The sequence below is a fragment of the Colletotrichum gloeosporioides genome (genome assembly GCF_011800055.1).
Source record: "Colletotrichum gloeosporioides strain Lc1 chromosome Unknown consensus_67, whole genome shotgun sequence".
NCBI lineage: Eukaryota > Fungi > Ascomycota > Sordariomycetes > Glomerellales > Glomerellaceae > Colletotrichum > Colletotrichum gloeosporioides.
The window spans coordinates 496,310-632,820 of NW_025544712.1; the positions used below are offsets into that span (position 1 = coordinate 496,310).

Sequence of the window (136,511 nt, forward strand, 5' to 3'; positions counted from 1 at the left end):
GAATTGTTGCAAGTTGAAGGGGAGTCATATTTGCAATCTTTGACAGGATGGCTCACCAACGATGGGTCGCTCCCGTGTGACGAGGGGGGGCTTCCCCCTATGATCGCTTTTCCAATTAATTTCCTTGTACAAATGATCCAATACATCCTGTTTGCAAGGCAACTGGGTAGCGGAGATTTCCAGTTGACCATGCTACAAAAGCTCCAAACAGGGGGGATCTGCGGCTTCTGTGTTGGTTTTCTCTGTGCTGTCACTGTGGCAGCTTCTCAGACCGAAGAGGCGCTTCTTGATATTACCATCCGTGCTTTGCAGCTAGCAGTCTGTGTGGGTGCCTACGTCGAAAGGGACAGAATCCGATTTGAGTCAGGCTGTGTTTCAATCAGGAGAAGAAAGAATGTTTCCCAGGATAAGGAGACGATTGAGAAGATAGTTCGCGAGTTTCCCGAGGTATGCACCATTTCAATCGCTCCGACCCGCGAAATCAACAAGCTAATTTATCAGACTTATGTTTCTGCCACGACCGACGAGGCTTCCGTCACACTCACAACACCCCGCCATAGCCTTTCGAGTCTAAAAGATGCCTTCGCAACAGTTGGGCTCGTCGCTGACGTCCCGATTAGGGGACGATTTCATTCTCCTATATATGCTCTCGAAGTAGAACGACTCACCCACTTTTTCGAACAGGAGCCAGACCTACAATTTCCTTGTCCAGACCGGCTACACGTCCCAGTCAGATCTACAGTTGATGGGAGGTTCGTTGCTGGAAACAGCCTCGTTCGAGCAATATTGAATAATACCCTATTATTGCCTGTAGAATGGTACCGGACGCTCAAAGTCGCAATTGGTTCTCTGCCACCGGGTCAGACCTGCGTCATGGTGGCAGGCGTCTCACAGCACTTCCCTCCATCCCTAGGTGGAAATCTGGATCTTCGCTTCTTGAGCCTGCGACATCCGCTTGAACTTTCCACGAGACCGGCTCATGAGGGATTCGTCAAGAAAGAGGAAGCCACATATCCACTAATGCAGACACCTCCTGATACCCCTCCGGGGAGCATCGGCAATGAGGGAGCAACAAGTCTGAACTGTGACTACGAATCACTTTCAGACGCGAAAAGAAAAAGTACACTGTCTGAGTTCCCGCCACACGCAGTCGCAGTCGTCGGTATGGCTGGGATATTTCCCGGCGCCAAATCGGTCGATGAGTTGTGGGAGCTCATATCAACGGGGCGGTCAACAGTTGCTCCTGCACCTGAACGAGTTGGGCTAGACCAACTTGCCGAAGATGTCTCCAAGGTAAAATGGTGGGGCAACTTCATTGACCAACACGATACATTCGATCACAAGTTCTTCAACAAATCGTCCCGAGAGGCGACGGCTTGCGATCCGCAGCAAAGAAAGCTACTTGAGGTCGTGTACGAGGCTCTATCGTCGTCCGGGCAGCTCAGTCCAGAGACTGTTTGGGATCCCAAAGACTACGGATGTTTTATCGGTGCCGTGATGAACAACTATGCCGAGAACCTAAGCTGCCACCCTCCTACGGCATATGCAACGACGGGTACTGGTAGATCCTATCTGAGCGGTGCCATCAGTCATCACTTCGGATGGAGCGGACCAGCTATGACTATTGATACGGCTTGCTCGTCTTCGCTCGTGGCTATACATACTGCTTGCCGTGCCATTGCATCCGGAGAATGCAGCCGCGCAGTTGCAGGAGGCGCAAATATCATCACCTGCCCGCATGACTACCGAGATCTAAAGGCAGCAGGCTTTCTGAGTCCCAACGGTCAATGCAAGCCATTTGATGCACATGCCGACGGATACTGTCGTGGCGAAGGCGTCGGTGTTGTCGTCTTGAAATCTCTATCCGCCGCTCTCGAAGAAAACAATAATATTCTTGGAGTTGTCATCGGCTCTGCCACCAACCAAAACCATGAAGGAGGACCCATAGTGGTTCCGAGTGCAAAGTCTCAGGCGAGTCTTTTGAGAAAAGTCATGGACTTGGCGAACGTTACACGGGAGGATGTGTCGTACGTCGAAGCCCATGGCACCGGCACAAGCGTTGGTGATCCAATCGAGGTTTCCAGCCTGCGAGAAGCTTTCGGTGGGGCCTCCAGAACGTCGAAGCTGTACTTCTCTTCCATCAAGGGAAACATTGGCCACGCTGAAGCAGCTTCTGGTGCGGCCGGCTTGATCAAAACGCTTCTCATGTTGAAAAATAGCCGCATACCCCCGCAGGCTAGCTTTCAATCATTGAACCCCAACATACCGATACTGGCTCCTGATAAGATGGAGATTCCCCGGCAACTAACTCCATGGGACGCAAGAGATCGAATCGCTTGTGTCAACAACTATGGCGCCGCTGGAAGCAACTCAGTTGTGATGATCCGCAATGCCCCTATAAATGAGTCAAATTTGGGGGTACTGGATGAGCAGCCAGTTGCACCATCAAAATGGCCGCTTATCCTATCCGCTTCAACTGAAGAATCGCTGTCGAAATATGCCCAGCAAGTGCTTGATTTGGTGCGACGCGTCGTGGGTTCAGCGAAGCCATCCGTTTTCGATCTTCAAGACATTCTCTTTCACTTGGCGCAGCGTGCCAATCATGCTCTTAAAGTTGTCGTTTCGACAACGGTGTCTGATATGGAAGAGCTCGAGACGAGTCTCTCCCAGGTGTCTTCGGGGTGTAACTTAATAACAAATGTTTCATCGCCACCGCCGATCATCCTCGTCTTCGGTGGCCAAGATGGTCGCTACGTTGGTCTCTCAGAAGATGTGTACAAATCATCGCAAATACTACGATGTCATTTGGACAATTGCCAACATGTCTGTTTGAACCTTGGCCTCGAGGGTATCTTCCCAGCGATCTTCCAGCGAAACCCAATCTCAGACCTTGTCACCCTGCACGTTGCCTTGTTCGCCATTCAGTACTCGTCTGCCAGAGCATGGATGGACAGTGGGCTCAAGATAGAGGCAGTCGTGGGTCACAGCTTCGGCCAGCTCACTGCACTTTGCATCTCTGGGGCTTTATCACTGAGCGACGCTTTGAAGTTGGTGGCAGGCAGGGCATCCCTTGTGGAGAAGTGTTGGGGTCCTGAGCCAGGCTCAATGCTTGCACTGAACGCTGATCGAGAGCACGTCACTCGGTTACTTAGACAAGTCGAGGGTCTTGAGGTGGCATGTTTCAACGGTCCCAGAAGCCACGTTGTCGTTGGTTCTGCTAAGGCTATCCGAGACGTAGAGACTTTGATCACTCGTAATGAGATGATGCGAGGCTCGATTCGTTGTCAGACTTTAGATGTCACCCACGGGTTTCATTCGCTACTCACGGAACCCCTGCTTCAACAGCTTTCAGACCTTGCGGAGGGTCTTTGTTGGAAAACTCCAACGATTGCCCTTGAAGTTTGCAGCGACAAGCAGAATGATCGTATGCCTGGTTCTCAACTTGTCGTGGAACATATGAGAGGCCCGGTATGCTTCCAACATGCAATCGAGCGACTTGTGCAGAAATATCCCCAAGCTACCTGGATTGAGGCTGGACGAGGGACCTCGGCCATCCAGCTTGTTCGGTCATGCGTTCAACCTCAAGACGGTCACACTTTTATGGGCCCACAGTTGACTGCTTTGACTGCTCAAGATTCTCTCGTTGATGTTACGATTAAATTGTGGAGGGAAGGACACAATGTGCAATACTGGCCATTCCACCGGCGTCAGAGACATCAATATCAAGCCCTCAGCTTGCCGCCGTACCAGTTTCAGAAGACTCGACATTGGTTACCTTATATCGGTCTAAAACACGGTGCAGAAAGTCCCGCTCGGCCCTCGACGGAAGATCCGGAGCCTGAGGAGTTCCTGTCTCTCATCAAAGGCGAAAGTTCGACGAAGAGCTACTTCAGGATTTCAGCCAAAAGTGAGCGCTTCCAATCCTTGGTGAAGGGACACATCATGTGCGAATATGCGAGCATGCCGGCTTCGGCGTACATAGAGGCCGTCTCCAGAGCTGCTCTGAAGCTTCAACACTCGGACGTCGCCGCATGGAGGCCCACAGTCGAAGATCTCACTATGAAAGCACCGGTTGTTTTAAAACTGGACGAAGAGCCTCCTGAAATTCTTCTAAGTATGCGACGCGTCGACAGCTCTTGGCCGTCATGGGTCTTCTCTATTATGGTGGAGCCCACACAGAAGGCCGGCGAAAGCAGGGTTGAGGCGCAGGAGACAACGACAGGCATGGTGCACCTTAGAGAGCGAAACGACTCAAGAGTCACACAAGAGTTCCGCCGATTTGAATCGCTCATCGGAGACTGTCGCTGGCAGAACATTACGAAGCATCCTGATGCGGAGGCCATGCAAGGGAAGCATATCTACAGAGCCTTCAATGGGGTCGTACAGTACTCAGATGACTTCAAAGGGATCAAGGCCATCGCCAGCCTGGGGAACGAAGCCGCAGGTGTGGTGAGATTCTCACCCAACAGCTATGGGACGCTCGATCAGCGACTTGTAGACACGCCAATGGTTGACAGTTTCTTACAATTCGGCGGCTTCTTAGTCAACTACTTCAGTACAACAGCAACGCCCGATAGCCTATTCGTCTGCCATCGCATCCAGCGTTTGCAGCTCGGTCCTGCTTTCTCACCGGATGTCAAAGATTGGCTTGTTCTTGCGAACATGACCACTGAAAACGATGAGAACATGTCTGTCGACGTTTATGTTTCTGAGGCACAGACCAAGAAGATGGTCCTCGTCGCATTTGGCATGGGCTTTACAAAGATATCTCGAACGTCCCTTACGAGAATTTTACGTGGCTCCTCTAAGGACTCAAACTTGTCGCCTGTCACTAGCAAAGAGGAGAAGACTCTCCAATCTGAAACCAATACGTCCGCAGAGGTCAGTACCAGAAATCTGGGCGGGTTTATCAGCAAACGTTCAGAGGTACTTAAAATCGCGGCTAGTATTGCTGATATTGCAGCCAACGACCTTACCGGCAAAGAGGCTCTCCCTGATATTGGCATCGACTCCTTGGGGGCCACTGAGATGATCGGTGACATCGCCTCGGCGCTGAGTGTGACAATCGATTTGTCTACGTTTTTACTATTTGCCGATATTAACGCCATCATTTCTCATATTGATAGAGAGCTAGGCTTGAGTTCTGCGAGTGAGGAAAGCGCAACATCTCAAGTCCCTCCTGAGTCACCGACAGGAAATGAAGGGTTGCAAAGCCTGTCAAACTTACCAAACCAACGGCCTGCAGAACGATCCCCGAGGGAGTTGAAAGACACACCAGGGCCATGCGCTGGGTCCAAGGCGAAGACAGAAGAACTTCCAACCATCAATTCCATTCACGAATCTTTTGATGAGGTGCGGCTCAGCTTTGACCGGCTCGGGGCATCGGCGAGCGCTCTCGACTATTGGTCTGAGATTCATCCCGGCGATGTTCGTCTAGTCCTGGCCTACGTATCGCAGGCTTTCCAGACCTTAGGTTGCGATCTACTGGCACTGAATCCTGGAGATACCGTGCCAATTGTGAAAGGCATTCTGCCTCGTCACCAGCAGCTCCTACATCGGCTGTACCGCTTTTTGGAAGACGAAAACATCGTAAAGTCTTCCGGGGACTGTTTCATCAGGACTAGCAAGCCCATGGACACCACATCAGGAGAACAGGTTTTTCAGCATATCATAGACAAACACCCCCTAAACGCTCCAATTCGTCATCTTCTAAGAGCTGTAGGGCCGCATCTCGCTGCATGTCTGGTTGGAGATCATGACGCCCTCCAAGTGCTCTTCGGCAACCGAGCAAACAAGAAGTGGCTTGACGATCTTTATCGAGAGTGGCCCATGTTGGTAACAGCCACTCATCTGCTGGGCGATTTCTTGTGTCGATCCTTCAGTCGTAGTAGCGGTTCTGGCCCGTTCCGCATCTTAGAAGTTGGAGCTGGCACAGGAGGCACAACGCGCCATGTCGTCGACTTACTGGTCAAAGTTGGAATCCCTTTTGAGTATCATTTCACCGACCTATCTGCATCGCTTGTCCAGAAGGCCAAGAATTATTTCGCAGGCATCAACGGCATGACCTTTGGGGTTTTAGATATCGAGAGCGAGCCGACTGCTGAGCTCACTGAGGCGTTCCACGTCATCATATCGACGAATTGCATCCACGCAACTAGGAACATAACCTCAAGCCTGGCCAATCTACGCAAGATGCTCCGTGAAGACGGTGCCCTTGCCCTGATTGAGATGACGCCAACTCGGCAGCTGTACGTCTTTGATATAATCGTCGGTCTGCTGGAGGGCTGGTGGCTCTTTAACGATGGTCGTTCCCACGCCTTGGCTGATGCGGAACATTGGCAACGGGCTTTTCTAAGCGCAGGCTTCGCAGATGTACAATGGTCTGATGGAAAGTCGCTTGAGTCCAAGACTGTCAGAGTGATCTGTGGGTTTCGGAAGCCTGGCTCTGGTCGACTTGGGACAGGCGCCGACAAGATCGAACGCGGTCAGGTAGAGATTGACGTGCAAGAAGTGGTCTACAAAACAGTGGGGTCCCAACAGATTCACGCGGATATTTATTATCCTCAAGTGGCAAACTCAGCCAAGAAGATGCCGATCGGTGGGTTACTTAGAGTCCAGCAGGTGCTTGGAAACAGAAAGTTTCTAACGTGAAGCAATCAGCTCTAATGATACATGGAGGAAGTCACATCATTTTCTCCCGCAAGGATATCAGACCTCCGCAGACGCGCATCATGATTGACATGGGGCTTTTGCCTGTCAGCCTAGACCACCGGCTATGCCCCGAGTCTCGACTTGCGGAAGGCCCCATGGCTGATGTATGCGATGCACTTGAATGGGCTCAAAAGATACTGCCGTACATCGAACTGAGAAACCCCGACATCAGACCTGATCCAGACAATATTGTGGTTGTGGGATGGTCCTCCGGAGGGCAGCTGGCATTGTCGACTGGATGGACGGCACCAGAGAGAGGGGTTCGACCGCCAAATGCCATCTTGGCTTTCTACTGTCCTACTGACTATGAGGATGATTGTGAGTTTAACATGTTGATTGCATCTTGTGTATGAATGCTGATCTACAAGTACAGGGTGGCAATCTCCCATCCAACCAGTTGGAGCAGAGGACTTGGGGGAAGAATACGACGTTTTGGAAGCCGTTCAAGATGAGCCTGTAAGCTTACCTGAGTACCTCATTCAACTACCTCAAGCGGTAGAAGGCGAGTTGTTACTGACTTCTATCATGTGATACAGGTTACCAACTATGGAACTATCGGCGCTTGGGAACCCCTTTCTGATCCCCGAATTCGCACCGATCCTCGTTCTCGTATTATCTTACACATGAATTGGAAAGCTCAAACGCTTCCAATCATCATTGAAGGCTTACCCAGCAGAAGGCTCGCAGGTTTAAGAAGACCTGAGGTAACGGACTGGAACACACTGTCACAACCTTCGACAGAGGAGATCCGACGATGTAGTCCGTTGGCCCAAGTAAAGAACGGCTGTTATCAGACTCCCACATTCTTCATACACGGAACAGCCGACGATCTCATCCCATGGCAACAGTCCAGTCGCACAGCCGAAGAGATGAGAACTCGGGGCATCGACGTATCCTTGGTTCTGGTGCCAGACGCGCCTCACATCTGTGATACAAGTCGTGATCATTCGTCGGAGGGCTGGCTCGCAGTTTTGAAGGCTTACAGCTGGCTTGAGAAACACGCTTTCTCTCGTGATCATAGTGAACATGAAGTCAGCCCCGATCCGTAATTGGTGTCCGGCTAGTTCTGGCTTTTCAGAGCAGACTTTACTCCTAGGCTTGTTATGATGGCATCGGTTAATCACCATAAAAGGTGATCTGCAGTTGACAGAGGCCATTTTGCACTTGTACAAACGGCGGTTTCTGAGAAGGGATGTTTGTAGATCTAAGAAATTAACTACATCTTTGGGTAGAATGACGATCTCTCCTGGCCCCAACCTCCAGAAACCTCGCCTTCTTCGATATTGTCGTAGCGGTTACCCCACACGCAATAACGAACAGGTGGGCTGGTCTGCCTGATGTTAATATGCAACGAAATAGCCGGTAGTAGCTTTTGTCGTCTAGATTCGTTCGACCCGAACTTTGCCTGTCTTAACACGCTTCGGCCTATGCTTGGGCCTCGGCTTGGACTTCAGCTTGGAATTGCGGGCAAATACCGCAATATCGCACCTTATCTTGAACCAAAGATGCGGGATTTCTTCTTTGAGTATATTAAGGAATTCGAGTGCGTTCATCGAAGAGGTTGGGAATCCTCTTGCCACGTCACTCTGATCGTATACTCTTCCAAACTTGCGGTTCTGGGCATGGAATACTCTTTCTCCCCAGTACTTGCGGCAATCTGGCCTTCGTAGAACGCTTCGGTCGACCAAACTTAATGTCTCGAAGGCTTCGCCCCTTCCATCATCCTCAGAACGCGCAGTCATATCCATCAAGAGGTTCAGGAAGCACGCCCTCGGGCCGGGCGTCTGCCGCAACTCCGCTATAGGTTTGCTGCTCGGATCAAAAGCCCAAGAGTTATCAAACTCAAAAGCAATGCTGCGATAGCCTCTCTGTCCGTACCAATAGTCGTTCCAAAATGGGAGCTTGATCCGCGATGTAAAGTCGTTGTAAGTTGCGTCTTGGGGTATTTGTAAACAGAGCAGGTCTTCCAAAGGATTTACTGAGAAACCGTATGTCTTGTCACCTTCGCAGATAAGACCGATTCTTGAAGGAGTAAGATCTCTTCTGATAGGACCAACATTATGAACGTACTTCCTCTTTACCTCCTTCCACTTCTTTTTCATTGCTTCCCTGGAGTCTCTGCATGCAGTCCACAGACCAGCGTCGAGAAGGTACTCGGACCCGTTCCCAGCTATCGACGAAACATCGACATCCTTAATTGTGACAGGGTAGGGTGTATTTCCAATGTAACTCTGAGAATATTTCAAACGTTTGGGGGGGGCGTGGGGGTGGGCTTTGCGGCATAGAGCTCACGGGAATGAAGTGCAATCCTGGTCGTGATGTACGGACTGAAGCAGCGAGGTCCCAAATCATCAGCCTCAATTCCGCTGGGAGATCGCCGAAGGTCAACGGGGTTTTGACCGGCATTATTGACGAAATTTGGAGGACTTCGGAGCGAATTTAAGTCGGCGGAATTCAAGTCGCCGAAAGAGAAATGAGAGTTGGCTGTATTTGACGGAAGATTTTGCACAGAGTCAGACGGTGCGGCGACATTTTATGATAAACTTGACTGACCTTGTTGGTAATGTACACCCCGGTCCACATAGCCACAATGAAGTAGAAGGTTTTCACAAATACTCCCAAGGTGTTCCCAAGTGGACCGACAAATGCTCGGTTTATAGAGGTGGACACAAGGTTATCTTTCAGTCTCATACATCGAAGAACACCACATTGCTTTGTATCCATATGAATGCGGGCAAGAAAACCCTTCAAACCTGCCCCCTCGGGAATCGAAACGCTGCTGTTGGTCCAGCCGGCGCCCAAAATCTCTCGATTGCCAACTTTTTAATGGCAAGGGCTTGATACTTGCGAAAGAGCAGAGGTCCATAAACCTTATATGTTGTCTATAACCCCCTTTAAGCGTATTATCTGTTTACAACATCGTCAAGGTCATTAGAAGTATGTTCACCTGGATCTTGAAGTGTGACAAGGCAGGGATGGCCACGACGTGCCCTTACTGTGAATATCTCGATCAACATGCAGTTGCATCAGGATGTATCTCTAGAGCATACTAAAATCCTTTCATTCTTCAAAAACTGGCGAAATCAATATTTTAGTCAAATTAAAACTCCATCTTGGACCTTAGACTTGGGTAGTCGGCTGACGACTTCGTAAGGGGCGTGTGGTAAGTCCTGCGGCTTCCATTTCTCATGACAGATGCGTTCAAATGAACCACCCCTTTTTGATCTGATCTCAGAGATTTTTTATGTCGTCTCTACATTCTCTTAGCCAAAGCTTAGCCCCGTTTTACTCGTGTCCCAGAGATCCCGCATCCTCTTTATCTGTAATAGCTAGCACGGGGATATCTTCCTCAGGATCGAGATAGTACGATCTACTGATGCCTGCAACATTAGTCTTCTCCCATGTCCAGTACCCCTCAACCGAGCCGATGGCTTCCAAAAAGTTAAAAGCATTCATTCCGGATGTCAAAGGTTTCTTCGGCAACATCGCGAAGGCCTTTCACGACTCCGAATGTTCGTTCCTTGGAGCGATACTTCTCGTCGAAAAAACCGGGATCGTGAGGTGCTTTCCGCCGTCGACGTATGCTTCTATCAATCAGATAGATGAGAGGTGCGGAATCATCGCGCTTTCCTGCGAGAATACTCAGGAAGAAGCCACGGGGCCGGGGCTCATACTGCATGCCATCCAGCGCATCTGCAGCCATGCCTAGCTCGACACCGACAGCCCAGGAAGAATCATATTCAACCGCGATATTGAAAATACCACTTGGAGGCCACCAGCTGGTTCTCCAGAATGGCAGCTCTCCCCACCCGGAATTCCAGTCTGCGTCATTTGAGAGCTGAAAGCATAAGAGGTCTCGACGAATATCTACATCAAAAACCTAGTCATGAACACCGTCTCGGAAAGTTCCGAACCGGATATTCTGGCTCTGATGTCTCTTATTCATCAACACCAAAGCAGATTCTTTGCAGGCGGTCCACATTCCAGCGTCCATAAGGTAGGCTGAGTCGTTGTGTTTCACCCAGGAGCGCTAGGTCTTGGGCATGATCTCCACATCGTCGGCTTGATCTGATCCATCCAAATCGAGTAGACCAGATATCCAGCGCCGGTCAAATGCCTCTTCCATGCACTCGTCAACAGCCATGAAATGAATCCGAGGCTGTGCCGCAGTGCAGGCGGCCAACTCCCAAATATGCAGCCGGAGTTCTGTCGGGGGATCAGGGAAGCGATGGAAGGTGGTGGTCGCCATCTTTGTGACTGCGTTTCATGTTTGGCATTGTCGTCCTCAAGAATGCAAGGTAAGTTGATCTGTTAGAGCAAGTTTTCAAATCCTTTATTAGCCGAAGGGGGGTTTCATCGCAAAGTCCATTCTAGCGGAGACGGCTTCGGTTCTACAAAGCTACAAAGACAGAGTTTCTTAGGCCCACAGGGTTGTTGAAATTTTGGCTGTTCGGGTAATTTAGACCGCAGCAGTAAGGTAGGGTTTGAAACTTGATCGTTGAAACCTTCAGATTCTTCAGCTAAGCGTACGCAACTACGTTCAACTTCAATAGCAATTGGTTTGAGGCGCTACCTGATCTCAAATACCTCATGTTGAGCTCGTCGAAAACAGCCCGTTTACTAGTCATTATATATTGAAGTTTTAAAATGAATCACTCGCAAGAAAGATTTTGTTCGATTCAACTGAATGGCGGACGTTGAAGCCGTCTGGACGCATCGTCATCTTTCTTCCTACACAACTACAGTCCGAGTGAAAGGTCATCAAGCCTACCAGAATTGGATTAATCCCATTGGCGAATCCTCCTCAGACCCCGCAACTTGGTGAACGTGGGGGAAAGGATAAGCAGACACGACGCGACTGGCGGAGCGTCACATCGGCCACATCATCACTCATTCATGGGCGCTAGAGCGTACACAGCCCCTTTCGAATCATCAAGTCTCTCATCATGAGCGGCTCATTGCAAGGCCGCGTGGCCTTCTCTCCTACTCTTCCGCTTACTGAATTCAATTTCACAGCTTCGGTGAAGACAGATTCCTCATTACTTCTCATTTATCTTGGTGCCGCAAACGGCTGACTGGAGAAATCAAAGGCTAAGCGGCACAGCATAGCGCACTCAAAACCCGCTCTTCAGGGCGACTAAGATCAGCTAAGCAGGGCAAAATCCTCCGGCGCCCGGGGCCGGCATCCCGCGACGCCCCGCGCCGACAAACCGGATCACGAGGTCGTCGTCGTCGAGGCGAGGCTTTCTTCAGCTCAAACGGCGAGAAACGATCTCAAATTGACATAAATTGTCCACAAAAGAGAAGCTCAATTGAGAACGACATTCCTTGGATCTTTCAGATTACGACTCAGCATTCTCCCCCCTCAGATAAGCATCAGCATGTGGAAAAAGAACAAGCCCAAGGCCCCACAAGACACCTCCCCCGGGCCCAGCACCGGCCCCGGTCCCATCCCAACCGGCCCCGTATCGTCCGCTCCTCCCGCCTACACCTCCGACGCTCCATCTTCCCTCACCGACCCCCTCCAGAACCTATCCATCTCCCACTCCGCCACCGCAGTTCCAACTGAGGCACACTGCCTCGCCCACCTCCGCCTTCTCTACGTCTTCAACCGCCTCAAGACGGAGACAGGCTACCGCAACGGCCTCTGGGATATCTTCGACTCCCGCGCGGGTCCCCAGACCCCCGCCAACAACGGGAAAAAAGCCGCCATCCCAGACCCCGCGGAACCCAACATAGATATCCTCGTCAAGCTCCGCGAGAAGCGATGGGCAGTCTACGTCGCCCGCGCAGTCTCGCGCTACGAAGCCTGGTGGTCCTCCTTCGTCCCGGACATGCTTCTCGAGAAAGACATGCTCGACCCAGACGAGGGGCGCAAAGACCGGTATGAGGGGTTCGTGAGACGCGAGGGCATGGTTTGGAACGCGGACATGCTGCCGCCACTGGGTTGCCTTCCCCCGTTCCCGTACTTTGTGAACTGCAATCGCTGACACCGGATGCAGACGTCCTCCTCGTCTGGCACGCGCACATGCTCAATCCTAGAATCTACCTCGAAGACTGCCTTCGCTACGGCCACGCCGCGCTCTGGGGTTCTGGGATGCCATGGGCAATCGTCAACGCCGCCATCCGCGGGCCGGCGTTCGAGTACGTCGTCTCGGATGCGTGCGTCGCCCACTGGACGTCGCGGACGAACCTCGCCTGGAGAAATGAAGATGATCCAGACAGAAAAGAGATCAAGTGTCCGAGCTGCGCTGCGACAATCTCTGTTCCGTGGACGACGTGTGGGCAGGAGGAGGGTTATCAGGGGAGCCAGTACGTGAATCCCTAGCTCTTGTCACCTCCCATCTCAGACTGGGACTTCCCAGTGCCGTGTTTGCCGTCAGAACAAGAAACACATCACGAATGGACCAGACTAACACGACCACAGCCGCCCCGGCCTCTCAGGCTCCGGCCTCGCAGATGGCCACCTCTCGCAAACCTGCCCCTGCACCTTCACCATAACCCACCAAGCCCTGCGGACCGCCAAATTCCTCGCAGACATCCAAGCGTCAATAAAGCAAGGCCATGCAATGCCAGGCACGATTCTCGACCTGCAGAGCGGAGTCCCAAATCTCCTTTTATCCGCCTCCTCGAGCAGCACGTCTTCCCCGATCCCAGACCAGCTCTTCCCTTCGCACCTCGCCCGCCGCGGTCTTCTCTCCCCTGTGCTCTCCCTCCTGACCCCCGATTCCCCGACGCCCGCGTCTATTACTGCCGTCCGCGACGTGATGGAGGAAACCTTCACTGGCAAGTTCGCGGACCCGAAAAACCTGCGGGAGGTCATGTCGCGGCACGGGCACAAGAAGGTCACGGAGTTCAGGCTGAGCCTGGAAGGTCGACGGCAGACGCGGAAGATGATGTCGCGGTACTGGGAGAACTCCGGCCTTTTGGGTATCGACCTTGTGGGCTGCGTCATGAGGCAGGGCGTGTTTACTGAAAAGATGTGCAAGGTGAGCTGTTCTCCCCTCGTGACCTCTCTATGTCAGACCTTTGGACCGAGTAAGATTACTCGTCTGAGACGCGGCGATGTTGACCAGCAGTCTGCGACAGATCAACTGGCTCTGCCTCCCAACAGTCCAACAAACAATGACCGCCCTCCTCACAAAGTACACACGCTTCATGACCATAGTCTCCCTTGCGTCGTCCACAAAGGACCGCGTCGCCGTTCCCACCGTCGACGTCGACCTCGCCTGGCACACGCACCAGCTCAGCCCCCGGTCCTACTACGATTACACCGTCGCGGAGACGGCCGCCTTCGTCGACCACAACGACAAGGTCGATGAGGATAAGCTCAGCACCGCCTTCGAGTGGACGTGCAAGACCTACCAAGAACGGTTTGGCGAGGTGTACTCGGAATGCAAGTGCTGGTACTGCGAGAGTAAGTTTCCCTTTGCCATACCCTCTGATACGACCCCCCTTCCATCTCGCGTACGAGAGATAGATAGTAACAAAGCGTGATGCCTCCACAAACCCTTGAAGATGCAAGATAGTAGATAGTGGCAGAAATACGGCCGCCGCCGCCGTCCGTCGGTCTCCGACTTTGTGAGGAGAGAAAGACTGACGTTGATTCGCTATCAGCTGTAAGGGTGATGGCGCTTCCTGCAACCAAGATGTTCGGTTCAGGCAAGGAGGAAAAGCGTAAGCATGCAGCCGTCTCCCCGCATCTATGTCGTGTAACCCTCCAAGAGGCTCACCCACCCCAGTCCTCGAAGCATGGCACTCCTCCCCCGAAGCCAAAAACGTACCCATCCCACCCTCTGCCGAATCAGCGCACGTCTCGTCACACCCGGCGGTACATACTAACGAGACGACCTCCCGAAGAGCTCACACGCGCCCGCTGCGACTGGACTACAGGAACAGGCTCGAGGAAACGCATTCCAAGGCACGGAAGAGGGCAAACAAGACGTTCAAAGCCGATCAAGGTAAGAGAATGGGACCGAGGGGAGAGGACACGGCGAGCTTCTGGGGCAAGGAGGTTCTCGTCCAAGGGCCGTGGGCAGCGAGTCTGGCTGCCACAACAACGAGTGAAATGTACCCGTCCCCGCCTGGATTCGTTAGCACAGGGCCTGGGGCAGTGGGGAGCTGTGCCACGGGCACGTGTGGTGGTTCTGGTGGATGCGGCTCGGAGACGCTTGGTATGTGTTCTGCCGGGTGTGTTGGGGTAAGTGACAAGTCTCTTGATATCTCGGTGTCTCTTTTCGTACTGCGCGAAATATGGCCCTGTTTCTTTTCGGACGTTGTCTTATCTATGCCGAGGCTTTTTGACGCTGACAAGGTGACAGAGCGCCTGGTTCGGCGGCAAGTCCGGATGTGCAGGATTCGCGGGGGCGTAGGGATTTGACAGCATGTAACTTTGCAATATCCCATGGCTGGGACGAGCCATATCTCCGCCAGAGTCTATTGACACGTGCTGTCATGAATGTGTGAAGTCGCAACTTGCTACCGCTTAAGCTTATTCCGTCCAGACGCAAGGTCCGATCGGAGGTCGGGATGTGGGAACCACAGGGCGTGGGGAGGGCCGCTCGCTTCCAGTTGCACGAGTAATGAGAGGGCGAAGATATGGGCCTGGTTCAAGCAAATGGTGGAAACTATGTTTAATGAAAGACAACCGTCCATGGGTGTTGTACACCGCTTACGAGTCGATCGCTATCAGCGCTTGCTTGGCCCATTGCACCAAGTGGTCGACACTGATTGTTGACTCGTCGGGGCTTTGCCTTGGTGACACAGCGCGCCGCTTCTCCGTCCACCTGCCTGTCTGTGCCTGGCGTGAGACATCAGGCTTCTGCGGTTCAGCCCGAGATCACCGCCGCCGGACCCTGAGAGGTCTATCATCGTCAGGCACCTCGACCAAATCACGCAGGATCGGCACCTGGCCCCCAAAGAGGAAGGTTCGTGGAAGGCCCCGTGCACCATCGATCAAGGCCCTGTCTTTGGAGGGTTGACGTGCAGCGGAGAAGGCTCGATACCGCATCTCCTGCTGGCAATGTTGGCAGGTTTGCAGGGTGACTGACAGGGACCGATAAGATAACGTGCCGGTGCCGGCTGATATGAGTGGCTGGTCCAAGACTTGGCTTGGAGTTGGATTTGGAGTAAAGTCTCCTTGGATGAGAGGTTGCCCGCCGTGCATCGGCACTCAAAGCGAGCAATATTAGATTACCCCGCCAATAAGAAGAGAGATAAAGGGGCACACAGCTGTCAGCTTGGCCGCTGAACCCTGTGGTCCCCCCTGCGAAGCCCTATGAGACGTTCGCCTTGGGTCACACTTCAGCCGGCCAGAGTGCCTCTTTTCAGAGAAGCGCGCCGTTTCATCGTCTCAGTGTAGCTGTGTCGGCGGATTCCTGGAGGGTCGGGCTGGAGATTAACAAAGCAGGTCGAGCGTTCGTGGGGTCGGGAAGGATCGTGAGTGGCTCGACGGCATCTGGAAAGGCGGAAAGGTGGGGATGCGTCGTGGTTAGACAGAGAGAAACGTGGACTTGGTATTATCGCGACCCGCCGCTGAAGGTGTCTCTTGATGAGTGTCGAGAGGAAGAGGAAGGAGGCAAAGAAAACATATAAACTGACGGCGGATCTCCCGCTCTGGGCCGTCTGTTTCAGCTCATCGACAGTCATTGCCAAGACCTTCGTTCATAAGCACCTCTCAGCCTTCATCCCTGTTCTCCGTCCGTCGCTCCGGTCATCGTCGCCAACATGAAGTTTTCCGCTGCCATCCTCGCCCTCGCCGGCGCTGCCGTCGCCGCTCCCGTCCCGGACCCGGTCGCTGAGCCGATGCCGATGCCCACTCCCGTGAGTCGGGCTTTCAAAGCCGATTTTGTTGATTTTTCGCTGACAATTCGCAGCCTGGCATTCCCACTGCTGCCTCTGCCAAGACCCAGCTTGCTGCCCTGACCGTCCGTGCCTGGACCAACACCGACACGTACGACCGTGATCTTTTCCCCCACTGGATCACCATCTCCGGCACTTGCAACACCCGTGAGACCGTCCTCAAGCGTGACGGCACCAACGTTGTCACCAGCTCCGCCTGCGCTGCCACCAGCGGAACCTGGGTCAGCCCCTACGACGGTGCTACCTGGACCGCCGCCAGCGACGTCGACATTGACCACATGGTCCCCCTGAAGAACGCCTGGGTTGTAAGTGATATTCCCTCTCCGTGTGCATGAACAAACGGATCTCTAACACGGAATGACAGTCTGGTGCCGCTTCCTGGACCACCTCCAAGCGCCAGGACTTCGCCAACGACCTCGCCCGCCCCCAGCTGTGGGCCGTCACCGACTCCGTCAACCAGTCCAAGAGCGACAAGAGCCCCGACTCCTGGAAGCCTTCTGTCTCCAGCTTCCACTGCACCTACGCCCGCGCTTGGGTCCAGGTCAAGTCCTACTGGGCCCTCTCCGTCACTTCTGCTGAGAAGACTGCCCTCACCACCATGCTTAACACCTGCTAAGCGACGCGACCATGATGTTTTGGATACGAGCGATGAAATTTGACGCGGGCTGGTGACTGCGTGTCTGATGATTGTCAGCAAACCAGCCACCAATTGGTGTTTTTTCTACTGTATTTACTTCTCTTCTTGAATATCTTTTCCCGAGAGGGCTTTGTCCACATGCGATCAGCAGCGATGGAAACACGAGACTGCCGAGAGCAGACGGGGTCACTTGGCGCCCCTGAGAGGGTTTATGACGATTGTCGGAATTGGTGCAAGGGAGGCCCAGGAGAACAAGGCCATTGTTGGTAGTATAGGTGCGTCCAAGGGAGACAAAAGATGGATGCTAGTGGAATAGCGAGTCTTGGTTCTTACTGCCTCTAATGAGAACGGCGCAAAAGCAAAACCACGCCCACGGCGTCCCATGGAATGCACCGCCCCTCTGTGCCCGCCGTGATGCAATCGTTTTCTGGGGCCGATCGTTGAGTGCCGCAGTCGGCAATCTCGGTGCAACTTTCAGGGTCTCGTCTCGCGTAAGAAAAAATACGGGATTGCCAACGCTCTTGGCGCCACAAGCGATCGCGTTCGGCTACGCTGCAGGGCGGGGCAGGGGCAATGTTGAAGGTGCAGCTGGTTGACCCGTGGATGCTGTCTCTCAGCAGGCCCCAAGAGCTAATTCTGTTCGCGACCAAGGCCAGACAGTCCGAAATTGCGCCAATCCGCCGAGACTGCAACAAGAGAATCTCTTCGTGTCCGTTTAGACATAAGACAATTGGCAACCGCAGAGTGTCGAATGGAGGCGGGGCCTTGGCGGCTGCCCCGAGGACGGGAGAGGAATGGAAGACGGACGACGTCACTCACGGGGGAAACGGCCGTTGGAATGCATTTCTGGGAGTTGACGGGTCCGGGGAAAACGAGGGCGACGAAGAACGGCTTTCGAGACAGATTCCGGAAGCAGATGGCGGCGATGGATGCGGCGAGCACAGGCCCACGGCAACAGCAGCCTTCAACGAGGACCGTTGCCCTCGACGAAACGACGAGACCTTGATGGCTGTCAACGCCATCTGGCTGAGATGAGAGAAATCTCGGAGATTTGGGTGCGAATGGCTTGCTGTCGGCAGTGTTGATGGGAAATGGAAAATTGACTTTTGGCGGTGCACCTTCCAAGGCAGAAAGAAACAGAGCGGTTGTGGGGCTGACCGACGGTGAAGAAGGAACGAGGAAGAGCGCTTCCCAATGCGGCAAGTTCGAGGCAAGTACGAGAAAGACAAGGCGGGCAGTCGCTGCCTTCACCGTGGTCGCCGTTTCCGTGGCCTTGGCCATTGTCTTCAGCGCTCTCGACTGCCTCTCCTTTCTCCTTGCAGTCACTGCCATGGGACGCTGCCCATTGTTCGGGGGCCGTGTCTTTGACTTTCCTTCCATTTAAGCCGTTGATGCATCCCTCAACTCTGCAACTTCAGTTCAAGCTCATCCCAAGCATCAATCGCATCAAACCACAAATCACACTCGTTCTCTTCCGTCAAGATGATGAGATACGCTGCCCTCTCCCTGGCCCTTGGCCTGGCCTCTGCCCAGACTTTCTCCGTGTGCAACCCCGTCAAGGGTGAAAGTAGGTTCCTCTCTTCTCCTAGCCCTTATGCGGTCCTTGAACTCTTCCAACAGACTTGACACGATACTGACAACTTCCCAGCTTGCCCTGCCAACCCGGCTTTCGGCGGCGAGGGCAACTACAACTTCCGCGACGCGAAGAGCATCGATGACCTCGAGTCCTTCTTCATCGTCGACGGCGGCGTCAAGTACAACCCCAAAGTCATGTCCTTCTCCGACGACACGGGTGGCCAGATGACCATCTTTGAGGAGGCAAACGCTCCCACCCTCACCTCAAAGAACTACCTCTTCTTCGGCAAGGTCGAAGTCGAGCTCCAGGCTGCTCCGGGCCGCGGCATCGTCACCAGCATCGTCCTGCAGTCGGACGCCCTTGACGAGATCGATTGGGAGTTCGTCGGCGCGGACCAGAACCACGTTCAGACAAACTTCTACGCCCTCGGCATTAACGACTACACCCGCGCAAAGTACTACGAGGTCGACTTCAACCCCATGACCACCTTCCACACTTACACCATGGAGTGGACCCGCGACTCTCTCATCTTCTCCATCGACGGCAAGGAGTACCGCACAGCCACCCCCGCCGAGGGCAACTACCCGCAGACGCCTATGCAGCTGAAGCTCGGCACCTGGGTCGGAGGCAAGGGCCCCAACCAGGGCACCATCGACTGGGCCGGCGGTATGGCCGAGTGGGACAAGGCTCCCTTCGCCGCCTACTACCGCTCCGTGAAGATTTGGGACTACGCCGGCGGTGACAAGGCTGGCGCCACCTCATACGAGTACAAGCCCGGCTCCGACGGCTCCTGGCAGAGCATTCAGATCAACGGAGCAGGCTCAAACAGTGACGGTGCTGGTAACAACTACCAGCAGGACCACCAGCCTCAGCAGCGCGCTACCGGCGAACAGTCGGCCACTTCCCTTATCACCGCCACATCTAGCCTGGTAGTTCCCTCCGTCGCCCCCGGACCCATCGTTGCTAACAGCACCGGCCTCGCTGGAACCGGCATGACCACTCGCAGCGGTCCTTCCGCAACCTCGACATCCCAGCCGGTTCCTGGCTCGGCGTCCTCTGTCCAAGGCGGCATCCTCGCTGCTTGCGTTGCGGCCTTGTTCGCCGCCTTGATGGTCTGATCTTCGGACATGAGCGGGTAGCGTCGTTCCTCAGCGTGGAAGCTTTGGTGTGTTCTGGCCTGTATTGATAATGTGTAAATATGCTTTAAGGGTCGGGCGCGCTGTGTGTGTATACGCCCCTTGACGGGGGAAAGGCGTGCTGCCCTGAAGGGCCATGGGAGTTTTGCTCAATTACACTACTAATACCACACTTAATGCATGCTTGCCTGTCTTTCTGTTTGGTGATGTGAGATGTTACTCGACGAGCAGAAGCTAGTCGTACACCAAATTTACCTAGCTAGGCTCTCATGCCGCATTTATCAACACGAGAGCTACGTCAAGTCACCAAAGGACAAACATGATTTTGAAAATAGAATCCTTAGTTTCTTTTGATCCTTGCACCGCCTCCTATTACTATTTACACCGGAATAAAAGAAGAAGAAAAAGTTACGAATTACCCCCGAGCCTCTCCCGCCAGACCAAGCCGGCAGCAAAAGGCCGAGGCCATCCCAAAAACCGCCCCAATCCAAGAATGCATGCAATCCGCGTATAGTCGCTCGCTCCTTGAATAATGAGAAAAAAGTTTCCCTCTTTTCCGTCCATCCCGTAGGTACAGCCAGAGAGGGGAATTGCGAATGTTGCTTGCAGTCGACAAGAACCAGAAGAGTGAAGGGAGGAAAAAAGCCCGGGTATCAAACTAGCTTTGTACAAATGAAAGAAGAAGTGAAGAAGCAGAAATAAAAAGGAGGTGATGCACAATGTTCCCAAGCCAGCAACACCCCATATGTATGCCCACCCAAACTCCTCGAGTCCAATGTGGTCATGTCGTCGTGGGCTCGGCTGACTTTTTTCTTCTCGTGTGACGACCCCCCCAGCCCTTTGTGTGTGAATTTCCTATTACGCCCCTCTTTTTGTCTCAACTATCCATTCACGCCCGGATGGTCGCGTCGTGTGGGACATCAAACTCAATCTCTCCCTCATCCAGCTCTCCCCTGGCAGCTCTGCGAGCCAGGTCTCTCTCCGAATAGATTTCGTTCTTGCGGGTCGTGGCTTGCTGCAGGCAGTCTACGTAGGTGCGGAACTTGACAATCTCCCGCAGGAGGTATGCGCTCTTGCGTTCCCAGTTGGCCATGGCCTTGTTGGCATTGTTGCCGCGAGGAGTGAAGGCCAGAAGCATCGGGCTGCGCAGCTGGTTGTGCGTCTGCAGCTCGTCTTCAATGCCCTTGACGTATGACGTAAGGCTTTCGAGTTGCTCCTCCTCGGGGAGGTTGCTGGGCCGCATGGACTGCGCCGGTGGCGCCCAATCGGAGATGGTGATCCTGTCTCCGGGCAGCTTCGCACCTCTGCCAGCACCGTAGGCGCCGCCTGAGCCGTGATCGATCGAGCCGGAGCGGAACGTACCACTCGAAAAGCTCGGTCGTGGGTTGGCGGTGCTACTGCCGGGTCGCGAGTTGCGGCCTGGTGACTGGCCGGTCGCCTGCTCGTTGATGGCCGTGACCAGAGCGTTGTTGATTATGGCGTCGCTCCATCCATATTCGATGTTGCTGATACCGCCAACCAATGGGTGGGTGCTCAGGCGAGCACTCCAATAGTTGGCCGTGGTGACGAACTCCTTGCTGATCTCGGGTGTACCAACCTGGAAAAGGTGAACAGCGCCACTGGGGAGACTCAGCGCCCAGACGTGAGGCCGAGCTCTGGAGTATCCTGGGGGCGGAAGGGCAGATGCCAGAGTCTGTCGAAGGCTAAAGGTGCCCAGGTTAGTAGCGTTATCTTGCCAGTTGCCACCTCCGACGACAGCAGGGCCCTTGGCGTTGCGGCCGCGGCTTTTGCGTCCCACCGAGGATTTGGCGGTTCCGAATGAGAAAATGCTCATCTGGCCCTTTTGAACAACGGCAAACACCTCATTCCAGTGCCTATCCTTTGCTTTCTTGTCAATACCGTCCAGATGGTGTTTGTGAATCACGATACCCTCCTTTACCCACGGAGGTCCGGCGAGTTCGAGGGACTCGTCTTCGAGAAGCTGAGCGCTCTTCAGTTCGTCGCTCATAATCGAGGCGGCCTTTCCGAAAGCTGACTCATCATCACGGATGATGGCCTGGCTAAGGGCGTTGGCAAATCCGATGGACTGTTGATAGTCTCCGCCTCTGAATGACGACCCGAGCGAATCCACAGACATCGAGGTTTGCGTTCTGCCCAGCGAGAGCTTGCTCCATGTCGCCGACGAAGCCGAAGGGCTCCAAATCGAATTTCCGTCCTCGAAGCTCGTTCTCGACGAAGAGAATCCCGGATTGCCCATACGAGGTCGTGACCTGCTCTTCGAATTCCATCTGGAAGAATTGGCACGACCATGTTCAGCTATGCGCCCTCGCATAGATGCCTGACTTTCTGACGGGGCCTTACTCAGAACGCTGGGCGTTCGCTTCAACATACCGATGACGGACAGACTATTCGTGGTGGGTGTCAAGTTCTTCGACGGGTCTGCACCGAAGAGCGGCAGGCGTTCGTCACGAATCGAGGTGTAAATGTCCTTCAGCACGATCTCGACCTGGCTCTCCCAGGCACGCATCGAGCCATCGAACGGTGCTTTCACCAGCGGTCCGCATTCGTCGTGGAACTCTGACGATCCGTCCTCGTTTCTCGGCGGCGGTCGGAACGACAATCGGCGCGAAACGAACCTCTCCTCGATGGATGGTCTGGAGTCGTCTCCTCCGAGAGAGCTGTTGGTCTTGCCGGGCAGAATAGTTGGCCGTTCGAAAGCTTCGGGGGCTGACTCGGCCACCGCCTGAGTGATCGTAGTCATGGTATTTTTGACGAACTGGCTCCGTGTCATCTTTTGGTCGATGTCAGCCAGGTGCAAATCAGTGTTGAGCAACATGATCGAATAGCAGATTGTGTGAATGACATCTGTGTCTGGTTAGCAAAGTTCGAAATTTTAGTAAGCGACAAAAGCCTACCAGATGCTTTGAACCCATGATTGGTGTTGCAATCACACCAACGCTTGGAAAACGCAACCAAAATACGATCTACCTGCTGCGTCTCTGCTCTGAAGACCAGGCGCTCGCAGATCAAACGAAGACTCTGCAGAATGCTCTTGTTGGTAAAATCATAGAGATCCATGTATGCACGCAGGGTTCTCTGGCGGATGGGGCCCTCCTCGCCCATCCATGCAGCGGCCTTCTCCTTCTGGATGAAGTCCTCGTTACCATCAAAGATTTTCTGTGCCTTTTGGCGATCATCGTCGGTAGGGTCTCCAACGACAAACTCAGGCTCGTCCAGAGGCTTTGCGTTCATCGACTCGAAAGTGCCCAGAACCTTCGGGCTGTTGTCGGGCTCGACTCTCACGCTTGGGGCAGCACTAGCGGCAGACTTGTAATCGGTAGTGGTAGATCCTGACGTCCTGCTGGCAGACCTAGTGCCCTCGATTGGCAGAATCAGTCCAGATTTGTTGCCCTCGTCATCAGAATCCGTCGTGTCGACGGTGAGACGGTTGGTCTTCCTGCCTCTGATAGTGGTGTCATCCCTTCTCTGGGACGGTCTTCTCGAGGGAGAGGATTCCTTGGACGGCTTGTCTTGCCTGAGGCCCTTCTCTTTTCTTGTCTTACCGCGTTGTCTCGACTCGGTATCGGCTTCGTTATCGCTGCCATCGATGTCAAGGAATGAGTTATTCCTCTTCTCGTTGGACACGGGAGGCTCAGGCGGCGGTCGAGTTGGAGTATCGGTGCGGCGTTCATGATCGGAGGGAGAGCGGTCCTCGCCACGAGAGCGAGACCTGACCTGTCGAATACGTGCGTTGGGACTTGGGTCGTACTCGGGGGAGAAAGAGCGGGGGTGCTCCTCTGCTGATCCCTCATCGTGCGGGTCAGGAGCCATTTCGAGATCAGTAGCTTGTACAGGAGCAGATTGAGGAGTGATGGGCGTGTTTGGAGTCAAAGGGCTGCCTTTAAGGTACGGATTCATGACCCTTCGCAAGCTGCTGATTGGGCTGGGCTCAGGTTTCGCGGAAAGCTTGTCCTTAGTAATGGGCAGCTGAATCGGAGCGACGAGAGGGGGCATGGGCGGCTCGAGGGCAGCTGGAGCTGGCACGGGAGGCACTTCGTCGGCGGACACAGACTTCTTTCTGCGACGGAAGAAAGAGCTCGGTTTCTTCTGCAGCACGTGATGATGGGAATGGGACGAAGATGTGTCCCTCGAGGGCGGGGCGGAGGTGGAGGGCTTCATCTGGTTGGAAACGTGGAGGGATCGATTCCCTGATCTCTGATCGGCCGTATCCACAGATGTTGACGACGTTACGCCCGAGGAATTTTGAGTCTCGGGCGGGTTATTAGAGGCATTGTTTCTGGACGAACCAAACACTCGCCTGAAAAACCCCGGTTTTTCTTTTGTTTGTGACGGTGTATGTGTCGGAATCGGAGCTCCGTGCACGGCCTCTTTTGTCTTGCCGTAGCCCACATGTGGCGCGGGTGCCGAGTCAATGTCGAGCGCGGGGACGGGAGAGGGCTCGGTAACGGGCGCGGCTGCGGGTAATGGCGGCACCTCCTCGTGATTGTTATTAGGTTTATGGTCGGCCTTGCGGCTCGTTGCCGTGCTTTTGGCTGACCGATTCGTCGATTTGCGTTCGAGAATGACGGCGGGCGGCTCCAGCTCGTCATCAGCCACGGGAGCGGCTACAGGCGATCGTGGGTATGTGGCGGTCGGGGGTGTCTGGGGCACGATGCGTCTTGGCCCTCCAGGCACTGTCGGCGTGGGGGCCGCATCGTAGTCGTCGTTGAAAAAGGTATTTGAAAATTCAATGTGCCAGGGTGCTTGGCCCTGTTGTTGAGGCTGAGGCTGGTAATGTTGTTGTTGTTGCTGCTGCTGCTGTTGCTGAGTGGCCTGCAGGGCAGCGGGTGGGCGATGGCCGTAGTCGAAGCTCGAGGATCTACCACCGAAGCCGGACGCCCACCTCGTGCTACTGAGAACCTGAGCGTAGCCAGCATCTATACTATTGGAGCTGCTGCTCTTGGTGCTCCCCTTGCCGCCCCTGGAATGCATGTGGCGTGGTGTGCCAGGTGTGCTCCGCATCGACTCGCGCATACTGCTGATGCGATGCAGGCCGCTTTGGAAGTTGGAGCTACTATTGCTTCTCCGTCCACGAGATGATATCCTGCTCGCGTCGTCGGCGTCGAAGTCGGAGCTGTAAGAGTAGCCGTGGCCGTTTGAGCGGCCGCCGCGAACTGGTCTCGGCATGTTGTCGTCTGTGTCGTACGGGTTATGTTGGGACGGGTCGCCAAACATGGACCTTCCGTTTCCGAAATCGCCGCCAACAGGTCCTCCCATGGAAAATTGGTCGAGGGATATGAGCATGTTCGTCATGAGAGAGTCGCGTGTAACATTGCGCGGGGACAATGACAGGTCGTGGGAATCGCGCGGTCGAGGTAGATCTGGGTTGTCGTTCTCCTTGTTCTCGGACATGTCGAAGCTATCGGGAGAATCGGGGTTGTCTAGAAAAGAGTCGTCGGCATTGCGAGTGAGGGAGGGGCCTCTAAGCGCCCGCGAGCTGGCTTTGCGATTGGAAAGCGAGGTGGGTGGCGGCAGCTTGTTCCTGTTGCTTGGCGGCGTCTGGGGGACGGCGGCAGGAGCTGGTTCTCGACTTCGACCTCGCGACGCGACAGGCGACCTGGAGTGGCCGGTGGGAGGAGAGGTGTCGATGTTAAGGTCCGGACGACGACGGCTCGAACGTCGAGGAGTGTCGGCGTACATGGTGAAGGGGGCCGGGACGGGGTATCGTGGGGGTCGGAAGGGTTTTCAAGTCATTTCCAGCTTTCGAATCCAACAAGGCCGACAACAGGCACAGGCACGACCCAGGTTCAGGTTCAGGTCAAGGTCCAGGTCTGGGACTAGGTAGGCCCAGATGCAGCAGGCGCGCTCCGTATTGCGCGCGCAGGAGCAGCAGTATGGAGACGGAGTGGTGAATGATGTGGGTTGTGGTGCTGCTGGTGCAGGACCAAAGTGCCGTTCAGCAGTCCAATGCAGCAAACCAATGCGACCCAAGGCAAAGCGATCCAATCCGAGGGGTGATGGCAGCGCCGCAGTCGAGTCAAACCGAGAGGCTAATTCGGCGTCGCAATGTCCACAGCGCCGGGTTCGAAATCGAAATCGAGCGAGCGAGGGGGGTGGGCTAGGCCGTAGGCTCTACGGAGTAGAGCGCGCGCACACACGCAGGCCTGGCCTGATACGTAGTCCGGCAAGGTCGTACGCTCTCTCAGTTTCTTTCTCTCAGTGTCTCTCGTAGGGGGGGACAAGAGGCAGGCGGTGTGGTAGCGTTTGGTAGGAATCGACGAAGGCGCAGGCGAAGGCGGCCAAGCGGTAGACGGGCTTTGTCCCGATGAACGAATGGAGGCTAACCAAGGCAACTGGCAGCCGAGATTGAATGCAGGCAGGTCGTCCTCTTTGGGGCGGGCGACGTTGCAGTGTTTCTTTTTCTCGGCGTGGGATTGACTTTTTGGATTGCTTCCTCTTGCTTTTCCTCCTGCCGTTTTCCCTCAATCGGACTGGCCTTTTGCAGGGTGGGCGGGCAGTAAAAGCCAACAGGTGCCACGGGGAGCGGGAATGTTAATATTGTGCGTGGGCGGGTTTATTATGTATTAATATGCTGCGGTGGTAGTTGTGCTGGGTACGGGTATTCTGTATTGAATCGTGTTCCGAAAGAGGCGACGAATGCAACCCTCGATGCTCCCCTGACCTTGACGGCAGACGACGTGGTGATGGGGTCTCTGGGGAGGTTTTGGGTCGGTATTGCGTAGGTAGGTAGCGCAGGTACAAGTAGTGATGGATGTCGACCGGCGCGGACGATGACGGGACGAGCAAGCAGGCAAGCAAGCAAGCGGGTGAAATAATAGCGTCCAGGGTATCCGTCGAGGGGTCCGGGTCGTGTATTATTAGCGTCGAAGCCAGTCGTCGGTCGTCCTCTGGCTATGTGGGTGCATGCGCGAGTGTGTGAGTGAGGGCGTGTGTGTGTGTGGTCTAGTCGGCCAGCGTCCGGAAAGAAGTGAAATGCGAACTGGGTTCTGGGGTGGTTGGGGGCGGACGGGCTGCTGAGGCACGAAGAGTCGGAGAAGAAGCGGTGTTGGAGGATTTGTTCATGTGCGATGCGCCATGAAACACGCGTGGAGAGTCAAAGAAGGAAAAGAAGCGGAATGGAAGAGAAGACGGGGAAGAAGAATTGGGTTAATTGATGAGCGCCCGTCTGCCGTGCCTGCCTGCTGTGCTCTGCTGCGAGTGATGTGCGTGGCGTGGCCTGGCAACTGGGAAGAAGCAGCAGCAGCAGAGGCAATCAATCAATCTAATGCTGGGGACCTGGGAAATGGGAGCTGTGGCCAGGGGGACCTGTCGTCGTGGATGGATGTGCGTTGGAAATGGAACATTGTGGGTTGTGGAATATTGGACACGCGGGAAATGGGGATTCGAATTGCTGTGACAATGGCAATGACAGCAGCAATGGGCAATGATGGGCGGCTCACCCGTCACGGACTCGGGGCGAACACCAGCACCAGCAACACGTATTCGTACGTGTGTGACTGTTACGGGATCCGTAAAGTGCTGTAAGGAACTAGCTCTCGGCTGGAAGCAATAACAATGAGCAATATTGCACCGGGAACTCTCAAGTATGACCGACTGCCCGGCATTATGACATGGGGCATCCGAAATGGTCAAGACGGGACGAGCACGATGGTGGAGCAGAGACAACCTGGAAGGAGGAAAAAACAAACAAAGAAAAGTGAAGTCATCCGTCCGAATACCGAATACGCAGGCAGGCAGGCAGGCAGGAAGGAGGATCAAGGTGGAAGTGACGCTTGTCTGTGCCCGTTGAACGTGTCTCTCGTCTCTCCCTCATGTCTCTGTGTCAGTGTCAAAATGCTGAAATGTCTGCAGCAGCAGCTGTCGGGTCTGTAATGCCTTAATTTTAGCGTCTGTGTTGTGCACTAGCTGTCTGACAATATGCAGCTCAGCAGTCGGCAGTGGCAGTCTGTATTCTCCGGCAGCTGACATGTCTCCTGTGGAAGGTAGTCTTGAGTGCTTCCAGCAATTGGGCAAGATCATCATCAGCACCATCAGCAGGTAATAGAAGACATGTAGTGGAGGATGCGACCGGCTCGTCTGCCGCTGCCGCTGGGTTCACGGTTCACCAGCCAGAAACACCAGACGAGACGGAGACGACCCTCATCACAATAATAAATGCACGCAACTGCAGCACGGACGGCAGAAACATGGCCGTCCTTGGATGAGAGGCAGATGTGGGCACGGCAGAGAAAAAAGAAGGGAAAGCAAGACCGGACGATGGGGGCACAAATGGGCCTTCTGGATCACTCTCATGGATGAGGGGATCCGTCGCAGCGGGTTGGGGCAGGAACGATGCCTGGATGCATGGAACACCACTGGACTGAGGTGGAAGCAGCGGGCAGTCAGCAGTCACGGCGCACTCCACCACACCTGAAGGGCAGTTGCCTGTTGCTGCTGCTGTTGCTGCTGTTGTTGCTCTTGCCATCTCTTGCCGTTCCTGCAGACTGAGGTGCAGTCCGGGTGGGAGAGCCTCTTTCCTTTCCGGCAGCTGCATCCTGCTGCCAGGGCAGCCGCTGCTTCCATTTGTTCAGGAACACCCGTACTGCAAGATGCAAGATGCAGGTGCTCCTGTCCTCCAGCTGCCTCCTTCTTTCCGTTGATTCTCTTCACCTTCTTGCTCCTTTCTTGTCTGCCTTACCTAAGATACCTTACCCCAGCCTGTGACTCCTTCCTGGCAAACATCATTTCGTCAACCGAATAAACACACCCCCGACACATGCAAAATAGCCACGCATTAAACGTCTTCACCAGCTCCCTGCCCCCAAACTCCGTCCCCAGAGCTTCACGGGCCTCGAGACACATGGTCCGGACCCTGCAACCTTGTCCATCTGCTCTGCGGTTGGCGGTTGCCCTTGACTCTTTTTTGCTGCCACTGCGCCTAAACCGGATAGAGTCCACCCATCATGCAGGGTTTCCCCCTTTTTTTCCGCGTTCTTCTTTTTTTCTTCCATGGCTTGCTTCTGCGTCCAGAAATTCTGCCGCTGCTCGCTCTAGCAAGAAATAAAATGATTTCAATATTGTTCTTCCACAAGTCGCCCGTCGGATCTCATCGTCATCACCACAACCATCACGGCCAATCTGCTCGCGAAACGCCCACGCAATTCCCATCACCGATCCATCCCAATCATCGCCAGCCACTGCAAGACATTTCCCGCCGGCGTCTGCACTACCGCAAGACACATGGCGGCCGGACCTCCAAGACACACGAGACACCAGGCGCCAGACACACGACCGACAGCTGGCTTGCCGCCCTCGACTAGCCCCCCCTTTTGACAGGCCACATCCCAGCTCCAAAAAGGGACAAGAGGGGACAGGGCTGCAGGGGGGATGCAAGATGCAGCCATCTCGCCAGGGTTCTTGTCCAAAACGAGCAGTCACTTCCAGGGGCCCTCAGAAGATCCGAGAGGACCCTCGTTGCGCTGTGTTTGTCTGTCAAAATCAACATTCTCGACCGCCACGCTTCTCATTCGCCCAACCAACAACGCTGCTCACGAGTCCAGAGCCGGACAACGGAAACGGGTCACGGAAACCGACCCAAGATACGCTCGGTTTCCAGAAGAACAAGCCTCCACAGCCAACCGACGGCGGACAATTACCACGCGTGGCAGGCCGACCGCCCCCATCGATCCGCCCTCCAGTGCAACCAAGGCAGCCACCAAATGCCACGCTCCTCCAGGCTCCCGCTCTGCTGCTCACCGGCGTGATGCTTGGTCACCACCTCGGGTCCGAATTGTCAAGACTCGGTCAGCGAGAAGGGGACGCCCATTTCTCCAATCGCCTTATCAAGGCCGTTGAAGTCGCGGTTCCAGCTGGTCCAATCGTGCCATTCAGCGAGTGCGCCGTCGTCGACTTGAAAGCGCCCACTCATTTGCGCCCACCTGGAAGCACTTGCATGCAGACACCCATGGCTTCCCCTGAATTGATGCAGACACCAACTTAGCAACCAGAGGTCCGTGCAATTGCGCGACTCGCTGCCCGCTTTCTTCTTGCTGCTCATTCGCCCGCCTCGACACCCTCCCGACCGCCGACGACACCACCGCCATCCTCCGGCCTCTTTCCGCACCGGCGCGCTCAGAGGCAACAGTTCCACCGTCCGCCGCCCTCCTTGTCTGTCGCCATGACTGAGGACCTGCTGTGGGATTACAGGATGGCGGGATGGAACAACCTCTAGGCCACCGCCCGACACCCTAAGAGGCCCGGCGCCCAGCGACTGCTTTGAGGAATGATCGTCATGCCAAACGGCGCATTGTCAACGGAGAAAACGGTCCTAAATTTCAGCATGAGGGCCACTGGCTGTCTGGATCCCAGTGGCCAATCTGCCGTTTCCAGAATGATATCCGTCCGAATGCCAATAGTCGAGGCCACCAAGTGCCGTTGTCTTAGTGAGGGGCATTAATTGTCCGCAGTCAGTTCTGCGACACGCTCCTACTCTACCGACGCGGTGCTGACCACCTTTGGTCCGGGGATGACCAACCGTCGTAAGCTCTGCCAATCGCCTCGCCCAGATGCCTCTGATGGATCCGCAATACGTTGGTTCACCACCAACCACCGACATTCAGTGGTCAAGATGCTTTGCAAACTGCATACACCTCGGCGGGCCATGGCGTCCCGGCTACACCACCAGTGGCGGTTTCTCCCTGCGATCATGGACCGGTTCCAAACGCATTCCAACGGTTCTGCCTGCAATCTGCGGGACAGGAGGCCGTCACTGACCAACAGTTCCCCGTTCGAGTTAAGGGTGAGCTCGGCCCCTATTCCCGCTTCTATCCAAACCCGCCTTCTAGCGACTCAATCTCCAACACCGGCGGCCCCCATCCTGAATCTGCCCGCACTAACTCTACGAAACCCAAAACACACCGACAAGTTTCCATGTAGACAACCTCCCCGCCGTCGTTCCATCGTTAACGAACCTTCTATTCCGACGTCAAGTTAAGGGTCATGTGCGTCAAAGCGCGAACCGTTGCCATTGCACGGGAAACATGACGAACATTTCTTCAGCCACCACCCGCGCCTCTGGCCGGCTTGCCCTGCGCAATGCTCCTTTCCTGGAGCTAATCAGACGTGAATGTTTAATGAGCACGCGGCCGCGATGCGCCAATCTCCTGGAGAAAGGGTGCCTAGACGAAATGAAGACTTTATCGCGATAACCAACAACCATCTGCTAGGCTGGGCTCTAGTCCTTCAGAATAGCACATGCGGCATTGAGGCCAGTCCAAGCAAACACGTTTCGATCTCCGAGAATGCCAATCATTTGCCCTGGCCGGCGTCGATCTGAAGATCAACCACCGCTCGTCTACTGAAGAATCCGATCTTCAAAGGCCTTCAATCCGATGCGACACGCCTCCACAATCCTTCTCGGCGTGTCGACGCTCCGCGCAACCCGGCAAAGCATGCCGTCATCGCCGCGTCCCGTCGGCCTCCGCACGTCCTCGCTCGTTGGATGCAAGGGCCATCCCAACATCGGTCCCAAGAACCACAAAGGACCGCTCGTTTGCCCTCAACTTTTCCCCATGCGCAAATTACTTTCCGGTTTGTGGTCGCGAACCGCCCCCAATTCCATAGCTACCCTCCAGGTTGGCAGCTGCAGCTCGGAACTCTGGAATACTGGGACTCCCCAATCCGGGATCATCCAGAACCGCTGCAACTGCAAACCCATCTTTCATCTTGTTTGCTTCGTTACTTTGAAGTATTTTTGCACCCTCCAGTCGCCTCTCACGTACTTACCCGGAATGAGCTGGTTGCACCCGCGCCACCTGCTGCATGACAAAACGAGCGACGCTGAAACAAACGGGCTGTACAGCTTGCTTGCTCGTCCGTCGCTGCAGCTTTCAGGTGGGCGTCTGCTGTGATCGGATGCTACAACGACGGGAGGGACCTCGCATGGCGACGGAACCGACTCGCTGGATTGCGGCGTCGTTGACTCGAATCATACCTAATAGCATGTCAAACACGCTGGTGCGAGCACGAATGAGAAGTCTCGGCCGACTTTTGGATGCCAAGTATCGGACTGAGTAATGTTTGGCTTGTCTACGAGAAGGATGCAACAGCTAACGAGTTCGTGCAACGATCGTGGTCGCCCCGGAGCTTTTCCATGAGACTCACGAACAGACCAGCCCTCCGGGGCAACTTCTGGTCAAATGACCTTGAAGTAGTCAGATAACCTGGCATTACATGCCAGTGCTAACCAGTCATGTTCGCATTCAGATGTAAACCTTGAAGCCCGGTCGCCGCAACAATCTCTAATCGTTGACCTAGTGAATTGAGTTTGTTTGCTTAGTGATGTTGTAAGAGGGTGAGTGATCCTCCCCAGGATCCATCGCACCGAACGATGCGCGTCAATATGGATGCCAAAGATTGGTTGGATAACGCACTAGACAGCAGTGGAAAGTCTTCGAAGTCGACTCCGCCAGATTCATTATGGCAGCCGGCGAAAATCACGTCCGTGACGAGGTAAATTACTTGAACCAATGCTTCGAGCTCAATATTTCTAGCAGGCAACCGGGGGAGTGCTGCTCAACCACGTTGATTGTTATCCCATTTTGATATCTCTATTATCATTCCATCTTACTCTACATCGTCATTACTGTCGTTTATCGCCATGCCTGAAGGAGTTCCTATCTGCGTTATTAGACTATCGTCGTCTACACCGTCCGCATCTTCCCGCATAGCAAACGCTTCGTGAATGTTGCGATAAGCTGCAGTTATGGCCGCAGCTTCAGCGCTGAGATGCCAGTACTCAGGTTCAAACTAAAAATCACAAATGTGGGATTGGATAGTTTGTCCTTCCGGAAGAACCTAATAGTCCATTGTAATTCACTTGCTATTGAGGATCCGGTCGGGAGAGAATACTACCTTGCTAAGACAGGAGCAACAACGAAGCAGGAGTGGCTTGTGATTCTGGATAATTTGTGTCTACGTTTTGAGCCATAAGACGGCAAGTCCTTGGTCTAGTCAGTCTTTGGCTATCGAAAGAGGTGACGTGGGTCGTTGTAGCGGGTCACGCTTCATGTGTCAAGCAAGAAGGTTTTACATATCTTCATTTCAAGTTTGTTCAACGATAATAGGAATCAGATATTATTTCAAAGGCCTCCCAGGGAGATTGCTTCGGTTTACAATGCTCTCATTGGGCGGGTTCTGGCGGGGTAGAACGAGGTGGGACAAGGAGGCTATCTAAAGCGTCGTCTGAGCTGTTGACGAAGTCCGCAACCATAGTTCATGGGCCTTGGCTCATGCGGATCCATCTCGAGGCGTGGTTCTACTACCTCGAGTTCCGAACCGTTTCCAACGTATCTGTTCAAGGCGAAAGTATCAGTATGCGTGGCAAAGATCAGCCCCTCATCCGAGATGGAAACATCTGCTTCATCGTCGTGTGACAGCCCGGCATCGTTTTGAACCAGGAAGTTTATGATTCGAGTACGCTGCAATCTTCGAGCGGTCCGCATGATCATGGAAAGTTGACGTTTGCTTTCAGCATAGTCGGATGTGTTTATCAACGAAAGATGTTCGACCAGAACCTTCAACGTCGAAAGCCGGTCTTTGAGCACGCAAGCCTCGAAAGCATCTTGTTGGCCCAGGCCTAGGGTTGCGCCGCTCTCGAGCAGCAGACGCACAACTTCATCGTGCCCGCCAAATGAAGCCGCCCGGATAGCTGAACCACAGTAGCCATTGGAGTTGGGATCAGCTCCCCGTTCGAGGAGTAGGCGTACCCATCTAGCTGAGCCCGCGAGGCTCGCTGCTTGTAATGCGTTACCAAACAACCCCCCTGGTTCATTGATATCTGGTGTCTTTTCCAAAAGTACCTGGATATGGGCGTTGTTCTTAATGTCGTTCTCGGTATCGTTCTTGATCTCGTAAAGAGCTGCTTGAAGAGCAACGCCGATACCTGAAATTGCTTTACCGAGAAATGTTAGAACCATTGAGTTATATATCCGAAAAATAGTTATCTTCAACTCACATTCATTCTGCATTTCCTTTAACCTCACTTCATTTTCGAAATGTTGTCGTAAAAGTGCATCGACCGTCTCGTAACGACCGTAATGAAAGCCTGTCTTAACCAAAGTCCCTAAATGTGCAGCTTCATGACACATGTCGTTACTGACGAGTGACTGGACTACAGGTTCGTGGCCTCCTGCAATAGCCGCGTGAAGAGCCGTGGGGAAAAGACCATTCTTAAGCGGATCGGCCCCATTCTTAAGCAACACTCCAACAGTGCTGAGATGTCCGCGGAAAGCGGCACCCTGTATAGGTGTTTTGAAGCGACCCCCAATCATGTTTGGGTCAACCCCACGGCTGAGAAGATGCTCGAGCATACTGTCGTGGCCATAGACTGAGCACAGGTATACAGCTGATGCTCCGCGGTTGTTTACCTCACTCCAATTTATTTCGACAGTCTCCTGCTCAAACTTTTCCAGTAACACGGAGATCCCGTAGACAGAGGCGACAAATACTACAAGCTGATGATTTGCATTGAAACTTGATAGTTCTCCCAGAAGAGCTGTGTTCCTTTGCGTATCTCCTCTCTTTAGTTTTTCACCAACTAAGCTGAGCATTTCTCGTTGCCATGCGAGAAATCTGGAACCCCTGCGGTCGAAAGCAAATTGGATTAGATCGGTGTCGGCCTCTCCTCGATGAACTGGTTTTGTAATCTTGGTGTAATGACGCAGCCAATAATAGACCGAGTACTGCCAGAAAAGAGCTGGCGCGATATTTCTGGACTCAATTTCTGGCTTTTCAATGGAGCCTTGGCGAATTTCAAGAGCGGTGGACGAGTTCATGTTTGATGAAGCCATTGATTTGTCGTTAGCGTTATGATATCGTGTTGTCAAGCATCTCAAGCATAGCGAAAATGCAAGAAACTGCAATTTCGATTCGCAAAACTCATTTTGTCCTTGAAGGAACTCTCGGATAGACTCGTGTGCAAATACAACTGAATCAGAGTCATTCTCAGAAACGACAAACCCACGGCAAAGGCGTTTAACAGTTCCCTCGTCGAGCTCTTCCATCTTTGGGTTTATTGTCAAACGGACGATATCTATGAGCTCAGAACTTGCGAGCTGGCGTCCGGAGACAAGTAACCAGCCAAATACGGTGTTCGTGATTTGTCTTGCCACTGGTGCATACCTCTGTACTCGCTGGTACATGTGCTCTAGAGTGTCAAGCAGGGATTTTGGTGCCCGCAGTGCTTCAAGCTCGTTCAGAACATCTGCTGCCACTTCAAACCCGGAACTGCAGAGCTGCTCAAGTTTTAGGGACGCCCACAGGAACATTTCTCCTGAGCCTCGTGCTAGTGTGTGTATTACACGCGTCTTCAGTTCAGGGGATATCATACCCCTAAGTAGCCTTTTGTCCTGTACAGCTAAGCCGACCTTGGTTTTGACAAAAGCAGAGACGTCCTGGGAATTCTCGACATTGGTGATTCTGATTGAATTAACATGCTGCAAATGAGTCTTGACTGGGATATCGTCGCGACTCGAAACGAAGAGTTTCACGATATTTTGGGACTCCTCGACGATATGCTGGAGAGTGTTGAGGAGATCGCGGACATCTCCCTCGGTCTCATCCAGCCCGTCGATGATAATTGTTACAGATGCATCGGCTGTGATCAGAGTAATGAGGTTCTGACAATCGTCGAGAGAAAGAGGGCTCGGTTCCAGTTCTTGAGCGTCCTTGACCCGCTGAGAGAACTCATTCCACACCGATGGATGAACATCTCTACCTGGTCCAAGAAATGCGAGCTGCTTCAAAATGCAGCCCATAATTGTGAGAGAGCTGCAAGGATTTCCATCGATGCCCGATCTTGAGCAGTAACAAAAGGCAACGGGCGGAGTGTCCGAACCGTGACAGACACGGCCAATGTGTTCTTGAACAATGAGCGAAGTGAGTTTGCTCTTGCCATAGCCAGGTACACCTCGAAGCCACAGGCTGGATGAGGCAGTCGACTCACACCATTTCGTGTACTCCTTTCTTCGAAGCAACCACTGACCAGTATTTTCGACGAATCCGCGATGCACCTTTCGGTGGACTTCTAGGGGTCGGACGACTGACAGCCACTCCACGAGTTGCTGACGCTCCTTGGCTTCCAAGCTTTGCTCCATTCGATCGAGTGCACCGGCAACACGCACTACTGGTTGTTGCAAATCCCGCAAGATGCTCATCAGAGAGTTGAAGCTAACGCTCAATACACCCACGGCCTCAGCTGTAGTTGAAGCAAGTTGGTCGTGTAAGCTTGAAGCCAATTGAGAAACTTTGCGTTCTTCTTGGAATATTAATGTCAAGGTTGGGCCTGAAGAAACCACGCTGCGGAGCAGCCTTTTGATCAGGTGCTTCTCGTAGTATGCACCAGCCACCGACAACCAAGATAAGATAGAGTTGTACAGCGCGACCAAAGCATTTTGCAGTGTAGCGTGTGTCTTTGACAAGGGGTGGCGGTGCGGCGGGAGGTGGATGGTTTCCAAAACGGCGCAGCGTGTGATGAGACTCGATACTGTCTCGATACCCTCGGCTAATGTACCAAGCGATTCCGCGTCGTTAATTGCAATTTGAAGTAGCATTCGTACGCCGGCCCAGGGAAGTGCGGCGTGTGCGGGATCGTATTGGGTCGCGACGTCTCCAACCTCCTTGAACCGTTGGAGCCACCGAACGACTTTTTCGAAGACATCCCTGATAACAACCACTTCACCATTCGATCGTCTGAACTTCCATCTGCGATCCATGCATTGTTGCTGTTTTCCATGCACCAGCTTGAGAAGCTGCTGCGAAAGAGTATTATTGTCGACAGCGGCTTTGGCAAGTTGCGCCTCCTCAGTATTTGTCAGCCGCTTCCTCGCAATATCCCAAAGATTAGAGGTGATAGTATCAGAAGATGCCATTGTGCTGAAAGACTGAAGAGCATCGCCAACAGCTCTAATCCTTTTAGAGTCGCGGAATCTACGCACTACGCGTATCGTGGTTGAAAGAAAGGGAGCTCCCAAGGGACGCATACAAGGGTCTTGGTCGGGCTTGAAGTCGGCTTATCTAACCCCGCACGAAACGAAGGCGATTGAAGAGAATACAAATACCGTAGAAGATGGAGCGAGCATGGAGGGCTGCAGTGTGGCGAGGTGCATGTTTCTGGCTGTACATGCAACGCCCTGCGGCCTCAGGTGTTTAACCAGACCATGTCACTGGGCAAGAGTTGACGAGACTGCGTCCTGGGCTGACTGCGCTGTTGGTTCCCAACAGCTCATGGTGGCCCTCCAATGATAACCATCGAAGCGTTCGTTGGTCACGGGACGCACGCGGATTCCCTTCATTTGTCCAACTTTCTCATGCTGTAGCATCCTGTTCAGTATTGCGCATACGCCCTCTTTGTGATTTCGCTAGGTCTAAACCTAAGCTTTCCCTCGAAGCCTCGGGCCTGGAGGAAAGATCGCGACCGCAGACGTCGCTTCGAATCAAAAACATTCCACCTTGGAATTTCCGTCTGCCTAGACGAATCCAACAGGCTGAGTGGTCGTACATGTCAGATTTAGCCAATCATCATCAAAACATATGTATGCACATAGCCCCTCTCACCTGAATGCTCCCTGCCCCAATGAATTGCGGCACAAACCGATAGAGCCTGACCACCTCATTTGGAGAAACATCGCCCTCCCCTCTTCTGGACACCGGTCAACTGGAATTGTCGTTCCATTACACCGATCGATTACTAGCTCGGCAGCCACTGAGGCGCAACACTATCTGGTATTACCGACAAGCCAACATCTCCTATAGTTCAACATGGCCGAGGCTATAGGGCTAGCATCAAGCGTGATCGCCATCACCGATGTGGCGTTCAAAGCAGGCAGCGCCTACCTGAAGATCATAAGGCTCCTGGGTGAAATGAAACAAGTTCCGACAGAGCTACGATTGAAAGCCGACAGAGTCAGATTCATTGAAGAATTCCTATTTTATGCAGAGGACAACCTCTCGAAAAACCCATTGCCAAGCAGTGCTTGGAGCCCTACACTCCTTCAAGAGCAGCTCAGTAAATGTCACGCGATATTGAGCGACGTAAGGGAAATGGTTGATCGCACGATGGCCCAGGTCGCCCAACCAACATCTATTCGGCGGAAGATTGCGTTAACAAAAGCAATCATTCATAAAGATGACTTGAAAGCCTTGAATTTGAAGCTCGACGAAGCGCTGCAGCTGTATCAGCTGGCACAAGAGCAATACGTCCTGTGAGTACACCAGAGGTTCTGGGTATTCATACAAAAAGTTACTAAAAGAATATCAGGGCCATGATGACATACTCATTGGTTCCAAAAGCTCAGAATACAGCTAAGAACAACGAGCTGCTGGACACCACCAACACAATCCAAACCCAGAAATCTAATTCTACGAACCTCTCCCGAAAGACACATAGTGTATCTTACGAACCAAGTATTTTCGGACGGTTTCATTTCTCCTTCCCGGCCAATCGAGGCATCCATGTCGTTGTCCAAGCGCCAAGCTGGATCACGAGTACGGTGTACTCCGTTTTGGCCCAAAAAGCAATGGTTGGCTGGCAAATGAATCTCAGGGCTGATGAGATGGTCGAATATTTTGACTCGGAGCTCGTCGAACTCATTGAAGATGACAATTCGCAGGCAATGTTTAATTACCTGGATGAGCGCACAATGTCCCCTTTTGTGCGTAATTGGAAAGGAGAAACTCTACTCTATGTAAGCCCCCATTTGGGTTCAATCGCACTCATCTTTTGACCATCTGGCTGATAAGAACATCGTGAAGGAGGCCGTTAGATATGGCGCTGTCGGCACCACGAGGGCGTTACTAGGCCGAGGCCTACCTGCTCTCGAAATGCCTGGCGGGAAAGCGGGCGGGTGAGTCGCCGAAGTGATGTTTCAATCTCAGACCCTGCACCTGATAGCTCATTTATTTACAGTATACCACGGATGCTTTTCCATTTGGGGTGTCTTTCAAGTTGCGACATGGACGACAAGGGACCCCTTCTCATTAAATTGCTAGGGGAAAACGGTCTAGATGACCATCTCGACGGTCCCGACAGCTTGTTTGAGGCTGCGGTTTGTGGTATCCCCTTCATGAGCTTTCGAGCCTTGATGGAAAGGTGTGGTTTCGCATACCAGAGCCTACCGAGTGAAGACAAGCTTGCTCACGCTCGCGCTGTTGCCACCTGCGTTGTTACAGGCAGGTCGCAAGCGTGGGCCATAGAGGAGATTCTCTTTCTGGTGAGTGAAGGCAAAGCTCCGGGGCTGGACCTGCTTGAGAAATCCAAGTCCTACAAAGAAGACTCATTGATACATACATTGGCTGCCGGGCTAGTTCATTGTGTGGCTGAGAGGTGGGATACTTCTGAAGATCGGCGTTGGAGGCGTGTCCTGGGTGCCTGCTTTGAGCTTGATCCTTCAGGAGTGCAACATCTCGACAAATTTTGGTTTGTTCTTGACTGTGGTAATGATAGTGTTGACGCCACGCCATTATCAGGAATGCTTTGCAACTGGGTTTGCAACGGAATCCACAAAAAGACAAAGGACCGAGCACCAGCCGTCGCTACTGTGAACGCCCTCCACTTAGCTTTTCGGCTGTGGATCGACACGCTTGCGTCGGCAGGAAAAGATCTTTTGAAATACGGAACAGGCGAAAAGGAACTACACGCTCAGGGAAATACTTTTATGTTTCAGAGGTTTGCAGGGGGTACGCACAGTCGTAAGCGGAGTATGATGCGGTTCTCAATTCTGGGCATCACATATGGCCCTCTACCACAACATTGGCGTCTCTGGATTACCAATGAAAACTACGACTATGCTGGAGAATTTTGGAGTATGATTGAGAGTCAAAACATAAGAGTTCCTGGAAGCTGGGTGGAGGATATTTGGGATCCGCTAGAGATGAGAAGGCTCCATAACGAGGTAGCTGCATGGAGACAGGAAGAAGCGCCGCCATTCATCTGGTCTGAGTATCGGAAACCACGACAGCCTATCTGAATGGTGGGCCGAAAGACATGCGTTTCATAAGAGCATGCGAAGGACATGAATGACGATAGCGAAAGAACCACACGCCGTTGTTGTCCTTCAACATTGTCTACCTGTCTGAAGATACTACAACTACACCAGTCTCAATTCCATTCTTGAACAAGGTGACTAGCTTGTCAAAGCTCACTCCCGCAACACGATTTCCGCCCTGATGACCCTAGTTCCTTCTCCAGTTCTACCAATCTCGGTCATGATCACCAGTCGAGCAGTCTACCAGCTTAAGTTAACGCTCATAATTCTCGGAGTCTTGTAACCTTTCAACCTACCTGAACATCGCTCGCGTCTAGATTCTTGACATAATGCTTCACATCGCCTTCCAGAATGTACTTGGGGTCGACTTGAGGACCGTCATAACCGTCCGGCAGCTTGACAAGAAGACGAAGCGGCGCCGGTATATCTTGAAAACCGTTGCTTCCCAGAAAACTGGCCTTGATCGATCCCTTTGGAAGCTCAAGCGTGCGGGGGAAGTATGGAGCAGAGTCCGCCTCTCTCGCGGCCTGGACCCTGGCAAATCCGGCGAAAAGTGGAAAGGCGTTCATGGCTGTGGATTGAGTTGGAGGGTCTGTATTGGGGAGTAGCGATGTGGACAGTGTAGAGACTTTTACCTAGCGTTGTCACTCTTGTTCCAGGCAGGCACCATCGTTGGAAAGCGGCCGTAAACCAACCTTGTTATAAAAGCATGTTCCACCTTGAGTCATCTCCATAGTCTGCACTTGCCAGCACTCCAGAGCGAGTGAGTCTGAAGATTTCCGCCATGTTCGCCTCAACTCGCAAAACTCGCAATCACAACATCAACGATGCTGAGCAAACATCATTGTGGCCAACTCCTAGAATTTGTGAGAGACTGAGAGCAAGCGAGTGATGAAACGGTCCGCAATCAAAGTGCGGCAGGCAATGAAGATGACAGGAGTTTCTGATGCTCTGCAATCTGCGAACATCAATCAGGTCTCAAGCAGTTTTCTTTGTTGGGATGAAAGCTGATAGTCCAAGGGCAAAATGACTCAATGCATCGCACGCATGATGGCTTTCGATAACATGGCTTGTTTTTACTGCTATGAGGCCAATCCATTCACTGGAACAGCGAGAAAGCTTTTCACGGACACACCGCGTCTTTTTTTTTTTTTTCCCCTGTTTTTCCTTCTCACGTACCCAGTTAAGTATCCAGCATAGTGACACACCGCGTCTGGTAGCAAAGCAGGTAGGTTGGCAACTTCCCGCCTTGGTCGCCGCGGCTTCGGGCCCGAAGTGGACCTACTTCGGCGCCCATGTGCGGGGTTTCTCGCCGAACCGGTGCCGCCGACGGGGTTGTTGGTCAGCACAGCTGATGCCATTCCCATCCGAATCACGACAGTGGCCGGGCAGCGATACACATATGCAGGATATACCAAACTCATCTCAATATACTTAACGCTGTCATCTTAATACTACTGAACTAAGGGAGATCCCCCAACACTGCGTGTGTAGAGTTACGAGTGGCATGCATGCATGACCTACGGATATCGCGTCCAGTAGAATCAAAGTAGTAACCAAGCTGGTAGTCTTATCTGAAGCTTCCCCGCATGCGAGTGCCGATTGCGTGAAACGCAGGAATGATGGTTCGAAGGCTCGTCATTTGGGTTCCGTTGACGTGATGGAATTCATTTGTGAGGCCGCCATGCCTGGAACGAAGTGGTCTTATAATACACGAAGCAAGCCACTTGGACTGCCACGTCCTCAGGTATACTGAAAGAAATCCTACAGACCTCCTGTGACATACTTAATCATGTCCACGACAACAACGACTACGGCTGAAGCCGAACAGGCGCCCATCAAGTTGACCTTGGCTTACGACGATAAGATCCACGATCAAGTAAACCACTGTATCGCTAGATGAAGGTGAAAAGCCATGCTGACAGTAGCGACAGTACAAATACTCCCAATACTTGCCTGTCTACGACGAGAAGACGTCGTTTCCTCCTCTCCAGCCATTCGAGTTCAATGATCGCGGACTTGTAGCCAACAAGGAGAAGCTCAATCTTCTCCCCAAAGACAGTTCCACTATCAAAGCCACGAAACTGACTCCAGTAATCGGCACCGAGATACGAGGCCTGCAACTCTCTCAACTCGACGACCGCCAAAAGGACGAACTTGCCCTTCTCATCGCCGAGCGCGGCGTCGTAGTCTTCCGTGACCAAGATTTCAAGGACATTAGTGTTGAGAAGCAGAAGGAGTTTGGAAGTTACTTTGGGCCTCTCCACGTCCACGTGAGCATCCTTCCCCTCTAATTATGAAGCCATACTGACAAGAGCCGCGACCAGCCCGTCGGAGCACACGTCAAAGACCACCTCGAACTGCACAACATCTACCTCGGCCCCGACAACGAGTACCGCAACCGCAGCAAGAGCAACAAGCTCTCCACGATCGGATACCACTCGGACGTCTCGTACGAGCACCAGTCGCCGGGCGTCACGATCCTGACGCTGCTCTCCGTCCCGGAGACCGGTGGTGACACTGCGTGGGTGTCGCAGACGGCGGCGTATGCGCGGCTGTCGAGGCCGATTCAGACCTTGCTTGAGGGGCTGAGGGCGGAGCATAGTGGTTTCCCTCAGGCGGAGAATGCGAGGCGCGATGGGAAGTTCGTGAGGAGGGAGCCGGTCAAGTCGGAGCACCCGGTGGTTCGGGTTCACCCGGTATGTTTTGACAGACTTGTGAACATGATGAGAATGTCTTGACACTTACCGAGGAACAGGCAACGGGTCAGAAAGCGCTATTCATCAACCCGGGCTTCACCAAGAAGATCATCGGCCTTCGTGATGAGGAGTCGGATGCTCTCCTGAAGCTCCTCTTCAAGGTTCGACACCAATCCTCAACTCATGGATCCAATACTGACCAGGAACAAAACCAGCACATCACGCTGGGCCAGGACTTCCAGGTCCGCATCAAGTGGGAAGAGGGTACCGTAGCCCTCTGGGACAACCGCGTGACGGCGCACACGGCCATCTCGGACTACAACGTCCACAACCCGCAAGAGGGCTTGCGCCACGGGTTCCGGATCACGACGCTGGCAGACAAGCCGACGGGGGTGAATGGTCTGGAATCCACGTGGTGAGCCGCAGCATGACTGGCATTCGGTCCGTTACACACAGATCTCGTAATGATTGGGTTTGCAACTCGGATGAGTCTGAAGTCTCTGCTTGGCTTGTAGACCAGGGAAATGCCATGGAAGCTCCGGGAGTTGAAACGGGAAGAACGATTTTTGCGGGAGGAAAAGTCGACGGGCCTTTGCGTTCCCGCAACTTTCGTTCAGAAACCCAGTTGAGCAGTTGGGTACGGGGGTGGCGGTAGAGAGACAGGTGTTTGATCTGTGCGTCTTTGCCTTTTTCTGTCGTGTGGGTGATGTTCCTTGCAGATAGCTTGCGCATTAGCAATGGGGAAATATTCCGCAGTGCGACCGAGAAAAGTGGATGGGAATTGATTAGCAAGATATCTGTATGCGTACCAATAACACGGCAGATCGAAGATTGATGGTAACGGCCGGATGTCGGATGGCGGTGTTGATTCACGTGGCTGTACCGACAGTCAGTCTCCTCCTCATTCAAGGACCGCTGGCGTGGAGCGTTGTCCCCAAATGTGGAGGGAGTCAAGTGAGAGGAAGAACATAATCCCCTGATTTTCCGAGTTTCGATTTCTCATCAATGGCCCCGGTGTTTCGCGTCTCGTGCAACGAAAATAAAAATGGTGATTCTAGAAGGGACGCGTGACGCGGGTGGAGCAGTTGGGCATCGCGTGTTCCGGTTATCTCCTATGCCTGTGAGAAATTGAGGCTCAGTGCCGACTCTTGTCTCCGGCCGAGGCAGCGCAGACGCGGAATGGATGATTGTGTGACTGATGAAAAGCGGAGCCGTCACGGATGCCCGCAAACGCCAGACCACCGCCGAGCCCCGTGGGAGCCTCAATCACTTCTCACGACAATCGAAAGGGGTGAAGGAGCCGGACACGGTGTGGTGATGATGTGATTGGGCGGCATCGGGGTCCAAGGCGGAGGCCGAAACAACGGGTCTCCCTCTCTCTTGATTTTTTCTGTCAGGTCTCAACTCGAGACCCCTTTTCTGCGTGTCTCTTCCCCCAGAAGGGGCCCCGACTCCCCGAGTGACCCAACGAAAAAGATAGCACCACCCAAAGACGAGAATCCGGGTGCCCCTCGGGGAACGTGTGCGGGCGTGCGCCTTCGGACGGCGACCGACAGGCCGGTTAGACCTGTAGAATCAGGCAAGTGAAGTGGAAGTTGGGGGAAGACAGGCAGGACACGACAGCAAAAGACTGGAGATTTCTGGAGAATGTCTGGGGCTTGGCTGGAGACGCTGGAGGATCGCGAGGAGAGAAGGGCCGAAGAGAGGCCATGGCCGCGGTAACGTCAAGGAAATAAAAAAGAAAACCGGAGCTGGCGGGCGACGTCATCTGACGGGGGCGGGCGGGTTACGCGGGGGAGCCGATCTTCTGAATTGATGTCTGTTTTCAACTGCCACCGGAATCCTTCGACGGAGGCACAACAGGCGACACGGACGGTGGTGGTTTAATCAAGAGTTATTTGGCGGCTTGGAAACAGGTGCTTGTCTGTGGTTTCCAAGACACTTGTTCGGTGATCGGAACTGGGAACAACGGCGCTTGGCGCAGGCCAGATCCGATCCACCCGGTCGGGAGCCTACTTGGCGTGATTGGCGAAGCGGCAGACAAGAGAGGTGCAGGCAGGCAAAGGATAGAAATACAAGCAGTGGGAAGAGGGACTGAAGATTAATTAGGACAGGGCTTGCTGCAGCCCACGGAAGGATGCCGTCATCGGGTTTGGGGGCTGACTCGATGTACCTTGTCATAGAAACTCAGCTAGAAAATACTTACTTTCACTAAAACTGTGTCACGATGCTTTTCATGTTTGTGTTTCCAGCTTCTAGAAGAACCAAAACACGGAGACTCAGAACAAAAGAACGCCTGACAGTTCAGCTAACTCAATCTAGAGGCGAACAGATGATTATGCTTCTCCAAACTCCACGGGCTCTACTTTTTACTGTCTGCTGTCAACCCCATGGGCACCCCGAAAGAGAGAAGACAAGAGGAGCTAGCATGCGAGCCAACTGCTGCTTGTTCCTGACACCCCTGACCCCGGCTCACCCGGCACGCCCTCTTGATCAGAGCTGACACTCGCATGTACCTTTCTGGTGGAAAACCAAAGCCAAGTTACCAGGCACAACGGCCACCATCGGCTCCGACAGCAACTGGCGCCTCGCTATTCTCACGTTTACATCATCCCACGCCTGCTTCCCATGCAGACCCACCGCCGTCCACGAACGTCATACAATCGTTCACCAATCTCGAGACTGCGTTCCAGGGAACAATCGTCAATCGCCCCAGCTCAGGACCCCAGACCCCGGCCAGCCACCCACGGGACTCCCGCAGTCATTCACCTTCCTCCTTCAAACTCCACATTTTCGAAATCCCATCACCACGAGAGCCGCATTGGTAATACCTCCGCCCCATACCTCTGGTTCCAGTCCAGTCCCCCAGTCATCCAATCTCCATGTCCTGCTGGAGCAAAGCAGCCCGTCCAGGAGCTTCCAACAGATGGGGACCGGACCGATTTCATCGCCTGGAGACCCCAGAGCCCGGACGGCTGCACCTCGGTGCCATCCTGTCCATCCCAAGTCATCGGGCACGCACTCACACCTCTCGACGCGGCCCTCGGCCCTCCTCTTGACGTCACGCCTCCTCGCTAGCGACACGCCCCCTACAGACTGCTCGTGTTGTTTCCGGCCCAGCTTTGCGAGCACCGTTCAATGCTCGTGTGTCGATCGACGAAACACACATATAATACACCCCGCCATGTCCCCCAAGAATACTTGTCCATGTCTCGGACGAACTATCCAAAGGGCACATAGAAGCCTCCTCAACCTACACTCACCTCCAATTCAACACAGCCATCGTCGTCGCCCAACATGGGTTTCTCGACGATAGAATTCGACAAGTACAATCCCGCCTCCGAGAAGGCGAGCGATGCCCGCCAGGACCTCGCGCATCTCGACTACTCCCCGCTCAAGCGCATCTCTGGGCGATCATGGGCAATGGGAATCCTCATCTCCATGGGAGGCATGGTGTAAGTTCTTCCTAGCCAGCACCCGGGCTGCTTACGGACACTAACGAAAGCCAGCTTCGGATATGACACTGGCCAGATCTCGGGATTCCTCGAGATGCCGGACTTTCTCGACCGCTTCGGCGAGCGCGATACCCCGGACGCCACCCCCAAATTTAGCAACGTTCGCTCTGGCCTCATCGTCGGTCTCCTCTCCATCGGTACCCTCATCGGCGCCCTCGTCGCCGCTCCCATTGCCGACAAGTTCGGTCGCAGACTCTCCATTTCCTTCTGGTGTGTCATCACGTCCATCGGTTTCGTGATCCAGATCGCCGCCGAACGCAATTGGGAACAGATTATGGGCGGTCGTCTTGTTGCAGGATTCGGAGTTGGCGCGTTGAGTCTGATCGTGCCGATGTTCCAAGCCGAGACTGCTCCTCCCTGGATTCGCGGCGCTCTCGTCTGCGCGTACCAACTGTTCATCACTCTTGGTACGAATCATATTTTCCTGTTGTAATTGATAGCCCGACTAACCGATTCAAAGGTATTTTCCTTGCCGCGTGCTTCAACTACGGCACCGTCACGCACCAAGAGCACAGCTCGGCTTCCTGGCGCATCGTCATCGGCCTCGGCTGGCTGTGGACCATTATCCTCGGTGTTGGTATCCTCGCCTTCCCGGAGACTCCCCGTTTCAACTACCGTATCGGCAAAGTCGAAGAGGCCAAGCGCACGCTGTGCCGAGTCTACGGCGCTCCAGAGAACCACTATGCTATCCACATCCAACTTGAGGAGATCGAGAGCAAGCTGCGCGCCGAGTCACAGATCAAGGGAAATGCCGTCAGCGAGTTCACCGGAATGTTCAAGGCGCCTCGAATGGCCTACCGCATTGCTCTGGGAATGTTACTCCAAATGTTCCAACAGCTGACAGGTGAGACATGGGAGACATGACCACAGGGTTCCTCCTGCTAACTACTGATAGGTGCCAACTACTTCTTTTACTACGGTACTACGATCTTCGCGTCCGTCAACATCAACTCGTTCATCACGCAGATCATCCTCAACGCTATAAACTTTGGTACGACCTTCATTGGCCTCTACATCGTCGAGCACTACGGCCGCCGCAAGTCCCTCATCACGGGCGCTATCTGGATGTTCATCTGCTTCATGATCTTTGCCTCGGTTGGCCACTTCAGCCTCGACCAGGTCACCCCGCAGAATACCCAGGGTGCCGGCATCGCCCTCATCGTGTTTGCTGCTCTCTTCATCTTGGGCTTTGCTACCACCTGGGGACCCATGATCTGGACCATCCAGGCCGAGCTGTTCCCCTCCCGCTACCGTGCCAAGGCCATGGCTCTCTCCACCGCCTCCAACTGGACCTGGAACTTCTTCATCGGCTTTTTCTCCCCCTTCATCACCAAGGCGATCGACTTCCGCTACGGCTACGTCTTCGCCGGATGTAACCTCGTCGCCGCTGGTCTGGTCTACTTCTTCGTTATCGAAGGCCAAGGCCGCACCCTCGAGGAGATCGACACCATGTACCTCGAGCGTGTCACCCCCTGGAAGAGCACCCAGTGGGTGCCTCCCTCCGCTGAGGAGATGGCCAAGATCCGCAAGCAGGCTGGCACGGAGCTTGACCCCAACGCCAGTGACTCTGCTGCCGGCGAGAAGACCGTCAGGCCAAAGGATCAAGATGGCGCTGCGCACCAGGAGAGGGTTTAGATGTAATGTGGATAAAGACTCGTTTCTTGAATGCCTCATAAGGCTGATAGATCTGATATAATGGTGTTGATATGATAAAGTCGTATGGCATGGCATGGAGTTTAGGGTGGCCTGTGGAATTACATTTGGCGCATGGAGGCATCTTAGTTATTATACCAATTTCAATATCGATCGTTGATGACAGTTTTGCTCGAAAGAGGCTTTCGTGATATACTAGATCTTCCTCTACGTCGCCTCTAGACAAAACATGAAAGCCGCGTGGTACCAAAGAGCTGAGACTAGTGCGCGTTCTTCCGAAATCGCCAGACGGTCGACGTGAATACTCGGGTCAGTTGGATTGTGACGCTGTCAAATTCCCTTGCCCACTTATCTGCTGATGCTTTCGTGCCCACCAGAAATCCAATCTTAGCCTGCCAAGATGTTGTGGTATTGGTGCTGCTCTCCGCTTGCAGGTGGCTGGCTGGAGATCGCCCATCTAATCACATTCGAGATGGTTGTGGTAAGCTAGTGTCCGAGAACATACCACTAGCTGATCGAGCTTAATTCAGTAGAAGCACACAGTCCAGAATTGTGTGCAGCCACGGCTTTCCACTCTCGTCACTTTCCACCCTTGAAGCTTGGAAATCTTTCGAGCTGGAGGACTTCAAATTGGTCCGCTAAAGTCTCTGCAACTGTTGAATTAAGTGCACTGCTTTTGTTGAGGCGTTTCGATATGGTTGATGACCTGACAGAGACTTCAAAACGACTTCTAGGAGCTGCTCATGTCCGCCACTTGGCAGCTGAAACTTATGACTTGATTAGCAATGGATGTCTAGATCAAGACCCATCGGTGTCTCGGGCTTTCACCCGGGTCGGCAGCCGATAGAAGGCCCGAACATGATAAACACAGCCCGATACAGGGACGGTAGTAAGGGTGGAGCAGCGCGTTGATCCGAAGCTGGAGCTTGACTGCAGCGATGGAGTTCTCCCAAAGACTGAAAGTCTGAACTTGTAGCTTAATCAATGATTCCACTCTTCGGGATAAGGTAGACGATAGATCATCGAGGTGAACTATTTCCTTCGCAGGTATCTATCATAGCTTTTCCCCATATGTATTAGATCGATCCGTCGCGTTATGATCTTACATTGTGGTGAAGAAAGTTAGTGAGCTAGGCATGTGTGGTTGCCTGAATGGCTTCCGAAGGGGTCCTGCCGTCTGTTTAGATCCCCCTGACAGGTAGCGAAAACACCACAAGGGCAAAGGAACACGCACCAGAAGGCAATTGACCAAGCCGTTCTATCAAGTCCAACAACCGTCGATAGCTTGCTACAGAAAACAGTATATCAACGGATGTTCTAAGGCCTCATGGGTTGGAAATAACATTGCCAGTTCCATTTGGACGGGAAAGATACTTGATTCGGGCTGGATTTTCAGGTTCACTCAACAGCGCTGGTAGTATGAGAGATCTTGGACCCCGTTGATTGAGAGAGCTATACCGTTATGTACGGTTATCCGGTCACCAAGGCACGTAATTGGGGGCCTATTGTAGGTGAATCGGGCCCAAAAGCTCCATAGCACCCTGATTCCGTGCAAGCAGGGATGTTTTAATGTCTTGTATGACACTGATTGTAAGTAGACAGTCGGCATCGGCCTTTTCTCACTCATTCATTGATTGGAAGCTCCCGACTACCGACACGTCGGGGCTAGGAGCAGGCCGACCAACGTCACTATGCTGCCGGTGATCAAAGGATGTTCATAGCGAGTCCCTCTGCACTTTTTGTTTCTTTGCTTTAACGATCTTTCTTCTCTTCTAACTTTTTCTTTATAGTTTGCTACCTAGAGGTGCACCTTATTAACTACTATATAACTCTTATAGGGAAATATTTGAGGGCTAGGATAGTTTATAGAGAAACCTCTATAGCTACCTATAGGGGTATATAAAGAGAGTATGAATTACTTTATATATAGAGGGTAAGTATCTCCCTCTTTATACTACTATATATAAGGGTCTAGCTACCTAGACTAAAAGGGCTTAGGGATAGTTTAGCTAGACTAAGTCGAAAGGATAGAGAACCCTATAGAGATAGGGTATAGAACCCTCTATAATAAAGACTTAGTAAGTACTTACTAAAGAGTTAGAAAAGAAGATCTTAGAAGAAATAAGCAAAAGTAGTATAATAATATTATACTTACTTTTTAGGTACTTCTTCTATTAGTTTAATCTAATTATAGCTTATAACCTCTAAATACCTTTATAATTCTTTTACTTCTACTTTATTTTAAGAAGGTTAGTAATAATAATAATACTATATACCTAAGTAATACTTACTAATTAGGTTAAGGAACTTATACTTAGTATTCACTAAGTACTAAGTAAGATAGCTTATATAAACCTATATAAAGAAGATAACTTTAGTAAATAATTAGAGGATAATATAAGTTAATAAGAGGAGGTGAGAAGCTATACTTTAAGTAAAGCTAGAGGTTTTAAAAAAAATAAGCTATTTATACTAAATACTTATTAAAAGGATAATAAGTATATATAGGAGAATAGGGAATATAAGACCTCTCCCTATAGATTAGATAGGCTATAGGGCTAGATATTTATAGCTACTACTAATAGGCTAGCTTAAACTAGAGAGCTAGAAGAAGTTACTAGCTAAATACTAATATAATAGATTATAATTATAATAGCTAACTAGTATAAGCTAATTACTACTATATTAAGTAACTAAATACCTACTAAATAGTTACTAAAAGTTTATAAGAAACCTCTAAACTATAATATAGTTTACCTTATTAGTAAATCTATTAGTATAAAAAGGGAAGATTAGCTTATTATAGTAGAGGAGACTTATAAGTACTACTCTAGCTACTTTAATAGCTAGTATATCTAATAGGCCTTAAGTATAGTAGAGTATACCTTATAAATAGAATAGTAAACTTATTAGTAAATACTTATAGATATATTAGGGAAATAGGTTAACTTTATATAGGAAGACTTTAGAGTTTTTATAAGAAAGTAGTATATAGTACCTAAATTTTAAGAATAGAACTACTATAATACTTTAAGGTAGTACTACTAGAAAGATAATAAGAAACCTATTATATATTAAGCTTATTAGGAGTTTATTAACTAAGCCTTTAGTAAGCTAAATATAGGTAATATAAAGGCTTATATATTCTTTTAAGGTTTTATAAAGACCTTAAAAGATAAGTTTTTTAAGTAAGATATTAATTATACTAATATATATACTATAGCCTTATATATATAGAGATTATAGGAGATTTTAGAAGGGAGATATATAGGAAGGCTTACTAGCTATTCTAAGTTATATAAGTAACTATACTTAGGCTCCCTAGACTACCTTTATAAGAGTAGCTTATAACCCTCTTAGTTAGTAGACTTAAGGGAGTACTATTTAGAGACCTTATCTTAGAATAACTACTTAGTAAACCTCTATATAAGGCTTAGTTCTAATAGTAAGTTCCTTAATCTTTAGGGAACCTAATATTATAATTATAAGAAATATAGGTATATATCCCCTAATTATACTAAACTATATATATAACTTATAAGTAGTAATTAGAACTTAAACCTAAGATAGGGTAGGATTAATATTATTATAGTCTCTTATATAAATAATACTAAAAACTTAGGAAATAAGTAGGTATAGAGGTAACCTTAAGGGGTATTACGCTAGAAATTACTTTAGTTCTTATAAAGTAAACTATTAAAGGTTAAGTAATTATACTTTAAGTATATAATAAGGTTAAACTATTAGTTAATATAGATACTTATACTATAATAGACCTTATATAAGAAAACCTTATTAAAAAACTCTTACTAAAGGAGGCTATTAGTGTTATAGCTTTAGAGCTAGTAGACTTTTAAGGAAAACTAATACCTACTAATAAAGTTTATTAACTTACCTTCTTCTTAATTAATAGCTAAAGCTACTTATAGAAGATTTAGAGAGCGTTTATAGCTAGCTTATATCCTAAAGGAGTAGGAGATATCTTTTTATTTAATAACTTAATAAGTAGAAAAGGTATCTATATAGATACCTATACTTATACTTAGTTATATAATTATATCTTACTTACTAAGCTAGAGGTAATAATATAAGAGATTATAGAAAATAGCTAGAAAGCCTATATAATATACTTAATAGGAGCTTTAGTCCTAAATAAAAAAGATATTAATACCTTAGGTGAAAGCTTACTAGATAAGAGGTATAAGAAGAATATCCTTAAAGAACTTAAACCTTTTACTAATATTTTTAATAAGGAAAATATAAAGAAGGTCTTTAGATTAAAGGGAGTAGTATATTATATTAAGTTAAAACTTAGTAAAGAGCTCCTATATAAGCTAATATACTTTATATTAGTAAAATAGTTATAAACCCTTACTAAATATATTTAGGAAATAGAGGTAGCTAGATATATTTACTACTTAACTAGCTCTACTAAGGTATTAATTCTATTTATATCTAAAAAGGATAGTAACTTATAGTTATATATAGATTATAGAGGACTAAATAAAATTATAGTAAAGAACTAATACTCTCTACTATTAATTAGTAAGCTTTTAGATAGGCTTATTAATATAAAGTTTATTTCTAAGATTAATTTAAGTGAGGTATATTATAAAATTATAATTAATAAAGTAGATAGATAGAAGACTATATTTAGAACTTAATATAGGTATTTTAAGTATATAGTAATACTATTTAGGCTTATAAACGCTCTAGTAACCTTCTAAGTATATATTCACTAAATACTTACTAACTTTCTAGATACTTACTATATTATATACCTAAATAATATCTTAATCTATTTAAATATTAAGGAGTAATATACTAAAAACCTCTATATAGTTCTATATTACTTAAGAGCTATTAAGCTATTTATAAAACTAAAGAAGTATAACTTCTATTAAATAGAAGTAGATTTCCTTAGGTTTTATATTACCTAAGATAGTATTAAAATAGACTTAGATAGAGTTTAAGTAGTTACTAAATAGCTAGTACTAAAGTCCTTTAGGGATATCTAAGTTTTCTTTAGCTTTTATAACTTTTATTATAAATTTATTACTAGATACTCCTATATTATAGCTTCTATAAATAGTATACTAAAAGGAAGTTAAAATAGTATAAAGTTAGGAGCTTTTATTTAGATAGGGGAGATATAGACTATATTTAAGATACTTTAGAGAGTATTTATTAAAGCTTTAATATTAAGATATTATAACTTAGTGCTAAAAACTAAGGTTAAGATTAATATGTCCACTTAGGTAGTATCTAGTATACTCTTATAGAAATATAATATTATCTAGTACTTAGTAGCTTTCTAGTTAAGGAAGCTTTTAAATATAGAAAGATACTAAGCTATAAAGTAATAAAAGCTCCTCGCTATTATAGAAAGCTTAGATCACTAGGTGTAATATCTCTAAGAGCTCCTTAAGAAATTCTTAATACTTATAGACTATATAGCACTAAAGGGGGTACTTATTATACTTATATATAATATTTATAGAAAGCTTATATAATAGGTCTACTACTTATTAGTATTTAATTTTAAAATCTAATATAGATTAAGAGTTATTAATCTAATAGATAGACTATTATAATACCCTAATTATATAGTAAAAGACTTTAAAGTAGATAATATACTCCCTACTTTTAGGAAGAAGCTAAGACTTATTAACTAGTTATTAATAATAACTTACTAATATATCGCTAAGTTTAAAGGAACTATAGCTACTATAAGAACTTATATCTAAGCTATTTAGTAAAGTATATAAAAACCTTACTAGAAAGCTAGCTTTAAGGTTAAGGGATCCTCACCTTTAGGTTAGTATTACCTTATAAAAAGTACTAATAAGTTACTATATTAAAGTATATATATTAGTGTTATTACCTACTTAAAATTATATATAGATACTATACTAACTGCTCTATAAGAAGATAGTAATATACTAAAAGACTTAAGAGAAGCTAAGATTACTATACTAAAATAATATATCCTATATACTATAATAAGGGAACTTATTTAAGATGAAATAGTATATATATTATAACTAGGTATAAATCTTAAATAGATAGTTAGAGGATTATAAACTAAAGACTACTTCTATAGAGAACTTATAGCTAAGGTTTATTAAGACACTAGAGAATACTAAGAGTACTAACTTAATAAGAATAATATCTTTTAGTTTAGAAGAAGACTTATTATTTTAGAAAAGGGATCCTTCTACTATAAAATCTTAAAAAACTACTATAATATACTTAGATTAAGGTATATAGGGGTAAATAAGATAGTAAAGCTAATCTTATGAAAATTCTATTAACTATACCTAATAGAGGATATATAGTAATATATCGCTAAGTACTTATAGTATTAAGGAGTATATATACTATAGTATAAGCTATATAAACTACTATAAATACTAAAATTATTAGTATACCTATTTTAGTAGATTTCTTTAGACTTCTTAACTAGCTTACTAGAGAGTTACTAAGATAATAGGATTATATATAATATAATCCTAGTAGTTATATATTAAATAACTAAAGTAGTATAATTTCTAGTAATAACTAAGTAATTAAACGCTATAGGTTTAGTGAGGATCTTATACTAAGAGATTAAATACTAGTATAGTATACCTAAAGCTATTATTAGTAATTAAGATAAGCTAATTACTAATTAGTTCTAGTGAGATTAGACTAAAGCTTAAGATATAAAAAGGTATATCTCTACTATATAGTATCTATAAATAGATAGCTAGACTAAGAGAACGTATTAAATTCTAACTATATACCTCTTAAAGTTTAGTGAAAACTTATATAACTAATAGGTAATATAGCTAGTTAAAGCTAAATTCTCTTATAATAATAGTAGATATACTACTATTAGTATATTACTATTTAAAGCCCTTATAGGTTACTACCCTTAAATAATTAATTACTACCTACTAAGTATTAAAATTAGAACTTAAGGAGTTAATAAAAGGCTTAAGAAGTTAATAGAGGTTTACTAAAAGATAGCTAAGAATTAGTAATATATAATAGAAGTATAAGCTAAAAATATAAATACTAAAAGGAAGGCGTAATTATATAAAGTTAGAGATATTATAGGGTTTTTAATAAAGAACTTCTACTTTATAAAAAGTTAGTAAAAACTTACCTTATAATTTATTCTTATACTAATTATAGAGGTTATAAGCCTTAATACCTATAAAGTATAGCTCTTAAAAAAATATAATAAGGTATATAATATTTTCTTAGTTACTTTATTAAAGCTATAGTATAGCTAAAAGCTTACTAAAAAATAGCTTCTAAACCTAAAAGAGGACCTTAAAGAATAGGAAGTTAAGGATATTATATTATAAAGGGATATATTAGTAAGCTCCTTATATTTAGTTAAGTAGAAAAGCTAGCTAATAGAATATAATACTTAAAAGCTTAAAGAACACTTAGTAAATATTTTATAAATCTTTATAGGATTTAAAAAGTAATAGTATAAATTATACTATAAGTAGGATAATAAGTAGTATAGAGAAATAAGGAAAAGTTAATTAACTATAGAAAGACTTTAAAGAAAATTACTCTTAAAAGTAATATATAAACCTAGGGGTATCTAACTAAAAACTCTAAAGAAAAGCTATTATATACTTACTAAAGATCTACTAAAAACTACTAAGAATTATCCTCTAAGTTACTTAAATTTTTACTAATACTATTACTATTAAGACTAATATCTATATTATTCTTATTATTACTACTCTTACCTTCTAATAATTTATCCTCCTCTTTAGAGCTAATAAGATTCTTATAAATACTTATAGAGGAAGTATTAATATTTTTATAAGTATTAGGTTAGGGAGTAAGGCTAGAGCTAATATATTTAAGGATTATAACTAGGGTATACTTATGAGAATTATAAAGTATCTAAGAAACTTAGACCTTAGAGGGATCTTAAGTAAGTAAGCTAGATATATAAAGGTTATTACTTAAGAGATACTTCTTTAGGATATTATTAAGTTTATTGAGGAATTAAGCTTAGTTAAAGATATAGCTTTTATTTTAGAGGTATTAAGGTAGGGTATTTTTAAACTAAAGATAAATCTACTTAATAAGGTTTTTATCCTTCTTTTAGTAAGTATTCTATAAAGAAACTATTAGCTATTAAAGAAAAACCTAATCTAAAGGATTATATACCTTAAGCTAGATCTTAAGATATATTTAGGTGTAGTTAGTAGTAGTTTCCTTAGTATTTATTTATAGTAATTAGTTATTATACTACTTAAAGTTAGGCTAAAGCTTAGTAAGGTTTACTAATTACTTATAGAGTAATAAGAGAAATGCCTAACTATTTATAATTATAGTATATATATAGTAGATTTTATACTAATAATACTTATTAGCTTTAATCTAAGTAGTATAGTACTTTATTTAGTTTTAGAAGATTTAAGTATTATTAACTAAGTAGTTAGAAATCTAGTTATACTAATAGTTAGTTTAATACTCTAGTAAAAGGTTACTAAACACTTACTTTATAACACTTAACACTATATAAATAATATATCTAGTAAGTAGTATTACCTATATTAGTATAAATATATACTACTCTAGTAGTCTAATAGAGCTATAGAGCGTAAGAGATATAAGGCTTACTACTACCTAATTAGTTATATTAATAAGTACTACTATTCTTTATTAAGTTATTAGGCTTATATAACGTTAAAATATAAGTAATTAGGGTCTTAATACTTATAATAATTAGATATAAAAGTAGTATTAGAAGGGGAAGGCTTTATAAAGGCTTAATAAAACTTTATAAAATATAAAAGTTATTATAATATAATATAATAAAGAAGAAGAAAAAAGAAACTAACTTTAGGTAGGAAAAAGGGTACTACTTTATAGATAGATATAAAGTATTATTAAATAGTTAGGGAAGTAACTATAACTTTAGATAGTAAGAATAGTAGTTATTTACTATAATAAGTGCTACTAAAAGTGAGAAGGTAAGTATAGTAAATTAATAATAGTAGTTACTATTTAATATTCTAAATAGCCTTATAATATACCTATTTTAGAAGGGGGATAAATAGGATAAAAAAATAAAGTTATTATAAAGTTATTATTTAGAGAGGGTTTATTAAGTAAAGAATAAAATATCTATAAATAAAGAATATAAAACCTATTAAAGATAATTTCTTTCTTTAAGGAATAAAAGAAACTCCTAATAAAATCCTATTTAGTAAATAATATAACCTTAGAGGTAGGATTATAAGACCTATAAAGATAATAATAGTACTAAGGGATAAGGAAACCTCAGTAAATATATAGTAGATAACTACTATATAGATAATAGAGATAACCTATAATAATAATAGTAACTATAAAAAACTTATTATAGATAATAGAGGTTCTCACCTATTACTAGTCCTATTCTATAATAAGGATTACTATAATTAGAAGGGGGATAATTATAAAGGTCTAGCTACTTAGACTAAAAGGGCTTAGGGATAGTTTAGCTAGATTAAACTAAAAGGATAGAGAACCCTATAGAGATAGGGTATAAAACCCTCTATAGCGAGGACTTAGTAAGTACTTACTAAAGAGTTAAAAAAGAAGATCTTAAAAGAAGTAAGTAAAAGTAGCGCAGTAATACTATACTTACCTTTTAGGTACTTCTTCTATTAGTTTAACCTAACTGTAGCCTATAGCCCCTAAATACCTTTACACTATAACCTATTATATTAAAATACTAAAGTAATACTATATTTACTACCTCTATAACTACTACTTTAAGAGTAGTAATAGCTTTACTTAATTTATTAGAGAAAAAGAGGATAATATCTATAAATTTTAAAATAGATACCTTTTCCCTTAGAACTATAATAGATTTAAAGAAGTATTATTCTTCTATTACTTATTAGTATATATTATCCTCTACTAATATAGCTATTATAATCTATCTCTTTTTAAAATATTTAATAAGTTTAAAAATATTATTAAAGTATTTAAAAATAATAAAATAACTAATAACTAATACTACGAAGTAAACTAATTAAACTATTTAAAATAAGAGAGCTTATTAGTAGAACTTAAGGTAGTACTATAGCTTAATAGGGTAGTAGTTAATAAGGGTAGTTTACTAGATATATAGGGGGTAGTTAGAGTAGGGGGGTCCTCTTATATATCCCTAGTCATACAAGTATTCACAAAAGAATTCTTCACAAAACGTTGCTTCGACGACTAGCTCATCATGCAGTTCTGCTTTCAGGGATCGGGGCCCACTAAGACCCTCAACTGCGGTCCCGAGCCTCGGGACTTACATTCCCTTCCGGGAGAATCGCACTAGGCTATAGCGAGATTGTCATTACCGCAATCGTGGCGTGACTGTTGGATAGGGGCATGTCTTTTGAAATGCTTGTGAACTTCACCGATGTTGTGAGGTCAATAGCAGGTTGAAAGGTCGCAGAGGGAAAACGTACATAAGGAAGCAAATGGACTCATGGAAATAGGATCATTCGGCCCGCCGCCTCGTCTTTTTAGCACTAATACGACTGTCATTTAAAATCCTTCAGGTGCACTTGGATCGAAGACACCCTCGTTTCTTTACAAAAATTCAATCTCAGGTCAACATGAAGATCGCAGGTATTGTACCTTTTTTGTCCTTGGCAAATGGATACATCTTCCACCCAGAAGATCAAGCCAACTTTAGAAACGTAAGATACTGCAACCTATAGTTTGGTATGCTGACTTCTGACAAACCGAAGCCCAAAATCCCGGCTCTCTTGAACTACACCAAGAGCCAGTATGATATCTCCACCGGGTCCTCCTATTGGGCCAGCTCCTTTATCACTGGAGATGATGGCCGACAGTACATGACGCTGTCCCATCTCCTGACCACTATACCCTCTGTCTGCCGCTCTTCGATACTAGATCTTCAGACCCATGAATGTTGGGTTGACCTTACCTACTGCAACAACACCAATGACAGCGGTTTCGACAACGGTCTCCCCCTGAATGCTGATTATGGGACCTATGGCTTTGGTTCTACTTCGGACGACAGCGTTTCAACGATGTACACCTACGCCCACCCTGAGAAGTCTTTCTCGATCGATTTGGAATGGAACTTGACCTCTCGCGTTATGCTTAATGGAGGGGCTGGCATCATCCCCTTCGGCAACGTGCCAATCAACGCCACAGAATGGGGCATCCCCAACGCAAGAACCGCGGGAACGATCACATTGAACAACAAAACCATCTCCGTTGACACCAGCAACTCGTTCACCTGGTACGACAGACAGCTGTCCCACGGAGCCCCGAAGAATTGGACCTGGTTTGAGCTTCACTTCCCAGGATCGGACATCAAAGCAAGCATCTGGGCATGGGACCTTGTTGATGACGAGAGCACTCGCTTCGCAACCATCAGGGTGGGCAATGGGTACCACGTCCTTGCTTACGAGCTTTCACCCGACTAATCCAACACCTGGGTATCCCCAAACTCCAATCTCACATACCCGCTCAGCTGGAAGCTCACCTTTGAAAACGGCGACCACTTGCTTGTTAATTCTGTGCGTGCGGACCAGGAAATGTATGGCGAGAAGGCATTGATTGACTCGGCTTACGAAGGGTTTGTTGAGGCTACCGGTTCTTTCTATGGACACACTAAATCGTTTGGTGTTGTTGAGCTAGTCACGGCCTTCTAGATTCTTCTTCATCATGTACTGGAAAGCGGTGACTGAAGACTCTGCACCGAAATGTTCGAGTACTTGCGCATCGGCATTTTTGTTTGCAGGCCCTATCAGGCGTTCATCTAAGAATAAATATGCCTTCACCCAATCTGCAATAAACATCAGTAAGCCACTGACCCTCCCAGCAATTCCTGAGACAAAGGTCCATCTCGTTTCTTTAAGATAAACCGCGAGGATAAAATCTGCAAAGTTTCGAATAATCATTGTGATTTCCCGGTTGGGGTATCACTGATGTGTCAGCGGTTGGGAATGTAGTTGATGCTTCCCAGGGAATAACTGAAACCCCGAAAAAGCCAACATTGACGAAAAAGCGATTGAAACTTGAACACAACTCCGGGGGCATCAAGAGACCTTAATGATTTCAACCCATGAAAAATGTCAGTGCGTCCGAAAGTGGAAACGTATCATTCGGGAACACAAGTGGCTCTGATCTGCATCACCAATGTGGGGTCACGGGACAATGGCCACCAGTGAGGTCGTGCCTCATGTATGAAGCTGGAATCCGACCGGGAATAATACGCCGTACCCCTGCAAGATTGTAACTGATGGAACAGACAGAATGAAAGCGATTGCGAATGGCAGCGGTTCAACATAAGTGTGTCAATATCATTCACATATAAATATTTGAACAAAAGCGCCCAAGATCATGAACGATTCCTCATCGAATATCCTTTCATCTTCTTCAGTTACCAAACATACAACACGATGTCGAACCCCAACCCCCATGTCCTTATTGTCGGCGCCGGACTCAGCGGCCTGACACTTGCTCAGATACTGCGCAAGAACAACATCTCTTTCTCGATCTTCGAGCGTGACAGCAGAGCTGACGCCAGAGCGCAAGGTTGGGCTATCGCACTCCATGGTCCCATGCTGGCCGAAGTCTCAGCTTCGATGCCTGCGGATCTCGGGCCTATCGAGCAAACCAACCACCTGAGCCCCCTGGACCACATTCCGGCCCAATTTGTCTTCTACGATGTCAGCAAGCCCGACTGGAGAGTTGGCGTCACAGACGATGAGACCGGCAAGATTGTCCGCGCGAACCGCCAGCGCCTGCGGGACTGGCTCCTGCAGCACCTGCCTGTGCAGTTCAACAAGCGCTTGGTGCGCGTGGAAGAACGGGATGACAAAGTTGTGGCGCACTTTGAAGATGGCAGCTCCGAGACCGGCGACATCCTCGTTGGGGCAGAGGGAAGCCGGAGCTTGGTGCGCAGACACATCCTGGGCGGACAGGAGATCATGAAGCCGCTGCCAGTCGGATCATTGGTTGGAGAGATCGAGTTGACTGGCGATGAGCTCAAGCACCAGATCGAGCTGGGCCATTCGGCTTACATCGTTTTGGATTCGTCGCCACAGAATGAGGGCCCGAGCCAGGTCAGCTTATTCGCCGCCTTGAACAAAATCAGCCCGGACAAGAAGACCGGGTATTACTACTTCATTCTCCACTGGATTGACGAGGAAGCGGCGAAGAGCACCGAGGAGAAGCCGTTTTGGACTGTCACGGCGTCGCGGGAGGAGCTAATGGCGTTTGCGAAGAAGTGCACCAAGCAATATCCAGACAATTTGCGCGTACTTGTCGACAAGGTACCGGTCGAGAGATACAGGCAGCCTGGCATTGTGCTGCAGAGTGTGGAGCTGACTGTTGATCAGCTCCCTGCCGGGAGGATCACTCTGGCGGGAGACGCCGCGCATTCGATGACGCCTTGTGAGTTTGACCTCTTCAGTGATAATTATTTCACGGCTAACAGGCTATTCTACAGTCCGAGGAGAGGCTGGAGTATGTGCAATCACCGATGGCTTGAGACTGGCTCGCGCCATTACCAGCATCCGAGACGCTGGGGCAAAAAGCGAGGATGTGGTCAGATTCATCACGGAGTATCGCGACGATATGATCGCAAGGGGTGCTCAAGCCATTCGCGTCTCCAACCCAGTGCTTGAGGACCATGCGAAGGACGCCAAGTATGAGTTCTATACGTGTGGCAAGAAGGTGTTGCCTCTCGCCAAGGAAAGCGTTACGATATAAAGATAAATGCTCTGAATGGCATTTCGGGTTCTGTGTATGTTTCAACGGGTTGAGCAGGAAACTGTTATGGCAGCCTCTTGCAAGGTACCTGGCTCGAATTTGACCTCAAGTAGCAGTCTACTATTCGAAAGCCCTCTACAGCGTTTCCATAGCTTATACGTACTCTTCACTATCTCAAAATACCACCAAAGCTTGCTTCTAGTCATCTGCCGGACATGATTCCTTCGTAACCTCTCACCTCGCACTTTGGAAATAGATGAACAAATGTAGTTGAAGTTTATGTCCTAGCTCCTACAAATGGCAGCTGCTTTTCCAAAACGCGAGCCTTCAGACCGACCCAGGCGCAAAAGTCCTGCCAGCATTTATAGCTGTATTTCCGGCACTCTACTTCTGTACGAAATGACCGTGTGCGGATCAGGCACGAATCGGTGCTCGTGAGCACTCCTTGGTGGCTCGTTCTCATAAGACCAGTCGTATTTCATAATGAGATGACAGAGAATGATCTTGATCTCGTTACTGGCGAAAAACCGCCCGGGGCAGGCATGCTTCCCGTGCCCAAAGCTCAGGAAGTGAGGGCTCGTGGTCACGAACTGCCACTTGTTTTCCTGCCCTGGCTGCTGCCGCATGCGCAAGAATCTGTGGCCGTCAAACTGATCCGGGTTATCGCCTAGGACCTCCGGATCGCGCATGTGAGAGGTGGGGACGCCAAGATGAACACCTTTAGGCAGGTATGTGCCATCCGACAGGGTAATCGGCGCTTCGACGCGGCGGTTCATCATATCTGGCGGTCCGAGATGTCAGCGAACGTGTCTTGTTTCGAAGAAGAGTAAGATAGTACTCACGATGTCCTAGGATATTCAAGCGCTGACTTTCCTTCATGCAACTGTCCATGAGTTTCATCTTATATAAGCTTGTCTTCTTCCAGCCACCATCCTCGCGCAGGACTTGAGCAATCTCCTCCCTCAGAAGGTCGAAGTACTTGGGGTTGTTAATAAGATCATACAACAGTGCCGTGAGGGCGGAGGACGTGGTATGGATAGCAGCAAAAGTCAGGAAAAGCTGGCCCTTGACAATGTCGAAATCCCGATCTCCACGGACGTCGTCTAGCCAGGAGAGCGAATCTTGAGGTTTGGTGGACGTCGAACGAGCTGCTCTTCTCTTCTCCAATTCAGGAAGAATAATAGCCCGGGCCTTTTTGGTGATACCCTTGATGTACCAGAGTTCCGGAAGAAAGTGATGAATGAACGGCCGTAAGATCGCCGGCCAAGCTCTGAGGCTGTTCTCCGAGTGTAATGCTACGCTTGTGAATGATATAGAGATGTCTATCCATTCGGAGTTATGGCAAAGCTCATCGCCAAGGAAGGCCAGAGCTGACAGTCTGGCCGCAGCTTGGGCTGCGGTCATGTAAAAGTGGACACGCTGCCAATCTCCTACCACCGGTGTTCGTCAGAAAATTAGTGTTCAACTAAGTTGCACCTATCATGATATCTGGGGTGCTCTCACCGTTTTCTGCTGGTAAGCAATCGTTCAAGACTGCTGCCGCCTCGTCGGAGAGTCGTTGTGTCAACCCTCCGAGCGCCTGGGTAAGGTGCTTTCGAATCGTTTCCTGAATGATTTCTTCCTTAGTACTGAGGTGTAAAGCGTCGAGTCCAGGATAGTTGGTAAGTTGTTGCTAAAAGAATAAAATCGAGTCAGCGCAAGATCGGAGAAAAAGTAGGCTGTTTGTTTTAACTCACGCGCTCCAAGAACCCGGCAAAGGTCAGGCGGGGATCGTTGCGTATTTCATCCGCCAGATCCAGAGGAATCATGATCAAAGGACCTGAGTCTGTTATGACTTGGAACGGCCGTCCTGCTGTCTGTAATTTGATCAGATCGACGCGAAAGACATAATGGGTCAAACTCCCGCCAGTATTGGCACACATACTGCTTGGAAACCTTCCTTAATGAGTCTGAGGGGGTCATCTTGCCATCTTTTCAATGCCGCGTTGTCGAACCATTCACCCGGCTCTTTGCCGACAAGCTTAAATCCAGAGAACGGTTTGCCATCGCGAATGTACCAGCTGAAAAGCGAAATCAATCCAACGACAATGGTTGGGAGAAACCCTTTAGGCGTAACTGCGATAAGCTGTCGAAGGGTTTCCATGGCGTAGGAGTCTTTTTGTATTCCTGATGAGTGCGACATCAGGAGAAACCCAAACACGGACAATGCCTATGTCTATTACTTATAGCATTGAATCGTTGGCACGCAGCCTACTCTCCTCTGCGGAGAAGAGGGGTCTCACCCCGGGTCCAACAACCCAGCTTGCGGAGCGGACCTTCGGCCCACTGAATACCACATTGGACCGGGTTCTTCAATCGGTCCATTCCGTGGGTATGCTGCTGCTGAGCAGTGACATTATAGGGTGGCGGGGTGTTGACCGCCGGACTTGCGGCATGCAAGCCATCCCGACTATCCTCTTATATTATCTTGGATTCGTCCGCACGGCTGTCTACCACCTTCATTCCTCCGCCAATCTCAACCAGCAATCATGAAGATCCAGGGACGTACTTTCATTGTCACAGGCGGGTAAGTCAGCCACTGCTCCTGGCTGCGTTCTCATTGCTAAGCTGAATCCCCAGGGCCTCCGGCCTTGGTCGCGGTTGCGTGGATATGATCATCCTTCAAGGGGGCAACGCTGCGGTCATCGACACCAACAGCAATCTCGGCACCGCAGCGACTACGGAACTCGGACCTTCGATGAAGTTTCTGCATTGCGATATCACCATTACGCAGAGTGTTGCCGATGCCATCAAGGCCACTCTAGACTGGGCACAAGAAGCCGGCAAACCCGTCGGCGGTATCATCACTGCTGCTGGAACTGGCTCTCCGTGCATGGTAAGGATTTCCACCTCGCACTACTACTCACGAGTAGCGAGGTTCTCTCCCTAGCAAGGAGACTAATGTGATTTTAGCTACTGGATGCAGAGCGCGTCCCTTGCTCTTACGCGCACATGGAGACCGTCCTAAACGTCAATTTGCGGGGTACCCTGGATCCCATCCGCCAGCTTCTGCCTCACTTAGCCACTGTGTCCCCAGAGGGACCGGACGGAGAGCGCGGCGTTGTGATCATGGTGGCCAGCTCCGCAGCTTTCGAGGGACAATCTGGTCTGGTCGTCTATTCGGGTAGTAAAGGGGCAGTGGTATCAATGACGCTGCCCATGGCACGGGATCTTGGCCAACACGGCATTCGTGTAGTTACAATTGCGCCAGGCTTGTTCGAGACGGGGATGACGGCGTCCATGCGACCACAGGACCGCGAGATGCTGACCGGGGCTATGGAGTTTCCTCGGCGACCAGGAAAGCCGGAAGAATTCGCTAGGCTTGTGAAAGAGGTGATAGGAAATACCATGTTAAATGGTGAGGTGATCCGACTTGATGGCGGAGCTAGGTTGCCGAAGGTTTTCTAGCTCACCAGGGATGAGACAGAGGCGGCGAATTTTGACATTCAAATAACTTGAGAATTGAGGAGTCTAGAGTCAGGCAAATTGCGTAAACATAGTCGATGACACCAGGAATTAGGGTTTATGTTAAGTTAGATAAGAAAACAAATCACAGGAGATTGCTCGAAGAGATGAAAGTCCGCACATTTTGTGTACTGTAGTAAGTGATAGGTGTAGAACGGAGGACCCATATCTGCCGTCCGCTTGCGGGAAACACCTTTGCCTCCGCCGCCGTCTGTCTGTAATGTTACCGAAATACCTGATGTGTGGCACATTCGCATCAGATTGGCTTTGCATATGTACTCCTAGCTGCTCAAGGTTGGATGGCGCAGGGATGCCACCCCTGGACTAGAGTCATCGTGTGGAGTGAATCCGAGTGACACCGGCTGCTGTGCGGAGCGGGGACCCGGAAGTGGGTCCCGCATTTACTAGCTGCAAGGGCCGAATGAGGAAAACCCGACCCGACCACACGGCCACTGAGACTTGAACAACGGTCATGTGTGTTATGAGCCAAAACAAACCTAGCAGACGAATTTGCGACATTTGGAACCAGTTCCAGAGGCTCAGTCTGGTAATAATCTGGTAACCTCTCATCAAAGGACCTTCCCGCTTGGCAGCTGCATAGACTCACCGAACAGTAGCAAATTACTTGCAGTAGCTCTTCTGGCGAGCCATACAATGCTGCTCGCCGTTCTTGACGCTTCATCAACTTTGTCAACTGACCCTACGGTCAATGTGAAACGTATTGGACAGCTTGCAGGACCAAGCCTCACGGCCTGGTCAGGCATGGGTGAGGGAGTCCACATGCTCAGCTCGAATGATTGCTTTTGCCGTCGGCCACGGTATCCTGCACACCCCCAACGACTCATTTCAAATACGAAATAGCCTTTCTTGGGCTGAAAGTCCGCCAGATGAATGTCCGCCCAGATCCCGGTTACAACCTGGAATGTCGGCGCAAGCCCTGCGTGAGCAAAAGCCTCCTTGGCCGCTAGTACTCCGGGTCATCGGCGCCAGCAGTTCATCAAGCGGACTTCATGCACGGACGGCAGAATATGGCGGAATTCACTGAGAGGTGAGAGCACCGACTGTACATCATGTGGTGGGAATCGTGAGATAATTCGCACGTCGACTCGATAGCTTAAATCTGGTGACATTTCTCAAGCTGTAAATCGAATGCCATCTATCTTATCCACCTTTAGTCTCACTGCTTCTTGAAGTACTCCAAGTCCGGAACAGCAACCCAACAACTTCCGCCCAGTGAAGCTTTGCAGAAAGCTTTAACACCATGTCTCATTACGCCGCAGCTCATCAGAACCCCCAGGGTCCAGGCGACGCCCGCCCCACGGCTCTCCAAATCATCGAAGACGAAAATCTCGTCGGAAAGCTGGCCGGTAAGACAATCTTCATTACCGGCGCAAACCAAGGCATCGGATTGGACACTGCTCGTGCCCTCTACGCGACCGGCGCGGATATCTTCCTAGGCGTTCGGAGCAACGAGAAGGGCGACAAGGCCATAGCCAACATTGAAAACACCCCGAATCTCCCTGGGAGAGGATCACTCCAGGCTGTCGTGCTTTCACTGGACTCACTTGACTCCGTGCGCAAGGGTGTCGAGAGTTTCCTGGGCAAGAGCGGGGGCAAGCTCAACATCCTCATTAATAACGCTGGTGTCATACAGCAGGAGAAGACGAAGACTATTGACGGATTTGAGTCCCACTTTGGGACGAATCACATTGGGCATTTTCTTCTCTTCCAACTGCTGCGGCCCGCACTGCTGGCGTCTGTCACTCCGGAGTTTCACTCCCGCGTCGTGGCCGTTTCCTCGATGGCTCACCGCGCGAGCGAAATCCGTTTCCACGACCTCAACTTTGAGGAAGAAGACTCCTTCGAGCAGTCAGTGGCCTATGGGCATTCGAAGACGGCCAACATATACTTTTCAAACGAGATTGAGAGGCGCTTCGGCCCCCAAGGCCTCCACTCGCTCTCGTTGCATCCCGGGTCTATTATGACGAACATGTCTGCCGCGCAGCCCGTCGATGTGGAAGCGGCGAAGGCGGCAATGGGCGAGGAACTCTTCAACAGGATGATGAGTATCCTCAAGAGCCCGGCCCAAGGGGCTTCCACCACTGTCTACGCCGCCGTCAGCAAGGAGTGGGAGGGAAGAGGTGGCAAATATCTCAGCGACTGTGTCAAGGCTCACCCGACCTCCGCCGGCTACAACATGATGTCAACGGACACCGGATATGCGCCTTGGGCCTACGACGAGGCAAAGGCGAGCTTGCTCTGGAAGGAGTCTAGTAAGCTGGTCGGCATAAACGAGGAATAACAGGAAGGTTAACTTGTCCAATCACGATGTTTGCGTCCATCACTAAGCGCATCGAGTGGCGAGATTAAAGAAGGATTGCTGGTGACGAGATTGGATAGGCGCTGTAGAAGTATGTTCAAGTACATAAAGCCCATCCTATGAGACAATAAAACAGCCAACAAACTGCCCTTCACTCTGCCCATGACCACTGTGCACCACGCGAGTGCCCCCTTATTAGCGGCTTCACATCCACCAGCTACCACATACGACCATACCCATTGGAAAACTCGGGATCCCGTCCGCTCTCCCATCGATAAACCAGTGAGGGCTGGAGGAGTAGTCGGGTCGGTGACGACCGGCGAATGCCCGGTGGTGTATGTTTTTTTTGCCTTTGATTAGGGTGGGTCACGATGTCTAGCTTTTGGCGCCCCAAACACACCTGTGTACAGCAATAGTTTTGCTGCCTTTCAAGCAAATTTCGTCGAAATGAATACTTGTGCGTTCTTCTCAACTGAGATATCGGCGAAAAGAGCCATTGCAACAGAATGGTAGCAGCACTGGCTGCACGTGAAGAACACGCTGACAACGGTGTATCATCAACGTCCATCATACCTTCATCCACATATCTTGCCCCTTCTTCCTCCTCTTGACTTCCCTGGCAGTTATCATGAATGCCATCCCCAACGACAGACATGTTCCTGCGAAGGCCTGAGCTCCAACGTAAGAACCGCCGACAGCCGATATAAGAGCACCCCCGATTGGCGGCCCGATCAAACCCGCAAAGCTCACAATCGTAAACACCATCCCGATGCGAGTACCCTGCTTCTGCGGATCAGATGTAAGAGATGCCAAAGCGGACGGGAACAGTGACTGGATGCCGCCGGTAGCCATGCCAGAAAAGGATGCCCAAACATATACGCCCGCTGGAGAGGCGACCGCGATCCAGGAAAACAGAAGCAAAGCACCTGCTCCCGCAGTAGGCACGAAGACGGTAAGGTTCCCAAACCTATCAGCAAGATGTGTGAGCAGGAGTCGGCCCACCATTCCAACGCCATTCATCATCATGACGAGGTTTAGCGACTTGGTATACGACATGCCCTGGATGTCTCGAGCGTAGGCGGCGACGAAGAAGAAGGCGAAGTAGGCTCCCATCAGGCACTGTATTAATCGTCAGCATCAAAACCGCTAATGGTATTTGTCCATGTATTGGGTAACTTACCAGGACAGAGCCACACGCATAGGATGTGTACTCGAGCTCGCGGAACGCCGACCATTCGACGAACTGCCCCGTCTTACGGGGAAGAACCCTCGGTCGTAAGACAGCGACCGCAATCGCCAATCCACCGCCTTGAACAAATCCGATTGTCCTCATTGTCCACCCGAAGCCCACTCTCGGTAATAGTTGGCGTACCAGCACCGGGTACAATATGCCCCCGACTCCGCTGCCACAAGCGGTGATGCCAATCGCCAGCGAACGACGCTTGTTGAAATACGTTGACACGATGGCAACGGCAGGGCAGAAGAGACACCCACTACCGATACCAACGCAGATACCTTGCGCCAGGAATATCTGCCAATACTGCCTGCATGCTGACGTTGCTAATGTTCCGGTTACCGTCAAGATAGCCCCGGAGATGGATAGTGGACGGAAGAACCCTGCGTCGGTCAGACGGCCAGTGAAGGTGCCGATGAAGAAGAGCAGGAAGACGTTGATGGACCCGATCCAGGAAATGTCGGATGGTGGGCGGTCAAGAGCTGTGACGTAGTAGCTCTGAAAGACGCCGAAGGAATTGATCACCCCCCTAGTCAACATTGTCAGTCATGCCTTGCTGAGGAGACTCCGAGAGATTCCTCTGGCGGGGGAGCTAGGGGAGCCAACGTACCACGTGTTCATCACGACCAGAAACGTCCCCAAGACTGCCAGAGTTGATTATTAGTTCATGTGCGACGAACCAATGTCATTGCCACTCACCGCAAAGCCATGCCCAAAGGCCTCCATCAGGAGGAGGTCCCGGGTCAGAAAGGGAGCTCGAGAGAGCTACGTTGGGCACGCAGTTCGCAACGGTGCTGGTCCTGCGATCATGTACATTGTTTGAAGCCTCATTTCGAAAATTTCCTCGGGCGTCATTCCCATGGTCTAACCTCGTGTCGGTAACGTCTTTCATCGTGTCATGGCCCGACCTCCTGTCCATGGCGTCTTGCGAAGCATCTCGTTGCAGGTAATGCTCTGTCTTTTCCATGGCGTCTGCCTGGTTCGGGAAGCCAGTTGTGGTCGCCATTGAATATCGATCTCGGATGTAAGCAAGTTGAACTCTCGAATTACCTGTCCAGTGAGTTAACTATACGAGGTAGGTTAGTTGAAAGGATAGACTGAAGCCTAAAAAGGTATTGAAATCAAAATGATTCAACTCGCTGGGGTTCTTACGTCTCTTTGACCACCGGATCCTGTCAGTCGTGTTGGCGTATCTCTATAAGGTATTACGACAAAATCAACACCTGGATATTAATCATCGCTAAGAAAGCTCTACTCTACTCCAGTCAAGACACGAAAATATTCAGCGGGGGCAGCTAACTACCACCGATAACAGAATTGTATGGAAAGTGGTTATACAAAGGAGTGTAAGGCGTACTTGACGAGATGATCACTAATCAAAGGTATCCACAGTAACTCACAACTCCCAACTTGGAAACCTGGCCATGGATTCCGCGGATTCCAGGTCTTGTCTAGGCATTACCTTCAGATATCCCGTCATTGATGCTGTCATGTTGAAGGGCTTAAAGGGGCGAATGGAGCGCGCACTCAGCAAGGTCTATTCGCCCGGGGCCCAAAGCAAAGAGAAAGACAGCGAAGAGAATCACACAGCGCGAGACGTAAGGATACGTTTTCATAAAACATCAGAACCTTGTTTTTCATATACCAGTGTAATATATCAACTATTCCAAATACGTTTGACGCGCATCTTCGCCACTGTGATCAAAATTCACCCCACCACCAACGAAGCAGCTCTGCACTTCATCAATAACATGAACCAAGTCGGTCGGTCCCATTGTCACGTCCGCCGAAGACCCCATAAAGTAAGACATGATGTCAGCCGACATGAAAGATTCATCGTTTGCACCGTAATCAATGGTGAAGGCTGTGTATATCATTTCTTCATCCCCGAATTGGACCGACGACGTGCCGTTCCACGGTAGACCCATGTCACTCCAGTCGACTACTGGCTCTGAACTCAAGTTCGAGGCAGCCTCTACGGATGTCCGAGATTCCTGTGGAGTCTGGAAGGACCCTCTCTTGTTCCGATGCTGAGTAAATCTTCGTGTGGTTGCCGTTGAGATACGGTCCAAAATGTCGCGACTTCTCTTCGCCTCTGGCCAATATTCTCCGATGGCGCTCAAGATATCCGAGGAGACTTTAAGCGCGCGGACTACCGAGTCAAAGTCCTGTTCCTTGACAATCTCCCCAGGCTTCCAGACGCAGTAAAACACGACCATGACACACAAGAAGAGATAATGAATGCTGAGCCATCCATATTGCAGAGAGTTCGCGACATAGAGTGAATGGTAGAGCTCTGTGCATGTCAGAGCACTCTGGAAGCATTCGCGCAGTGACGCCTTGTCCAGGTTCTGTATCCTCGGACTTGGTCGAAGTATCAGCATCGTAAGTTCATGATACTTAATTTCACATAGGATACTGATGCACCCTGGGCTTCCTTCGGGATGCCTCGGCATGTTATGCTTCCACTGGCGCAGGCGACTCAGAGTATGGACTCTCCAATTCTCTGCATCGACAACCATGGGTTGCGTATACGGCGGATACTGGCGATCGCCACAGTAAAGGACGCACTTGATCTCGGAGTTGAACCCCGCCAGCCTGAAAAGATGTATGGCACTGGTAACTTTGGTGGGTGACTCGGACTCTTGGCGTGGCTTGAGCTGATCCGATTTCAGCTGTTCGTCGCCAACATCTAAGGGCAGCTAGGAGAATGGTCAGCAACATTGCCGTTGAAATATTGAAAGAAGTAGGGAACTTGCTCTGAGCTCGAATTGCTCATCCACCACACCCATAGGTCTTCCCATCAGCGTGCTCAAAAGTCTGTCAATTGTATAGGTACACCAGAAGACTCGAGTGCGCAACTCTCTCTCGAACGTGGAAAATGTACTCACCGGTACATTGCGACATGGCCCCAGTTCCATTGCCAATGCTAGTCCATGGTGGTGGAGCGACCAAAGACTCAGTCCGGATGACGGGCTGTTGATTGCATAAGTACATCTCGAGGAGCAAGATGCATTGAACAGAGGCAATAGAAGATGTCTTGAGTATCTCGTCGACAAGTTTCATGGCAGAGGAGCAGTACCCTTCGGCAGACAGCGCCACCTTGGTTCGCCGGGAGAGGTGTGCTGCGCCTATGGCGAGAACCATGAAGACTTGGAATCTGTTTACCGAGGAAATATGCGCGGCGCCATATGCCCGGCTTACAGTCTACCAATGGGTAGGCTCGTGGAGGAACGGGAACTGTAGATGGACGTGTTCCAAATAGGCCTGCAAGAGCCACCTTTCGTGCCTCTCATCGGCAGGCAGGTCTTTCCGATGGGGTACGAGAAATCTGAAGGGACAATAATGCTGTTGTGAGCAAAGTCGGTGGCGGAGGTTCGATCAGACACAGATAGAATTCGTTTACCAAGGCCAGCCAGAACGAACTTGGTGAAAACCAAGCCGCTGGATGGGCCAAGGTATCGAAGATCTGCTTCGTTGGTGACGGATATGAGTCCACTTTGCTCCGAGATTGTGTCCAGGGATTCTGTATTTTGGTTATTGGGCATTTGGCCTGGCAGCTCAACAGTTTCGACTTCGTTTGACACGCCTGCTGACTTGTTCAATTGCCCTGGTCCAGCACTTAGGTCGAAGCTAGGTATACGCTCTTCAATGACGGACACGACATGGTAATGCAGTCATTGAGTATACTTGTCTTCCGGCTCGTTGAGATTTAATTGGGACAATGATCCCAGATCAAAGTACTAGTAGAGCCCAGCTCTCTGACCATTTCAAACATCAAACTTATAAAGATTGTCATTAACAATCCAAGGAAAAACAGAAAGAGAGAGAACGGAAACATGACGGGAAACCCGTGGTGGAATCTCGAGGAAACACGGAATGGCCGTCCACCTCGGCTAAAGGTGCACCGGAAGATGCTGGAATTTGCCGCGCAACATGATTTCAAGCCGTTCATTGAAGTCTTTCCGATGTCCGAGAATGGTATCAGACAGGCTATTGATATCAGGCAGGCTACTGAGAAACTAGAATCCGGGAACATGCATTTCCGGGCAGTTATCAGGGTGTAGGAAGCTATCTCCATTTCTGCGTCCGAAGTAGGAATACGATGGTTGGGTACTTTTTTTCTTTGGCAGATTTCCTTTGGAATGAAAGTTCGGTCACGAAAGCTACGAACACACTAAATCAGCGTGTGCCTTCACAGATAATTGTTCCTGCGTTATCTACACCTGTGAAATTGTATGTGACCACATTGCCTTCAGTGAGAACTATGGCCGGGTCGGTGATCACCTCGGTCTGCTGCAGAGAAACCGAGGACAGCATCTTCTTACCTCCCCCTTCAACTCATTTGCTGCTTTACGCATTCTTTTAATCCCATTTCGGAGAGAGGATTGACCAAGATCAACAGTAGTTATTCAGCATTACAGTGGCTTAGAGGTTATATGCCACCTCCGGCTGAACAATGCGCCAAGATATTGAGCTATATCACCATATCACATTCCGACAGCGAATCAAAGCATTACGGTGATGACTCAAACCAGGTATAATGATGCAGTCCATATGCGTCGATTAGTAAGAGACTCGCGGAAGGGAACCTGTTTGGTACCGGCAATCGCCGCCGTGTCGTACGACGAGGTTCTATTTTGCTAATCTGATTGTTCAGCGAAAGACTCGATTATCTGTCCTTCCGAACACATCAGTTACGAATCAAAGTGGCTTTCATAGGGTATCTTCAGGTAAACGAATATGCGGACTAAGCGGCGTCCGGATGTATAATGGGTCCAAACCTGTTACCGAAACTATTGCCGCTTTGCTTGACTCTGCCCCTGGCACCAGAGCCCCTGTAAGTCATCACAGACCATACGATCGCCGTGTCGCCCAATAGGAATACGTGCTTTCAATGGCGAAAATTACTGTTTCTGATGATCGTGAGCTGCACCCGGGTAATGATGGGTATATATAGTTATTGTCATCGAATGAGCGCTCACTTATCTGGGCTGGCCATCGTGAATTACAATAGATAAAGCCAACCGTCTACTCTCTCTTGAATTTGACTAACTTTCTTCTTGGGGCAGTCATCTCATCATGTCAGCTATTCCTACTCTCGTCGAAAGGGATAAGGAGTACTATGCCCTTGACTTCGGCAGTAATCTACCTCCCGGGACGGATACGGTGGATCAGCTTCACAATAATCAGAGACAGCCAAGACCCCCGTCCCAGCCTCAGAGACCCGTGCCAGAGTGGCCCTCTGAGGAGGAACGGAAAGGGAAATGGATTTCAGCGTATCTTGACACAGTAAGACCATTTTCGTACGAAAGCTGGACAGTGACATAATTGCACTGAGGCACTGACTTGTTGCTTTTCTCCTCATAGCTTGACCCTGAGACTGAATACGACCAAATCATCAAAACCGCGAACTTCTTTTCCGGCAACACATTTGCGGTTGCAATGGGATACTGCTCCACGTTTGTGATGCTGACGCAGCCTCCTGGGGGTGCTGCGGCAATTCACTTTGGGGCCAGAGCATTCAAGCGCCCCCATCGACGGTTTTACGAGACAGCAGACCAGCTCCTAGATTGGATGTGGTACGGCAGTGCGTCCGAGGAGACAAAACGAGGAATCGAGGCCGTAAACAGGCTACACAAAACCATTTGGAAGAACACCCCAGGAGCCTTCAGCAACCCTCCAGAAGGCCAGATGTCCGTGATTGGGTCAGCGGTGTTTGAGACGTATCTCCGAAAGCTTGTTGGGGCGAAGAATCGGGAACCTCATCCTCACGTTGCAGCTGCGTGGCCTGCATGGGCGGAAAGGGTTTTGGCGCAATTTCGAACGGAACCGGCAGACGGGAGCCGCAGCTTTGGAGTCAACTTTCCGAGAACATGGGACGAACTTGAAGGCTTTTATCGCTGGTTTCAGGAATTGCCTTTCGACAAATTGACAAATTCGGAAGATAGACAGAAAGGCCACGCCATCGCTGAGGCTTTCGTAACACAGTTCAGCACACTGTGGTTTCCCAAGTAAGTCGCGCCAACGAGTCAAGACCTCGAACGCTTCGTGTGGATTTCTCGAACAATGGGGATGGCTAATTGACTGAACGCAGACATCTTCACTGGTTTGGCCGTCAGATGCTCCTGACGGTTCTTGCTCCCAAAGTCCGTGAACAGCAAAACATCGGTCACCCGAACCCTGTGCTTGAACGTTTGATTAAGCTTGGGTTGAAGATACAATTTGACTTGATTGACATAATGCCAGACCCGGTCAAGCCAATGCTCTTTGAGGAGTACCAGGCCGTTAAAAAGTGGGGTTGGGGGCAAATAGATGCCGACGTCACTCGGCAATGGGAGCGCAAGGGTCGGGTAATCGATTTCTGTCTAGGAGTGGTTGTACTTTTGTGGGCTGTTATGTTTCTCTGGTACAAGTAAGCTTGAGATTGTCAAAGGTTCTGAGCTACAATTGATGCATTCCTCATTGGTAAAGCCGTCTTAAAACGGCGCCGAACATGGCCTCTTCGTACAAAACCACCAGCCCTTACATGTATCCAGCTAGCCCGGACACCAAACCATTTTGGATAAGAATTGCACTAACGACGGAAAACCCTATCACGTTCTAGAGCGACGTATCAGATGAAACTTCCTTCCACTCATCCAAGAGCTCGATCGTGTCAGCGCACTTCTTGCGCAGTTGGGCCACTGCGTCCGGTCCCAGGGCCAAGCTGATCGGCAATGACCGTCCTTGAACAGTGCCCGAAGATTCCACCAGATCAATGATATGAGAAACCCCTTTTGCGGGGTCTCCAGGCTGCTGATGGTGCGCTCCCTTGAACTGAGCATACAGCGAATCGACGGTGGACTTGTATTCCGGGATCTTCGTGTCCACGTAGACAGTATTGTTGGCGTTCAGCAGTTCGGTGCGGAAGAATCCCGGCTCGACTAGTAGGGTTTTGATTCCAATAGACTTGACCTCCCGGTCAAGCGTTTCGACGGCACCTGATGAAACCAAATACTTGTGTTAGCTTCTTCATCCATGGCTTCCATGGGACAATTGGTTCACGCACCTCTCAACGCGCTCTTGGATGCACAGTATGCCCCTAGGGTAGGGATACCTCCCCAGGCAGCCGTGGAGCCCATGAAGACTAATGTTCCGGACTTGCGAGCTCGAAAATGAGGCAGGAAGGCTCGTGTGATACCGAGAGGTCCAAAGACGTGAGTCTGGAAGACTTTGCTCCAGTCTTCTTGACTATGATTTGTTGGAATTAGGCACGTTATGGGGAATGGAACGATAGTAGCGGTGGGAGTAGCTCACTTGTCATCCTCGATTGTTCCAAAATGCGAGTAGCCAGCATTGTTGACCAAAACATCAACACCGCCATAGATACCCAACGCCTCTTGAGCCACCCTGTTAAACTCGGACTGGCTAGCCAGAAGGTCAAGCTTCAATACGGCTGCGCCAGCCTGACGAAAGTGGACTATCTTTGAGATGTCGCGGGCTGTCGCAATGACCTTGTCTCCTTTTGCGAGGATTGCTTTGACAAACTCAGCGCCGAAGCCCGAGGTGCTTCCGGTGATGAGCCAAACGAGAGGTGCCATGATGAATCGAGTGCGTTTGCTATCCAGCTGTTGTATGTCTTCCGGAGATGGAGCAACGAAGATCATGGTCAATCATCCGCCATCAAACGACCTTAAATAGCAACGCGTCAAACAACTGATTTGAAATCCTGCGAAGTTACGGTTATCACGGCCTTGGGGAACTGAAGTCACTTTGGCCGTGTCAGCGGACTTCGGGGAGAACTGGCGGACATAGCGGAAGTAAGGATATCAGACGCAAAGTCTAGTTTGAATACTAAGCTACGGACACCATCGTGTTGCGGATCATGCCAATACTTACGATTGGAAGCATGTGCAATGTTATGTCTTGTGAAGGCGCCACCTAATCACAATGTCTCCGAACCAATACCGAGCACCCTTGCGCTCCATAGAGCTGTGGATTGTCATTCTTGACCTGCACAATTTATCAGCAAAGCCAAGAAGATGACGATATTGTGATTCTTGGCTACATGCCGTCCGAGAGAGGAAAACGGTACGGTGGTTGCTATCACCTTGGCAATTTCGAGATATTGTCTAAGCCACCTAGCCCTTGTGGACATCGATTTGGGTCTCAGGAGAAGGTCGCTGATCTCTGCAGTACTTAAGAAAGGCAACAAACTGCCTCACGGCATGGTGAGAGCCTTTTCAAATCACCTCATATCTTCGACCTATGATCTAAAAATCTAAAATCTTGAAGTCTAACAACAATCCTAAAACATGTCTCTTATCAGCATCGCCAAAGGCAGTCTTCATTTGGCCGGCCTCCTTCATCGGCCGGAGACAGCCTCAGCCAAGGCTCCAGGTCTCGTCGTCGTTCACCCTGGCGGCGGCGTCAAGGAGCAAACAGCCAGCCTCTATGCGGAGCGTATGTCTCAGCAGGGGTTCGTGTCTGTTGCCTTCGACGCGCTGTACCAAGGGCAGTCTGAGGGCAGCCCTCACTACCTAGAAGACCCGGGCTCCAGGGTTTCTGACGTCTCCGCTGTCGTGGATTACTTGCAAACTCTCGATTATGTCGATTCAGGTGCCATCGCAGTTCTCGGAATCTGCGCGGGCGGCGGGTACGGAATTGCCGCAGCAGCTACTGATCACCGCATCAAGGCAGTAGCTGCAATCAGCCTAGTCAACATTGGCGACACCAACCGCCAGGGGTGGCTCAACACTCTGAATACATCGGACGCTTTATCTGCGGTCGAGTCGGCCGCTGGAACTATTCAAGACATCGCTGCGGGTGGCAACATTACCTACCTGCAGTACGTTCCCGACCCTCCCCAAGCCGATACCCCCCCTGACCTGGTCGATGCGTGGGACTACTACCGGACCCCTCGCGGCTTTTTCAACACGTCCGAGAACCGCATGCACCCCGCTTCTATCCCTCTGATTTACCGTTTCGACGCCTGGCACCTGGCAGACCAGCTTCTCTCGCAGCCAACCATACTGATCGCCGGGGAGGATGCCGATAGCCGCTGGGGGACCGACGATGTTTACGACAAGATCAAGAATACCAACCCCAATGCAGTAAAGATCTTGGTTCCAGGCGGGCGCCACATGGATTTCTACGACTTGGAACCTTACGTCGCTCCCTCGGTTGCAAATGTGACCGACTTCTTCAAGACCCACCTGAACCTGTGAAGGAGCTGAAAGCTTGAAGCGGGAATGGCAGCCAACGTGACGCTGAAATGCGTTTCAGAGGCCTCACATAGATGAAGCTTGGGATAGATTTGTCGTCCCTTGATCTACCTCGGTCTCAAGATATTCTTCTGAATAAAGCTCTACCACTTCATCCTTCTAGCCGGCTCACCTTCAGGCATCGCTGAATCATGATTCACGTGAACTCACAAAGATGACTTGTGTCTTGAACTTCTGTGTCCAATGGCCTTTGTAGTGAACTTGTCCTATCCAGCAATCCTCAGCTGTCAACCCTAAATGGTCGAATTGCTTACTTCCCCATCGCAGGTGCATCCCAGTTTGCAGACGTGATGCCAGCACTTCCACCTTTCCTCTCTCTGACGTATCGACTGAAGATTTCCATGCCCGGACCATCGTGAAGACTTTCAATCCACATCACCTGACATAGACTGCATTTGACCTCAAGCCACATGATACCTAGAGTGTTCTCCATCAGTGGATAGAGCCTTTCCATTAACCACTCTTGATCTTGGCCATGGAACAACGATACCGCGCCGACCATTAATGCCCAAGCAAAGAGAAAGCTTTCTCCAGCATTGGCGGGCGAGAATATGAGACAAGCTTCGCGAAATTGAGCAGCTAAATATGGATACTGGGTTTTCAGACCAGGAAAGTTCCAGAAGACGGTTGTCAAATAAGCGTGAAGCGACAAGCGGAGAATCTCTGCAAGGGGATTGCATGGATGGTCGTGAAGATCAAGCAAGAGAAGCCGTGACTGAATCGATGTCAGAAACCCTTCAACAACTATGTCCGAGAGTTTTTCACCGCTGCCATGACTGCTGTTGATTAGCTGCGATAGAACCTGGACATCTTCGAAAGAGCTGTGCAGTCCCCTGTCCAGTTCGCGGGTAAGATGGCGGGATCGAGAAAAGCAGGATTGATCAACCGATTCGGCATAGATAGGCTCAGCCAAACCAGAGCCCTCGCATTTGGACGATCCCACGTTTTGCGAATACGCCGGCTTGTAGCCAGTGCACATGCTGTAGATCAAATCTGCCCTTCACGCAATTTGGTCAGCGTCGTTTTGGGGATTCTGCTGAAGGTGGCGAGAACGGGAGGTTGATACTTACCGACGCAGCTTTTCCTGAAGCAGAGGCTTTTCGTCATACGAACTCAGCCCGCCGCGGAGATCAATGATCTTTCTCAACCCCATCATGTGCATGTGGGCACACTCGATATCTCCGAAGCACTCCGCAATGAAGACCATAAACATGACGACAGTGGTTGTGGAATCAGTCAATGCGGTCTTCGGATTGCTAAGCTGCCTATTGAGCTCACTGACTGTTCGATACAAGTGGTACTTTGTTCTTTCGCTCTTCTGACCTGCCAGACTGTCGAAAAAGAATGACGTAGTGTAGAGAACAGCGTGGAGATAGGCTAGGTCAAGTTGGGTCCAGTGGAACCAGTATGTGTTGCTAATATCAGAGTAAGAGTACTTTGCGATCGGGTACATGTTGGTCTTCAAGTGGGTGTAATCTAGGAGGAAGAGCACGTTAATGAGGGTGACTGATTGCCAACGGCCTATAAAAGACCCAACTTACAGGTACATAGCATTCGACGGGCATGAATATCAATATTTTCGGTGAAATTGACGAAAGCAAAGATGCTAGCAGGCGGAGGAAGTAAAACGGAATGTGTAGCGCCGACAGGAGCTTTGTCACCGAAGGCCCCATCATCTCCTTCAGGGTTCATGTTCTCTTGATGGAACTCCCGTAAAGCTCTTCCATCAAGAGCGATGGTAGAGATCTGCCGCTGTTGTCGATCTAAACCGATTCGTTTGCGAGTGTTTTTCCCCTTCATTACATGGCTTCGAATAAGCTTGCGATCTCTCTCAGTGGGCGTCTCATTCGTAGTCGTCACGACAAATGCTAGTTCTCTTTTTGTTTCTTCGCCTGTGAGTCTAACTTCATTGAGGACAATGGAATTCGGAAGATAATCGTACCTTTGAGCAGGGCTGCTCTTGACGAATCCATCGAGATTGGAGCGCTAGCAAACACCGAACGGAACGGGTGAATTTTCTGACAAGTATCCGCTTGTACAGGAGGCTTCAAATTTGTTTCGACTTGTTGATGCTTGACGAGACGGAGCGGACGTTTTTTCTTGACGTCTAAAGTAGGAAAACAATCAAAGCGGAGGGGCTACGGACAGAATAACGGCTTCCCGCAGACCCAGAATTGACCTTCGACACGAAGCACTGACCCACGTCTTGAGGTCTTGCCAAGACTTAGATTGTTTTCCTATTTAGATCTAGTGCGAACTAAAATCGGAAAACACGGTTGTCAGTCTCCCCGCCCATTTCGCTGGTTAAATGATTTGCCTTTGGACTCCCAGCAAGATGAGAGCGATTGCGAACGGAGAGAAATAAGCTCTGCGTGATCCGCTAAGTGGTAAACAGACTCTCAAAATGTTGCCAAAGCATGCCTTGCGCAGAGTGCATGCTGAGAGGCAGGTCATTCTGACGTTTGTGAAATAATACAGACTCCACATCGTCGTCAACCTAGTCGCTCCATTTAAAAGCAGCAATTATTTCATCCTCAGTGTTGACCACCTGTTCAAAAATCAACGTCATCGAAACGCAGTTCTTCCACTGCCTTCATCATGGGCTTCGAATCTTAGATACATAGTCCAAAAGATTGATATGCGAGATTATAAACCGGGTTGCGGTGTAGACCCAGAGTTCTCACTCTGGTACAATGAGTGAACCTGATTTTTTACTCATGTTTCCATTGCACAGACGTACAGATGCCTCATCTCAGTCTCCTGGGGCAATTAAGATCCAACTGCAACGACCCGCGCCACCGACTCTTTTTCGCCTGGAGGCGCTGTAGTTTCACTCGCAGCTGGCGTTCCGTTGGTCGTGGTATGAGAGATGTTTGGCTTCCCCACTCCCCGCGCACCATTATCAAATCCATGACCACCATCACCACGCCGCAGTCTGAGAGTCAAAGAGCTTCGCGCCGGCTTTTGAAGGTTCCTGGTTCGGCGTTTGAAGCCCGTTCACACCACACTTTGCGGTCGAGTCAGAGAGATTACGGCTCCACACTAGATTCTTGTTTCCGTCTTCCGCGCGGCTTGTTCTCTTGAATGCTTCTCCAAACATTTTACACATTCTTGGAGACGAAAGTTCAGATTACTTCGTATTCGCTGCATCCGTACCTCCGACCGATCCGTGGCAGCGTTAGCTAGAGAAATACAATACAATTTATATTGCTCTGTGTCGTTCCACATTGTTGTCAGAACAGCCTCCGATGCTACGATCAACCACCACCACCATGGCGGAGGGCAGCACTTCCCAACGACAATTCATGTCGTTCACCAAGACTTACCACCACAAACCATACGACCTGATCTCTCCCTCTCGACCTGAGCTCTCAGCAGCTGGCAAGAATGTCGTGATTACTGGAGGCGGCACCAGCATAGGTAAATCGATCGCCCTTTCTTTCGCTAAGGCCGGTGCGAGCTCCGTCTCTATTCTCGGCCGACGGCTCGACCGTCTTGAGATCGCTGTCGCAGATATCCGCAGCGCCGCCAAACCTGGAACTCGAGTTCTTTGCAAGAAAGCGGATCTCTCAATTTGCGATGAAGCTCGTGTGGCCATTGACGAGATTTCGCTAGTGGTCGGAGATATACACATCTTTGTTTCCAATGCTGGGTTCTTCCCGAAAGTTGGCGGTGTCGTCCACCAAGCAGCGGAAGACTACCTGGAGGGTTTCAAGCTCAACGTTATCACCACGCTGCATGCCTTGCAAGCCTTTGTCCCCCACGCAGCCCAAGGCGCCATAGTGCTGAATATTTCGACATCTTTAGCCCACATTAAACCGTGGGCAGGACTCTCGGGCTACTGCGTTACCAAAGCAGCAAATCTCAAGCTGGTGGACTTTTTCGCGGCGGAGAATACTGAGATTCACGTTGTAAACGTTCAGCCGGGAGTCGTCGAAACCGAGCTGAGCCCCCAAGGCACTACCTTCAACACGACTGATGATCGTAAGTACACCAGTGCATGAACACGACTTCACCCCGCTGACAAACCTACGCAACAGCGGCACTCCCTGGCCACTTTTGCGTGTGGCTAGCCTCTCCCGAAGCACGATTTCTCAAGAACAAATTCGTCTGGGCCAACTGGGATGTCGAGGAGTTGATGAGTCGGGCGGGAGAGATCGAGTCATCTCACCTTCTTACGTGGATTATTGACGGTGTTCGTATATGATCCTACTAGATGCTACCAGGTAGAGTTCACAGATTTTACCTACGCGCCACACCTGGTTTCAGCATGACGCAGGTATTTCCATACTTGGATTCAATCAATTGACACATTCGGATAAATCAAACGTGTTTCCATGAAGAAGTGTCCAGTATAATGTGCGTTCCCAGCTCTTGCAACAGTCGTGCAGGAGGTTTGCAGTATGCGTCAAGCGCACTCGTGCAACTTTGCTTCTATCAGAAGTCGTGATGAGACTCATCAGCCCAAGGGAAGTACAACAGTGTTGAGAGTACAATGGTCTCCAAAACAGCAGGAGCGTTGGGTAAAAAGAACGAGGTTGTAGAGATCAAGAGACCACGGCTAAGCAATGAAGGCGTCCCTCAAGCCATACTGGTTCATCGACGTTTGGCGTGACAAACGTCACTATCGCGCATACCGGTGGATATCCAATGACCATATCTATACCACGACATTTCGATCAATACTTTCACCATGTTCAAAGACCTCAGGCTTGCGGACTTGCAGGCAGAGAAGAGGGGCGCAAACTGGGTGATAAGATCCTCAACCCATAAGCCTTTCCATCTGCTCTAAGGACTTAGCTTAGTCGCGACACGCTCTTTTGCATTGGCCTGGTCTCTACCACCAGGCTGTAACTTTGTGAGGTGACCGCGAACGACAATAGCGGGTTAGTACATCTATCCCCCCTCAACATAAAGGACGTGTGTGGTTAAGAAGACGTCAGATGTCGACTCGATTAGTTACTACTAAATTAGGGACTTTGCGTATTGTAGGATGGCAACTTCTTCAAAGTTTCCCAGCTCGACATGTACATTCTTTTGGCCCGAACCAGGAGGTAGGATATCCCATCCGTTCTGTTCCGCGAGATGAAGAATGGGCGCCTTCATATCTGTCGGAATCTTCCTGACCTGCCAATCTCTTCCTGTCAGTTGCTCAACTTTGCGTGCCACCTCGTCCAGCGTGTACCATGCATTGGCAACGGTGATCCAGGTGTTTTTGTACTCCAGTGGTCTCTCAAAGGTAGCAGCTAGCACACGACCGATATCGTACCGTAACGTAAACGGATGCCGAACCTGCCCGCTGCCTCTGACGGTAATGCTGAGTGCATCGACATCTGCGCCCACAAGCAAGGGTAGAATATCGTCGAAAAACCCGCTGGCAATCGCGGTCCAGCCTGCACTAGTCAGGAATACGGTTCTGCGGACAAGGCATAGCGCGAAAGGGTCTTGCCAGGCGAAAAATTCAAGAGGTGAAACTCACCGTCAGGGAAACGAGCCTCATGGAGTATCTGCCGCATTTCACGCTTGGCGGCAAAGAAGTCTGATTTACCAGCCCCAGTGTCGGGATGCACACCATATTCGCTGGCAACGAATCGTTTGACGCCTTGATCTTTCGCTTGCCGGATCAAGTTCAGTTGGGCGGTTTTCCCTTGGAGACCTGAGACTATGAGCACAATTTTTGCTGGCGTAGCCCGGATAACCTACCAACCGTGGAAACAACAACGTCAAAGGCTTCAAGCGATGCAAGCTTCTGCGTCTTGATTCCTGCGACAACCTGAAATGACTTGTTAGCGCTCTCGTGTAGGCCGTCGCCTTTGGGATGCGCTGAATATTTACGAACCGTCTCTTGCCGTGAAATTGGCGCAACGTCGAACCCTTTTCCAGCGAGCGCTCGAGTAACTGGCCCCAAGTCAGCTTTGTGACACATGTAGAGCAAGTCCATATCGCGTATTCCTCACCCTCACGTCCGACCCGACCGGTCGCACCGAACACAGCGACCTTTTTGTACGGAGTCATCTTTTCAAGGCGCTGTCTCTAGCAATGTGTATGATCAGTTGTGCTATTGAACACTTACACTTGACCTTAATAGCGACGCTAGAGTACAGGTGTCTACCGCGATGCTTATTAGTAATGTCATTAGACGAGACTGAGGTTGCGTTACAAATCGTCGAAGTGTTGAATAATTATGGAAACGTAACAACTATCGCCCAAGTGCCAGGTCATGCGATGAATGGGCAGTAATTATTTTCTACCGAGCAGTGAACCTTCTTGTGGCGGTCTGGATTCGGAGAAAGCTTACAGCTTCTTGTCGATGTCAAGCACGCCATTTCTCTCGCACTGGATGGGATAGAGCCACCAGCCAGACCCTCCACAATCTCGGCAAGAGAAATGAAATCTGGACGCTAACCTCAGAGTCCAAACCCGCAAGTAAAGTTCTGGGAGGATCCTATCCCAGGCGACTTTTGTTTTGCTCTCGAACGTAAAACAGCACCAGGTGAAACCAAACTACAGGCCGTGTAGAAATGTTCAGGGCCCAATTGTTGGTTACACGAGGAAAATGAGGGAGGAGCGTTGTAGATTTCCAAAGGATTCATGTACATGTACCCCTGAATAATAGCGATAGTCCACAAGCTACACCTACAACACTTCATTTATGTTGTTAGAGGTAGCAAGCCCCGTTCTCGGCCTAGAAGGTATGGAACTCCATACCATATACGAGATCAACCAATACTTACCTGAAAGTGGGCCAAAGGAACATTCCACACTCACAGGCTCTCGCCTTCGTAGAGTTCCATCAAAGACTCCCTGCTGGATAAGATACTGGATGAACCTGGAAATGGTTTCGTGCAGTAAGCGTCCTAATATTCAATTCAATATTCAATTACTGTTTTTTCAGATGAAAGTAGACTACGGTGTGAAGGCCTCCAGTTTTCTCCGATTCGTCGCAACCATAAAGCTCGCTATTAGGGACGAAAGAGTATTGATCTTCACCCTTGTACTCTGATGAGTTCAAATCCCGTGATCGGTTCAAATCCCGCGATCAGTTCAAATTCCGCACTGATTCAACTCTACCTTAGTCTAGTCCAAATCGAGGAACCAACGATTACAAATGGAATGATCAACAAACATTCGTATTGCAATCCGATCCGGACCTCCCGGATTGCGCGACCGACCCCGCCGGTGGTTGTGTAAGAATCCATGTTTGCTGCAATGTCCCTACCACCACCCTTACAGGCCCCAATGATTGCAATGAACAACAACCACTAGTGAACCCGAAATACCACAAAAGCGAAGCAATCTGGAAAGTATTTGCCACTGCCATATCACAAGTCTCACATGTCCACATACTGTTGCTGTTACGAAGTCTCAAGATGCGGCCATTCACTTGGTCTACTTGCTTCTGCTGGCTTTGCGTTTGCTGCCTCGTTTCTGCTCGCCCGAATCGCGCCAAAGAAGCACACGTCCTTTGGCAACCATCTACTCCGAAATCCTCTTGGTTAGAATGTACAACTCAGCGCTTGAATAGCGACCTGCTTGTTACTCGCTATGATTCCGGTGAACTCTGGTCGGTTGACATACGTACTGGAAACGCTACCTTGGTCTACCAGTTCCCAAATTCGTCGGCCGTAACCTTGGGAATAGTCGAGCACCTGGACGATGTGTTTGCTGTCAATGCCGGCCAGGTTCGGGCTGATGGTATTCCAATACCAGGCACATGCTCGGTCTGGAGTATCGAACTGGCGAACTGGCGAACGACAAGCAGAACACCACCAACAGCCAGGCTCATCTCCGAAGTTCCAAACGCCGGATTCCTCAATGGAATTAACGTCCTGAACCAAGCCACCAACCGCAGACCCCGAAGCTGAGGTCCAACGGCCAAAACATTTCTGCTCCTCGCGGATGCGGCCAATGGCGTCATTTACGGCATCGGTATGAACGTGCATCAGAAAACTCTCATTATTCTATTCCAACCCAAGTCTCTTGTCAGCCCTACTTGACAAGCAAATAACATCAGGATTGAACGGCATCGAGCTTCCCTCGGTGCCGGACCCAAAACATGTATACTTTACCACGGGTTTTCGCGCCATGTTCTACCGAATCAATCTGTCATCTGATGGCACTCAAATCCCCCAAGATGCAAAACCAGAGCTTCTCCTCTCTGGTTTTGAGTACCTTGACGACTTCATTCTAGAGGCGGACGGTACAGCCTACTTAACGACATCTATTTCAAATCAGGTCGTGAAGCTCTTCCGGACGGGAAGCAAACCATGATTGCCGAGGGAGACATTGTGGCACAATCAACGGATGCTGTGCTAGTGTACAACGGAGATCGTAAGGTTTTGTTCGTTATACCTTGGTCGCGGGCGGGAAATGACTCCACCCTAATACCGATCACAGAGATTGTCCTAGCGTCTCAGCATACCGTAGCATTTGACATGCTGGGGCTGCCGATCCTATGTACTGTAGTCCACCAGCAGTTGATGGGATAACAGGCTTGAGACATGTAAGTTTACTCACTTATTCCTCAAATTAAGCGCCAATTAGTCGAGGTTCTTTCAGGTGCAATAGAACATCTATATCTCCACGCTGTCAACTAAAGCCCCTCTGACAGATAAGCTTTATTCATTGGCTAGGGCTACGAGATCTTGCAAACCCCCTCTACTAAAGCTTCGCTGATCGATGATTCAAACACCCATCCCCTAAATTAACCCGTAGCATTCTTGGCGGCCTGAAGAATCCAAGGTTTAGACACTAATGCTGTTTATGCGAGGAGAAGTATCACCTTATTGCCGGCTGTCGAGTAGAGTTATCCGTACGGAGAAAAACTGGTGTTCGTACGGCTACGCCACAGCCTATGTGCGGGCCCAGCCACAGCATCAGCCTGGGCGCCCCACACCACCCGCACCCGCGCCCGTACCGCGTGCACGCCGACCGAAGGACAATGTCTTCAAACCGGGCGCAAAGTTCGAGGAAAAGTCGCAGAAATACGCGGGTTACTTCAGAGTGCTTTTTAGCGGGCAAAGATACGTTTTCGGGCGGTTTAGGGTTAGTTAAAGGTTAGGGTTCGGGGTAAGTTACGGTCAGTGGTTAGAGGTTCGGGGAAGTGACATTCATTAGCTGAGGGCGGTTTGAGGGATGTGGTTAGAAGAGGGGGTTGTCAGTTTTTCTCCGTAGGATAACTCTACTCCCGGCTGTCAGATTTACATGCATATCAATCACGATTAGGCCATGATTAGTAACATAATGAGAAAGATTCATAACAGGTTTCTGAACGCAATCGCTTGGCATGAATAATTAAGAACATCTATTATTACTAATGTACTCGGCAAGAGGCTCATAAAGAGTTGCGTGTGCGGCATATTTGGCCTTGTCTCGTTTCCTGCTCCATCCAGCTGTACTTGCACTATCAACAACCCACGGTGAAATTCTTGTTACAATGCTCATTCTTATCGCCGGTATCACGGGAATGTGTGGTCAGCCCTGCGCTCAAGTCGCGCTGGATTGGGGCCATCAAGTTCGCGGAATGGGACGGAATGCGGGTAAACTGGCCGATAAAATCGCGTGTCGCCTTGAGAGCTTCGTGTCAGTTGCCCATTACTACGACCTGGAGGGTCTCCGTAATGCTGTAGCGGGAGTCGACGCAGTGATATGTGCGTACAACAACAGTCCTGAGCTTGTGGTCGGGGCGCAGCTTGCGTTACTGTATGCCGCGGAAAAGGCTGGTGTGAAAGTAAGTTCAGAAAGTAATTCGAATCGGGCGGCTTGCTAAACCATGGCCTAGATATTTCACGCTGCCTCTTGGAATTACGATTGGACAAGGCTTCAACTCGGCGAACATGAGAACTACGATGCTTACATTGCGTTCAAACGGACTGTTGAGATTTCATCAACCATCAGGCCTTTGTACGGCTTTACTGGGGGGATAATCGAATATCCATGGTATCGCGACCGGACACGGAATGCCATCAACGTGGAGGAGGGTACTGTCTCGTACTTTGGCACCGGCACTGAAGAGCACATTTGGATTACCTTGAACGATCTGGCTGCGTATACCATCTGTGCTATCTCCGACCAACAAGCTACTGCAGGCGGGCTTTATTACGTTGAGAGCTTCCGTGCAACCTTTCCTGACCTAGGAAGAGTTTACGGTGAAGCACGTGGCGTTGAGATACGCGAAATCTGTGTCGGCGATACGCAGACAGCGCGACAACTGCTTCAGCAAGCACGCGAAAGCACTGCTACTTATGATTGGAATAAGTACATCGGCCTCGCATACGTAACTGCTTTCAATGAAGGCAAATTAGGCTGGAAAGAATCTATTGATAGCAAGCGGTGGGCAGGTCGAGTCCATCAAACTGACTGGCGAAGCTGGCTGGCACAGCATCAGGACGCCTAGGCAGTCTCTTAGCTAATTCCACCGGTTGCTTGCAAGATCAATCAAATTTTCTATTTTTGATTTCCTAGACACGCTTTCGTTCGTGTACGCGTGATTTCAATCCTAGCTATTGAGTTTGTTTGGGCTGCACACAATTCCAGACACAATCAATGCCCCTATCTGTCCGCATCAGTACCACTGATAGGCTCGGTACAAGTGATATCTCGGGGAACGCCAGTGACTGAATTTGCGAAAATAGAGTCAAACTAACCAACATTCTGGGCGCTGAAGATAATGACATTCAAGACATGTCTGCTGGTGGTAAGCACGCTGATCCGAAGGTCCAAGTTGGCTTAAGCGTATTTGTCACAAGGAGAATGCTTGCATGAACATTGTTGCAATCCCTAACGTGTGTTGGTAAGGCATGTAATATCATAATGTGTGTAGCTTGATACAATTGGAATAATACGGTATAGTGGTTCAGTAAATCAACTGATGTAGCTGAGCTCAACAGTCATGCTCAAGTAAACGGTTACTCCCGTGGCATCGAATAGAAATCGCGAGGCGTGAATCGCCAACGTCCCTTGCGAGTGTTTAAGAATAACCACCGTAGTGCTACATGCTTAATCCATGGCATGGGGGGAAAGTTGTTGAATATACCACCCTCGTAGGTCATATCAATCGGTCACTCGCAAGGCGGCGGTGCGGTGTGGGAGCCATCAGAGCACAGTCTTGTCCAGGATCCAGCCAGCGGGTACTTAGGAGGCGTGGCCGTTGCGCCTGTCTCCAAGATCTACGATGCACTTGTTTCCCTTGGCGAGCTCCGAAAGCTCCTTGAAAGTTCAGGATCGGATTCCCCTCTCACGTTGGGTGTGTTGCCGTCCGCTGTGCTCGGAGTCAAGGCAACGTTTCCAGACTACGACGCCCCAGTCATTTCGCAGACGATGAAGACCCGAATCGAGCTTGCAAAGATCGGCCAGTTCTGCGACGCCGCCATCTCAGGTCTCACGAGCGATTTGGGCTTCGATGCTCTATCTAACTTCACTGCCGAGTCGGACACGATCTTGAAGCAATTTCAGGAGTTGAACGCTCCTGCTCAAGGTGACAGTGCTTCCAAGCCCCTGCTTCTGATTCTTGGAGCGGAGGATACTATTGTTTCGGAGGAGTCCGGTACTGCTTCATGGAAGGACTCTTGTGGGCACGGGAATATCATCCATTTGAGTGTATACCCGGGCCTAGATCACAGTGCTGTTTTGACGGCTGCGACGCCTGAGTGGCTCAGGTTCATCCAGGATCGCTTCGCTTCGAATCCGGTTCAGAATCAATGCATGAACGAGACTAAGATTCCGTTCGATCTTGACAACGCTCAGCGGCCGCTGGACACATACTAATGAGATTCCATCATGGGACGCTCAAGACCCATGCGGACATGGATAGATCTCTGATTCGTTACCAAGTACATCTTGAAAATATGGGGTGCCCGAACATTCAGTCACAGCCTTTAATGCACGATAAGAAGAGGCCAACTCTTAGCATGTCGACTAATGCGCATGTTTACTCTATACTTATTTCCTGTCACATAGGTATTCAAGGAAAACCTTGGCTAGTTGCAACACAATTACATTCATCCAATTGACTAGCCAGAGCTTATATCAAATTCGCCTTGTGATACTATTGCTCCATCCCCCTGCGGTCATCGAGATTTTGGCGTTCGTTCCTGCCGCATTGGGCAGTATAAACGCTGCGCTTCATGTGACTGATTTCATAGTGCATATGGAAGCGGACCCGAGGGATCTACATTTCCATTGCCGCCGTCGCGTCTTACCTGCGCAATAATGCATGAGACTGCAATGTCCGACTTCCTCCCCCAAGGCTGTTTATTGGCAGCCGCTGGGCGATCTTGGTCATCATGGCAGTGAGCCTGAATCCACCCCACATGGTAAGTACGCCATAATGAATCGGTGCTCAAAACGTACACACTCACCCTCAATTGGCTGACACCAGCTGCTTTTCGATTCTGCCTTGCTGACTTGAGGACACATCACAAGGACAAATTTGGGTTCTGAGGGACGTTTCCTTGCCACAGTTCAAGAAGGCAGATATCAGCTACTAACAGTTTGTCCAAATTCCATCCCAAACTCAGAGAGCACAAAGAGCGAAGGAGAATGTCTGTTTAATGCGTTTCAGAGATACTCAAACGTCCAATCACTCACAAAGACAATTCTATTGGTACTTATGCTCTGCTCACATTCAAACTTTGGCTGACTGTTTTGGCTCTAGGTTTCCTCAAGATTCAAAACACGGAGAAGAAAATCACCATGTCTCTTATCCCGATTGATGACTTTTCGGAGTGCGATATTTGCTCTGGCATCTGGAGCCGACTTGGTGATTTTTCCGACAACGCACGAAGTACATCAATAAATCTCGGCTCTTTTGAGGAGGCACTACGTTCCAATTGCAAAAGGCACAAACCCATTGTTGAGTGGTTCAAGCAGTTTTGCGAGAAACCAGGTCAAACTTTCCGCCCCTCGAAAACATCGAAGGACGTCGGCATTCATCGTCCTCGCCCAGGCGTTCTCGCTTTGACAGAATCCATCCAAAATCTCGGCCGTGGTGCCGAACTTTGCTTAATTAGAAAGGATTCTGTAAAGAACCATCCCGGTATCGCCCGCCTCCTGGACCCCAAATGGGTTAATTTGAGCGTCGTCAACCACTGGCTCGAGCAATGTGTCTCCTCTCACGGCGAAACATGCGAAAACCCGATGAAGATATGGCCATATCGTCCAGCCTGGGTCGTCGATACAAAGGCCAAATGTTTGGTACCAGGAGATAGTTGCGCCAGTTTTATTGCTTTGAGCTACAGATGGGGAAAGGCTCCCGGCTTGCACATTCAACCTGACACCATGTCAAATCTCCAGAGGCCCAACTCCCTTGACGATCCTGCTATCACCACCCAACTTGCGCCTATGGTGCGGCAAGCTATAGCCCTGACTTCTTCGGTCGGTCAGCGTTATCTCTGGGTTGATACACTTTGCATCGACCATTCTCGTATTGCCGAGAGCACAACACAACTTCAAAATATGGGGGCCATTTATGCGAATGCATCTCTGACCATCGTTGCCTTAGACCGGGATGCTGAAGATGGCTTTCCGGGCCTTAGAGACATCTCACAGGAAAAAGATCGAGATGACGAAGTTCCCATTCAATTTGGTAACGAGGAGTTCATTTTAGATAAGCTCAGCTACTTTGGTCTCACCTTATGGAGTATGTACCACGAGCGCGGTTGGACGTTTCAGGAGTTCAATATGTCTCCTAGACGACTCATTTTCAGCAAAGACTCATTGCATTGGATGTGTCAGTGCAGTGTGTGGGAAGAACATTTGCACCACGGGGTCGAAGCCGGGAAGTACCTGAATCCTCGCATGGGGGAAATCATGCGCGGCATGCCGAATATCAGGTCACTCAGCAATCTGATCGGCTACTACAACGACATGAAGTTATCCTACGATGAGGATTGTCTGCCCGGCATGACTGGATTACTTACTGTGTTCAGCCGCTGCTTCTCCGGGGGGTTTCTTTGTGGTATCCCTGAAATGTTTCTCGAAACCGCACTTAGCTGGCAACCTACCTGGTATCACACCGACCTCCGACGACGAGTACATTCCGACCGCTTCGATACAAGCCAACTACATCCATGTCTTCTCCCATCCTGGTCGTGGATCGGGTGGGAAGGACTTGTTGATATTGGAAGCTTGGAAGCTGGTCCGGCGAATCCGAGTACTTGGAATATCAGGGAGACGATCCCAATCACCACATGGTATGCTCGCGGCTCTCCAAAGACGGGGCAGAAGCGCAAGATCAAAGCTACCTGGTACGAGAATCGGGAGCTTTACAAAGATTTCGAAAGGCCCCTTCCGCCCGGGTGGACTCGACACGTAATCCCAAAGGTAACCAATCCGGGATACGGGGATGAACGGGACGGAAATGTTCTGCTGTATCCGGATGGATGCGATGAATCTACCTTCCGGCACCGCAACATGACTGAGCATCGCGAGGAACACGACTGGCACTGGCCGTTTCCAGTGCCAGACATAGACGAATCTACACAGCCGTATATGCCAGAACAGACGCCATACCTTTGTTGCGACACTCGCCGTGCCTTTGTCTTTGCTTTTCAGGCAGGTGACGACAACGACATCACAAGATACAAGTCAGGTCAATATAACAAAGTTGAGCTTTACAACAAGAAGCAAGTTGTTGTTGGGAGCCTTCATTTACACAACAAGCAGCAATTGGAACATTTTCCGCCGCCAGAGTCCGATTGGGCTATGGCGAAAGAGATCGAGTTGATTGCTATTTGTCGGGCACGCGGGTACAAGCAGACCTTTGATGATAGTATCGGCTGTTACACGGCTCCGTTCACTTCTTGGGATGTATACAGCGTACTGTGGGTGGAGTGGATCGATGGCGTCGCTCACCGTCTTGCGTGTGGCGAAGTCGACAAGACAGCATGGGAGGAGTTGGCTTTGGAAGACGTCTCCCTCATTCTAGGGTGATTGAAAAAAAAACGGTCAACATGCTGTCAACAATGAGTACATCAAATTTGAAGATTCTCTGAATGAGAGCACTTCTCTAGGAGAGGTACTCTTTGTTGATTCTGCCAACTGCTTCTATGATATAACTTTAGCCTATAGTTACGTTTCTGTTCAATAAGTAGTTAGCTAAAACCACTCTCGTTTTATCCCGTCGGATATGCTTTCAAGCTTCGTGTGGTGGCATCGGTCTCCCTGTACTTCAGTGATTAACCAAGTGACCCTATTCCATTGGCTTTGCTTGAACACTGGACGCTGAACATTTCTCTCGGTCGGCGGGATATAGCAGTCGCCAAAAGGAAGCCTCAATTGAACATTGTATTGAACTGTAGTTATGATTGTTTAGACCAATCACCATAACCGACATGATGTGGTCTTTCCAAACCAGCTTTAGCTAATAACGGAGCAATTCATGCATGAATTTCCCGGCATGTGACCGCAAGAGATCGACGAAAGTTTGCGATCAGGCCAACTGAGGTATGGTCACAGCATCATTCCCAAACTCAGAAGCTGCTTGGACCGAACCTCGTCCCACAATTCGCCGTCTAGCTAGAAGAAAGAAGCCTGGTGAGGGGCTGGCCCTTGATACGGACGCTGGTGCGAGCTCCGCCGGGGTTGGTGATGCGGACGTTGTTGATGGAGGGGTTGCTGAAGTTGATCTTGGTAGTTCCTCCGGAGCGGACGGCGTTGGTGCGAGCGCCAAAGTTGAGAGAGATCTGCGGGTTCGCAGTCGCACTGCGGCCCGCGCCAACGCCGAGGGGGTAGGGCTGGCGGTAGGTGAAGGTTCCCTGGGCGAAACCGGGGCCCTCGGTCGCGACGCGGCCGAAACCAGACAGAGATGCCTCGCCTTCGAGCTCAATGGCCCCCTCGCCGGCGCGGGTGACGGTGGTGCCGACGTTGGTGATGGAGCCCTCGATCACGGCGGTCTCAGCAGCCTCGGCACCGGTAAGGGCTGCGTCGACGGAGACCTCGACTGTCGCGACGACTGCCTCGGCCTCTAGAATCTCGATGGTGAACTCGATGAGAGCAAGCGCGCCGAGGATCAACTGAGCCTGGGCGGCGGCGATGAAGAGCGCGAGAGGGAGAAGGAAGGACTTCATTTTGGCGAGTTGATTGAAGAGGTAAAGAGTGTGGGGTTAACGAGTGTATGCTTCGAGCTCTAAAGAGTGAATGTTGTCGTTGTGAGGGATGAGAGATGGAAAGACGTGACAGCCGTTGAGCTTATCTTATATGTTCATCCTATCACCAAGTCGGTCGCCATCAGCCGCATTTCCCAACTCCGCGCGGGATTCTCGGATACCGGAGAATGAATGCGAAGGAAAACTTCGCTTTCGCGAGCCTCACACATATCAGAAAACTTTCTTTTGATTCAAATGGTCCATTTGGGACATGACTATCCCAGGCAGCAAGATCTGCGCCCCTAATCCAGGAATTGCCAGATGAACATATAAACTCAATCTTGGAGTTCGTGAACAGTTATTCTTGCCGGGATCCCGATTTTCAGATTTCGATCAGTCGCCTGATGTTCCCAAAGAGGAAAGCTTACGGCGTTCCAGAAGAACCTTCACTATTAGCTTGTATAACGGATACGAGAATGAGACTACGTGTTGATGATATTCTGCCCTCGGAGACCGACCGTATAGTGCCAAGTTTATGCTTTTCAGGTCAAACGGCAAGTCTCGTAGATCGGATCAAATAATGGATGAACATGTAAACTCTATTCCAAAGCTTACCGGTGCGCCCGTTCGGTTTTTCAGTGAATGGTCTCATGGTGGGGGCGGACACGGACAAGTAACAGAAGTTACTAAGGCAGGGAAATCCACGCCAAATACTTTACGACTCATGGCATGGGAACTTCCGAAAGGAATTCCAGCCGTACTGTTACGAAAATTTCACAGGTGTCGGGTTGGTTTGTACCATGGAAAAATAAATAACCATTCGGTGATGTTGCTGCCAACACCTCTAATGCGCCATACAGCAGGCAGTCATCTGGTTACGGGGGGGGCGCTCGATTGCGGCTCTCTAGAGTTGAAGTTGGCAGCGTGACAGCGAGAGAAAGCTTAATTGATCTGTCATGGTTGTACGATTCATGTGAGCCCAATTGCTTATCCACTTTACTCTTCTAGAAATAAGCTAGTCACGAACTGGCCGATGTCAATTATATTACCATTGTCAGCCTCAAGACTTCTCGGTATCCCACAATGGAGGCAGTGTCTTCGGAAATCGGACCAATGTGCGAAGCTGTGTGGGCTATGTCCCGAGCCTCACGGTTCATCACTCTCAATGGCTGTTTCTGATTAGCAGCCATGAGAGTATAAGAACCAGTTCCCAGCCCTACCAACCGTGAATCTGATCAGCAGCACATCCAGCATCTATCTGTCTTGACATTCATCCTTGAGTTACTTACACACTCATTTTTCGACTTGTCCATCATAATGCAATTCTCTTTCATTGCCGCAACTCTCCTCGCCGTCCTTGCTCCGGCTTGGGCTTATGAGGTTGCCACAGACAAGTGCTGCCAGGCCCAGCTTGAAGCCTGCCATAAGCAGGGCGCCAACGCTTGCATGTGGACCAACGCCGCCATCTGCGTCGACAACCCGAACAACCGCGTCCCGGTTGACGACACCTGCTTGAAGGCATGCCCTGACGCCACCGTCGAGAACCCCAATGGTTTCCTCTACAAGTTCCAGAAGCACGGGTATGCCGAAATACATCTTCATGTCCAAATGTCATGACTTAACTAACCGTTCTCCTAGTGCTCCCGCCGGTGATTGCGTCTGCGGCAACTTGAACCCCAACCTGAGCAAGTACTGCTACGGCGGTTAAATCACTATCTTCATGAAATGTTGATGAAATATCTGTTGGATGAAGTTTTAAAAATCATGTGCATACTCTATTTTTCTGTATGGTTTAGTGTAACAATAACTTTACGAAAGCGTTGCGCCTATTTTTGATGGACGCTTGTGTTGTGATACCTTCCTAGTTGCTGATTTCCTAAAACCGTGTCGCTTGCATAGTACACCCAACACCTTCACGGTACAACACTGCATTAGAATTGAATATATATTGAACTTGTCGTCACACACCCACAACCATTTGCCTTTGATGTTATGTTTGGCAGTTTGGTCCACTCTAGAGAAACTACCAAACAGCCAAGCATAATATTAAAGGTAAACGTTGATACATAGATCACGATAGTTTCCAGTAAAAGTCATCATCAATAAGTTGAGCAAGCTGTTGTTCTCCAAGAACAGCCCACAGCCTCCACATCTATACTCTCTACTCATTACAAAGGAACTCGAGCCAAATCATACTCTCCTTCTCATTACTGATTTTCGTTTCTGGCAGCTGAACTAAGCGCCACACACTCAACGGCCTCGCATCCCGAGGTGCTCACGACACATGAGACACCAAATCGAAGTCATGCCCATCACACCGTAGACCCGAACAATATGCGCTAGTCAACGTTCCTATAGTCTATGCTGATGAAATCTTCGATGTCAACGTCCTTAGAGGAGGCGAACCATGCAGCGACTAAGGCCTTTCTGACTGAATGATAGGAGGCGGGGAGCTGCTAGGCCGAACGGAGCTGGAAGAGGATGATGAAGAAGATGAAGTGACCGGCGGCGAGCTAGAGGGCGAGGAGCTAGGTGAGGAAGAGCTCGACGAAGACGTGGTTGGGACCGGACTGGATGAAGATGAAGTAACCGGCGGCGAGCTTGAAGGCGAAGAGCTGGATGGCGAAGAGCTGGATGGCGAAGAGCTGGAAGGCGAAGAGGTTGATGAGGTGGTGGGCGCAGAGCTGGAGGGTGAAGAACTCGATGGGGGTGAGCTTGACGAGGTGGCAGGAGCAGAGCTTGATGGGGAGCTGGTTGGAGCAGAGCTCGATGATGGGGGACTGAGCTGAGACGAGCTCGAAGGCACCGGACTGCTTGATGTCGTAGAGCTACTCACGGAGAATGGACTGGAGATTGGTGCTGTGATAGTAGGAGATGCCGGAGGGGAAGAAGAGGCGCTTGTAAGAGCACTTCCAGAAGAGGCAGGAGGAGATGAGCTGACTGCAATGGAGGAGCTACCGATACCAGAAGAGACAACGCTTGACGAGGAAGCTGACGCGACAGGGGGGCTCGAAGTGAGAGAGCTGGATCCCACAGACACAGGGCTTGAGGAGCTTGTAGCCAGAGGACTGCTTGCTATAGAGGAGCTCGGAATCGATACTGGACGGGTGCTGGAGCCTGAGCTGCTACTGCTGCTTGGGACACTGCTCGGGGCTATGCCGCCGACAATAACCAGGATGAACTCTCCCACAAGCTGGCCAGTGGCGGCCGGGCTCGAGACCGGGCTAGACGGCACATTTGTTGACGGGACACTTGTTGACGGCACAGATATGGCCGAGCTGCTAGATCCACGGCTAGTTGGTGATGAACTGCCTGAAGACACTGAAATAGGCAAGGAGCTGACTCCAGACGGGGTAATAGATGCAGACCCTGAGCTCGACAAGGAGCTGACTCCAGACGGTGTGACAGATGCAGACCCTGATGAAGAGGCGGGGGTCGATCCGGACGCAACAGGGCTGGACTGGGCGCTGCTTCCTGACAGGCTACCAGACGTCGTCGAAATACTGACAGATGCAGTGCTAGCTCCAGACGTCGTCACGGAGATGGTGCTCGCAGTGGTTGATGAGGGTGCACTATTCGCCAACGGAAGACTTGCGATGCTGGAGGACGACAATGTGACAGTCGCAGGAGTGATGGCCACCTGCGATGCCGGAATGACTGCAAACAAGGGAATGGCGTTGACCGCGCTTTGGCGTTTGCCAAGACGAAGACCACGACGACGCTTGTTGCCAGCCGCCGCACATTGTTCCGCGGGGATGAGAGGAAGATCCCTGATGACACTACCACAGTAGCAGGTGCCCTGGTCGGCACCAGTATTAGTGAGCCCCTTGGTCGCGCAGTAGACGGCGCAAGTGGCCGCACTATAGCTTGCAGATTCGGTGAGCGTGTTCCCACTGAATGGTGACTCCCCAGGTGTGACGCCTCTGCAGCCTTGAGACTGCACAACGAACGGAGCAGTGGACCTCTCACCGGTGACAGGGTCGATGACTTCAAAGTTCACGATCAAAGCTTCGCCAGGTTGAATTTTGAAGACTTCCTCAAATGCCACGGGCTCGGAGCTGAGTACAGAGATTGAAACAGATGCAGAAGATGATGGGCTCGCCGAGGTGAGCGTTCCACTTGATGAAGGCATTGTCGGACTTGCTGGTGGGGTCGAGCTGGGCGGCGCGTCTGCCGACGAAGAGGGCACGGGTGTCGGGCTCTGGAAAGATTCGGGCTCTGGCGAAGGAGACGGAGAGGGAGATTCCGAGGGGCTGGGAGACGGGCTTGGTGAAGTCTCTGGTGATGGACTGGGAACCGGTGAAGGACTCGGAGACGGCGAGGGGCTGAGAGAAGTTTCCGGTGTCGAAGACGAGCTGGGCGATGTCGAGGGCGATGGCGATGGCGAGGGCGAGGGCGAGGGCGAAGGCGATGGCGATGACGATGGCGAAGGCGAGGGCGAGGGAGAAGATTCCGGTGTCGGAGACGCGCTGGGCGATGGCGAAGGTGAGGGCGACGGGGAAGGCGAGGGAGATGGGGTTGAGCTTGGCACTGCCACCTCTGATGTACCGCTGCTCGACGTCGGTTGAACAGGAAGTAATGAAGACGACGTTGACTGGACAGGGGCTTCAGTGGAAGAACTCGTAGTTGGTTGGACAGGATTCTCCGTCGAAGACGTCGAAATAGGAGTGGGCTGGACTGGGACTTCCGTAGAAGTAGACGAAGTCGCAGGCTGGACTGGAGTTTCCGTAGAAGAAGTCGATGTTTGCTGCGCAGGAGGCTCGGAGGTTGTGGTGCTCGTTGAAGGCGCCACCGAGGGCTCCGTAGAGGAAGTTGAAGTCGGTTGCACGGGAGGCTCAGTCGAAGTGCTTGTGGGCGACTGAACGGGGACTTCGGACGTGGAGGAGCTCGTCGACTCGACCGTAGACTCGGAACTTGACGTAGAAGGCGTGAGCGGTGGCGCTGCAGAAGAGCTGGTGGTAGACTGCACAGGGGACTCAGATGTAGTGGTACTCGTTGATGCCACCGGGGGCTCCGATGTTGTGCTGCTTGTGGTTGACTCAATAATTGGCTCGGAACTTGTGCTACTTGTCGCTGGCTCTTCCGAGGAAGTGCTGGATGTGTTCGGCCCAGCGGCGGATGTGCTGCTGGTCGTCTCTTCCGCAGTAGAAGAGGCACTTGTTGTTGGTTCACCTGAAGACTCGGTAGAGCTGCTGCTCGTCGTTGGCTCAGTAGATGATTCAGGAGATGTGGTGCTGGTTGTCGCAATCGGCGGTTCGGAAGAAGTGGAAGTTGAAGTCGGCTCGGCGGAAGTCTCGGTGGACGATGCCGTTGTTGACGCGGCCTGTGATGAACTGGTTGACTCGACCTCCGATGTGCTGGTAGACTCAGCTTCCGTGGAGCTGGTAGATTCGACCTCCGTTGACGAGCTGCTAGGCTCAGTTGAAGTCGCCGTAGTGCTAGTCTCCGCGGGTGTGGCTGTAGTACTAGCTTCAGTGGACGTCTCAGTCGTGCTAATCTCGGTAGATGTCCCAATGGCGCTGGTACTCGATGTAGCTTCGGTTGATGTAGCTTCTGTCGATGTAGTTTCTGTTGATGTAGCTTCCGTCGAACTTGCCTCAGTCGATGTAGCCTCAGTTGATGTAGCCTCGGTTGATGTAGCCTCGGTTGAGCTTGGCTCATCTGTGCTACTTGCTACCGTAGAGGTCGCCGTTGTGCTCGCTTCCTCTGTAGAGCTGGTTGCTTCGGTCGATGTGCTGATGACGTCTTCTTCAGTGCTGGTCGCCTCGCTGGAAGTCTCCGTGCTCGAAGTTTCAGTCGTGCTTGTCACTCCAGCTGAGGTTTCTGTTGTACTGGCATCCTCGGTTGTGCTAGTGGCCTCCGTGGAAGTTTCCGTTATACTGGCATCCTCGGTTGTGCTAGTGGCCTCAGTGGATGTCTCAGTGGTGCTAGACGGTTCCTCGGTTGAACTGGAATCCGTGGAAGTAGCTTCGTCCGTAGCTGTGGATGTACTACTGTCAGTAGTGGCGACCTCATCCGGGTCAGCGGTTGTACTGGCCTCATCGGTGGTTGTACTGGCGGTATCAGTGGTTGTGCTGGCCTCATCAGTCGTGGTACTGGCCTCGTCCGTAGCTGTCGTAGTGTTGTCCGTGTCCGTGGTAGTCGCTTCATCAGTGGTTGTAGCCTCGTCGGTCGCAGTAGTTGTGCTATCTGTGGCAGTAGCATCATCCGTAGTCGTAGCGGTAGAATCAGTTGCAGAGGTGTCATCTGCCGTGGAGGTCTCAGTTGCCGTGGATGTGGTGCTGGTGGCTGTGACAGGATCGTGTTGCAAAATGTAATCGTAGCCGGCAGCACCACAGTAGTCGTCCCCAGTGCCCGCACAATTCGAAGGGTCGCAAAAGCTTATGTCGATGCTGTCTCCTGTGACGGTGTTTCCGCAGGTACAAGTTGTTCTCTGTCGTGCATAGTAAGGAAAGGGTGCGCAAAATTCTGCACAGCTCGTCTGGTTGACGTCCGGGCCGGTTCGTGGTTGATAGTTTGGGTCTCCATTACCGCCGATAGCGACCATGTCGTAACAACCTGGAAAGACTTGGTCTGCATAGGCAACTGTCGACAAAGACAAGACGGCCAAAACGGCCGCTTTCCTTAGCCAATTCATGTTGAAGCTAGATCTATGAGAGACAGCTCCAACGCCAAACAGCAAGGTTCTATCGACAGTTCGACGATGATGGGGGCTAAGAGCCACGAGCTTCTCCTAATAGAGAAGTAGGTCAAAGTCAAAAGAGACAACCAAACGTCCTCCTAGTCACCAAAGATGAACTGCGGAAAGAGCCGGTCGGAGTTAGAGTTTCGTCTGTGTGTCCAGAAACGCAAAGGGGGGAAGGTAGAGAGAAGAGGTAAGGCTCGTCCTTTTTCTTCTTCCCTTCCATTTTTGCCAAGACCAACGCTCGTGGGGACAACAAGAAACGCGGCATCGCCATTCTCATCCCTCCACCGCCGCATCGACGGTCTCACCCAGATCCCAGGAACCAGGAATGCGAAGAATGAGAATGCCCAGTGCCAGGCATGGAGGGCGAAACGCCCTTGAGCGCCAATCATTCCACCCCCTTGCTCGTCCTCTCCCTGTGGCCAGTGTGTGAGTGTCTCGCTTGTCTTTCCCCCCATCTCGGCCGGTCGACTGCCGCTTCGGAGTTGATACGAAAAGAGAAAATGGAGAGAAGAGTCTCATGGAGTGTACTCCGTTGGCCGCGCTGGGCTTTCCTTCGTCAGGTTAGGATCGTTGATTGTGGCTTGCGCTTTCCATAGAACTCGCGGGAATGCCTCGCGCCCCTGTATTTTCCACTGCATGCTTGGGCAATCAAGGGAATGAAACCCACGTGAGGCTGGAAGCTAAGCTGAGCCGAGGGAGGAATGATGGTAGGGCCGTTGTCCCAGGGATGCGGTGTAAACGGTACAAGCAGCTGATAAGCCGCATTAGCTGGCTCTGTTTCGGCACTCGGAAAAAATGAAGCACGAATAATTGCTGGCCAACATCGTACTGAGGAGGCCAGACAAACAATTCTAGAGCTCTTCCGCTCCGCTCGTGTCGCACGGAGGGCGGGACTCACTGCATTGGCTATGGCATGTTGTTCTATTAGGGAAAGCTTATCCCGCGCCGTAGAAAGGCTTAATTGAGTTCGGATCCGCAGGTTGATCGTCGTGGTGATGCTTGTGAATTCCTGTCCTTGTCTGTTTCTGGTCGATACGCATGCCGGTGGGTTGCATGATAGCATATGGTTTAACGAGTGACAGCTATAGTTGAATGACGTGCTAAGGTTAATGAGAATAAGGGGCTGCCCGTGTTGGCAGAAGACCGTCGGGCTGGGTCGGCCGCATGGCATCTGTTCGGAGCGGCCGCTCAAATAGACTGTCGACCCACCTACTCAGTGTCGCGCTTGAATCAGTAAAGCAGGAAATCTTCCTGCGAAATACTACGATCCCGCAATCGTCGCCTCAGCTTGTGTTCCAGGCCTTCAGTATCCCTCGCGTTATCTGCATAGTTTCCCGCCTCACTTCCCCAATGCATGAGCCCCTCAACGTAGCATGTTCCTACCATAGTCATCCCGTGTTTCTGCGGTCGTTTTCGCAAGACATGAGGCATCAGACCGCCCTCGAGGACGCAGAGGGCGTCTCCTGGGTGCATCTTTTCTGGCCCCAAGCCAAGCTGGCCTTTGGAGGTCAGGAAAAGTCGACTGCCGCTGGCCACAGCTCTGATTGTTTCTTCCACCCAGCTTTCGTCTTCCGGCCATACCCTCGTCGATTTGACATCCCCATTCTCGGTTCTGACATTGAAATCGCTGGTAAATGTGAAGAGCGGAAGGCTTAGATCGTCGTCGCTGGCGGGATTCTGTGCTTGAGACGAGATCGTCCAAAAGAGTGGTGGATCGCCCGCAGCCTCGCTGATGCGCAAGCTGCGTTCTACACCCTCCTGGAGGTGATTGTTCCAGACCAAGATATCGTTTTCGCTATAGGATTCCTTGCGCGGCCAGTAGTTCGCAAAGGGTGACGCCAGAAAACGGACCAACATCCAGTAAGACAACTGCTGCTCTTCTGCGCTGCTAAGCCAACGTGGTGATTTATAGATCCCGGGAACTCCTTGGAGTCTCGCCGAAAAGCAAAGAATACGCGAAATGATCGCCACGAAGGGCTTGCGATATTGAAGCTGACTTTCATTCTTGAAAAGCCGGCATATTGTGATGATTTGATAGAGGATCTCCTCGAGATTGGCGAGATCGCTCGCCAAAGGATCAGTGGCGCCTAGAATCTCTCCACACGGCGCCCCGGAGACGCTCAAAACAAATGACTGTTGTGGTTCGGGATGTACTGGAGCTACCTGAGCGGGTAGGTGATGAACTGGCTGCCAGTCGGCACCAACAACAAGGTCCCTGTCAGCCAAGCGTCGAAAATGCTGCTGTGGTAAGACATAGATATCTTCTGAGCCGTCCTGCTTGTAGTGTAAGAACCTAGCACGACTGGCGTTAAACATCTGGAAAAGGTCTCCGTGGAGGCGCACGCGATGTTGATTCCAGCCGGGAACCGCATAGTCCGATGACCAGTCAGGGACCCATGAAGGCACATCGTTCCGGGTCTTCGCAAGGAGGTCAAATGTTGTAACCCACAGAAGACCAGTTTGCTTGATGATTCCGTAGGCCACGCGTGCAAAGAGCGTGTGTACGCTGACGTTGTAGTCAGTACTAATGATTGAGACTGCTTTCTTCACGAAGTCAAGCGCAAGTCGAAGCAGGGCGAATATCTTGTCGCGGGGTTCGGATGATCGCCTGTTCCGGCAATTTCTTAGTAACCAGAGGAGCGGACTGTTGTTTCCGAAGGGTAGTGATCTGAATGATCTCATCATTCGTAGGTAGTCGATTGCATTGGCCTTTTCGGCCAAGAAGGACAACACTCTGGCCAACCCAGTGGAATCCGGTACAGCAGAGCTCAAAACAGCGTTGACGCCGTGTCCAATGAATCTGAACGGCATCGAAACGCGACCATACATGATGGTTAGCTCTCTAGCAACACAGGCTTCCTGAATAATCCACATGCGATTCCACCAGTCGCTGACGGCGAAAAGCCGGATTCTCTCCAACATGATTCGCAGACGCCGTTCATCAGTCGGTTTTCCCTCGTCAAACATCCACTGCTGTGCTTGCGTCGAGCTCGCATGCAGTGGCGCCGAAATAAAACTGTAAAGACATAGCATCTCCTCATGCTCTGTTAACGACCCTAACGTCGATTTCTGCCAAAGACTGATCGATATCTCGATAAGAGGCAAGTCCGTCCGTTTGCCAGTGAAAAGCACCGGATCGGCCAGTCCAAGTCTTGCGAAACGGCGAGGGTAATCTTGACGACTGCGATCCAAGCCATCGCCCACGTAGGCAATAACCTCGGTGGCGGAACTGAAGATGTCGTGCATTAATCCGACTTGGTGGCTCTTTTCGACAGCATCTTCCTGGTTGATGCACACGGAATCCACCCAGATGACGATGGATTCTATGGTTCGGCGAATGGCCCTCAGCGCCCGGTCGAGGTTGAAGGTGATGAAGTGGACATGACTGTTGACAATAATCTTGTTCGACCTTCGGCTGCTACCCCAAGCGTAGGACAACGCAACATACTTTTCATTTCGGTCAGCAACATACAATTCGGCAGCGAGGTCTTCGAGCCACTCGCCAGGCAGAAGACGAAGCAGACGGATCTCCTGGCCGCGTAGCCCTTCGAGGTATGTGGTGGCTGACATGGCAAGTCTGACGCGAGTGCTTGATGCAAAACCTGCTTCCTGTTGTCTGTGGTGAGAGGTAGGCAGGGATTGAACGATGAAAATGAGCTTGAGAGAGATTGTTAGCTTGGATTGTCAGCCTGCAGTTGAACATGTTGCCGATTGGTAGGATGGATGCATAGCAATGGTTGGCTGCCGCAAGGAACGACGAGGGGCGCAGGTGGACACCTCAGTCGATGTCGCCCATTTCCTAGGGAGAGTCTTTGCAGAAAAATACTGCCACTCGGCAGATGTTCACAGCCAACATCATCCCGAGAACCCGCATCGTTGTGAGAAGAACTGTGCCTTTAGAGCTCAACTGTTGATGAAAGGAGAAGACGGTTGGTGGGGCTGCAGCTGGCAGGGGCGACCGGGGACGCAGTACCCCTCCTAAATTACATAATCGCCATATGAGGTAAGGCAACAACACACACTGGTCCGTGCCCGGCGGGCATCACGAAAGGCTGCAATAATTTTTTGGGAGCTCCAGAAGCTTCTTGGGCCACGAACCGCCGAACCTCAGCCTCCCCACGACGACACACGAACCTCGCCAAACCTAACGACACGCTCCTTTTGGCCTTGTACTCGTCGTCACACAAATAAACCACCAAGATGTCGTTCGGAGGCCAGACCCCGACCATTATCGTCCTGAAAGAGGGTGAGTTTACCCCACCGCCCCTTTCCCGCCCGCGGGCCACGATTGACGAGTCTCTTGCGCAGGAACCGATACCTCTCAGGGCAAGGGTCAGATTATCTCCAACATCAACGCATGCTTGGCTGTCCAGGCCACCATCAAGTCTACTCTCGGTCCCTATGGCGGCGATCTGTTGATGGTCGACGCCAACGGCAAACAGACCATCACCAACGATGGTGCTACTGTCATGAAGGTCAGGAAGAACGATGCGGGCAGCATGATGGAGGTTGGATTGCTGACACGCGAATAGCTCCTGGACATTGTCCACCCCGCAGCTCGAATCCTCGTCGACATTGCGAGATCACAAGATGCCGAAGTCGGTGACGGCACAACATCCGTCGTCGTCCTGGCCGGAGAGATCCTCAAGGAGATCAAGGAGCACGTCGAGCAGGGCGTCAGCTCCCAGGTCATTATCAAGGGTCTGAGAAGAGCGTCCATGATGGCGGTCAACAAGGTCAAGGAGATCGCGATCGATACCAACGAGGGCAACAGGAGGGAAACACTCAGCAAGCTGGCCGCCACCGCCATGACGAGCAAGCTGATTAAGCGCAACACAGAATTCTTCACAAAGAGTACGTCGAAACCATCACCCTCCGATAGTGCCAGTTCTAACGTATCGCAGTGGTTGTCGACGCCGTCCTTTCCCTCGACCAAGACGATCTTAACGAGAAGTTGATCGGCGTCAAGAAGATTCCCGGCGGTTCCCTCACCGACTCCCTCTTCGTCAACGGTGTCGCCTTCAAGAAGACCTTCTCCTACGCCGGTTTCGAGCAACAACCCAAGTCTTTCCAGAAGCCCAAGATTGTGTGCCTGAACGTCGAGTTGGAGCTCAAGGCCGAGAAGGACAACGCCGAGGTGCGCGTCGAGCAGGTGTCGGATTACCAGGCCGTCGTCGATGCGGAGTGGCAGATTATCTACAGAAAGTTGGAGGCTATCTACAAGACCGGTGCCAAGGTCGTTCTCAGCAAGCTGCCCATTGGTGACTTGGCTACCCAGTTCTTCGCCGACCGCGACGTCTTCTGCGCTGGCCGTGTTGCCGCCCAGGATATGGAGCGCGTGGTCCAGGCTACCGGCGCAACTGTTCAGTCAACGTGCTCTGACATCCTGGCCGAGCACCTCGGTACCTGCGGCAGCTTCGAGGAGCGCCAGATTGGTGGCGAGCGCTTCAACTTCTTCGAGGGCTGCCCCGAGGCCAAGACCTGCACACTCATGCTGCGTGGCGGTGCTGAGCAGTTCATCGCCGAGGTCGAGCGTTCGCTGCACGACGCCATCATGATCGTCAAGCGCGCCATCAAGAACCACACCATTGTCGGTGGTGGTGGTGCCACCGAGATGGAGGTCTCCGCTTACCTCCACCGCTTCGCCGACAAGAACATCCCCCACAAGCAACAAGCCATCATCAAGAGCTTCGCCAAGGCTCTCGAGATCATCCCCCGCCAGCTCTGCGACAACGCCGGCTTCGATGCGACCGACATCCTCAACAAGCTGCGCGTGGAGCACCGCAAGGGCAACACATGGTCTGGTGTCGACTTCAACAACGAGGGCGTCACCGACATGATGGAGCGCTTCGTCTGGGAGCCCGCGCTGGTCAAGATCAACGCCATCCAGGCCGCCACCGAGGCCAGTTGCCTCATCCTCGGCGTCGACGAGACCATCCGCAACGAGGAGAGCGCCGCGCCTCAGGCACCCGGCCAGGCCCTGCCCCCTGGTGCCGCCCAGCGCGCCCTGAGAGGTAGAGGCCGGGGCATGCCTCGCCGGTAAGGTGGTTATGACTGGAAAATGAATGGAAAAGGAAAAATTCAAAAGGATTTGATGAATGGCGTCTGTATGATACCTAGAATTGCCCCACGGGGGTTTTGGCTTCCAGAAGTCTGAATAGACTGGGTCATTTGTCGTCTGCCATGAGCGGTCCACGTGCTATCATCAAGTAGCAGCATGATTCCATGTGATTTTCACACGAATGCATGCAAGTCATATAAGAGTGGCAGAGAGAACGCCATGTCGCGAGTGATTCTGCAAATGTCAACTTGCGGTGACCACAAGTTGACATCAGGCGGCTGCATGATTAGTACCGCGTAGCTGGGTATGAACCCAGGCCAGCCTACTCAGAACTCCGAATGAATTATCGAAAAACCAGACTGAGAAAACAGCATGCAAATGGTGCTACTACAAACAGAGGGCATTCTCAGTTCTAGATCTTGAATAGTTGATCAACTTTCAGCAGCTTGGGGGGGTAGTCCACAATGCACTGAAAGGCCCGCAAATACCAAAGCTGTACGTACCTTTCAGCAACAGGCAAAACGACACCTCCGGGGGCGGGTTAAAATGCTGTGAAGGCTGCAGGTGAGGTTACACAAGACTGGACGGCATGCAGGTCCAGTCCCAGCCCGCGCGAAGAGAACCCGGAGCCAATAATAAGTCTGCACACAGCTGATGACACCTGTCACTTTTGATAACTACCTACACAGGGAACTGCTCATCCTGCGTGTGGCCAGGCTGAAGTGGGTTGCGTTTCTTTGGTTCAGTACCAAGTAATGAAACTGTCATGTTGCGCTTCTCCTACCACTCTTTTGACAGGGGTTGACAGAGCCTCACAATGTCAGCAAGTTAACAACATAGAGAAGACATATATTAGTGTACACGCATGAGACACCTGAGACACATCTGCACACCGCTGAAATACTGGTTGAATTCAAAACAGTAGAGATTGTTGAATGTCGGAATTCCGTCAGGAGATGGGCTCGTTCGGTGTCGTCCATGAGACGGGGGCGGGTATTTGGCCCTGATGCTGTGCCTTGGCGTTCTTTCTCGAGACGACGGGATGTATGAGAAGTAGGAAGTCTATTCGTCTTGGAATGCTATGCCTGCCAAGTATGCAAAAGGGTCTAATAAAATGCAAAAGAAAACACCTCCGCCACGTCTGCCCACGAACGCCAAAAATTGTCAACTCGCCTCACCCCGCAGAGTACCCCATTCCATACATCTCCTTGTCCCGTCCCTTGTCTCCCATAGGCTCATCAACGTCGTCCTCCTCCTCGTCGCCTTGCTCTATCAGCATATCCAAGTCTCGATCCACAGCGGCTGCTTCCTCTGGCGTCTCTTCGGCCTCCGTGGCATTGAGCAAAGCTTGAAAGTCTGTGTGGTGTGGATGGTAATGATTATACGGATCATGCGACGTCGGCGGCGGTCCAATGATCTGCGGGTCGATAGGCTGGTACGATTCGTCTTGTAACATGGGATTATGATGCGGATGTCGAGGTAAAGGTGAATCAGAGGGGTCGCGGAGGGTATGTGACGGTGGTATTGACGCGACCTCCGCATACGGCGACGACCGCGGCGGGGAGAGAGGCGGTAGATGGTGCGGCTGCAGAGCCAGAACGCGACCAGCGGCGCTGACGCTCGCGGCAGACGGCATCGGTGTAGATGAAGAATCAGATAAAGTAGGATTCGAAAGAGAATTGTTAGTCATGGGCACGGCGCTCTTGTTCGAGGCAGCCGCAGCAGCAGCAGCCGCCGCCGCCGCCCTGCCCCTCGCGCCCCCATTACCCCCCGGCGCCGGCATCTTCCCCAGCTCCTTGCACTCCGCGCAGTTCCTGATCACGTCACTAACGGTCTCCTTGATGCGGCTCCAGTGGTACTTCTCGGCAATGGTGGCCGTCGTCTTGTTGATGCCGCCGTGGCTGGCGACGTGGACCTCGCGGGCGATCTCGTACTGGCGGCGCGGGTCCGGGACGACCTCCTTGTCCTTGAGCATGAGCCGGTCGCCGTCCAGCAGCTTATAGTGCGTCGCGGCGCTGCGGAGCCTGCTTTTCTCGGCGCGGTCAGCCCCCGCCGGGTACTTGCCGTACTTGAGGTAGAACTTGATCTTGTCGAAACGCTCTTCACTCACGAGTTCCTCGGATTCGCCGGGGACGAGGTCGCGCCCGTAGATGATGGCGTCGATGAGCACGCCCGGGTGCGACTTGAGGTTGCCGCAGCCCTTGACGCGGCCGATGCGCTTGAAGCCGAGGGCGTCCCAGATCTTGCACGACGCGACGTTGGTCTCGTAGACGAGGTTAAAGACGGAGTAGGTGTAGCCCAGCTTCGGCGCCCAGTCGATGTAGCACTCGCCCATGAGGCGGCCCACGCCGCGGTTGCGCGAGGCGTCGGTGACGAGGAAGCCGGCGTTGCACACGTGCGAGCTGCGCCCAGGGTAGTTGGGCTTGATGTAGAAGCTGCCGAGGCACTCGCGGGACCAGTCCATGTCCTCGGCGAGGTCGGCGCGGTCGACGTTGCCGAGGAGCATGATGGCGCCAAAGTTCTGGAACCAGTAGGCTCCGAACTTATCGGCGGGCATTCGGTCGGTCATCGGGTAGGTGTCGCCGCCCTCGATTTCCTTGTTGAGCTGGTCGCTGAGGTAGCGGACGAGGGATTGCGGAACCTCATGTTGGGACGCGAAGGGGATGATGGTGGCGACGGTTTGGCGGTCCCGGAGGGTCACTTGACGGGGGACGATGTCGGCCGGCAGTTCGGGCTTGTTCGGGTCCGGATACGGCGGGGCGCCGGAGACGCGGTAGATTGTGGGGCTGGCCGGGTCGTCCAGCATAGCCGGCATCTTTGCGACGGATCGGCTCCGCAGAGGGGGCCTGTGCTGTCCCTTCTAGCGGTGTAAGACGAAGAGGGGTAGCCCGTGTTGGGGGTTTGGCAGTCCGTCGGTTGCAACAAGTCGCTCGCTGTACGGGACTTGATGCTAAAACCTCACAAGCGATAGGGAGTTAGTCAACATTTCACATGTGTAGCAAAGCAGGCAGCAGCAGTTGAAGCAGACGGTAAGTAGCCTCAGGCGCGTTGCGTTTCCTCTTCTCTCCCTCGGACCCCTCTCTTGATGTCGCCAAGCAAGATGCAGATTGATTGGTAAGGAAAGGCTGCAAAAAATAAAGCCTACCGAGTTTTTGGAGAATACTTTTTGGGCAATGTCCTCCTCTTCCTCCTGTTGGTCGAGGACGACCTCCCTCCCCGACTGGCTGCGGGAATTCCCAAACGACCGACCTCGGCTCAGACGCCGATTTGGCGAAGCCGACAAATGTAGAGGAGAGTCTGCAGCGACTGCGCTTCCGACGCGAATGCGGTCGTTGTGGTGGCTTGAAGGGGTGGCCGCTGCACTTGATTATGATGCGCGCGTGCGTCCTGCTTTGCCCAGTTTCAGCCGATGACACCACAGCTACCATGCACGAATGCCTGACCTTGGCGGGGTGTGGAAAACGGAGCTGGCTGGCTGCCCTGGGCTTGTGCGTGCTGAAATGTTCGTTTGATGATGGTTTTCGACCTTGGGGAGGGGAAATGCGCAGGCGCGAAGTTTTCAACATGGGGGGCGGGGCCTGAATTATGTAAGCTGACAAGCAAGCCACAAGAGTCTCTGAACTGGGATGCCAAGCCACATGTGGCTAGGCTTCTCAGGGTGATCCTAAGTGAGGCTATTCCCAGGTTAGCACGCACAGCTCCTTTTCCCATCTAACGACAAGGCTCTTCAATTACATGCTTAATCATGTATATTGAACTCATAATCATCAATTCAAACATACTTAAAAGTTTTTTCTCCTGAGTTCCAGCCAGGAGGCACCCTGAGATAACCGTCAACGATGATGCCGTGAGCTGGGTTGAAAGCTTCCGACTTCAAACGCCAGAGAATAACCATGGCGTTCTGGATTCAAGATCACATGTGCCAAGTCTTCCAACGAGAGTTCTTACCTCCCTATCTTGGGGTCTGACAGACTCGGCCGGAATGTGTTTGAAAGTGCAATACCATGACAAGCTGAACAGGCGAGGCGCCAAGTGTGTAACCACACGAAAACTGTATTCAGCCATTCTCTCGGGCTCAGATCACCTTCAGCTATATCTTGGTATTAGCTGAAGAGATGCGCTCTGCTATATGAAGTGCCCGTCTGTCTTGCCTTTTTAGTTACGCACCCCTCGATTAAGCTCACAAATTATCGTATCAAACTAATACAAATTTACTCCTTCAACCGTTTATCTCCAACATGATTCAAGTGCCCTCAGCATCTCAAACGTCGGAGGTCATGTCGTCCGGCACGACAAACTTCGTGTACAAACCCCTGAGCCAGGATGAGATTCGAGTATTGCTCCTCCTCCCCGGTGACCTTGGCAGCCCTCTCCGTGCTCAGATCACACACCGGCATTTCGATCCGTCAGTCTCTCCTCCAGAGTATGAAGCAATGTCCTATGTCTGGGGAGAGTTGGGAGAAACAGCCACTTTGCACATCTTGAACGACGATTTGAATGATATCGGCACGATCCAGATCCGACAGAATCTAGCGTCGGCTCTCAGGCATATCCGTCATCACACCAATGATGGACACATGTTACAAACCCGTAGTCTCTGGTGCGATGCGGTATGCATCAATCAGAGCAACCTCACTGAGCGGGCAGCTCAGGTACAGCGTATGGGCGCCATCTACCGCCACGCTCAGTGAGTCATCTTCTGGCTTAGCGCTGAAGACGAAGATGTGCCTCGAGCGATGAACATCCTAAGAAACTTCGCCCCAGACTTTGACCGACAACTCACTGTAGCCGACTGGCGGTCCTTGATCACCCTCCTCGCCGATGCCTGGTTCAGGAGGGTGTGGATTCGCCAAGAAATCTGGCTAGCCAACAACTCAGCTCTCTTCCAGAGCGGCGACTGCGAGCTCAGCTGGGATGGGTTCTGCAACGGCTTGAAGCACCTGCGAAGTTACACCGTGGACCACCAACCTGCCCTTGACGAAGAGTCGCAGGGCTACTTTCGAGAGATCCTGGAAACAGCCTGCGATGTGGCTCTCTCCAAGCCCAGAGTCAACTCTTTCCTGTACATGCTCGTCATGACTCGGCATTGCGAGTGCGAGGACGAACGAGACAGGGTGTATGGTCTCCTCGGCCTACAGGACTTGCTCCAAATCCACCCAGACTACTCCGAGACGAAGAGCGCCAGGGATGTCTACTTCGACTATACGGAGAACTATCTGAGGACAGTTTCGATCGCCAACATCCTCTCCATGTGCGAGATGGCGGATAACCCGAGCTGGGTACCCGACCTCACGGTCCCGGTGCCTTCGCTTGGTGTCTACGGCATCGGCTCAGCCAGCAGCAATACCAAGACAGTGTACAGCATCTCAGCTGATCGAAAGCTGACAATTGCGGTGACGCACGTTGGGACTATTGCTCGAAAGACGTCTTCGATGCCCCCTCGACCCAGCCTGAAGGATGTGCAAAGAACATTTGCGTCCTGGGTGGCTGATTCATTCCCACAGGGTATCCAAGCTCACGATGGCGCTACAGTCGACGACATGGTTGCCACCATTGCGCGTGGCCATCTCAAGGAGGACATTGCCTTCGACGACACCAGCTTGGAACTCTGGCAGCTGAGGGACATCCTCCTCAGCGGTGTTCCGGGGCATTCGCCACAACAGTCATCAGACCTCGAAGTTGCTTCCCGGTCTCGCGCTGTGGACCTGTTATCCAAGAGCATGACAGGTATGCAGCTTGCGAGAACCACATCAGGCAAGTTCGCCCTAGGTACCGGCGCAGCTCGCCAGGGTGACGAGATCTTCGTGGTTCTGGGGTGCAACATGCCCATCATCATGAGGCCTGTCGGCAATTCGAAGTACAGGATTGTCGGGGCATGTTTTATGCACAGTCTTATGCGCTTTGAGGGGCTTCTCGGACCGCTGCCAGAGGGGTGGAAGATGATCTACAAGACCTTCAGCAGACCGGTCTTCGTCCACCCCAGCGGCATGATCACGATCAATGATCCGCAGCTAGAAGAGCTGCCTGATGGTTGGGATCAGAAGTCAGAACAAACGGGGAGGCTGCTGTGGAGATATGGCGGGGAGGGCGATTGGGAGTGGTTTGATCCGAGAATGGCGCCCGACCGTCTGAGGGCTCGAGGGTCAAGGCTCGTAGACTTGACGATTGTCTAATTGTTTCTTAAACAAAGACGTGTATATATAGGACAAAGGAACTTGAAACCCCTTTTGACTCTCGAATGACAGGGCTGAACCGTCTGCATGCTGGTAATAGAATACCCGCCTTCATGACAGAAAGGTTGATTCTGTACAGAATGCCGAGGTTTTCGCAGCCTTGTCTGGTAATGACTTATATCATCAAAACTTTCTACGGATTACAGAGCCAAGAGATGATTTGATACTGAAGAGTCTTAGTAGATATGATAAGACTAATTTCTAGCCTCCCAATCTCCAACGGCCTGCGCAAAGCGGTCACTCTCTCCTTTGACGGGAAATGCGGCCTATAAGACGATGCCTTTGCACTTTTTGTGTGAACTCTGCCGGAAACAATGTGATCTTTGTTGTTCGGCTCTTTGTTGGAGGTGGCTGAAACCCTATCCGCCAAAGTCGAACATATCTTAAGGCATTCTTCGTCGTATCATGCTCATACCCACCAGTCGATCTCAGTTGCATGCCATCTATAACACTGGCTGTTGCTCGCTTATACATAATTGATAAGTTTCAAACAGCAGAGCAAACGAGATGGGACTGGCCACTAACCCGAGGCTGATCTGGAGATAATGATAAGACCGTGGAAGATCTCATCAGTCGTATGCCTTCATCGGTCGTCCATAAACCAGCAGATCATCGAATAACTTACCTGCTCTCACCAAGTATTGCGTTTGCCCGGGATAGCATTGCGAGGGAATCATGGCCCTTTTATGCGAATGCTTGACAAGTATCCAAAAAAACTAGTCTGTCCAAATTACAGCATCACGAATGCGGACTAATGGCCACAATCACTTGTCACGTCCTCTAAATTTCCCGTACACGCAGCAGCTGCATGAGCTCTGCTGTGGAGATATGCGAGCGTATAAATATATGTTCTTTTGGCCGCAATCGCTCTCCTTCGGCAATAAATTCCGCTGGTAGCAGCTGAACAGCGATGTCGCGGGCTCCGTGTGGGCAGTAGGCGTTGGTGGCCTCAAGATTTACAAGACAGCACATTCTGAAAAGCGTATCAAATGACAGAAGTATCGTCAACTTCTTCCGTCATCCATCAATTTTCCCATCGGCAACGTATTCCTTCTTGTTTACACAGACGGCGTTCGTAGACTGGCTGTGGTGTTTGTTACAACTCCAAGGGGTTCGTGGAAGGGTGACACAGGATCTTTCATTCAAGACTTTATCGAATGGCTCAACAAACTAATCAATCGGCTTGTCATCTAAACACCGATCAACTTATTTTCCTGCTGAGTCCATCCCCGATGCTTGGGTTTCCCGATATTATACCTTGTCAGATCCAAAGATTCCTCACTTTTTCCCGAGCAAGCGGGGCATTTCGCCTTCTTAACGCATGGCTGATGCCTGACCTCCCCAAGACTTTTAGGCTGAAAGGAAGACAACACCATATAAACAGACGTTTCATTCAAGTAAGTCTTGTGCTTGTGCAATGGCACAGTGGCAGAAGTCCAAGCGTCCAACGCCCTGACTGGAACCTAGGTAGGCGGAAGTATTACCAGCGACGTCGTGCTCCAACCACGTATCACGAGGACGCTTGAGGATTTTATCCCTGCCTGACCGGCAGCTTCTCTGACGGCTATGTATTTCATGCTGTATACGAGCGGCAGATCAGTTCATATTCTCATCCACTACGTAAGCTGGCTGCCTATTTGCGCCTCCTTTAGAGTAGGCAATGGTTAAACAGCGTCAGGACTCAGAGACCATCAAGGAATTGATCAATCCCGGATTGTGAACCCAGATCATTTGCTTCATCAGTCTAGAAGATCTTCAGCACATCACTTATAAACATCCATTACCCATACTGCGAGAAGCTCATGAGACTTTGTGAGGTTCTCGACAGATCTACTCTTCGAGAGGATATAAAGGACAACACAGGATATCAAGAGTACTCTCAAAACAACCGCGCAATGTCATGGATACTGCCTAAAGTGATCACTTGGCACCGAGCTCTGAAAATGCCCCCGTGCCGGAAACCGAGCAGAACCGAGGTCAGATCCGCATCAGTGAGCAATGCCGGTAACTAGCCAGGGGGGCAGCTACCGTCCAGCTAGCTCTAGGGTCGTTCGTCACTTATCCTAAGTCATTTGAGACAGAACACTATTCTAGAGAAGATCAAAAGCCCCTGAAATCCGACTCCTTTCGGGGCCCAAAACAACAGAAGTCATGCTCCCGCGTCGATACTACTTCCAGAGTTCAAACCATGCCTGCTCATAGGGTTTGGCACAGACATGGAAGGATTGGTTGCTGTCTTTGGGTGTCTCCAGTGCAAAGAACAGAATTTCTTGTATATTCACAGAGCCCGGACATCAATCGCAGCTCTGGACTCACTTTCTCAAGCCGGCTTCTCCACGCCACGGACTCACGCCTTGAAACCCTCGGAAGCAGAAAACCATAAGCTGAGGCTTTGAATGAAGAATCATTTTTCAAATCGCTCTATAAAATAGACTGGCAAAGCTTCACAAAGCTCGTCAAGATAGTCGCCTAAAACCCGCCAGGGCCCAATCCGATGCTTCAGATGGTGACTCAGCATAAAGCCCACCCTATCGGCTTGATCAAGAAAGGCTGTCTAACAGTAATCTTGTCTTCCACAGTGCCTGCGGTGACTAGCAGTCACCGGTCTTCTCGTATGAGACAGGGATATACGGAAGCCAAACAAGATGTCGAGCATGGTTTTAGCGCGATCGCCACAGCTGAGACTTGGCTTCAGGATGCGAAAGTTCGTTGAACACGGTCCCCTTGGACATTGAAGCCGGGAAACCACACCTTCCGTATTGTGTGGCCTTTGGGAAACAGTAGCGGCCCGCCAAAGACTACATACATATACCTCGTGGGCCATCGTAAGACGCAACAGGTGACAACTCCTGACAGGTCTCCTATAAAACGACATGTAACCGGCGGAATGTGTCGACTTCTCATAACAGAAAATGCTCGGTAGAGCGCCGAGTCGCGAAAGAGAAAGGTTTCTGTGGACACCCTTGGCCGCGGATCCAGTGCCGAACAAAGATATTGCCGCCCTGGCCGGAGAATCCAGAGGTAATGTACTTTCGTGTCCGTCGAAACCATATTCTGAAAGGAATCCCCCAAAAGAAATACAGGATGACAGGATGAGAAGCCAGGCAGGCCATCTTGTATACACACGCCTTCTACGAAGACGATGCTTCGCTTCGATATGGCATGTGGACGGTGACATCCTTGGTTTCAAAGCATGTCGAGAGGGAAAGACTATTAAGTTTGGCCCCCCATGAAGAGACCGAGACAAGCAAGTATATATACTAGGAGCAATGGTCGATCCAAATACCCAACGGCCTTATGTCGGTGGTAGACCCTGGTGATGCTTCAGACGAACACGAGGAGAAACGAACTGCTTCATTTTGTCGCAGAAACCCTGGTGACAGTCCTCAGAAACCACAGAAAAGCACCAATTCAGAGCAAGAAACCCTTCAACGGGCAATTCTACTAATATACACACTCATACATTTGCTTTTCTCCCGTATGCTCTCACTCCTGCTCCAACAGCGCCTTCCTCAATTGCTCGTTCAACGCCCCCTCCGCCATCCTGTCCGCGTCAACCGCCTCCTCAATCTCGCTCTCGAGCGCCTCGTCCCCGAACATGGCCTGCTCCCGCTGCGCCTCCACCATCTTCTTCAACGTCACCGCCCCATCGCCACCAGCAGCTCCGGCAGCTCCGGCAGCACCGCCAGCGCCGGCACCAGGGGCCGCCGCGTCGCTGCTGTTCGCGACGTACACGCCCGCCTTCTGCTGCTTCACCACCTCCTTCTCGTACGCCTTCCTCGCGTCCTTGATGTACTTCATCACCGGCGTCGGAACCTCCCACGAGATCGTGCCGTTGTTCGCAGCCTCGAGGCGGCGCTTCTGGCCCTGCTGGCCCGCGCGGCCGAGCACGCCTGCGATGACGGCGACGGAGCGGTAGCTGCCACATTCAGTCAGCATCATTCCCGTCTTTGCCAAACAAACGAGATATTTGTGCCCTTACCTGTCATCGTTCGCCGGGATCGTGTACGTAACCCAGTCCGGGTTCGCGTTCGTGTCGATAATGCCCACCGTCGGGATATTCGCCAGCCCGCACTCGTACAGCATCGTGTAGTTCTCCACCGGGTTCAGCGACACCACCAGATCCGGCAGCAGCGGCCGCGCCGTGCGCTCGAACCGCTCGAACCCCTTCATCTTCTTGTCCTTGCCGTCCACCACCTTGATCTCCTTGCCGCGGTTGATCAGATCCCGGTTCGTCACGTTGCCCGGCGTCCACTTGGTGAACAAATGGCACCCGCCCGCCAGCTGCGCCGCCCGCGTCACAATCTCCATCTGCCCGTTGCGCGTGCCCACAAACAAAATCAGACCCCCGCGGTACGCCACCTCCTCCACCAGCCTCGCCGCCCGCCTCAAATGCGCCGCCGTGACCTCCAGACTAATCAGATGCACCCCCTGCCGCGCACCATAAATGTACCGCGCGTTCGCCGGGTTCCACAGCGAGGTGTGGTGGCCCATGTGCGTCTGGCTCGCCATCAGCAGCTCGAGCGTGACGTCGCGCAGGCTCGGCGGGTTCTTGATCAGCTCCGAGGGCACGTACGTGCGCCCGACCGACGAGCCGATGCCGTCCGTCGCCTTCTGCGCGGCCTTGAACTTCTTCCACTGCGAGGCTGTCGAGCGTAGCGGCTTGAGGGCCTCGCGGACGTGCTGCGGGTACCGGCCCTTGGAGGCTTCGCCGCCGGCGCGGAGCGCGGCGTGCGTGGTGAAGGCCTCGAGCTGCTCCGGGGTGAACTCGCCGACGAGGGACTCGGTTTGGATGCCGCGGCGGCATGTCGAGACGATGGGTGCCGCGAGGGCTTTCCGGCCTGCGGGGGAGACGGGGGTTAGTTTCTGGGTTCAATTGGGGCCTGCAAGAAGGCACATGAGAATGACATACCTTGCCGGGCGGCTATGCTCCTCACAATCATGGCTGAATGGGGCAGCGTGGTGGTTTGGGGTGGTTGCTGCGGTCCGTCCTGCGTAGGAACAATTTTTGGAGCTTTCGGGAAGCTGGACGGAAGTCTCCGCCGCAGGGTGGGATGACGGATTAGGTAAGCGCACAGGGATGCGGCCGACTGCAGTTCAACCAGGTTCACTCGACTCGTCACCGAAGCATATGATTTGACAATTCACGAGTTCGCGGGGATGAGAAATAATTTTGTCCAATCCAATGAGGTTTGCGGTGTATTAATTAACGTCGGGGTACTCAAGTCTAGAGACAATCATACTCGATACATATCTACAATGCATGCTCGCCAACGACCTTTCGTCAAGTCATGAATGGGATCCGCCCCTTCTATCTCTAGACATCCCTTACCTACTGGTAATGCGCGAAATGGTGAAGACTCCGACAATAACAACCGCCAACGTCACAATCGCACCGGGGAGCAGCAGCTCGTTGGGCACGCCCTGGATGACCTGCTCAGGCTCGTGCGCCGCGGCCCTATGGCGGCGTGATCTCCTCGAGCGAGGAATGTCGTCATCCTCATCCTCAGCATCATCGTCCTCGTCGTCGTATCTCCTCCTGTGGCGCAGGTCGGGGGTGGCGGAGATGGGGGGCGTTGGGAGGGCAATCGGCTCGACAGTCAGACCAGCACCGACGGGAGGCTTCTCGGGGTCGTGCACGAAAAGGTCGACCTTTTCTCTGCGACCCTGACGGGCGAGAAGAATAGACTCGAGAAGGTCGTTGTCTGTTGTGATGGAGACCTCGTCGCCCTCGTCGTCGAGGTAGCTGAGCGCGAAACCGCCAGAAATTCTGCCCTCATCAATGTCGGGGGCTCCGCCAATGGCATCCACCTCATGCCCGAGCTTGGAGATAACATTGGTTACCATGGCGCCGATGCCCTGAGAAGCAATGACCTGCAGGCGGTGCACGCGTCCAGACGGAGCCTTGAACTTGAAAGGGAAAGGCAGCTCAGCGGGAGACTGATGAATCGGGCTGTGGCCGGTCATTTCGGATTGAGGCGGGGAATCGACACCGACATGCGACGCCGAGTCGCCGGGAGCAACGCTGTCGCCGATGCGCTCACGGGTGAGGTCGGGAGACATGATGCGAGAACCAAGGTTCGTGTGGTGGGTGTGGCTACCCTCGCCGGACATCATGGATTCCGTGCCGTCATCGAGCGAAAGCCAGAACTTGTTCCACGCGGGTCCTTCACTGTCGGCGGTGGACATGGTGTTGATTTGCTCAAGTGTCGCATATGTCAGCTTGAGGACATCGACCATGCCGACGATCTCGCCGCCGTCGGAGGTCATGACGGGGAGGTTGAGGTAGTGGCCGTCTGCAACCTGTCAGTAACTGCGCAAACTTGAACTTGGCAGGGTTTGGGGATTTCTTACCGTGCATCTTGCGCAGAGCGGCCTGGATGCTCATGTCCATGGGAGCAAAGTCGGGATGAGGCGTCATAACACGGACGACACTGCAGGTGGCGGGGTCGAGACCGGGGGCAATGACACGAAGGACAACGTCCTTGCTGGTGAAGATACCGGTAATAGCTCCCTGGTCCTGGACAAGGACGGCCGTCGTGCGGTTCTCCTTCATCTGCTGAGCAGCCTCCTTGACCGAGGTGCGCACGCTGACGGTGGTCGGGGGACGTCCGTCGAGGACAGACTCGAGGGTCGGGCCAGACATCTTGTGGCGGAGAGCCTCGACGTACTGGATGATCTGCTGGGGCTGGCTAGTGCCGAGCTCGGACTGGACACCCTCGAGGGCGTCGTACAGCCTTCTCGAGGAGGAGTAGGCGCGCTCCAGCTTCTCCATGGCATCGTAGAAGCACTTGGTGATGTCGAGAATACCCGAAATATCCTGGTTCTCGTCCATGACGGGCAAGTGACGGAAACCCTTGCGGACCATGAGGTCGAGGGCGTCGGTGGCGCTGGTATCGGTGCGGGCGCAGAGGGGGTTCTTGGTCATGATCTCGGCGATGGTGATGTGGTTCGGCTTCTGGCCAGCGCCAACGACGCGGAAGGCGAGATCCTTGGCGGTGAAGATACCGGCGATGCGGTCGTCATCGTCGGTGACGAGCACGCAGTCCTCGCGCTTCGCGGCCATCAACTGAGCAGCCTCGGCGACGGTGGTTGCGGGCTTGATCTGGAGGGCAGGACTCGGCTTCAGGGCGAGGACGGTGCCGGGCGGGGCCTTGCGCGAGTGGCGGGCTCGGCTCGTGAGGTGCTTCTTCTTGGAGAGATCGCTCTCCATCTTCTTGCGGATGGCCTTGACGTAGTAGTCAGTATCCATTCTGTTTAGCAGCCTGGCTCGCTCGAGCTCCTGGTAGGTGAGGTTTCCCATTGCGTCTCTCTCTCTCCGATGTGCGCCTGTCCGGGGAGGTCGAGGCGAGGGGGCGGAGCGAGGCTCGACAATGACGGACATGGAGAGAGGAACGGCGGTGCAGGAGCAGGGAGGGCAGGAGTGTGTCTGGTTTTTGCTGTGCAGTGCAATGCTGTGCAATGCAATGCGCAAAAGATCTAGATATCACGTCCGGGGTAAGGGCTCAGTATTGGCAGGGTGTCGACTAACCTCATCTCTCTTGGACTGCTTTTGACGACTGGCACTGACACCCGCTCCACTGACTTCGCTCTGGGTAGGCTGGGTATCGAGGACGGGGCGCGGGATGCCAGAGGAGGCGGGATGCTGGGCGGCGGCGGCATGGCTCCCATGAGGAGCGGCAGAGCCGGAGGGGCTGTTGTTGAAGGGGATGCCTCCACGAGCCTGGCCGCGATTGGGCGTTCCTCTAAGGGTGTTGCCTGACATCGCATGAACTTGCTAGATTGCGAGCTGATGAGGGTTGATGCGCGGTCCCTATTTGTGTGTGTGCGTGGAGGGTGTGGGTGCCGAGGACAGCCGGAGTCGGGGTTTTATTTTTTTTCTCGGGTTTGGTGTTGGGGGGGTCGAAGGATGTGTTTTTTTTTGCTGTCACAGGTTTCGGTGGGCGGACGGCAGCAGCAGCAGCAGCAAGAGGAGGAGTAGGAGGAGGAGGAGGAGCAGAATGAGGGGAAGGGCTGAGAGAACAAAGACAAGGACGACAATGTCCAATCCGGTCTTGTCTGGTCGACAGGGTGGTGGTGGTTGAGGGAGAGGCAGGCGCAGGTAATTAATTAGGAGGTGCAAAGGCGAGGAAGAGGACCGATGGCCAAAAGCAGGAAGGGGCCACGATTTCTGGGAGGTCCAGTGTCGGTGCCGGTGCTCTGGCGCTGGTGTCCACTGAAGCAGACGCTGAGGTGCTGCACGCCCGTATGCAATCCAGTGGACTCGCTGATTGCACCCTGGTTGTCGCGGCGACCTGTCACTGGCCAGACAGCCGTGGAAATACCGTGCACGGGCCGCATTCGGCACCTGGCCACCTCGTCGTCCAATTCCGAGGCGTCGTTTCCCAAGACCGCCCCACACTGACGGTCCCTGAAGCTCCCGAGGCCGAGTCCTGTGACCGGAACAAATGCCTCCAACGACGGGACTCTACGGCACCTGGCCATGGGGCACCGGCAGCTTCATAGGCCTGGAGCGAGTCTTCTCTGCGTGAGGTGGGCGGCCATCGTGATAACACGGGTCTCTGAGGGCGTGTCGCCATGATCCAATTGACCCTGCAAAATAGCATCATCTCTTCCCATCGTCTCCAAATTCTCAAAACTCAATTGACGTTTCTTGACAGAGACGAAAAAAAAAAAGAGTTCATGCAAAACTTTTGTGGGAAAAACATATGCGCCCCCTCCCCGGGTCCCCTTGCATGAACCACGAACCAACCGAGCAGCGGTGAAATATCAGCCTGGGTTAAGACAGCAGAACCCTGTCCACGCGAAATGCATGTCATCTGATAATTGCACCCGTTTCCCTCTGCAAAGCCAACTCACAAAAACTCTGCCCTTCCTCTTCCGTCCACTCTTCGTCGCCGTATTAAAACACGCATCATCATCGGCCGACAACCTGCACCACCACTCCGCTCATGGCCCAACCAACGCCTGCCGTTCCCTTCCCCGGCCCCCAAATCTTCCCCAAGCAGACATCGCGGCCAAGGTGCAACCAACCCCAAGCCTGACCGACCCGGCGGGGCGGCTCTCGCTGGTCCCGTGTGAAGCTCGGCTGAGGGCCAATATCGCCTGACATACTCAGCCAACTCACCTGTCTAATTTGCCGCACACCTTGAATTCCGTGGATTATCGTCAGCTCACCGAGTTGCTAGTCATCGCCTGGTCGGATCATGACGCCCTCTCGCAACTAGTCTGCACAGATGTGATTGCTGTCCCGGCAGACTGGTCCTGATTGATGCTCATGCATTGCTGCTGCTGCTTCAGCAACAAGGCCTGCTGTATTGTCTCTGTCCAAAGCATCCGGGGGAAGAGCCATGTGCCTGCGGTTGGCCACACCTCGAATCGTAATACCCTGCATTCCAAACGCATCAGAGCTTCCTCTGCCTTTCGACGTTTTTCTTAGGTGTGCAGACACAAATAGCTAGATGCTCTTGGCTTATCCCGTCGAATCAGACGATGGCAGAAAACCAGGCTGGTTGATATCAAGCTCTCTGGCCGCCGGTCAGAGCGCGTCTTGCTATCGCCACTTGACAGGTGTAACAATACACATGGCAGGCTCATGCAGCAGCTGCCTTGCCGACACTAGGTACGGGGTGAACATCCTCCTGCAGAAGCGGGAGATAGAGGCATGCAGCTGTAGTATTTCCCCCCCGGAGCCAGTAGCCTCGGCGACCAATGCAGTCCGTACAGTGTTCTCGAAGCTTTGGCCGTGATCCTCCAATGGTGGCAGCCCAGCACTGCCATGGCATCGAGAAGCACGACGCTCATACTCGCCACTTCCGTACATACAGGATCTTGGGTGTTGGACAAACACTGAAAAGCAGGTCGAGTAATCGAGCCATGCAATGCTGAGGTTGGGATGCAAGCTTGACGACTACAAAACATCATGACAATCAGTGCTAGCATACGTGACGACACTGCCCACGACAAAACTTTTAGATTATGTTCATGTGGCAAGAGTTTACCGTATATCACTGCCATGGCAAGCACGTTCGTCGAAGCAGTACACTGGTGCAATAGTAAAAGTGAAGCTATTCCCAGCAGTGGGTATCCCACGTGGGAGCCCGGCAATGGGTGGTGCATCGCTTCGTGGGCAGACTGGCGCCACCACCAACCCGATGCCGAGCAATAATGCGTCCAACATATACCGTTGTTTCCGAAGCACGGTCTCAAGTGTTCACCTGGAGAATGCGCAGATGGCCTCGTACAGCATACCCGTCCTCGGGTGCGAGGGATGTAGCCGTACGCTGCAGAATTTGACAAACCACGAAACGAAAAAAAAAAACTTACATGTCCGTATCAAGCAAGGGACAGCAGATCAGTGGCCTCTTAATCCCGTCATGGACGGCACAGTCGGGCTGATGAGAGACAGCAAAGTGAAACAAGACTTTGTGATTGTGGCTGGACAAACGCACGACGGGCAGGTGGTGTGCGATGGTGCGGTTCCAGGCCGCTGGCCAGCGGTTTGGGCTGGTGAGACTGAAGGAGGTCCAAGATGGGATGGGATGGGCGTTCGCGCGTGTCCTCCACAGCTCCGGTTGCCGGGGTTGTGCGATCGGGGGATCGAATCGAGGCCCAGAGTGACGGAAGGGGAAGGACAACGAAGAGGAGGAGGAGGCACCAGGACGTGGAGCAGGAATAAGGCAAGGAGGAGGAGCACGGTCTTTTGATTCGATTGCGGAGAAGGATTGAAGGGCGACGGGGATGTGGTGTTTGGTCCACTTTGCTGACGGCACTGGGAGGGCAACGTGTCGGTGTAAGTCGGCTGTGTTGTTTCAATTGGTACCTTACGGACGGGTGTTTATTGTATCTGACGATGCTGGAGAGCACTTTGCATGAGGTGATGCATCAATCATCGAATACCTCAGCCAGGGTATCAGGATCATCTTCAAGAAGCCAGCCAGATGGTGCAACTTCCCTCATAACACTAGCACAAGCTAGCAGCAAGAAACATGTCGACAGCCAGAGAGAACCTTGGCCCAAGAGGCGGCGAACCTGGCTCGGCAAAAGGTGCATTGCAAGGAAGTGGACGTCAGCTCTGGAGAGTTGGAGAGGCATCCCTGGGTGTTTTAGAGGGATGACGAGCTACGTACCCTGGGACACTGGAGAGATCGATTGGTAAAACACCTGGTCGCAGGGCGGGAGCTACAGGCTGCGGCAGCTGCGGCAGGTCCCAACTGGTGCGCCGCGCTCATCCCGCCTCGACCTGTTGCCGTGGCGACGGCCGGCCCTCCATGTCAACAAAGCCCACCACGTCTTGGATACCCGCCCACCACCAAAAAGCCTGGTCTGGTTTCCGCAGATACAGCGCCCCTCCAACCAGAAGCCGCCTTTGCATCGCTTTGCTGGCACCCAGTCGTTGCCATCTATCTATCCTTACCGCTGCCTTCCTTACTATTTTTCGACTACTACTACTATTCCTACCCACCCAGATCACCTCCAAAGTGGAATCTTGAATCTCCTCCCCTCCTCCCGCCCCAAATCCACTACTGCAGGAAGACCATCCTCTACCTACCTCAACCTCTCCCGTCGTCCATCGCGACTGCATCAAACCACTTCTCCAAAACACCTTCACCGCCTGTCTACCAAGAAGCCAACACTTCTTGTGTATCCATCACAAATCACCTGTTGCCATTGACAAGTTTACCTTTGCCTAGGTAGCGAGCGCACGCGTGCAGCGTTCTCGTCCTTCTTACCTCGCCTGAACAAGGCGTACAGACCAGATTCTATCTGATTTTAACCGCGAAGTCGACCCCGACTGAGCACAACCAACTCTCCCCCTAGCCCGGCCAGCTGTGCTTGCGCTGCGTGAGGTAAGTCTTTTCTGTTCCCGTCACTGATGGTGACGATGATGGAGCACTTGTCCATGTCGATGCTGACACCCAACTTACACGCAGTTTCGGACCAAAAAGGTTCCTTCGACAACCTAACCAACCGACGACAATTATCCCATCCGGACTCGACTTGCGACACAATGCTGTCCAACACTCCGCCAACCAGCAGTCTTCATGCCCGTCACAGGCACCGACGCCAGAACTCGACACCGACGGCATTCGAAGCAGTGAAGATCCAGCCCTTGCCTAACAATGTCCAGCGCCAACGTGCCCTCGGCCACCGCCGGGGCCTCAGCCTGGATACTCGCAGACAAGTGATGTCTCCTAACGGAACAAGGCAGGACTTTGCGCAGGTAAGTATTACTAACAACACAGGACTAGCACAACAACCGCAGCATGTTCTGCGAGAAGCGCAGCAGCAACGCATACAAGCACGCCCGGGCCCCCGACAGCAAGCACACCTTCACCAACAACAACAGCACCAACAACACCAACTTCAGCACCAACAACACATGTTCGTGGCCGCCAACGACCATGAGAACTACCTCATGTCCCCCCATGGCACGCCGGCCGCCCAGCGTTTCGACGCCACATGCTTCGATTCCACCCCCATCCAGTTCGACCAGTATGGCAACCAGATGAACGGCATGATGGCCAAGAACCAGCAGGCCTACGGCGCCAGCATGGGAGGCAACAAGGACTTTGAGCTCTTTGGCTCTGACAGCGCCCTCTCGACGCCCTCCTTCATGAACTTCAGCGACGCTCCCAACACTCCCCAGGGCTGGATCTCTGAGGGAGAAACTGCCAGCACGAGGCGGTCGTCGCGGAGAATCAGCAACGGCATCATGGACAGGGTCAGCAAATTCGAGACCATGGGCATTGAGCAGATGTCAAGACCAATGACACCTCCTACTCAGAATGCAACAAGTACGTTCCTCGAACCATCGTCTGCGTACATTGACTTACAAGCCGCAGATTACTTTCCTCCTACTCCTATGGAGACGCCTCATGATCGGGCTATCAAGCACGAGCCAATGTCCGCCAGGCCAAGTCGCTTCGCCGACGGCTACGATGAGTCCATGGAGGAGACGCTGAAGCCCACGAGGAGGTCGAACCAGAGAACGCAGAACATCTTTGAGGAGCTGCGGAGACAGTCTGAGCAGACCTCCATGCCCGTCCCCCAGCAACCCACCCAGGTGACCGAGGCGGCCATGTACGAGCAGTCGATGCCCACCGCCGACTTCATGAACATGAACAACTTCAACAACGAGTTCATGAAGATCCAAGGCACGTACGACGGCATCACTGACGACTTCGCTGCCTCCGATCTCTCTGCGCAATCCACCCCTCACACTCCTCTCATGAACTTCCACGCGGCGTTCGACAACAGGCCCGATCTGAGGCATCCCAACATGGAGATTTCGTCCTCTTCCCCCACTTGTTCGTTCGACATGTCCCGCCGTACTTCCCCTCACCGCCGTACCGAGTCTCTTGCCAGCATTGCCAGCGCCGCCAGCATCGCGAGCATCAACATCGAGGAGACCAAGACCGACACCGGTGTCACAATCGAGGATATCGCAAACTATATCCAAGGCCCCGATCCTGGCGACGGCAAGTGGACCTGCGTGTACGAGGACTGCGGCAAGAAGTTCGGCCGCAAGGAAAACATCAAGTCCCACGTCCAAACCCATCTGAACGACCGCCAGTACCAGTGCCCTACCTGCAAGAAGTGCTTCGTCCGCCAGCACGACCTGAAGCGCCACGCCAAGATCCACACTGGCATCAAGCCCTACCCCTGCGAGTGCGGCAACAGCTTCGCCCGCCACGACGCCCTCACCCGCCATCGCCAGCGCGGCATGTGCATCGGAGCCTTCGACGGCATCGTCAAGAAGGTCGTCAAGCGCGGCCGTCCCCGCAAGCACCGCCCCGAGATGGACGAGCGCGTCAACAAGTCCGCCCGCACCAGAACCAAGAACAAGTCCACCACCTCCACCTCGTCGCAGTCCGGATACTCGGACAGCTCTGCAGTCAACTCCCCAGAGAACGACTTCAACATGATGGACGAGCAGTTCGAGATGGGCGGCATCAGCATCGAGCGGCCAGGCCTGGACATGCCTCTGCAAATCACAACCGTGTCTTCTGCGCCGATGCCCTCATCACCCCCCAGAATCCACAAGGAGTTGGACATTGAACCGTCACCCGCCGCCAGCAGCCACCACTCGGGGTATGTCTCTCCGGAAGCACTGATGGAGGCGCCAACGGCGTTGTCCCAGCAACCAGAATCCCCAGCCAAGAGCGAGTACAACACCCCGCCCGAGCTCTCCCAGTCATCCTCGCCCCCGCCCAACCAGTTCTTCGACGCCGAGCCCAATGCTTCCGGCTTTAGCGACGACTCGTTGCTCGCCGGTATGCGGGGCAACGCCGGCGTCGGTGTCGGCAACACCAGCATCTCCAGTCTGGGCCTGGACCCCGACGACGAGATGCTGATGAAGACCTTTTCGGGCGAGGAGGGTCTCGTGCAGTTTGACCGCGAGTCCAACATGCTCATGATGAACAAGTTTGACGAGTTCGACGACCCCGTCAACATGTTCACCAACGACGACGTCTTCTTTGGCAGCTCATGATAACAACACTCGTGTCTTTTTGGGGGTCTCTGGCGTAAATGATTTTCCATTTAGGAAAAGGGGTATCTTAACGACGTCACGGCTCATTTGTCTAATCACGGCGACCTCTGTACGTTATGTTACGCTTTGTGTGTTGGCTTCAAGCCTGCAGCACCACGCGCCCCGGATCAACGTAATGACAATAATCTCGCGATAACAACTCGCCGGGACGGATGTACTACTATTGGGGGTTAAAATAAAAGGGTTCGGCTTCTTCAGGGGTGGTAAATGGGGGGTTTATTGGGATTTCAACTTTTGGCGATTCCGGAAATGGCATTTTTCCTTTCTTAGGGATATTCGGTATTGATGGGGATTTTTTCTTTTCGGGAACAAATGGAGCTCGATCTAGTTCTGGCACGAGGCGAGCCTCAGCCGGCGATTTTGAGATTCATTTACTTGGTTAGGGACTTAGAACGATGGTTGGAAGTGGTATATGATGAATTGAAATTGAATTTCACTTACTTAGTCTTTGGGACTGAACAATTTCGAAAATGTGACTATTGATTTGTGTATCTGCATGTGTGTGAGTGAAACTTTTCGCTCGTGACTCACTGGCACATTCCACGCATAGAACAGGAATCGTCATCCAGTGTTCTGGAGCCGTGAACGTGACCTCCACGTCCTTTGCGTTGGTCGGTTGGCTGGGGAAAGGATGGGTGGGTGGGGGTGGGTTTCAGTTGTTGGAATGGCAGATGTCTGCAACAGATGTGGCGGTGCTTCTTTTTTGGATTCCAGTCGTTGGCTCGTTGGTACGACGCTGGAAGACGAGGAGACTGGGGGCTGGGAGGGAACGTTGATTGTTGTTGGGGAGGCCATCGAGATGGTGGGAGGTTTTGTCGAGTTGCCGAGTTTTGGGATATGGGGAAATGGGGTACGTCCGGCGGCTTTTCGGTGAACGGCGCACAAGAGAGAGGGTGGTATGTCTCTGCCTGGCCGGGCCGACGCCGGTGTTAGTGGGGCCGAATCCCCGGCACCGCCGTCGGCCTTGGAGAGGACAAGTGAGCGAAGTGTCCTCCATCCGAACTTTTCTCACTGGTCTGCACGGACGCCACTTTACAATTTAAATAGCAATGCATGACAAGGCGCCGCTTCGGACGTTGCGATGACTTGCGTGGTTCTGGCTGCGATTACGCGGATTCAGTGGGCGGGTGTGCGTTGAGTCAAGATGCGGATGATTCGTGCGGCTTCCACGAATCAGTTTTGGGGAGGAGTTTTGCGGAGCAGTCCGGTGCGGTGTTTTCGTCTCGTCTCATGTTTTTTTTGGCATGGGATGCGTGCGTACATCATACGAAGGAGAGCGTGGTTGTTGGATGTTGGATTTCTTGGGGGCGGGAAGGAGGAAGTGGGAAGGAGTTTGCCAAGGCGTGAGATTGCGAAAAGTTTATACTGGTGAAACTGTTCTGCAGTTCTTGGGCTTCTGAGGAGGTAGTATTGCAATAGCCAAGCAGCAGCAGCAGCAGCACTGTGATGCATTTGATGAAAAGTCTTCTCGCATTGTTGAAGGACAGAATGGAGCGGACTGAGTTCGTCGCCGACGATCGTCACGAGAGTGAGAAGGTTCTCCAAACAGCGCTCGGCGCCGCCGACGAGGCTGTCGCGTGATTGAAGAAATACCATCACGCGGCTCGAGCTCCTTCATGCATCATCAGCATCGCCCTGCCGTCGAAAACGTGGCTGGCCGATCGAGGAACGGTGCCGGTCTCGGCTGGACGCGCACGACGCCCGTGGCAGGTGACGGGCGCTGCTCTGCTCTGTCATCGGCCGTGTTCCGATGCGATGGCCAGCGACATCCGATCTTTTACGGAGAGGACGCGTTAGTTGGCTGAGCACTTTCTTGAATCTTCTGCCTGAAGACAGAGAAGGAGGAGGAGGGGTAGGAGGAGTCGGGCTTTTTCATCCCAACTTCGAACTCCAGACGACACAGGACAGAAGAGAAGATTGCTATATTTAACGTTGAGCGCTGGGCCTTTGTCGCCGATTGGTGGGCGAGGGTTGGTCTGAAACCGCAAGTGTCGCCTTGCAGCGGGATTCTAGAATTGTTGGTTGGGATGTGGTGAACTCTAAATTCCGGTTGGAGCAGCGACGGAGGTGTTGGTTGCTGTGTCCTTTTCCCTTGCCCCCCGGGGAGTTATTCCCCAAGGAGCCGTCCTCCCACACAGGAGCTTCCCTCCCTTGTCACGAGTCCGTACGATCCGACGAACCCGCAACCACTGATCACGCACGCCCTACGTCTTACGCCTGGCCCAGCCTTGAGACGGCAGAAAGCGCAGTGTGTGGGAGAGTGTGTTGTATGCAGGTACACACACGCCAAAAAAGGCACGCCACCGAAACCTGGTACAACCCAGCTCAAACCAGCGTACGCGTACCCGCATGGCTCTCCCGAGGGGTCATCTTACACAGTTACACGGCAGGCCGCCCGTCAGTCTCCCCTCACTCATCTGCGCGCGCAAGTTTGCGTGCGTGCCGTGGGGTGTAACCCGTGTAACCGCGTCGCCGCCTTCCGAAGATTGCACAGCCTCCCCGCTTGTCCCAAGAGATCGGGTTGATATTACGGCTGTTTGTAATAGCACGACTCGCAGGGGGCCGGGTTTTTCGTCGTTCGAGTATGGGGCATATAATAGCTTGCGAGATCCCTCGTTTCCGAGTGGGATGCGCTCCAGTCCTGTCCGTCATCAACCTTACGAGTCTCATCTTCAAGCTTTCATTTCGACACATTCGCTACGATACACCATTTGTAAAAAACAACGATACAAGACATAAAGACACCTTCATTACACAACTAGACACATTCCATCATGAAGTTCACACTCGTCACATTCATTGCCATCGTCGGCGCCGCGTCCGCCATCAGCGTCGACGCCGGCCTCGTCAAGAGACAGTGCATCGCCAACGGAGGTTCGTACACCCTCACTCTCACAACCTTCATTCATGAAACTAACATTTGTCCCGCAGGCCTCTGCTTTACCCGCATCGCCGACACAAAGAAGCCCTGCTGCGGCGGGCTCATCTGCAAGAACAAGCCGCAGCCAAACACCAACATCTGCGAGCCGGAGCCGAGCCCCTCGTCGACGGCCAAGCGCGCCCGCGAGGAGCTCCAGAAGAGGGCCGAGGCCCCGGCGGCCCCCCAGCCGCGGGGGATGCCTCAGATTCCCGACAACGAGCCGAGATGGGGTTAAGGCGTTGGAAGAGATGCCTCGCCCAGGAAGGGAGGAGGTTTCGCGGGGTGTAGAGGACGAAGAGGGACGACCGTTGTTTGCTTTCATGGTCTCGAAGGCCCTTTTTTCACGAGATTACGACTTTTTTTTGATTTGCATCCTCTTTGAGGCAACTGGGTTGCGCAGAGTTGATCTATAGACCTTTTGATACCATTACAACAAGCGTTGAATATGAACTTCTTTTCTTGTACAACACATGAGGAATCTCGCGGGGTGTTTGTCTACCTTCACGTGGCTATCGACTCGTTCACAACTTCGCTTCAACATCGACAAATCCAAATCTGCCAAGAACACAAAAACTAATCACTCCCGCTCGAAAACTCTATCTAGCGCTGACGGAATCTACCTGAGAACCCACACCACAGGGCTCATGCCTGGTGGCCAGATACGCTTATCGTCAAGTAGACAATGGTCCAAAGTTTGTTTGATTGAGCCAAATTGGACCCGGCCCCCACGCCCCTTTTGCTAACCGGCCACATCCCGGAATGGCCGAGTTTTGGTGCGGAAGAGCCTCATTTACCTAGGAGAGTAGATGCGACATGGCAATCTGATGTGACTTCCCAAGATTACGCCTAGATGAAGGTGGTTGTGGGTAGATGACTTGCCGCATCTGCGGTTCTTCATTTGGAGATCTTGCCTATTTTCAGGAAAAAGGGTTGACAGCATGAATACCGCAACAAACCGAGTAGTTCGCACATCTCATCGATGCCGAGTAATCGTCAGAAAGCACAGAGGCCACAGGTAATATACCGCAAGGAAGCAACACTAGAGCTAAGCCAGTCACGCATCACAAGTTTGGACTGTTACATGCACAATCACTTCATGAAATGTACCGACGACACCACCTCCCAACCCTGACATCCCCCGTCCGTCCCATCTTCCCCCGGCCGCGAAGGCAACCAGAGTCCGGGAACCGAGACAGATGACAGGATGACGCGGAGGCTGGGAGAGCAAATGGTCAATTCGCAAGACCGAACCACCCAGATGCCCCCACCCGAAAAAATTCCCTGTCCATTGAAATAGGAACCGTCGGCTCGCCCCGTCATGGTTGATCTACCCCGACAACACTTCATCTTGCGATCTTGTGCCTTGCGGTGGTAAACCCAGAGGACGGGGTTCTTGATGTACCGCTCATAATACAGAGCAGTCAAGGATGAATCTCTCCTTGCGCTCCACCTTGAAGTGCGGATGCCTTGGTCTGAAGAGACCTCGGCGAGTGTTTGCAATTGTGTTTGAAAAAAAGGGGAAGAGGAACAAAAGAAGAAGGCATCAGTGGCATTAGTCTTTGGCGCGTACCAACGAGGTTGGGCATACGTGTGGGCGGCCCATGGGTATCGTACATTTTGTTTCTCTAGTTCAATCTTTTCGTCAGCCAACATCGGTAGGTCAGATCTCAGGTGAATGAGACCCTCTTGCGTCCACCACCGCTTTCCATTGTCGTCAAAGCTTGATCAATCTCCATGATATCCAGCATCTCCTCCTCAAAGTCGCGGCCTGCGTCGTCGCCTTGCACGTCCGCCGCGGCTTCCAGGCCACTGGCGAAGCCGCCGAAGCCCATGCTGGACTTCGGTCTGCCGACTGGCAGCGTAAAGTCATGGGTGGCATCGTCGTCGGGGGCAATGCTGTCACGTCCGTAGGACTGATCGCGCAGGCTTCTTGTCTTGTTGACACTGAGGTTGAATGAGACGTTGCGAGGCTGGTCCGGTCGGGGGTGGACGATAATGGCGCTGGGTTGCTCCTTCTTGTCGAAAAGACGTCGGCGGGTTGAGACCACACCTCCAATCTTCGCGCCGGGTGCATCTTCACACTCTTGGACAATGACCAGTCGGCTCTCGCCCATCACGAAAACTTCAATTTGGAGACCGCCGTCGTTGTCCTTGAGCTTGGAAAAGTCGACTGCTGCACCCACACCGCAGCATCTCTCACCCAATAGCCCTGTAGCCAAGTCGTGGAGTCGGATCATCTTTGTAGGCGTAGTACCGCTGAACAAGTTCACGCCGCCGCCGGAGCTGCGTCGCAGTTGCGAGTCCCAGAATCGGCTGACCGCGGGAATGACAGAGACATTATCAAGACCGCCAATCCACAGCACGACGCTCTCATCGGCGGAGCCTGAGCTATTGCCGGGAAGAGCAGTCACCACAATGCCTCCCTTGACGGCTACGAGGCGTTCCAGGGAGCCGACAGCACTCAAGGAAGCTGCAGCATCACGACGGGTGTGAGGTGTCATAGGCACGAACTCCCCGTTGCCGTTCGACCTTGGCACTGCAGCTGTGGCGCGCAAGGGACCCGTTCCCTCGACATGCCCTGTCGCGCTGAAGGCTGTGAGCGCCGCACCCTTGATTCCAGAGCTGTTCTTCCCAAGGAGGGAGCCACCCAACGGGCTGGCGCCGTCCACATCCCAGATTCCCCAGGTGCCGTCAGCAAGCAAGGCAAGGACGGCTCTGCCATGGGAAATCCAGGCAGCATCGAGGATGGGTTTCCTCGTTGAAGTGGGGCGAGTGAAAGGATGGAACAGGGAGAGAAGCCACGATCCTTGACTGGGGAAAGGCCCTACGGCCTGGTCATCTGGAGGCAAGGAGGGCTGCGCGTAATCATAGATGCGAACGGCGTGGGGCGTTGAGACCGTCAGGATTTGTGTGAGATGTGTAGGGTTGAAGGAGATGCTCGACAGGGGACTCGGTAGGTATTCGGTTTGGAAGGGGTTGATGCGGCCGCTGGCTTCGCCGGGCTGCACATCCAAGGGGACGTCCCAGAGACGAAGAGTGCCCGACGCCTCGCGGGTGTGCGCAGCCACAACCAAGCGTGGTTTCTGTGAAATGCCAGACTTCTCAGTCTTGGGCTTGATTAACGACATGGCGACGCCTTCGCTGTGCTTGTATTGTCCCCCGAGGAAAATGACCCTCTCTCCCCACACACCAGATCCAGCCTTGCCGGCCAACAAGTTAGATCTCAGCTCAGGACGCGCCTTGCTCTCGGGACTTGGCGGCGTCAGAGGAAGTGCGACGACATAGAGCTCGTTGGTAGCGCAGGCCACAGTAAAAACCATCTTCTCCTTAAGGACGTCGGCTCCTTCCCAGGCAGCATCCTCGGCAGGACACGGCGTCATGGGCAACACCGCCAAGTGCAGCGCGGCCGTGCCGAGGGAAAGATCCAGCGTCTGGATGATCTCCGGGTATGGGGTATCCTCCTCGGCGTCCTCGAATTCGGGCTTGTCGGTAAAGGGAGCCGGAGCTTTGGATGACTTGGATGGAGGCTCGTCGTCGTCTGAATCGATGATCATGACAGCGTCGTCGGTAGCTCCGTTCTGCTTTTCGGGTGGGGAAGGCTGCTTCTTCACGGGCTTGAAGCGGCGACCGCCTTTCCATACAATTGAGACGCCGTTGTCGTGGCCGTAGAGAAAGATGGTGGCTCCTTGGGGAGACTGGACGGGGTAGGTCTTGACATCGTGGATACGTCTCGAGAAGTTGTAGCTTGGGTTAGGTTAGCATCCAAACTCTTGACAAGTACTCTGTATCGCAGACGTACGTATATTGCGTATTTTGCGACGTGCGCCGGACTCGCGGCGTGGGCTGAGCCATGGCTGGACGTCTCGTGTGATTGTTTGTGTCGAGCGTCGACCTTTCTCAGAGGTGATGATCAGCAAGTAGCGGGCGCTAGATCGTATTTATCTGCCTTGACGGTGCAAAATCGAGTCTGAGGTATTTTGAGGCAGTTTGAGGCTTCGAATTGAATGCTGCAAGGGCTCGTGGCCACGGTCTGGCGCAGGGGTGGATTGTTTTGCCAATAAATGAAGGCGGATGTCTAGCAAAAACGCGACAACAGTCGCGAAAAGCGTCGCAGCCGGCAGGTGCAGCTGCTGTGGCTGACGACCCACTAAGCTTTTTCTGCCAGGTCCAGCCCAGGCGGTGTGCTCTGGATCGTGTGGCTGATATGCCTTTGCCAGCTGCCGCCACTCACGGCATCCTCAGGAAAATGCCCCGCGAGCAGCTGTCGAAGGGAGCTCCAGCAGCTGCTACGAATACACACGATCGTCACATCTCCTTGATCGGCTTGGACGGGAGTCGACAGCCTGCATTACTCGCCAGATCGGTGATACTCTTCCTTCTCTTTACCTCAAGGGCTTTTGCTTGTTTGTTTCTGGTCGCGAGCCTTGACTGGCCTGCCTACTTAAGACGCCAGCTCCTGGATAGGTCCCCTACCTTAAGTAGTTGGTGGAATCTGCCCCTCACTGTAACGTTCACCCCTCGTTGCCTCGTTCGATGAGCAGTCGCAGGCTTCAAATTTGGATAAGGCTATTTCATCAAGTCTTCGCTCGGCCGTATGTTACTCCTCCTCAGCTACGAATATTTATACTGACAGCCAATAAGCACTTGATTGAACACTCCGTCTACTCGTGACGAGCTTCGACTTTCTGTCGCAAATACGTTACCGCCGCCAAGATGCTCACCCCAACGGTTGCCAATTCGATCTCTTTCTTTTACCCTGTGGGTAACACTCCTGCCGTCAACTTGGCTAGAGGTCTGCCCCAAGGAATTGATGCCAATTTTCTTCTTCTGGGCTGCGGAGATGTTAGAAACATCTTGCACACTGCGTACAATGAGGTTGGACTGCGTACGGCGATACCCACATGTGACATGCATTCACGGATCAGCGGCTGACCTCCCCACAGCAAGTTGCAAATTCGATGTGACATGCAACGACTGGGATGAAGCAACTCTTGGTATGTGATTTTCATGATTGCTTCCCCTGCAACAACTGACCGTCTCGAAGCTCGCGATATCTTGCTCTTCTCACTGCTCCTCGATAATGCCGCCGCCGGCAACACAGCCTGGAATCTTTTCTACGACCTACGCATCTCCAAGGCCGATACTCAGCTTCTCTCAAATCAGCTCGAGAAACTACTTGCGGCATCCGGATCATTCAACTCTTGGAAGGCTAGCTCCTATGGCAAGGTCCTCCCCTTCGTCGATGAGGCTACCTTTGATGACGTCCGCGCAATCTGGAAAACATGCTTTGACACTGCCTCTGCAGATGATCGAGCTGGACAGGAGGCTGCGCTCAAATCTGCCATCAAACGATCTTTAGAAATTAGAAAGGTCGTCATGGGCGGCGAAGGACAAAGCTTAACCGGCATGCGATCTGCTGCCCCTCTCTCGACGGGAAACTTCGAAGCTATCACCAACGCGACCGATACCTACTTCGATACCTCGAAACCAAATCACAGCTGGTCCGGTGACATTCCTAACCCTATGTTCATCGCCCCCTTATCAAACCATAGAGTCCTGCACCACGGCGCCGACCCAATCCTCGGGTTTCACCTTGCGACCGGTTTCGCAGCCCTCACCGACGCGTCTCCCTTGAAACCCGATCCGAAGGATGGACCATTGATGGCATTTGCAGCAGCCAAAACCCAATTTCGCGAATGGGGCACTGCTTGCGGCAAACTCCTACGCGAGAAAAAGCTTGTGATCCGCTTCGTCGCGAGCGAGGCTCTTGCTTTCTGCCAGACTCTTCAGCATTTTGTTTCCACAAAGGAAACTTCAGCTGGTTGGTATCGCAGGCAGTTTGACTCAAGGCCCTTTTGTCTGGATCCCGATGCGTACGGAGGCAAGCTAGCCGCGCCCTCCTCCTTTGATGCCATCGATACTTCCAACCTCGCAGACCACGTTGGCACGATCAACCTGCTCACGTCCGCGCTTCCCTTGCTCACCCCTCAGCCATGGTCTTCTGTGTTCACGGAAACTCTGCTGAAAAGAGAGGACACGAGCAAGGAAGGATTCGACAGAG

General features: G+C 51.3%; 37 protein-coding genes across 37 annotated transcripts in view; 21 read left to right on the plus strand and 16 right to left on the minus strand.

The window, feature by feature from the left end:
- Nucleotides 1-1,164: 1,164 nt before the first annotated feature.
- GCG54_00005543 (Methylphloroacetophenone synthase) lies at nt 1,165-7,242 on the plus strand (the record flags this gene model as incomplete). Its single annotated transcript, XM_045405565.1, has 3 exons — nt 1,165-6,598; nt 6,661-7,029; nt 7,085-7,242. 3 exons carry the CDS (start codon nt 1,165-1,167, stop codon nt 7,240-7,242), a joined length of 5,961 nt encoding a protein of 1,986 aa, XP_045260546.1.
- Nucleotides 7,243-8,090: 848 nt separating this feature from the next.
- GCG54_00005544 (uncharacterized protein) lies at nt 8,091-9,117 on the minus strand (the record flags this gene model as incomplete). Its single annotated transcript, XM_045405566.1, has 2 exons — nt 8,091-8,942; nt 9,004-9,117. The coding sequence occupies 2 exons, from the start codon at nt 9,115-9,117 to the stop codon at nt 8,091-8,093; spliced, it is 966 nt and encodes a 321-aa protein (XP_045260547.1).
- A 1,036-nt stretch (nt 9,118-10,153) lies between these two features.
- On the minus strand, nt 10,154-10,705 carry GCG54_00005545 (uncharacterized protein; the record flags this gene model as incomplete). Its single annotated transcript, XM_045405567.1, is given in 2 exon segments — nt 10,154-10,591; nt 10,604-10,705. The coding sequence occupies 2 exon segments, from the start codon at nt 10,703-10,705 to the stop codon at nt 10,154-10,156; spliced, it is 540 nt and encodes a 179-aa protein (XP_045260548.1).
- A 36-nt stretch (nt 10,706-10,741) lies between these two features.
- GCG54_00005546 (uncharacterized protein) lies at nt 10,742-10,960 on the minus strand (the record flags this gene model as incomplete). The annotated part of the gene is made up of 1 exon (XM_045405568.1): nt 10,742-10,960. One exon carries the CDS (start codon nt 10,958-10,960, stop codon nt 10,742-10,744), a length of 219 nt encoding a protein of 72 aa, XP_045260549.1.
- Nucleotides 10,961-12,092: 1,132 nt separating this feature from the next.
- On the plus strand, nt 12,093-15,083 carry GCG54_00005547 (Glycine-rich domain-containing protein 1; the record flags this gene model as incomplete). The annotated part of the gene is made up of 7 exons (XM_045405569.1): nt 12,093-12,657; nt 12,714-13,023; nt 13,139-13,700; nt 13,801-14,128; nt 14,329-14,388; nt 14,454-14,938; nt 15,033-15,083. 7 exons carry the CDS (start codon nt 12,093-12,095, stop codon nt 15,081-15,083), a joined length of 2,361 nt encoding a protein of 786 aa, XP_045260550.1.
- Nucleotides 15,084-16,437: 1,354 nt separating this feature from the next.
- On the plus strand, nt 16,438-17,188 carry GCG54_00005548 (uncharacterized protein; the record flags this gene model as incomplete). Its single annotated transcript, XM_045405570.1, has 3 exons — nt 16,438-16,533; nt 16,587-16,877; nt 16,937-17,188. 3 exons carry the CDS (start codon nt 16,438-16,440, stop codon nt 17,186-17,188), a joined length of 639 nt encoding a protein of 212 aa, XP_045260551.1.
- A 1,503-nt stretch (nt 17,189-18,691) lies between these two features.
- Nucleotides 18,692-19,903, plus strand: GCG54_00005549 (putative glycosidase crf1; the record flags this gene model as incomplete). The annotated part of the gene is made up of 2 exons (XM_045405571.1): nt 18,692-18,776; nt 18,858-19,903. 2 exons carry the CDS (start codon nt 18,692-18,694, stop codon nt 19,901-19,903), a joined length of 1,131 nt encoding a protein of 376 aa, XP_045260552.1.
- Nucleotides 19,904-20,810: 907 nt separating this feature from the next.
- GCG54_00005550 (PH and SEC7 domain-containing protein C11E3.11c) lies at nt 20,811-25,621 on the minus strand (the record flags this gene model as incomplete). Its single annotated transcript, XM_045405572.1, has 2 exons — nt 20,811-22,786; nt 22,837-25,621. The coding sequence occupies 2 exons, from the start codon at nt 25,619-25,621 to the stop codon at nt 20,811-20,813; spliced, it is 4,761 nt and encodes a 1,586-aa protein (XP_045260553.1).
- Nucleotides 25,622-33,147: 7,526 nt separating this feature from the next.
- On the minus strand, nt 33,148-36,849 carry GCG54_00005551 (uncharacterized protein; the record flags this gene model as incomplete). The annotated part of the gene is made up of 3 exons (XM_045405573.1): nt 33,148-33,863; nt 33,936-35,252; nt 35,310-36,849. 3 exons carry the CDS (start codon nt 36,847-36,849, stop codon nt 33,148-33,150), a joined length of 3,573 nt encoding a protein of 1,190 aa, XP_045260554.1.
- An 889-nt stretch (nt 36,850-37,738) lies between these two features.
- On the plus strand, nt 37,739-39,945 carry GCG54_00005552 (uncharacterized protein; the record flags this gene model as incomplete). Its single annotated transcript, XM_045405574.1, has 3 exons — nt 37,739-38,181; nt 38,238-38,664; nt 38,944-39,945. 3 exons carry the CDS (start codon nt 37,739-37,741, stop codon nt 39,943-39,945), a joined length of 1,872 nt encoding a protein of 623 aa, XP_045260555.1.
- Nucleotides 39,946-41,755: 1,810 nt separating this feature from the next.
- Nucleotides 41,756-43,081, plus strand: GCG54_00005553 (putative alpha-ketoglutarate-dependent sulfonate dioxygenase; the record flags this gene model as incomplete). Its single annotated transcript, XM_045405575.1, has 4 exons — nt 41,756-41,842; nt 41,892-42,236; nt 42,279-42,662; nt 42,722-43,081. The coding sequence occupies 4 exons, from the start codon at nt 41,756-41,758 to the stop codon at nt 43,079-43,081; spliced, it is 1,176 nt and encodes a 391-aa protein (XP_045260556.1).
- A 2,878-nt stretch (nt 43,082-45,959) lies between these two features.
- Nucleotides 45,960-47,812, plus strand: GCG54_00005554 (High-affinity fructose transporter ght6; the record flags this gene model as incomplete). The annotated part of the gene is made up of 4 exons (XM_045405576.1): nt 45,960-46,117; nt 46,172-46,584; nt 46,638-47,021; nt 47,073-47,812. 4 exons carry the CDS (start codon nt 45,960-45,962, stop codon nt 47,810-47,812), a joined length of 1,695 nt encoding a protein of 564 aa, XP_045260557.1.
- A 10,637-nt stretch (nt 47,813-58,449) lies between these two features.
- On the plus strand, nt 58,450-59,292 carry GCG54_00005555 (uncharacterized protein; the record flags this gene model as incomplete). Its single annotated transcript, XM_045405577.1, has 2 exons — nt 58,450-58,533; nt 58,585-59,292. The coding sequence occupies 2 exons, from the start codon at nt 58,450-58,452 to the stop codon at nt 59,290-59,292; spliced, it is 792 nt and encodes a 263-aa protein (XP_045260558.1).
- Nucleotides 59,293-60,270: 978 nt separating this feature from the next.
- GCG54_00005556 (FAD-dependent monooxygenase cctM) lies at nt 60,271-61,585 on the plus strand (the record flags this gene model as incomplete). Its single annotated transcript, XM_045405578.1, has 2 exons — nt 60,271-61,267; nt 61,311-61,585. 2 exons carry the CDS (start codon nt 60,271-60,273, stop codon nt 61,583-61,585), a joined length of 1,272 nt encoding a protein of 423 aa, XP_045260559.1.
- Nucleotides 61,586-61,862: 277 nt separating this feature from the next.
- GCG54_00005557 (Cytochrome P450 monooxygenase pyr3) lies at nt 61,863-63,728 on the minus strand (the record flags this gene model as incomplete). Its single annotated transcript, XM_045405579.1, has 6 exons — nt 61,863-61,937; nt 61,990-62,366; nt 62,428-63,015; nt 63,089-63,257; nt 63,322-63,441; nt 63,510-63,728. The coding sequence occupies 6 exons, from the start codon at nt 63,726-63,728 to the stop codon at nt 61,863-61,865; spliced, it is 1,548 nt and encodes a 515-aa protein (XP_045260560.1).
- Nucleotides 63,729-64,113: 385 nt separating this feature from the next.
- GCG54_00005558 (3-hydroxyacyl-CoA dehydrogenase type-2) lies at nt 64,114-65,032 on the plus strand (the record flags this gene model as incomplete). Its single annotated transcript, XM_045405580.1, has 3 exons — nt 64,114-64,151; nt 64,205-64,460; nt 64,538-65,032. The coding sequence occupies 3 exons, from the start codon at nt 64,114-64,116 to the stop codon at nt 65,030-65,032; spliced, it is 789 nt and encodes a 262-aa protein (XP_045260561.1).
- A 1,318-nt stretch (nt 65,033-66,350) lies between these two features.
- GCG54_00005559 (Retinol dehydrogenase 12) lies at nt 66,351-67,391 on the plus strand (the record flags this gene model as incomplete). Its single annotated transcript, XM_045405581.1, has 1 exon — nt 66,351-67,391. The coding sequence occupies one exon, from the start codon at nt 66,351-66,353 to the stop codon at nt 67,389-67,391; it is 1,041 nt and encodes a 346-aa protein (XP_045260562.1).
- A 585-nt stretch (nt 67,392-67,976) lies between these two features.
- Nucleotides 67,977-69,649, minus strand: GCG54_00005560 (Leporins efflux protein lepC; the record flags this gene model as incomplete). Its single annotated transcript, XM_045405582.1, has 4 exons — nt 67,977-68,528; nt 68,590-69,172; nt 69,254-69,287; nt 69,343-69,649. The coding sequence occupies 4 exons, from the start codon at nt 69,647-69,649 to the stop codon at nt 67,977-67,979; spliced, it is 1,476 nt and encodes a 491-aa protein (XP_045260563.1).
- Nucleotides 69,650-70,304: 655 nt separating this feature from the next.
- Nucleotides 70,305-72,191, minus strand: GCG54_00005561 (uncharacterized protein; the record flags this gene model as incomplete). Its single annotated transcript, XM_045405583.1, has 4 exons — nt 70,305-71,007; nt 71,071-71,345; nt 71,518-71,795; nt 71,855-72,191. The coding sequence occupies 4 exons, from the start codon at nt 72,189-72,191 to the stop codon at nt 70,305-70,307; spliced, it is 1,593 nt and encodes a 530-aa protein (XP_045260564.1).
- A 1,534-nt stretch (nt 72,192-73,725) lies between these two features.
- Nucleotides 73,726-82,116, plus strand: GCG54_00005562 (uncharacterized protein; the record flags this gene model as incomplete). Its single annotated transcript, XM_045405584.1, has 7 exons — nt 73,726-73,935; nt 74,014-74,657; nt 74,741-75,058; nt 76,955-77,342; nt 77,571-77,848; nt 81,196-81,893; nt 81,950-82,116. The coding sequence occupies 7 exons, from the start codon at nt 73,726-73,728 to the stop codon at nt 82,114-82,116; spliced, it is 2,703 nt and encodes a 900-aa protein (XP_045260565.1).
- On the minus strand, nt 75,247-76,292 carry GCG54_00005563 (3-alpha-(or 20-beta)-hydroxysteroid dehydrogenase; the record flags this gene model as incomplete). The annotated part of the gene is made up of 3 exons (XM_045405585.1): nt 75,247-75,626; nt 75,695-75,876; nt 75,943-76,292. 3 exons carry the CDS (start codon nt 76,290-76,292, stop codon nt 75,247-75,249), a joined length of 912 nt encoding a protein of 303 aa, XP_045260566.1.
- On the minus strand, nt 78,160-79,882 carry GCG54_00005564 (uncharacterized protein; the record flags this gene model as incomplete). Its single annotated transcript, XM_045405586.1, has 4 exons — nt 78,160-78,907; nt 78,980-79,385; nt 79,451-79,801; nt 79,852-79,882. 4 exons carry the CDS (start codon nt 79,880-79,882, stop codon nt 78,160-78,162), a joined length of 1,536 nt encoding a protein of 511 aa, XP_045260567.1.
- A 5,229-nt stretch (nt 82,117-87,345) lies between the features above and the next one.
- On the plus strand, nt 87,346-88,305 carry GCG54_00005565 (uncharacterized protein; the record flags this gene model as incomplete). The annotated part of the gene is made up of 2 exons (XM_045405587.1): nt 87,346-87,639; nt 87,691-88,305. 2 exons carry the CDS (start codon nt 87,346-87,348, stop codon nt 88,303-88,305), a joined length of 909 nt encoding a protein of 302 aa, XP_045260568.1.
- Nucleotides 88,306-89,228: 923 nt separating this feature from the next.
- Nucleotides 89,229-89,675, plus strand: GCG54_00005566 (uncharacterized protein; the record flags this gene model as incomplete). Its single annotated transcript, XM_045405588.1, has 1 exon — nt 89,229-89,675. The coding sequence occupies one exon, from the start codon at nt 89,229-89,231 to the stop codon at nt 89,673-89,675; it is 447 nt and encodes a 148-aa protein (XP_045260569.1).
- Nucleotides 89,676-91,187: 1,512 nt separating this feature from the next.
- Nucleotides 91,188-92,840, plus strand: GCG54_00005567 (uncharacterized protein; the record flags this gene model as incomplete). Its single annotated transcript, XM_045405589.1, has 1 exon — nt 91,188-92,840. The coding sequence occupies one exon, from the start codon at nt 91,188-91,190 to the stop codon at nt 92,838-92,840; it is 1,653 nt and encodes a 550-aa protein (XP_045260570.1).
- A 581-nt stretch (nt 92,841-93,421) lies between these two features.
- On the minus strand, nt 93,422-93,976 carry GCG54_00005568 (uncharacterized protein; the record flags this gene model as incomplete). Its single annotated transcript, XM_045405590.1, has 1 exon — nt 93,422-93,976. One exon carries the CDS (start codon nt 93,974-93,976, stop codon nt 93,422-93,424), a length of 555 nt encoding a protein of 184 aa, XP_045260571.1.
- Nucleotides 93,977-95,311: 1,335 nt separating this feature from the next.
- On the plus strand, nt 95,312-95,702 carry GCG54_00005569 (uncharacterized protein; the record flags this gene model as incomplete). The annotated part of the gene is made up of 2 exons (XM_045405591.1): nt 95,312-95,574; nt 95,633-95,702. The coding sequence occupies 2 exons, from the start codon at nt 95,312-95,314 to the stop codon at nt 95,700-95,702; spliced, it is 333 nt and encodes a 110-aa protein (XP_045260572.1).
- Nucleotides 95,703-96,522: 820 nt separating this feature from the next.
- Nucleotides 96,523-100,541, minus strand: GCG54_00005570 (uncharacterized protein; the record flags this gene model as incomplete). The annotated part of the gene is made up of 5 exons (XM_045405592.1): nt 96,523-96,822; nt 97,503-98,052; nt 98,114-98,588; nt 98,673-98,828; nt 98,987-100,541. The coding sequence occupies 5 exons, from the start codon at nt 100,539-100,541 to the stop codon at nt 96,523-96,525; spliced, it is 3,036 nt and encodes a 1,011-aa protein (XP_045260573.1).
- Nucleotides 100,542-101,912: 1,371 nt separating this feature from the next.
- On the minus strand, nt 101,913-104,252 carry GCG54_00005571 (Heterokaryon incompatibility protein 6; the record flags this gene model as incomplete). Its single annotated transcript, XM_045405593.1, has 1 exon — nt 101,913-104,252. The coding sequence occupies one exon, from the start codon at nt 104,250-104,252 to the stop codon at nt 101,913-101,915; it is 2,340 nt and encodes a 779-aa protein (XP_045260574.1).
- A 630-nt stretch (nt 104,253-104,882) lies between these two features.
- GCG54_00005572 (putative T-complex protein 1 subunit eta) lies at nt 104,883-106,725 on the plus strand (the record flags this gene model as incomplete). The annotated part of the gene is made up of 4 exons (XM_045405594.1): nt 104,883-104,928; nt 104,991-105,190; nt 105,215-105,536; nt 105,587-106,725. The coding sequence occupies 4 exons, from the start codon at nt 104,883-104,885 to the stop codon at nt 106,723-106,725; spliced, it is 1,707 nt and encodes a 568-aa protein (XP_045260575.1).
- A 1,192-nt stretch (nt 106,726-107,917) lies between these two features.
- Nucleotides 107,918-109,558, minus strand: GCG54_00005573 (Protein SPT10; the record flags this gene model as incomplete). The annotated part of the gene is made up of 1 exon (XM_045405595.1): nt 107,918-109,558. One exon carries the CDS (start codon nt 109,556-109,558, stop codon nt 107,918-107,920), a length of 1,641 nt encoding a protein of 546 aa, XP_045260576.1.
- Nucleotides 109,559-110,981: 1,423 nt separating this feature from the next.
- GCG54_00005574 (uncharacterized protein) lies at nt 110,982-112,916 on the plus strand (the record flags this gene model as incomplete). Its single annotated transcript, XM_045405596.1, has 2 exons — nt 110,982-111,430; nt 111,452-112,916. The coding sequence occupies 2 exons, from the start codon at nt 110,982-110,984 to the stop codon at nt 112,914-112,916; spliced, it is 1,914 nt and encodes a 637-aa protein (XP_045260577.1).
- A 3,546-nt stretch (nt 112,917-116,462) lies between these two features.
- On the minus strand, nt 116,463-120,741 carry GCG54_00005575 (CBS domain-containing protein CBSCBSPB3; the record flags this gene model as incomplete). The annotated part of the gene is made up of 7 exons (XM_045405597.1): nt 116,463-116,520; nt 116,575-116,895; nt 116,959-117,817; nt 117,889-117,921; nt 118,313-119,272; nt 119,331-120,405; nt 120,508-120,741. 7 exons carry the CDS (start codon nt 120,739-120,741, stop codon nt 116,463-116,465), a joined length of 3,540 nt encoding a protein of 1,179 aa, XP_045260578.1.
- A 4,245-nt stretch (nt 120,742-124,986) lies between these two features.
- GCG54_00005576 (Cell wall transcription factor ACE2) lies at nt 124,987-127,470 on the plus strand (the record flags this gene model as incomplete). Its single annotated transcript, XM_045405598.1, has 2 exons — nt 124,987-125,199; nt 125,242-127,470. The coding sequence occupies 2 exons, from the start codon at nt 124,987-124,989 to the stop codon at nt 127,468-127,470; spliced, it is 2,442 nt and encodes an 813-aa protein (XP_045260579.1).
- A 2,834-nt stretch (nt 127,471-130,304) lies between these two features.
- Nucleotides 130,305-130,685, plus strand: GCG54_00005577 (uncharacterized protein; the record flags this gene model as incomplete). The annotated part of the gene is made up of 2 exons (XM_045405599.1): nt 130,305-130,404; nt 130,462-130,685. The coding sequence occupies 2 exons, from the start codon at nt 130,305-130,307 to the stop codon at nt 130,683-130,685; spliced, it is 324 nt and encodes a 107-aa protein (XP_045260580.1).
- Nucleotides 130,686-132,117: 1,432 nt separating this feature from the next.
- GCG54_00005578 (Nucleoporin NUP37) lies at nt 132,118-134,302 on the minus strand (the record flags this gene model as incomplete). Its single annotated transcript, XM_045405600.1, has 2 exons — nt 132,118-134,194; nt 134,250-134,302. The coding sequence occupies 2 exons, from the start codon at nt 134,300-134,302 to the stop codon at nt 132,118-132,120; spliced, it is 2,130 nt and encodes a 709-aa protein (XP_045260581.1).
- An 861-nt stretch (nt 134,303-135,163) lies between these two features.
- The window catches only part of GCG54_00005579 (uncharacterized protein), a gene marked incomplete at both ends in the record, with an annotated part of 3,792 nt that continues 2,444 nt past the window's right edge, over nt 135,164-136,511 (plus strand). The window contains 3 exons of the mRNA XM_045405601.1: nt 135,164-135,335; nt 135,394-135,444; nt 135,495-136,511. The exon at nt 135,495-136,511 is cut by the window's right edge and continues 2,444 nt beyond it. Coding sequence (XP_045260582.1) covers nt 135,164-135,335; nt 135,394-135,444; nt 135,495-136,511 — 1,240 coding nt within the window. The remainder of the gene's footprint in view (nt 135,336-135,393; nt 135,445-135,494) is intronic.